General features: G+C 49.0%; 1 protein-coding gene across 5 annotated transcripts; it reads left to right on the forward strand.

Annotated features, from left to right (window-relative positions):
- The first annotated feature begins 25,412 nt into the window (after positions 1–25,412).
- Positions 25,413–88,401, forward strand: FGFR3 (fibroblast growth factor receptor 3). Of its 5 annotated transcripts, none has more exons than XM_064151552.1 (18): positions 25,433–25,591; positions 26,029–26,270; positions 48,672–48,935; positions 52,886–52,939; positions 60,204–60,373; positions 67,151–67,274; positions 67,680–67,870; positions 75,338–75,482; positions 78,980–79,164; positions 80,279–80,427; positions 80,518–80,639; positions 81,656–81,766; positions 81,926–82,116; positions 83,523–83,645; positions 84,377–84,447; positions 86,730–86,867; positions 87,823–87,928; positions 88,007–88,401. In XM_064151552.1, the coding sequence occupies exons 2-18, from the start codon at positions 26,090–26,092 to the stop codon at positions 88,169–88,171; spliced, it is 2,490 nt and encodes an 829-aa protein (XP_064007622.1). In that variant the 5' UTR covers positions 25,433–25,591; positions 26,029–26,089; the 3' UTR covers positions 88,172–88,401. The 5 variants fall into 5 exon arrangements, with proteins under 5 accessions (XP_064007623.1, XP_064007622.1, XP_064007619.1 ...); XM_064151549.1 differs by having other exon boundaries at positions 25,434–25,591; positions 78,977–79,164; XM_064151551.1 differs by having other exon boundaries at positions 25,434–25,591; positions 78,977–79,164; positions 80,282–80,427.
- The last annotated feature ends 18,992 nt before the right edge of the window (positions 88,402–107,393 follow it).

Here is a 107,393-nt window from a genome sequence, read left to right on the forward strand (position 1 = left end):
ACAAAACCAGCCAAGGGCCCTTTCTTCATGCCCTGGGGAGATGCTGTGCCCCATGCCTGTCTGTGTCTGTCCCCAGAAGCCAGCCAGTTGATTCACAAGGCATGGGATGGGGGAATAAATACCAGAAACTCCACTGGGGAAAAAAACCAAACCAAAAACCCAAACCAAAACCCCAAGACCAAATTCATCCAAAGCTCCAATGGCCAGAAGTGGAGGGATGAATGTTCCTGTCCAAAAATTACAGCTCCTAGTCATGAGTCCTGTGGAAGAAACACACATCTCTGTCCAAGTGGATCTTCCATTACTCTCTTCCTTCCACCCCTTCTTTTCCTCTTTCTTTCTTTATCTCTTTTTGCTTTCCCTTTTCTGCCCCCCTCCCCATTTTCACCTCTACTGAGCTGGTCAGAGAAAGGCAGCAAGCTCAAGCATATCATGAGATTCTGCCTGGCTTGCTCTGGAAAGCCAAGTTCTTTCTCTTCCCTCATCCCTTCTTTTTCTTCCTTCCTTTTCTTTTTTTTTGCTTTTTTTGGCCCTGCAGCATACACCTCCAGCCTCATGGCACCTGTCCAGAGGGTGAAATCACTCCCAGAGATGCTGAATCCCACCGAGGTTCATAGAATTATGGAATCAATCAGGTTGGAAGAGACCTCCAAGATCAAACAGTCCAACCTAGCACCCAGCCCTAACCAATCAACCAGACCATGGCACTAAGTGCCTCAGTCAGGCTTTGCTTGAACATCTCCATGGACGGTGACTCCACCACCTCCCTGGGCAGCCCATTCCAATGCCAATCACTCTCTCTGCCAACAACTTCATCCTAACAGCCTAGACCTCCCCCAGCACAGCTTGAGACTGTGTCCCCTTGTTCTGTTGCTGGTTGCCTGGCAGAAGAGGCCAACCCCACCTGGCTACAGCCTCCCTTCAGGTAGTTGTAGCCAGCAATGAGGTCCCCCTGAGCCTCCTCTTCACCAGGCTAAACAACTGAGAAAGACATCTAAGCACTCTGAGCCTCCTCTTCTCCAGGCTAAACAACTGAGAGAGACATCTAAGCACCCTGAGCCTCCTCTTCTCCAGGCTAAACAACTGAGAAAGACATCTAGGCACCCTGAGCTTCCTCTTCTCCAGGCTAAAAAACTGAGACATCTAAGAATCCCTGAGCCCCCTCTTCTCCAGGCTAAACAACTGAGAGAGACATCTAGGCATCCCTTAGCCTCCTCTTCTCCAGGCTAAACAACTGAGAAAGACACCTAGGCACCCTGAGCTTCCTCTTCTCCAGGCTAAACAACTGAGACATCTAAGAATCCCTGAGCCTCCTCTTCTCCAGGCTAAAAAACTGAGACATCTAAGCATCCCTGAGCCCACTCTTCTCCAGGCTAAACAACTGAGACATCTAAGCATCCCTTAGCCTCCTCTTCTCCAGGCTAAACAACTGAGAAAGACATCTAGGCACCCTGAGCCTCCTCTTCTCCAGGCTAAACAACTGAGACATCTAAGAATCCCTGAGCCTCCTCTTCTCCAGGCTAAAAAACTGAGAGAGACATCTAAGCATCCCTTAGCCTCCTCTTCTCCAGGCTAAACAACTGAGAGAGACATCTAAGCATCCCTGAGCCCCCTCTTCTCCAGGCCAAAACAACTGAGAGAGACATGTAAGCAGTGTCACTGGTATGGCCATTGGAGGATGGTCATGGACTGTCCTGGCAGCATGTTCAGCCCCTGGCAGAGTGAATCCAACACCAGCACTACCACCACCCAGCTCCAGCCACCTTACTCTTCTTACATGCTTCATGGGCCCTGGACAACCATGACATGTCCCAGCACCTTTCACTGGCATCACTGTCTCGGGGGCTGTGTGTGTAGATGTCTTCTGCCTTTTCAGGCCAAAGCCCTGCATCAGCTGTATTTGTAGAGGAGCAGCAGATGGTCAGCAAACTGTGAAAAAACAGCAATGTTTGTCAAGCTTATAAATCTGCAAGGGGACTTTAAGCACCACTTGATGCAATTCATTTCTGTAGTGGGCTCTGCAGATTTATCCCATACTTACAGCACAGGAGGCGAATGGAAGGACATGAGGGCTGCAACAGCATCACCTAAGGACTCCTGCAGCCAGCTCTCAGTCCCCATGGGAGTCATGGCTCTGCTGACCTCGTGGAACAGGGTAGGAAGAACCCTGTTCAAGGATCCTCCAGCAGAGAGGGGAACAGAACATGGGCCAGAATTCAGGTTCATCAAAAGATATTCACAGGGCTGGAGCAGCTCTGCTGTGAAGACAGGCTGAGAGAGTTGGAGTTGTTCAGCCTGGAGAAGAGAAGGCTCCAGGGAGACCTTAGAGCAGCCTTCCAGGATTTGGAGTGGGCTACAGGAGTGCTGGAGAGGGGCTTTTGACAAAGGTGTGGAGTGACAAGAGTGAGGGGTGATGGCTTCAGAGTGGAATAAGATGAATTGAAATGAGACACAAGGAAGAAATTCTTGCCCGTGGGGGTGGTGAGGCACTGGGACAGGTTGGCCAGAAAAGCTGTGGAGGCTCCAAGCCTGGCACTGCCAGGGCCTTGATCAAGCTGGTTTAGCAGCAGGTGTCCCTGCCCACAGCAGGAGGTTGGAACTAGATGATCTTGAAGGTCCCTTCCAACCCAAACCATTCCAGGATTCAATGACTAGAACACAGGAGGTGCAAAAATAGAACTTGTTCTCTCCAGGGGAGCCTTTAGGAAGTGTTAGCTGCAATGTTTTTAAAACACACTTTTCCTTCTAATCTAAAGCAGCTTGCTGCAGCAAGTTGCTCTGGAGTCAGAGGTTTTACAGACAGAGTTCAAGATGCTGTTTCAGGAAGGAATGTAATCTGCAGCAGAGCCTAGGATCAGGAATCTTGGAGTGCTGGAGGTGGGAGAGCACCACTGTGCCAGAGGGGATGCACCCATTGATCCTTCCCTGTGGTAACTCTCTTTCCACTGAGGAAGAAGAGTAAGTGCATGGCCAACCCCCCCAGTCATTACAGGTCATTACTCTTAATTACAGTGTTCCTTGATTCAGGGCTCACACAAAATGATCCTGGCTTGTCACTGCCTTCCACTGACTTTCAAGACTCATCTGGATGTGTTCCTATGTGATGTGACCTGCCCTAGGTGGTCCCCTCCCTAAGGGGAGTTGGACACGATGATGTCCAGAGGTCACTTCCAACCCCCACCAAGCTGGCATCCTGTGATTCCCTTCAGCTACCAGCACAAGCTGAGTGCTAACTGAATTGTTAAGCCAACACCTTGAGCAGTTCTCTGGCGTGGCAGCATTTTACCTTCACCTTCTGTAGCTGTACAGGACTCCATGTACCAAAGTGGAAACCATCTCCTCCTCCATTTTACCTACAGGACTTCTAAGATAGGGAGCAGCCTACTTGCCAGACCATTCCCAGCAGTGACCCTCCTATCCCCACACCAAATTTCCCTGCAGATCCTTGCTACTACACTTGCCTTTTTTCATCCTCAGCCCTCACATTTCCACCAGTGACAGCTCCACATCTCCCACGTCGTTTGGCTCCTGCAGGCATTGGCAGTGCTCCCTGGTTCATTGAAGAGCCTTCTTGCAACAGCCAGAGTTTTCCTCTGAATAAATAAATACAGCTCCTGCCCCCACCCCTTGGAGCAAAACCCCTCCCCAAACCCAGGGAGAATCAAAGCTGAACCGCCCAAGAAAGCTTCATCTTTAGCAAGAGCAGCAAAGTTATTTTGGAAGACAACTGCCAGAGGTACTGTGAGAACATTGATATCCAAAGCTGTCATAATATTTGACCCTCAGAAAATAGGAATGTCCATCCCTTGGGTAAATTGGGATAATATTAAGGGAGGCAGAGGGAAAGAAAACACTTGTTGATTTTTGGAAGAGGGCTGCAGGGCTGCAGCAGAGCTCCTTGGCCAAGCGTGCAGCCAACATGGAGATCAAAAGCTGAGCTCCAAGTGCTTCCAGTCAGGAGCCTTTCATCTGCAGCTCTGTGAGCCTTTGGAGTTGAAAGTCCTAGAGTTTCACTGGGAGTGACAGAAAACATTCCTTAGGACCTCTCTTGAAAACATGGCTGTCTGCAGAAGGGATTTTATATCTGGGCTTTCTGCTCTTTTGCTTTTCTTTTATTCCCCATCCCTAGAACTCAAAGGATTTTATACACGTTGGGCCAAACGAAAGAATCACAGAAGGCACGAATCAGAGAGTCATGGAATCAGAGAATGATGCAATCATTTGGTTGGAAAAGATCTTTATGATCATCCAGACCAACTGATTCTCTATCTCTACCAAGGCTGGTGCTAAACCACATCCCTCAGCACCACATCTCTTCCTCTTTGAAACACCTCCAGAGATGGGGATTCAACCACCTCCCTGGGCAGCCTGTTCCAAGCTTTGAGGACCCTCCCAGTGAAGAAGTTTCTCCTAATGTCCAACCTAAACCTGCCCTGGTGCAATTTGGGGCCATTTCCTCTCCCAAAGAGACCAGCTGCAAAGGAGATGGTGGGGACATGCAAGGCAAACTCAGCTCCTGCAACCAGACGTGTGCAAGTGGAGTGTTCTTATTCCCCTCAAGAAGATGGTCTTGGATTTAATCTTCTCCCTCCATCACTGCTCGACAGAGACACATGGCTGTCTCCAGGAAAACAGCTGGGGAAGGAGGTGACCAAACCACAGAAAGCATCAGGTATGCAACTATTCAGTGAATTCTGGCAAACCAGGGCTGTGTTCTGAGAACTCAGGATCACTCAGCATATGCTTCACAAACAGTGGGGGGAGGTTGGAAAAAGGCAGGAGGGGGATAAATTCATGGGATAATTTATTCACGATGAATAATTCAACCAGCAGAAGTGACTACTCCAAAGATGGGGTCAAAAGTTGAGCACTTGAATAAATGAATTGCCCTTTCACAAATATATATATATGTGTGTGTGTGTGTGTGTGTGTATTAAAAAAGGCAGGAATCTCAATATTTATCATTTGCAGACACACAAATATTCCAGAACACCATTTTGTAATGAAGAGGGGAAAGAGGTGTTAATAATAAATTCTATTGATAAGGAGAGTTAGAAAAGCAAAGAATAACTGCCTGGGAGATGTTTATGTATGAAAAGTCACTTCTCAAACAAACTGTCAACAGTGGGCTGCATTATAAGGCCATTAGGAAATAGGAACCCTGTGAAGAACTTGCCTACCCCAGCAACTCCTGAACCTACTGCCAGTAAATAAGCATTACCTTGGAGCACCAACCAAGCTGTGGCGAGCTCAGAGACATATGGTGAAAGCACAAGCAAAGAGGCAGGAGGTCTACAGCCAGGACCAGACATGCACTCAATCAAGGAGAAAAATGGAAAGCTCTCCTCTTGTTGCATCCCTAAAGGAGTTAAATCCTCTCTATTGTGTTGCAACAGGCTGCCCAGGGAAGTGGTGGAGTCACCAGCCCTGGAAGTGTGAAAGGAAAGTGTAGACATGGCACTTTGGCACATGGTTTAATGGGCATGGTGGTGTTGGGTCGATGATTGGACTGGATGATGTTAAAGGACTTTTCCAAGCAAGAGGATTCTGTGATTCTCTGAGCATGAAGCTTTGCCTGCTGTGATGACTCATGAGCCATGCAGCAACTTGTAAGTTGTGGTAGGGTTCTCATCCCACTGCTTTGGAGTCCCTCATTGCTGTCTACAACTACCTGAAGGGAGGTTGTAGCCAGGCGGGGTTGGTCTCTTCTTCCAGGCAGCCAGCCATAGAACAAGGAGACACAGCCTCAAGCTGTGCTGAGGGAAATATAGGCTGGATGTTAGGAGGAAGTTGTTGGCAGAGAAGGTGATTTGCCATTGGAATGGGCTGCCCAGGGAGGTGGTGGAGTCACCATCCTTGGAGGTCTTCAAGCAAAGCCTGGCTGAGGCACTTGGTGCCATGGCCTAGTTGACTGGCTAGGGCTGGGTGCTAGGTTGGACTGTTTGATCTTGGAGGTCTCTTCCAACCTGGTTGGTTCTATGATTTTCTCACTGCAGCCCAGGTCCAGTCTCTCCATCCAACCACAGACCCAGACTGGAAGAATCATAGAATCACAGAACTCTTGAGGCTGGAAGAGACCTTTGTGGTCATCAAGGCCAACTACTTGTCTAGAGCTCACAATTCCACCACTGGTTCTGAGCCACGACCACTAAACCCCATCCCTCAGTACCACATCCATGCTTCTCTTCGACACCTCCAGGGACAGTGACTCCACCACCTCCTTGGGCAGCCTTTTCCAAAGGCTGTGAATCCTTTCTGTGAAGAAATTCTTCCTGATATCCCACCTCAGGCCTTTTCCTCTTGTTCTGTCACTTAGCCTTGGTTAGATTGGATTATTACTTTTTTTTTTTTTTTTTTTCCCCAATTTCTGGAGGAGCAAAAGAAAAGAAAGAAAGAAAGCAAGCAAAAGCTGCTTTCAACTTGGCAAGAGGAACAACAATCACACGAGCATGAGAGCTGACAGCCTCAATTTGTGGCTACATTTCCACAGCTTCATCTCGATGAGGATCCTGGATGCAAGGGAGGCCAATCCTACTCCTAGCCTATAAAAGAGGTACAGGGGGGAGGAATGTGGTGGAGTAATTACAGCACTGGTCTGCAGTCAGAGGGACTCCACTACCAGCCATTAAAAGGCAAATTAAACATAAGAAAAGTTTTCTTTGGGTTTTATAGCTAAAGCCACAAAGAGAAGAAATGCTGCTCAGCTGAACTGCCCCCAAACAAGCAGGGCTGCTTTAATGAGCCAAGGGCAGGGCTTGCTTTATGGCATATGAAATAGAATAGTCCCATGGGAAGGGAGCCCATTTCTCCACTGCTCTGGACCTCAGGCAGCCGTGGCAAATGCTGCAAAGTGGGTGTAAAATGCTACTGAAACTGAATTTCTTCCTTGTGTCTTCCTCTCAGTCTACAACTCTCTACAGATCCTTGGAAAGAGGCTGGAGTGAGATGAGGGTTGGACTCTTCTCTCAAGGACCAAGTGATAGAATGAGATGAAATGGTCTCAAGTTGCACCAGGGGAGGTTTAGGTTGGATATTAGGAGAAATTTCTTTCCTGAAAGGGTTCTCAAAGGCTGGAACAGGCTGCCCAGGAAGGTGGTGGAGTCATTATCCCTGAAGGCATTAAGAAACATATGGCCATGGCACTGTGGGACATGGCTTAATGGCCATGGTGGTCTTAGGCTAGCAGTTGGACTCAATTATCCCAGAGAGCTTTTTCAACCCAGAAATTTCTATGATTTTGTGACTGCAGACCACTCTTTCATTAAAGAAAAATTTCCTAATCTCCAACCTAAACCTCCCCTGGCATAATTTCAGGCCATTTTCTCCCTTTCTATCACCTGATATTAGGGAGAAGAGACCAACCCCTATCTCCCTCCAACCTCCTTTCAGGGAGTTGTAGAGAGTCAGAAGGTCTCTCTTCAGCCTCCCTTTCTCCAGACTAAACACCTCCAGTTCCCTCAGCTGCCCCTCCCCAGCCCTGTTCTCCAGACCCTTCACCAGCTTCACTGCCCCTCTCGGGACCTGCTCCATCCCCTCAATGTCCTTCTTGGAGTGAGGTATCTAAAGCTGAACCCAGTACTCAAGACGTGGCCTCACCAGTGCTGAGAGCAGGGGCACAGTCCCTGCCCTGCTTCTGCTAGCCACACTATTGCTGCTCCAAGCCAGGATGCTGGTGACCTTCTTGGCCACCTGGGCACATTGCTGGCTCATGTTCAGCTGCTGTCAGTCAACATTCCCAGGTTCTTCTCTGTTGGGCAACTTTCCAGCCACTCTGCCCAAGCCTGAAGCATTCATGGGGTTGTTGTGAGCCAGCAGCAAGTCCATCTCAGAGCTCTCCAGCTGCTCTTCCCCCCCTTCATCCATCCCACAGCAGCATCCAGAACTGGTTCTCACAGTACCACAGGGCATTCTTTTAATTGGGTTTTATTTGGGGGTTTATTGACTAAGAGCAACCACTCCAGAAACGAAAGAATTCAGGGTGATCCGAGCTAATAATTGCAGCCAGAAGGGAGGAAGGGAAACAAAACAAACCAAAGCAACAACAACAACAACAACAACAAAAAAGAAACGAGGCAAGAAAGGGCAAAGAGTGGGAGGAAAAATCTGAAGAAAATGTTGAAACACATTGTTTCAACATCATCTAAAGAAAATGGGTTGGGTCTGGGGGGTTGTTTTGTTTTGTTTTGTTTTGTGGGTTTTTTTTTTTATTACTAAAATGTTTCATTTCAGCATTTTCACATTCGTGCTTCCAAGCAGCCTTTTCTTTTTTCTTTGGAGTGACAAATGAATGTAAATTAAAACAAGGATGTGTCCAGGGAAGGGTGAAGAAGCTGCTGAGAGGCCTGGAGCACAGCCCTGTGAGGAGAGGCTGAGGGAACTGGGGGAGTGCAGCCTGCAGAAGAGGAGGCTCAGGGCAGACCTCATTGCTGTCTACAGCTACCTGAAGGGAGGCTGTAGCCAGGTGGGGTTGGTCTCTTCTGCCAGGCAACCAGCAATAGGACAAAGGGACACAGTCTCAAGTTGTGCCAGGGGAGGTCTAGGCTGGATGTTAGGAGGAAGTTGTTGTCAGAGAGAGTGATTGGCATTGGAATGGGCTGCCCAGGGAGGTGGTGGAGTCATCATCCCTGGAGGTGTTGAAGCAAAGCCTGGCTGAGGCACTTAGTGCCATGGTCTGGTTGACTGGACAGGGCTGGGTGCTAGGTTGGACTGGATGATCTTGGAGGTCTCTTCTAACGTGGTCAATTCTATCCTATTCTATTCTATTCTTCCCAGAGAGAGTGATTGGCATTGGAATGGGCTGCCCAGGGAGGTGGTGGAGTCACCGTCCCTGGAGATGTTCAAGCAAAGCCTGGATGAGGCACTTAGTGCCATGGTCTGGTTGACTGGATAGAGCTGGGTGCTAGGTTGGACTGGATGATGATCTTGGAGGTCTCTTCCAACCTGATTGATTCTATTCTATTCTATTCAAGCAAAAGGGTTAATAAATGAAAGAAACAGTTTTGGGTTTGGGCTGAAAAAGTATTTGGGGTTGATCCTACAGGAATCTTTTCCTCTTTTTGGTTTGTTTTCTTTTTCCCCTCAATTTGCCAAGAAAATGCAAATAATTTGGTTTGATTTGACCTGAAGCAATTTATTGATGGTTCTTAGGGCTGGAAATGTCATTGTTTACCTAGATGGACTCATCAGCTTCCTGGCACCCTTTTCAGGGGGGGAATTAGGAAGATCAAGGGGATTAAGTGAGACCACATTGAGTTGGCTTTCAGGAGGGCTGCTGTGGAGGTCTGGGCTTTTTGATCCCAGTCAGGGTGCTGAGGTGCTGTGGTACCCACCAGCACCCTCAGGACATCAGTCAGATGGGGGTGAGACCTTTTATTAGACCAAAATGAAAGATCTAATAAAAACATGGAATCCTGGAATGGTTTGGGTTGGAAGGGACCTTAATGATCATCTGCTTCCAACCTCTGTCCTCATGACTTACCTTGCCTGGAGAATGAGGCACGGTCAGTGCTTTTGTGCTGGCCAAAGCACAGATCTGTCCAAATAGCCACCACAGCATCTGGACTGGTGTGATTTAGGGGACTGGGGAAGAAAATCAGGAGGGTTAGGTGTCATGGCTTGGCCTGTGTTTGGGAAAAAAAATCAGCAACACCCCCCCCACACTTTGTCCCTACCCACGAGAGATGTCATTCAGTTTCAGTGGGGGATGGAATCTTTAAGATCCCTTCCAGTGAGACCATTCTGTGACTCTACCACTCTGTGATTCTCCAATTCTGTGTTCCATGATTGTGTGATTCCATGAAGTGAAGCCCCCAGCAATGGGGCTGGCCCCAGGTTGTCCTCCTCGCTGTGCCACGCCTGGGGCTCCTGCACACAAGCTGTTGGTGTCAGTTGCGTAATTCTGGGGCTGCAAGACCTCCTCAGCTGCTACTCATTACACAGCCACAGCCCTTCTTGAATAGAAACCATGGCAGAAAATAGATCTGGGGATGTAAAACCTGACATCTTGAATTCATAACTCCAGCGACAGCATTCTTGTTTAGAGTCTGAGGGTGGCCTGTTCTGAACTCGCCTTCTTTCATACCAGATGGGTCTAACCTCATAGCCAGGATGACTCCACCAAGTATCATTACCCCCAAAGCTAAGCACAGAACATGGCTCAAGTCTACCAGTGCTAGAGCCACTACAAAGCAAGTCACTACCCAAGCAAGGGGGCACTGAGTCTGTTCCTGCCACCTCTCCAGACCCATTGACTCTGTGAGGATCTCCTTAGTCCTAACAACAGCAGCCACAAAGGTGCTGCTCTGGGCTGCAGCCAGACTCCTTTTTTAACTGGTGATTGCCTAACTGGGAAAGTGTCCCCCCAGAAAGAGACAGAAGAGGAACCAAGAAACTACCTTCCTTCAACTACCCCACTACAGAACCAGATTCACTTCTGACAGTAGGAAGGACTTGTGCCATGGAATGTTCTCCTCTCAATTAGGGTAAAGCAAGGTATGGTCAGAAGAAACCACCCTCCTTCAACTACCCCACTACAGAATCAGATTCACTTCTGACAGTAGGAAGGACTTGTGCCATGGAATGTTCTCCTCTCTCTTAGGGTAAAGCAAGGTATGGTCAGAGGAAACCACCCTCCTTCAACTACCCACTACAGAACCAGATTCACTTCTGACAGTAGGAAGGACTTGTGCCATGGAATGTTCTCCTCTCTCTTAGGGTAAAGCAAGGTATGGCCAGAAGTGGTTTTCAAGCAAAGGGCCAACCTGAGGTGAGAGAGCATTTGAAGCACCAGCATCTCTCAATGAGGCTGGGACAAAACATTGGCTCCACCACAGGAGTCCACACCTGGAGTTCTGTGTCCAGCTCTGGAGCCCCCAGCACAAGGACATGGAGCTGCTAGAGCAGACCCAGAAGAGGACACAAGGATGAACACAGGGCTCTGCTGTTGGGGTTGTTGGAAAAGAGAAGGCTCCAGGAACACCTTAGAGCATCCTTAAAGGCTCTGAAGGAGGCTACAATAGAGCTGGAGAGGGACTTTGCACAAAGGCATGAAGTGAGAGGAACAAGGGTGATGGCTTCAAACTGGAAGAAGCTGGACTGAGACGAGACATTAGGCAGAAATCCTTCCCCGTGAGGGTGGTGAGGCACTGGGACACATTGCCCAGAGAAGCAGTGGAGGGTCCAAGCCTGGCAGTGTCCAAAGGCAGGTTGGTTTGGTCCCTGGTGCCATGGGGGGCAGCCATGGCTGCAAACACAATGCTGAAACCAGGCCCTTCTTGGCTGCAGCTCCAGGGCTTTTCACCAGATGTCTGCCTTTGTTTAAATGAAGTAAATCAGGATGTTTCCTAAACACCAGAAGGACAGAAGTTTAGACTTCTGCTGAAGCAACTTTCTGACTTAAAGCCAGCAATGTTTCACTCGAGGACGTTCCCTGAGTGTGTCCAAGGAATCTGAAAATCCCCCTCACAGGATCCCAGGGGCTTCTGTGACTCCCCCCCCCCGGGGACACCAATCCTGCTCCCTTTGGACCCCTCCTAGAAGATAAACTTGTAGTTACCCCAAAATGAGCGAGATAGGTTCCACCGAATGTTAGGAGCTGTAATTGACACCCTCTGAGACACAGAGCCACAAACAGAGAGAACTGAACAGTTTAGCCTGGAGGAGAGCAGGCTGAGAGAGGACCTCACGAAACAGCTAAATGATGAGTGTCAGAAGGGTGGAACCAGACTCTTCTCAGCGGTGTCCAGTGGCAGGACAAGGGGCAGTGGGCACAAACTGGGACACAGGAGGTTCCACAGAAGCATAAAGAAAAAGCTTTCACTTAGAGGCTGCCAGTACCAGAGCAGGCTGCACAGAGAGGTTGTGAAGCTTCCTTCTCTGGAGGCATTCCAAACCCATCGGGATATAGAATCACTCAGGGTTGGAAGGGACCACAAGGATCAGCCAGTTCCAACCCCCCTGCCATAGGCAGGGACACCCTACCCTAGAGTAGGCTGCACACAACCTCATCCAGCCTGGCCTTAAACACCTCCAGGATAAGGTCTCAACCACCTCTCTGGGCAACGCAGTCCAGGCTCTCACCACTGAACAACTTCCTCCTCATGTCCAGTCTGAACCTACCCACCTCCAGCTGTGCTCCATTCCCCCTAGTCCTGTCACTCCCTGAGAGCCTAAAAAGTCCCTCCCCAGGCTTTTTGTAGGACCCTTTCAGATCCTGGAAGTCCACAGGAAGGTCACCTGGGAGCCTCCTCTTCTCCAGCCTGAGCAGCCCGTGTTCCTGGGTGATTTACTCCAGGTGATCTTGTACTACCAGGGAGGTTGGACTAGGTGATGTCCAGAGGCCCCTTCCAACCTCCACCATTCTGTGACTCTATGAACTAGTTGCCATTTGAGGCTTTGAGGTGAGATACCTTCAAGGTGACCCAGTTCCAGTCCCCCTGCTACGGGCAGGACACGTCCCACTAGCTCAGCATGCTCAAGGTCTCACGCAACCTGGCCCTGAACACCTCCAGGGAGGGAGCATCCACAACCTCTCTGGCCAACCTGTGCCAGTGTCTCCCCAGCCTCACTGGAAAGAATTTCTTCCTAATCTCCAGTCCAGATCTTCTCCTTCCCAGCTTAAAGCCTTCAAACCATCACCTGGGCTTTACTCTCCCAGCATCTTCCCCTAACTTAAAGTCTATTTAAGGGAAGAGACACTTTTCTGTGTGCATGATGCCAGTAAAACATGACCTGTCAGAAGACTGTGGCACATCTACAGAGGTCACTGGCTTGGAGGGCCTCGTTAAATACTCTTTATTTGTCTCTCAGCTCATGTCACAGTGGTGATTCACCCTGCTTCACCATGCCAGCACAATGAGTGAGCACCACTAATGTTTTACAGCAAGGTGCAGAGCTCCTAGTTGAATGCCTCCACACAGGCACCCACGTCACACGAGGATGTTTTCTTTCACCTCTCCTCTTTGGCACTGCCCAGGACTTCAGCAGGAGAAAAAGCAGATGGAGATAGAAGCCAGACCTGATGTGGCTCAGCAGCAGTACCCTGCATCCCTTAGCTTTTTCTGGCAGTGCAGTTCTCTAGATGAAAGCTGTCCTGACATAAAAGCAGAGCTCAAAATGTTGTCCAGACCAGAAAGGGAAGGAAAAAAAACAACCCAAGGTTAAATAATTGGCTATTAAAAAAAAACAACCAACAAAACAAGAAAAGCAAACTTAAGAAGCAGCCAGGTAACATCTGACCCGATGTGATATTAGAAAGCAAAGGAATCTAAGTGAGGCAATTTACATATCTTGGCAGCAAAGTGCTGCTCAGTAGGAATGTCTGGAAGGAAATCGCATCCACAGTCAGCACAGCAGTGTTAACCAACAGCTGAGCCCCAGAAATCCACAGCTTCATGTCCCACCACTCTGGCTCCAGCTCATATATTATTCCATGTTAACAAATGGAGAGAGAACAAGAAAAACCCTCTGAAGGTCCAGCAAGCCAACCAAGCAGCTTTGAATGCAAACTCCTTGGGAAGAATAATGCATCAGATTAAACAAATTGGCTGCAGATAGAGCAGAACTTGATTCCAGGCTGCTCTGTGGTGGAGAAAACCTGTAGACATACCTGGAACTGTTGGAGCAGGGCCAGAGAAGGTGATGAAGGTAATCAGAGGGCTGGAGCACCTTTCCTATGGGGACAGGCTGAGAGAGTTGGGGTTGTTCAGCCTGGAGATAAGAAGGGTCCAGGGAGAGCTTAGAGCAGTCCTCCAGTGCCTGAAGTGGGCTACAAAAGAGCTGGGGAGGGACTTCTTACAATGGATTGTAGTGATGGGGCAAGGAGCAATGGTTTTGAGCTGGAAGAGGGGAGATTTTGTCTGGAGATTAGGAAGAAATTCTTTCCAGTGGGGGTGGTGAGACACTGGCACAGGATGCCCAGGGAGGTTGTGGATGCTCCCTCCCTGGAGGTGTTCAAGGGTGTTCAAGGTTGGATGAGACTTTGAGCAAATTGAGCCAGTGGAAGGTGTCCCTGCCCATTGCAGGGGCCTGGAACTGGATGATCCTGAAGGTCTCTTCCAACCCAAACTATTCTAGGATTCTGATTCCACAAAGCAGCTTTCAATGTTGCATCCACAGCAGTCTAACCCAGCAGCACACTGGCATAACTACCCACCTACACACCCTCCACTTTGGGTGGGTTTTGCCACTGTGCTGAACCTGCACCTGCTCCTTAAAATACAGGATTTGGATCAGCCTGCTCTGTGAAGGCAGAGGGGACTCTGAGAGTTCATCATGTCTGAGTCTCCAGCACCATCACCAAGGCACAGGCACACAGCAGATACGTGCTTTAAAATGAAAGCAGAGCATCTGCAGAGGCTGTTCTGCCACCAGAAGAGGATGGCCACAAGCCACTCATCAAGGAAAGCTGGGGGGGGGGGATATTTATGGGGCTTAAGCAATTCAGAGGACAAGCAAAGAGCAGCTCAAACTAGAGAGAGATGACCAAGAAGTTGCTTTAAGCTCCTACTAATGAGGGAAAGATCCAAATTCAGATTCTTCAAAGCCTTGTAAGTGGGTGAGCAGAAGTGCTGAGGACAGAAGGAAATAACTCATTTTTCAGTTTGTTTCCTTCAGTGCTTTCAGAGCTGCAATTAAGGGACTTGAGCTCAGCTGGGCAAGCACAAACCAAACCAGACCCCAGCCTGCTTTCTGGAAATGCCACTTCTAGATGCACATTTACAGATAGTTTGATGCCTGATCCAGTTCTGTAAGAGTTTAATACCTGCAGGACTACCCAAGGACACGTCTGCATGGATGCAGCCACACTCCCAGCTGCTCCACCAACCTGCCTGGTTCTGCTCACTGCAAGCCTTCAGGTGGACACAGCAGCCCAGGCACAGAGCTGGGAGCAAAGGGCTTCCCCAGCACCGTGTGGCCTGATGGCCCTTGAGCAAAGGTGCTTTCAGGGGCAAATGCCCTATCTTTTCTTTCACCTCTTTAATCTTATCAGTACCGCCTAAACCTGGTCTAGCAGGCCATCCAAGGGACAACGATTGCCTCAGGGGTGGACATGCAACTGGAGAGACTGCCAAGTATGCAGATGGTTGTTATCTGCAACAGCATTGCTGTGCAACAGGCTGAGCCAGGACTCTCCAGCCATCTCCTAAAGAAGAGCAGAGCATGGCCCAAGAGTATGGTGCTTCCCTCCTTCAGCATTTCAAGCCTGGCCTCCTCAGAGGCTGCCTTTGATCAGAGCATCACCAAAGCCTGGCCAGATTAAATTCCAGCAAGCAGATCCTCAGCTGTGGTAAATCAGCCTGGCTCCCCAGAGTGGAGGGAGCTATGGCGCAACCCTCCTGCAGAGCATCCAGCCCTGTCCTTCATCCAGCTCCAGCCCTAGTGATAAACGCAGCTCGTTTTGAATGCCTTTGTCTGCCTTTGCTGGAAGAATGATGATTGTGAAATGTGAATTTGCAATGCTAACAAAATCCTGAGGAAGGGCTGCACAGAGGAATAACTGCAAAGCAGCAGGACCAAACCTTCTCCTTGCTTAGAAGACTCACAGCATCCCAAGGAAGTTGTAGCAGGAGGGCAGAAAAGGACAGGCTTTGAGCCACCCCTCCACTGGAATATCTCTTATGAGGAAAGGCTAAGAGACATATGCCAGGGGAAATTTAGGCTGGAGGTGAGGAGAAAGTTCTTCACTGAGAGAGTCATTGGACACTGGAATGGGCTGCCCGGGGAGGTGGTGGAGTCGCCGTCCCTGGGGCAGTTCAAGGCAGGACTGGACGTGGCACTTGGTGCCATGGTCTGGCCTTGAGCTCTGTGGTAAAGGGTTGGACTTGATGATCTGTGAGGTCTCTTCCAACCTTGGTGATACTGTGATACTGTGTGATACTGTGGTACCTGGGAAAGAGCAGATCAAGGTGAGATCTTCTCAATGCTGACCAACAGCTCAAGGTCATGAGGATGCATTTCATGTATTTACAGTAGTTGCCCACACAGGTTCAGTTCTCAGAGCAGGGTGGCCTCAGGCCAGCAGCCAGCTCCCAGACTCACCCACCTGCAGGCACAGCCGTCCACAGGTGGAGATGGTGCTCCAGGATTTCAGCATCCCTGGGTGTAATATCATTCTCTGTGGGTATAGCCTGTGTGTTCAGTTGCAGGGAGGCTTTTCCTCTGCTCTCAACTGAGCAGTTCATAGTGGTAAGCTCCACCACTTCTGTTTAAATTGTCTTTATCACCAATTTGGCACGTTGCACTGATACTTGTTTTCCAAATCATTCCATGAAACACTTTACTGATACAATTCAAACTGATGTTAACTTAGTGTTTGGCCTTATCAGGACCAATATTCCCCAGGACTTTTTAAACCTGCCCAAGGATTGCTTGCAAAAGGAATATTTTTTAAAGCTGCAGAATAAAGGACCAAAGGTATTTCACACATTGGAAGAGACTGAGAGAACTCAAATTTGGAGTTACAGGAGTCCATTTCATCGAATTACAGGGGTTGGAAGGGACCTCTGAAGATCATCCAGTCCAACCTCCTGGCCAAAGCAGGGTCACCTAGAGCAGGTCACACAGAATTGCATCCAGAGGGGCCCTGAAAGTCTCTACAGAAGGAGACATCACGACCTTTCTGGGCAGCTTGCTCCAGAGCTCCTTCACCCTTACAGTAAGGAACACATTCCCTAACACCAAACCCACAGATGCTCTGTCTTTTCTCCAAACACAATATTCCTCCTGCAGAATGATCCATAAGCAGACATGTGTCTGACTTCAGGCCTTCCAGTAATGCTCACCAGTTCCTGAAAGTCACCACTGATTTACAAGTAGCTGAGTCAAGCCACAGGTGATTTATTGGCTGCAATCAAACTACCAAGTAAGGCATTTTGGAAGCTAAATGGATAAGAAGTCTTATGAGGAATAACTGAGGGGACTGAGGTTGTTTAGCCTTCAGAAGAGGAGGCTGAAGGGAGATCTTTTACAACTCCCTGGAACAACATCATCCTTTACAACTCTCTGAAAGGAGGTTGGAGCCAGGTGGGTGTTGGTCTCTTCTCACATGCAACAAGTGGCAAGATAAGAGGAAACAGCTTCAATTTGTGCCAGAGGGCTTCAGGTTGGATATTAAGAAAAGGTTCTTCACAGGGAGGATTTTCAGGCACTGGACCAGGCTGCCCAGGGAGGTGGTGGAGTCACCACCCCTGAAGGTGTTAAAAAGACATATGGGTGTGGTACTGAGGGATGTGATTTAGCAGCAGTGGCAGGATTGTGAGCTCTGGGACTTGATCTCAAAGGTCTCTTCCAACCTCGACAGTTCTATGATTCTGTTCTAATGCTGCTTGAAATCCATACTGCTGTGAGTTGGTTTAGACAGCAGCAATATTGATGACCCCCAACTGTGTCATCACTTGTGCCTGTGCCACAATTGCAGTCCTGGGCTTTGATTTTTGGAGTCCTCTCACAGCATGCCACCAAAAAAAAAGTGATGTCTGAAATAGAAGTAGCATACCTGAGTCATTCAGCATGTCTCTCCATCAGCCTTATCTTTCTTATCTTTAAAGAAAACTATAATTGGATAATCTTTACTTAATGTAAACTTCTAAAAGCTGGAAGCCATTTGAAGATCACACAGATTAACCGGGGCTACCTGTGAGAACATGCTGCAACGCTGCAATGAATTCAGCTGGATAAAATCAAGTGTCTCCAGTATTTATGCAACGATTTTGGCAAAAGAAGTGCCTGGAAGTTTGTCACACAGCCTTCCAGAGAAAAAAAAACAACAAACATGGAAAGGAAAGGAAAGGAAAGGAAAGGAAAGGAAAGGAAAGGAAAGGAAAGGAAAGGAAAGGAAAGGAAAGGAAAGGAAAGGAAAGGAAAGGAAAGGAAAGGAAAGGAAAGGAAAGGAAAGGAAAGGAAAGGAAAGGAAAGGAAAGGAAAGGAAAGGAAAGGAAAGGAAATAAGGAAAGGAAAGGAAAGGAAAGGAAAGGAAAGGAAAGGAAAGGAAAGGAAAGGAAAGGAAAGGAAAGGAAAGGAAAGGAAAGGAAAGGAAAGGAAAGGAAAGGAAAGGAAAGGAAAGGAAAGGAAAGGAAAGGAAAGGAAAGGAAAGGAAAGGAAAGGAAAGGAAAGGAAAGGAAAGGAAAGGAAAGGAAAGGGGAAAAAATAAGGGAAGGGGAAGAGGAAAGGAAGGAAAGGAAAGGAGAAATGAAAAAGAAAAAAGAATTTAAAAGAAAAAAGAAAATAAAAAGAAAAAAGAGGGAAAGAGGAAGGGGAATGGGAAGGGGAAGGGAAGGGAAGGAAAGGAAAGGAAAGAAAAGGAAAGGCAAAAAAGATAAAAGAAAAAAAAGAAGAAAAATAAAAGAAAAAGAGAAGAAAGGCGAAGAAAAGAGAGAGAAGGAAAGGAAAGATGAAAATATAAGAAAAAGGAAAAAGGAGAAGAGAAGAGAAGAGAAGAGAAGAGAAGAGAAGAGAAGAGAAGAGAAGAGAAGAGAAGAGAAGAGAAGAGAAGAGAAGAGGGGAAATAGGAGAAGAGAAGAGAAGAGAAGAGAAGAGAAGAGAAGAGAAGAGAAGAGAAGAGAAGAGAATGAAAGAGAAAAGAAAGGAAAGGAAAGGAAAAGAAAAGAAAAGAAAAGAAAAGAAAAGAAAAGAAAAGAAAAGAAAAGAAAAGAAAAGAAAAGAAAAGAAAAGAAAAGAAAAGAAAAGAAAAGAAAAGAAAAGAAAAGAAAAGAAAAGAGAAGAGAAGAGAAGAGAAGAGAAGAAAAGAAAAGAAAAGATGAAAAGAAAAGAAAAGAAAAGAAAAGAAAAGAAAAGAAAAGAAAAGAAAAGAAAAGAAAAGAAAAGAAAAGAAAAGAAAAGAAAAGAAAAGAAAAGAAAAGAAAAGAAAAGAAAAGAAAAGAAAAGAAAAGAAAAGAAAAGAAAAGAAAAGAAAAGAAAAGAAAAGATTTCTGTAGCCTCCTTGTCTCCTTCCAAGCCAGCCAGATCTGGGAGCAAGTCGTGTGTTTGATTTTCTGTTGGGTTGCAGGCTCCCAGGCTAGCTACAGCACTGTCAGCTGCAGAAAGGAGCAGATTTTCAGGTTGAAATCCTTTGCTTTGGGGCCATTTTTCACACCTACAGCTAGTCCTTGCTGCCTGGCTGCGCAGCTGCCTGCAGAGCACCCGGCCTGACAGTGGATTATCCCCCTTCCACCCTGTAGGAAGATGCAAACTATTGCAAATATTTTCATATTTCTATGGTTTGAGGCATCAACAGCCACAGAGAAAATATGCCCTTTCCAACCAAGTTCCTACTTGTGTTCTCAATTGAAAGAGGAGCTAATAGATTCCTGGCAACAGGCGAGCCTTTTGTCTCCCCACGGCGTACGATGAATACTACGCCTGAAGTCTGGAGAAGGACACAAATTTGCTGTCACAACCAAGTGACTCACATGAAGCAGAGTGGATACTGCAGCTGCCTTCCTCTCCTTGCTTCTGAAGCACCTAGTTTTTTTACAGCAAGACAGGCACCATCAGAAGCAAGGGCTGGAGATGTCTAGCTCTCACTCTGCTGACCACAGGGACAGCCCAGGTCCTCCAGGTTCCTAACTCAGGTGCTCTCCTGACTTCACTTGAAGTCATGCAGGCTTTTCAACTGAAACAGGCATAGGTAACAAGAGACAGCCATCATCAGAAGCAAATTAAGGCCAAAATGTCCTATTTTTGGAGACATCTATCTCTTTGTTGACCACAGGGACAGCCCAGGTCCTCCAGGTTCCTAACTCGGGTGCTCTCCTGACTTCCCTTGAAGTCATGCAGGCTTTTCAACCTAAACAGGCACAGGTAACAAGAGACAGGCATCATCAGAAGCAAATTAAGGCCAAAATGTCCTATTTTTGGAGACATCTGTCTGACTTCCCTTGAAGTCATACAGGCTTTTCAACCTAAACAGGCACAGGTAACAAGAGACAGGCATCATCAGAAGCAAATTAAGGTCAAAATGTCCTATTTTTGGAGACATCTGTCTCTTTGTTGACCACAGGGACAGCCCAGGTCCTCCAGGTTCCTAACTCAGGTTGAAGTCATGCAGGCTTTTCAACCGAAACATACATGGGTGAGAAAGCATTGCAGAGGCAGGAGATGCTCAAAGAGGGTGGGGAGTTTCTGGAATGACACAGTTAATGGTAAATCTGGGGGTAAACCTTGGGTCTTCTCCATAAATAAAAACCTTTGACCAGTGGGTGAATCTTTTACAAGGTGCTCAAGACCAGCAGTACCTGGCAGCCAGAGTTTGCAAATGCTTATTAATGATTCATCTGATCTATTGACCTAAAGCAAAATTAGCTGTGAAAAGAATGGCAAAGCCATGCAGGAACTGCAGAGATGGCTCTCAACAATGCATCCATCCCCTAGCACGTTTCTGGTCACGTTTTGGATGACTCAGGGATTCTTTTCACAACAGATAAAGCTGACCTGGGTTAAAAGTATACCTAAAAAAAAAAACCCTGGGGTGAAATGCAACAGAGGAGAGGGGAGGACATCATCAAGTTCTGGAAAAATGCTTTGTGAGCAATTCCTTCACAGAAAAGGATAATGAAAAAGAGAATTTCTGTCCCAGGAAATTGGATTGACTTGTCTTCTAAGAAGCCCACTGGAGAAGTCTCTAAGGAGATCTGAAAGCAGCCTCCCAGGACTTGAAGGGGGCTACAGGAAAGCTGTAAAGGGACTTTTAACAAAGGCCTGGAGCGAGAGGACTGAGGGGTGATGGCTTCAAACTGAAAGAAGCTGGACTGAGATGAGACATGAGGAAGAAATTCTTCCCCGTGAGGGTGGTGAGACACTGGAAGAGGTTGCCCAGAGAAGCTGTGGAGACTCCAAGCCTGGCAATGTTCAAAAAGCAGATTGGATGTGGCCTTGAGCAAGGTGCTCTAGCAGGAGGTGTCCCTGCCCATGGCAGGTGGTTGGAACTAGATAATCTTGAAGGTGCCTTCCAACTCAAACCACTCTAGGTTCTGTGTTGCCCAGCTCATGGAAGGAAGCACTCTCTTTTATCCTATACTCCTTCCATCACCCCCCAGTGCTGGCAGGGACACCTCCCACCCCTGCCCACCACAGCATCCCAGTCTGCCAGGCACTGGCAAGGCTGTTGGGACATTACAAACTGTGTTGTAACTAGAATGATCAATCCCCTCCCTGGGAAGGAGGCTGCTGGAGCATCACAGTGTTCCTGGAATGTTTGGAAGTACTTGTCAAAACATGACTCTGGTTTCATCGTTAGCTCCATTAACATTCAAACATTTCCCTTGTTGATTAAAGGCTTTGGCTCCATGCAACATCTCACAGTCACTATCTACCTGCCTCCCATCCAGTTCCTTATGCAACTCTTGCTCTCCACACCACAAACCTTTTTCTCTTAATGATGGATGAAATGATTTACATCACAATTACTGCGCTGAGAACTTTCAGGGCTGATGGAAGCCAAACCTCCCTGACCGCAGGTTGCATTCTTCATGATGTTTGATCTGGACATCCAGCAGGCTGCAGGAGGGGAGCCACATTTCTGCAAAAGCACAAGATCCCTCAGGTGGTTATCACTGCAGCATGACAGAGCTGGTCTCACAAGCCAAGCTGCAGACCAGGAGTTGGCATTTGGGAAGGCAAACCTTCCTGGGCTTTGGGGTGACTGATTGTATCATGGGGATAGTAACACCTGACAATCCCCATGGTGAGCATCCTATGTGGTGAATGTCCTATGTCATGAATGTCCTACATGGGCAGCAGCATATGTGGTGAATGTCCTATATAGTGAATGTCCTATATGGTGAATGTCCTATATCATGAATGTCCTACATGGGCAGCAGCATATGTGGTGAATGTCCTATATGGTGAATGTCCTATATCATGAATTTCCTACATCATGAATGTCCTACATGGGCAGCAGCATATGTGGTGAATGTCCTATGTGGTGAATGTCCTATATGGTGAATGTCCTATGTCATGAATGTCCTACATGGGCAGCAGCATATGTGGTGAATGTCCTATATAGTGAATGTCCTATATGGTGAATGTCCTATATCATGAATGTCCTACATGGGCAGCAGCATATGTGGTGAATGTCCTATATAGTGAATGTCCTATATGGTGAATGTCCTATATCATGAATGTCCTACATGGGCAGCAGCATATGTGGTGAATGTCCTATATGGTGAATGTCCTATATCATGAATTTCCTACATCATGAATGTCCTACATGGGCAGCAGCATATGTGGTGAATGTCCTCTGTGGTGAATGTCCTACTTGGCAAATGTTCCTTACTTGGTGAATGTTATAGAATGATAGAATCATAGAATGGTTTAGGTTGGAAGGGACCTCAAAGCTCATCCAATTCCAACCCCCCACCATGGCCAGGGACACCTCTCACTAGAACAGATCACTCAAGGATTCATCCAGCCTAGTCTTGAACACCTCCAGGGAGGGAGCAGTGACAACCTCCCTGGGCAATCTGTGCCAGTGTTTCACCACCCTCATGCTAAAGAACTTCTTCCTAACATCCAGTTTAAATCTCCCCTCTTCCAGTTTAAACCCATTAGTCCTCATCCTGCCATTACAAGACCTTGTAAATAGCCCCTCCCCAGCCTTCCTGCAGGCCCCCTTCAGATACTAGAGGGCTACTAGATGGAGAATGTCCTACTTGGTGAATGTCCTACTTGGAATATGTCCTACGTGGTGAATATCCTGCGTGGTGAATGTGCTACATGCTGACAGCACGTGTAGGTCTGGCAGTCAGAAGTGCCCCCTGTCTCCTCTCCAGGCGCCAGAGCACTGTCTTGGTTTACTCCAAGCCTGGGGAACCCCCAGCCTGCACGGACGGTCAATGGCACCTCTGAGAGCCAGCCATGACCCTGCTGCAGTCCCCTGGCTGTGCACGCAGCTGCTGAGCTGAGCCAGCTTTATTTCAAGGTCTGCTGGTAAACCCTTGCTTCTCACACCCTCCTCAGGCTCGCTCCATTTTTTCTCCCCTCTCTCTGCATTCTCCAGTTTTGATGCTGTTTAACCCCTGGCTGCTAAGGGTGGGCAGTTTGGGCTTCCTCTTCACACCTCCTGCCACTGATCTCTGAACCAATATTTCAGTTCACTCTCAGATGAGCTCATAGTGGTTGCCTGGGCTGCAAAAAAAACCCCAACACTCAGGATTTGCCCTGCTGTGGCAAGAAGTCATCCTCAAAATGATGACACCAACAACTCACGTGGTGTTATGGTTGTGCTGCTGTGCTGCTGTTGGTTTTATTTCAGTCGGTTTTCTGGCACCTCCAGCACAGCAACTGCGGGAGCAAACACCGCGCAAGTCATCTTGGTGATGGTGACACAATCACATTTTCTTTCTCTGCCCGCTTCTCCCTCTCTTTGTTGTCACCAGCACCAGTGGTGTCAGAGGCGAGGGGCTCGGCTGACATGCAGGATTTCCTGCCCGCAGCCCCGTCTCGGTGCTTCCCCCACACAATGCCATGCTATTGAGATGTCACAGCCTCTCTGCCTGATGAAGGCGTCAAGGCAGATCCTGGTCACAGCCGCAACAGCGTCAGCGCCGAGCCCTCTGCACTGGCCATGAGTGATCCTCGCCATACACCCCCGCTGGGAGCCATGCTGGCTGCTTCTGTGTTTCTCCTCATCTTACAGAATCATACAACTGTTTTGATTTGCAATGACCTCTAAGATCATTGGGTCCAAAATCAACACAACGCCACCATGGCCATTAAACCATGTCCCAGAGTGCCATGCCCACAGCTTTCTTGAACGCCTCCACGGATGGTGACTCCACCACCTCCCTGGGCAGCCTGTTCCAATGCCTGACCACTCCTGCAGCAAAGAAACTTATCCTAATCTCCAACCTCAACCTCCCTAAGTACATTTTCAGGACATTCCGTCCCATTCTATCACCTGACACTAGGGAGAAGAGACCAACCCCCACCTCACCCCAACCTCCTTTCAGGTAGTTGCAATGAGAGCAATGAGGTCAACCTTCAGCCTCTTCTGAACCACCTCGAGATCTTCCACATTTCTCCTCTTCTTGTGAACAACCTTGGCTTGACTGCAGCATGTGTGGGTTTTGAGGGCCCCCATGCAGAGCATTTTCAGCTCTGGCTGTATCTGCATTTATTTTTTGGTGAAGGAACTCCTGCACTGTGGAGAGGGATTAAAACAGAGTTCTGAGTTCTCTGTGTGAAGTTACTGTCGCCAATAGCTGATGTGTGCCACTGAGGCAACTTGAACATGTCCTTGGCCTCTGAGATGACCAGAATATCCCAAAACTGTGACAGTGACTGGAACATAACCATAGGTGAGCAGTTGGAGTCTGTGACCTCAAAAGTCTCTTCCAACCTCGACAGGTCTATGGTTCTATGATTCTATGTCTAGACATCCGTGACAGCCAAGATGGACATCTAGATACAGGTGACAGATGGTGCTAAAGTAGCTTGAACAAGCAGTGGCAGCCAACGGGCAGAGTCCATGACAGCCCTCAAGAAGTGGCAGCAGTTCTGGGGTTTTGCTGGCTGACCATGGGGTGTTTGCTGGGTGAACTCAGGGGGGCCCAAAGCAGATTGCACACCACTGGCTTCGCTTTGGGGTACAGTCTGACAACCTTGTGGGACAGTTGTTTGCATCACTTACTCCTGGTGGAGTCCTCAGGCTTAGCCAGGGTGCTGTGTGTGGTTTCTGTGGTGCCCTTGAACGTCCCTTCACCTTCATCCCACCACCCCTTTTTGCAGACTGCACTCTTCTAGGGACACAAAAGGCACCCACCACAGTGTGTTTCCTGGCACATGGTGCCACTCTGGAGCTGCAGTGGGAGCACTAGATGGGGGTTCTGAGCCAACTTTAGTCTCCTCTACAACTCTTCAAGAGGAGTTTGGAGCCAGGGTGGGGTCGGTGTCCTCTTCTTCCTAAGAAAGGATAGGACTAGAGGAAGCTGCCTGAAGCTGCACCAGAGGAGGGTCAGGTTGAACATCCGAAGAAACTTTTTCCCTGAAAGGGTTCTCAAAGACTGGAGCAGGCTGCCCGGGGAGGTGGTTGAATCCCCATGCCTGGAAGTATTTCAAAGAGGCAGAGCTGTGGTGCTGAGGGACACGGTTTAGTACCAGCCTTGGTAAAATTAGAGCATGGTAGGACTCGCTACTCTTGGAAGTCTCTCCCAGCCGAAGCCGTTCCACGCTTGTCTGATTCTCTCCGGAGATCGCTGCCCGCCTCCCCTCGGGACACTTCGGCAGCGCCCAGAAGCAGCTCCCCCCCGCCCTCCCTCTCCTCCTCCCTCCCTCTCCTCCTCCCTCCACTCCTCCTCCCCACCTCCCAGCCGAGCCCCTTCAGCCCCAACTCCCACCCTTCCCCATCCCCCCCCACCCCGGGGGCCGGGCGCGGAGCAGCCGCGGGGGCGGTGGCAGCAGAGGCAGCGGGGAGGGGACAGCGCGGCGGGGCGGGGATAGCGCTGCCGCCCCGTTCCGCTCCCGGGGCTGTGCCGAGCAGACGCAGGAGAAGCGGCGACGGCGGCGGCTGGTGGAAGAGCGAACGGTGGCGGCTCCGCGGGCGCTCTCGCTGCCTCCCTCCATGCGCGGTGCGCGCCCGGCCGCGGGGCTTGCGCAGGTACGGGCACGGCCGCCGCGCTGCTTCCCGCACGGGTGCTTGCTGACTCCCCGCAGCACTTTTCTTCTCCCTCTTCTTTTTTGCTACTTTTCTCTCTCTTTTCATTATTGTTATTGCTTAATTTTTATTTTTAGGGTTTTAATTTTTTTAAAGTATTTTAATGATTTAACTTAGTTTTTTTTTTTTTTTTACTTAGTCTCATTTTTAGTCTTTTTTAACTTTTTTTTTAATTATTCTTTAAGTCTTATTTTTACTCTTATTTTCATTCTTATTTTGACTTTTATTTTGACCCTTATTTTTATTACTATTTTTTGCTTCCCCCTGCCCTATCTCAGCACCCAGGGCTAAGGGGAGGGGAGGTTTCCCCTCCACACACTCACCACCCCCACCCCCCCACCCACCCCAGACTCTGAGCTCCTCTCTCCCTCTCCCGGCAGCAGCGCGGCGGAGCGGAGCCGGAGCGGTGAGCGGCAAGCGGCGGCAGGATGCGGCCGGGGGATGTCTGAGGCGGGCGGTGCGGCGGCGGCAGCCGGGCTGCCCCGGTGCCGTACCGGAGGAGTTATGCGTGCGGCCTGGGGCTCCGTTTGGTGGTGCCTATGGCTAGCGGCGGCCGTCGGCGGGCTGCCGGCGGGACGGCGAGGCGGAGGGACGGCGGAGAGGAGCGGCGGACAGCCGGCAGGTAAGGGCTGAGCGGCCGCGCACATGGTGTTCCGCGGGTCGGGACGGTGGTTCGGTTAGAGGGGATTGGTGGGGAACGGTACGAACCCTCACTCCCATCCCTCTCTGAGGTTTGAAAGGAAAAGGATGGAGGCTGCTGGAAGTGTCCACGGGGCGGGAGATACAAACGCGGCACCGGGACGGTTGCTCCGGGGTCGGGGCGGGGGGGGAATGCGGCGTCCCCGCGTCTGGGGCAAGGCGCTGAGGCACCCACGAATGGGGGGGAGAAAGGGGCGTTTAAAGTGATCCTGGTCTCGCAGAAGGCAAAAAGCGTTTTTAAGGATCCCGATCGCCCACGGAAAAAGAGGTTTTAAGGTGATTTCAGTCTCGCAGGAACGAAAAAGGGGTTTTAGAGGGTTGCCGGTTTGCCAGGAGTGAAAAAGAAGAGGGGCACTTACGGCGATTTTGCCCTACCAGGAGTCAAAAGGAGTTTGAGGTGATCCCGGTTTCCAAAGAGGGGGAAAAAAAGGGGAGGGGAGCAGAGCAGTAGGGGGCTAAGGGGATCCCAGTTTCTCCGGAGGAGAAAAGGGTTATAAGGAGATCCCAGTCTCAAAGGAGGCAAAAAGGGGTTTAAGGGCTCCCGGTGGCACTCTCTCTGCCGGGGCCGAACGGTTTAGCCGCGGCTGCCTTTCGGTCTGCGGCTGGAAGCAAGAAAGATGCCTCCCAATGCCTGCAGCCGCCTTTGGAGCTGCTCCGGGCAGCAGCCTCGTCTCCAGCGCGGGGCTGAGGACTCCGGGTTTGTGGTTTGGGATGGGAAAAGTCGGAAAGGGTCGCTGACAGCCGCACTTTGGGAGCAAAACCGGAGTTGCGACAGTTCAGGGTAGGTACAGGCAAGATCGAGGCTCAGGAACCGCGTCTGGGCTGGAGCATCAGCGTTTGGTCTAGTCATAGGGTGAGTTTGGGTCGGAAAAGATCTTTTAGATCAAGCCCAACCGTTCTCTTACCTCTGACAAGCCTGCTGCTAAACACGTCTTTCAGAAACATCTCTGCCTCTTTGAAACCCCTCCAGGAGTGGGGATTCAACCAGCTCCCTGGGCACCGTGTGCCAGTCTTTGAGGAGCTTTTTCATAGAATCATAACATTGTTGAGTTTGGAAGAGAGCTCTGAGACCATCAAGTCCAACCGTCAACCTAAGACCACCATGGCCATTAAACCATGTCCCAGAGTGCTATGTCCACAGGTTTCTTGGATGCTTCCAGGGATGGTGACTCCACCACCTCCCTGAGCAGCCTGTTCCAATGCCTGGCTACTCTTGCAGCAAAGAAATTTTTCCTAATTTCCAAACTAAACCTCCCCTGGTGCAATTCCAAGCCATTCCATTGAGAAATTTCAGTCCAGTGATCCAGACTGTCCGGATCTCTCCGCAGAGCCTTCCTACTCTCCCGCAGATCAACACTCTCACTCAGTTTAGTGTCATCTACAAGCTTACTGAGGGTGCCCTCAATCCCCTTACCCAGATCAGTGCTGAGCCCTGGGAAACACCTTCTCGGGGAACGTCCAACCTAACCCTCCCCTTGTGCAACTTTTGGAGTGAGGCAGCAAAGATCTCCCCTTGAGTGGCAACACTCCAGTTAGAAGTGGGGGAAGAAAAGTTAATAGGGTCAGACAAAAGCTGCTGGCTTTGGAGTTTTCATGTTATTTCTTAAATAACACCCAGTGGGTTTGGAACTTGGTGTCCCTCTGTCCCCCTGACACGCCTCAGCTGCTACCTGAGTCCCTGTTTATTTTGCAAAGCTCTTTAATGGAAGAAAACTCCCTCCCCCCCCCCAGAGCCTCAACTTTCGGTCTTTTAGGCTTGCATGTACCCAGCAAAAAGTTTCCATTGTTCAGGAAAGGGTTTGAAGCCTGTTTGCCAAAAAAAAGTGACAGGGGAATAAATGGGCTTGGTGGAGGCTGGGGGGGGGGACACGACACACACATTACTTTCATACCCCTTTTGGTTAAAGCTATAAATCACTCGGAGGCTTGGGTTTGTTTTCAAGAAAGTCCTAATAAAACACCAGATTCTTAGTGTAGCTCGTTTGGCTCATTTTTCACAGCCAAAAGAATTGATTTATGGGGCCAGCATCTCAGTGACTTGGTCGGAGCAGATGAGGTCGGTGTGTGTGGGAGGAAGTGAGCAGCCTGTGCCGGGCTCCGGGGTGGCAAGTGGCAGAAGCAAAGTGTCCCCAGTTCTCCCAGTTGCAGCCTGGGTTGTGTTTTGGTGCTGTCAGTCGGTGCCTGGTGCAGAGCAACCTTGGTGGCTGCCTCTGCAGTCCTGAGGGTTTCCACCTGCGCCTTCAAGCTTGGGATTGATGTGGTCAAGTGGTGTTTTGGGTGCTCCAGGATGCCTTTGCAAGCGCAGGCTTTAAGATGCTGTTTGTACCGTAACAAGTGACATACTTAGAGGTCACGCTGAGGGAAGTGTCTCTCTGGCCATGTCCCTGAGCTGAGCATTAGGTTGGGATTGTCAGGGGCTCCAGTGGACATCCTTAAGACAGGATCTTCTTCTGCTCTGTCAGCTCACTCCAAAGCAAATCTGTGAGCTGAGTGTTGGGCTGGAATTTCAAGGGACTCTGGTAGAAATCGTAGGATCACAGAGTCACCTGGTTGGAAAAGACCTTAAGACCGAGTCCAACCATAACCTGACACCTTCCTGTACACAACCGTTAGACCGTGTCCCTCTGCTCCTCATCCAAACTGCTTTTAGACACCTCCAGTTTGTGAGTGTGTCCATCCCAAGGGCAGCTAGTTTGTGCAAGGGAAAGCCTCGGGACAGGCTCTCCTGCTGCTTGGTCAGCTCGCTCCAAAGCAAAGGTGTCACCGTCAAACCTCCTTAGTACTCCCTGGGAGCACAGTTTGGTCCCAGGTGGAGAGCTGCTCTTAAACCCAACACCCAGTGATGTCTCCTGGGGTTGCCTCCGTATCTCCAAGGGTTGCCTCCTCCCGGTGAGCTGCTGGAAGCTCCCGTGGGCAGGGATCTGTGAGGATAGGGAGCTTTGTGATGCCGGTGGCTCTTCCACCACCCAACCACGTGCGTGGGGAAGCATGAAGCCGGTGCTGCTCGCCCAGCTCTACACCACAGCCAGCAATCCCATCAGCACAAGGACACCCGTCCGACCTGGGAGAGGTGGGGAGGAAAGGCTGTGCAAAAGAAACAGTGAAGAATCTAAAGCCTCGGAGCCGAGTTAAACACGTTTTTACTTTTCCAGGCTTTTTTGGAATGGAAGGGTCAAAAGAAAATTCTTTCTCCTCATCAAATGGGCCATGGGGTATTGGCTCATTACTGAGGGTTGTTGTTCACTGGGCTTTGCGTTTACAGTCCAAGGTCTTACTTTCCATAAAGGGGCTTGGAAGGATTTTTCCCCAGTGATCTAATTCTCCACACGGGGCTGTGAAGGCTGTAACAGCTACTGCTTTGTGCCTGTGCTCAGCTACATAAAACACACATTGAGGGCAGGCGTGCTGGAGGTATGTGTGTGTTTGCTAATATCAATACTCGCTATTAGCAGAGGTTTTGGGGGGGGGGGGGTGGGGTGGGGGGATGCAGGTTTTAACATCTCCGCAGGGAGGTGTTGGGCTGTTGGCAGGAAGGAGGCAGATGGTGGGGCTGGTGCTGAATAGAAGCTAAAACTCAAAACACCAGGGGCCTCCTCTGGGCTGAGTTTTGCTCCTCTCCCTTTCTCAGGGCTGCTGCAGGAAGAACAATGTCAAATTTCTTTCCTTCCTCCCCCTCTACCCTCATCTCTCTTCTTTTTTTTTTTTTTTTCCCCCCTTCTCTTTTTTTATGAATGAAAGTAGAGAGGCGAGGCAGGATTGAATGTGTTTGTCATTCAGGGGCTATGACAGAGATGATTAGGGAGGTCAGTGAACTCCTTTGCAGCCCTGAGCATGCGGTCACTCTATTCAGCAGGCACAGAATAGACAGCGATATAAAAAAGCCCCTCCAATTTGCATTAGTATTCAGATAAAGATATTACTTGGTACGATTTGTGAATGTCAAGTAACACTGCCTGTTTTCTTAGAGAGCAGACTGACTGAAACACCAGCATTTTGCTTTTCAAAACTCCTGATAACCAGCCTGACTCCTGTGGCTGCTCTCCGTGTGTCTGCCTGCTCCTGGTGCCATGAGGAAAGGGAATTCTGGAGCTTCCTAGGCTTTGTGTCGGCACTGGTTGGCTGCTGAAGCTGTCTCTCTGTGTTGAAGGAGTTGTATAGGATGATAGAAATGTTGAGGTTGGAAGAGACCTTTGAGATGATCACCCTGGAGGTGTTCAAGGAAAGACTGGATGAGGCTTTTAGCGCCGTGGTCTAGATGACTGGCCAGGGCTGGGTGCTAGGTTGGACTGGATGATCTTGGAGGTCTCTTCCAACCTGGTCGATTCTATGATTCTTAAGTCCAACCACTCACCTTGAGCTCAGAAGCATGCCACTGGTGCTAGGCCACTGCCACTAAATCATGTCCCTCTGCACTGCATCCACCTATCACAGTCTCACAGTATCACCAAGGTTGGAAGAGACCTCACAGATCATCAAGTCCAACCCTTTACCACAGAGCCCAAGGCTAGACCATGGCACCAAGTACCTCCAGGGATGATGACACCACCACCTGCCAGGGCAGCCTGTTACAGTGCCTTTCTGCAAAGAAACTTTTCCCAACACCCAACTTGAACCTTCCTTTGCACTGGTTGAGGCCATTTCCTCTGGTCCTGTCAAGATGGGTTAGATGGAACCTCCTGGGTTCCAGTTGGTGCCTCAAGAGAGCCCTTAAAGTTTGAGCAGGTTTGTGTGAGGAGAGCTCTCCTAGTCTGTCAGAAGCAGGCAACCAAAATTGCCTTGTGTGACACTGTAGTCAAATTGTCACTCAGAGCTGCTGCACAGGCAGTTTTCCAGCCAAAAGAATGGAAAGGGAGCCATTTCAGGAATTTTCTTAACTTAAATGAGAGGGCAGGTTCCAATTGCTGTGACTTTTTTGGCTTTGGAGGCAACTGGTGATGAACTGCTTGGGATGTTTTTCTTCATACCTGAAAAGAGACTGGAGTGAGGTGGGGATAGATCTCTTCACTTTATTAGTGATAGAGTGAGAGGAAATGACCTCAAGTTGTGCCAGGGAAGGCTTAGATTGGAGATTAGGAAACATTTCTTTGGTGCAAGAGAGGTCAGGGATTGGCACAGGCTGCCCAGGGAGGTGGTGGAGTTACCATCCCTGCAGGTGTGCAAGAAACCAGTGGATGTGGCACTTTAGGATGTGATTTCATGGCCATGGTGGTGTTGGGTTAATGGCTGGACTGGGTGATCTTGGAAGTATTCTCCAGCAGAAACAATTCTGTGTTTCTATGTAGCTGGTGGCAGCTGGGTTCTGAGGATCTTTCAGTATGCCCCAGTGAGGGGTACCAGGGGCAAGGCAGGGCAGTCTCCATCGCTTTGCTTTGTGTGCCTGAGCATTTCAAAGTTCACCCTGAAATTCTATGATTCTATGATAAATCAGAAGGGTATTGAAGCGAGTGTCAAATGGCACCAACCATCCCTGGAGCTGACCTCAGGGTTTACCCCTTAAAACCCTCTCAAAAGACTCTCTTCAACATTGTTGGTGCTTCCTACTTTGTGCTTGAGACCAGAAACGCTTTGGATTCAGTTTGAGAGTTTGAAGTTGATCCGTTTGTTCCCATTAACAGCAAGCAGCTAAAAAAAAATAGCTAATTAAGTCTTTAATATTGAGACTAGCATCTCTTACTGAGCAATAAAAGGAGAGGACACAAGTGAAGGATGATGAAATGTGGCTCCTTTTCTCCTTTTAAATCCTATTTCTTCGCCAGTTTGCTGGCAAATAGCAAACTCCAAAGTCTGTTGCAGTGCTGAGATGGACTCATTAATGAATGTGATGCTAGCTGTGTGGCATCACGTCTTCTAGGCATATTGATAAGGGTCACTCCAATTAAATCTGAGGGGGCTTTGTAGTTTGGTGGCTTTTTTTTTTTTCCCCTCTCCTTTTTCTTTTAATTAAGACTTTATTAACAACCCCTGAGTAGGGAACGCGATGAATGTAAATCTCCAAACCGTGCGGCCGAGTGTTGATCTGCTAATTAAATCAGGCAGTTAAATTAAACCACTCTGGCCAGCATGGTTACTTCTCTGACTCCTTCCAACAAGTCTTCAGTGCTGGTTTGGGAGAAGTCTATCTGTCCCAGGACCTGCCTAAGTCTGGCTTTTGGAGTCAGTTCCTAAAGAAATCTTGATTGCTGCATCCCCGCTGCATCAGGACCGTTTCCATCCAGTGGGACCCACTCTGCTGCCTGGACAAAGCTGAAATTTTTCAAATAGGGAATTTTTTTTCCCCATGTGAAGACTCAGACATTGGAATCATCTCCCAAAGGAAGCAGTGGATTCCTCTGCAAGGGACAGTTTTAAGACTCGGCTTGTCAGGGGACTGGGCCAGCTCATTTCAACTACACCATCACCTAAAAAGGTTGGACCAAATGATCTTGAGGTCACTTCCAGCCTGGCACTCTGTGATTCTGTGAAATTTCACAGGAAGCTGGAGCAGCACTTTCTTCCCTCCTTCTTTACAAGTTTGGGGAACATTTTCTTTCCTCTTAAAATATGGTCAATGAAAGCAAACTTGGATATGCAACTAAATGCTTAGGAAGCTGCCTTCCCTGAAAACTTGGTGTATGTATCTGCCATGTCACTTGGAGACCTTAAAAGATGAAGAATCAGCCCAGTTCCTGGACACTTCGTAAGATCTCCACTGCACAAAAGTGTTTAGAATCATAGAATCAGTCAGGATTGGAAGGGACCACAAGGATCATCTCATTGCAACGCCCCTGCCATGGGCAGGGACACCCTACCCTAGAGCAAGCTGGCCAGAGCCTCATCCAGCCTGGCCTTAAAACACCTCCAGGGATGGGGCCTCAACCACCTCCCTGGGCAACCCATTCCAGGCTCCCACCACTCTCATGCTGGAGAACTTTCTCCTCACATCCAGTCTATTTGACCAAGACATGCCTGCTCTGTCAGCTGGCACACAGAGCATTAGCTGAGCCTCAATTTCAGCTGAGGTTAGGGCACACAGGGTGTTACATCTGGTTGTTGAGGTGTGTGGAGTCCTAGACTGCAGCCCCCAGGCTTCTGAGTCGTTGGAGAAAGTGGCTGTGCTCCTCTCACAGTTTGTTTTTTTGCAGGTTTTGGTGGATGTGGAGCAAAGCTTAAAGGAATGTTACAAATTTGGATATTTCCACTAAAAATATAGGTGAAATTCCCTCCCCAGCTGGCTGAGTTTTACCCAGCCAGGCTGTACCCAGTGGAGACAACTCAGTTCAAGCAGTGTTAATTTTACTCAGTTTCCTTGTTGGAATAAGCTCAGCTCTTTTCCATAGTGTGCTACATAGACTGGATTGAGTTGGAAGGGACCTTGAAGACCATCTAGTTCCAACCCCACTGCCATGGGCAGGGACACCTCCCACCAGCCCAGCTTGCCCAAGGCATCCCACCTGTCCTTAACTCCAGGGAGGGGACATCCACAGCTTCCCAGGGCAACCTGTTCCAGTGTCTCACCACCCTTACTGTAATGCTTTTAATTTCTGTGTCTTGAGAGCTGGCCTGACTCTGCATACCCATTTTTTTTTTCTCTTTTCATTTTCCTGACCCTTAAAAAAAACCCAACCCCAAACCAGCTCAAAATTGCCTGCTGACTCAGCTCCCCCCAAGCCATCCAACAGTGTGGTTTGATGGAGCTGTTTCAGTGGGTGCCATTTCATCTCTTTTCATCCTGGGTAGTTAATAAACTTCATTCTCCTTCACATAGCAGGCTGGATGCCAGGGAGGATGATGGCTTGGTAAAATTTTGCTTTACATCTTCTGGGTTATTTCTTTTTTGCAGCAGCAGCAGCAGATGGGACTGTGGTTGAGCAAAGCCATCCATGGTATGAAAGCAGGGAGGAGTGAATCTGACAGCACCACCTATGCAAACTTGGGGCTTAACCCACGTCTAGAGACACCTTCAATACTGAAAGTGCTTTAGAATACCTTGCTGTACCCTGACTTTTTGTTTTCCACCTTGGCTACATTTATCAATTTACTCTTTTGCTCCCTCTTTTTTTTTTGGCCATTTTAGTGCTGAGCTGCAGTGCTGGGTTGATGGTTGGACTCCATCTGAAAAGGTCTCTTTTACTGAAAGCAATTCTGTGGTTTTAAAATATTCTCAGCAACTGTTCTCAGCTGCTAACCCCTATTTTCCACTAGTTAGGACTCCAGCCTGCTAAACCAAGCCCTGGAACAGGCTGCCCAGGGAAATGGTGCAGTCACCATCTCTGCAGGCGTTCAAAACGCGTGTGGCCATGGCACCTGGGGACATGGTTTAGTGGCTGTGGTGGTGTTAGGTTGACAGTTCCACTTGATCTTTGAGGTCTTTTCTAACCTTAGTGATCCTGTGATTCTGTCTGAAGACACCTAGAATGCTGAGAATGCCTTAAAATGCTTTCTTGAACGCTGACTTTTCCTTGGCTTCCTACACGTACCAATATATAGGTTTTCTTGGTTTTTTTTGGGCCATTTAGCTGGTGATCTTATATATATCATAGAATCAAAGAATCATAGAATCAACCAGGTTGGAAGAGACCTCCAAGATCATCCAGTCCAACCTAGCACCCAGCCCTAGCCAGTCAACTAGACCATGGCACTAAGTGCCTCAGCCAGGCTTTGCTTCAACACCTCCAGGGACAGCAACTCCACCACTTCCCTGGGCAGCCCATTCCAATGCCAATCACTCTCTCTATGAGGAACTTCCTCCTAACATCCAGCCTATACTTTCCCCAGCACAACTTGAGACTGTGTCCCCTTGTTCTATTGCTGGTTGCCTGGGAGGAGAGACCAACCCCACCTGGCTACAACCTCCCTTCAGGTAGCTGTAGACAGCAATGAGCTCTGCCCTGAGCCTCCTCTTCTGCAGGCTGCACACCCCCAGCTCCCTCAGCCTCTCCTTATAGGGTTTGTGTTCCAGGCCCTTCATCAGCTTTGTTGCCCTTCTCTGGATACCTTCCAGCACCTCAACATCTCTCTTGAATTGAGGAGCCCAGAACTGGACACAGCACTCAAGCTGTGGCCTGACCAGTGTTGAGTACAGGGGCAGAATAACCTCCCTTGTCCTACTGGCCACACTGTTCCTGATGCAGGCCAGGATGCCATTGGCTCTCTTGGCCCCCTGGGCACACTGCTGCCTCATCTTCAGCCTACTATCCACCAGTGCCCCCATATATATATATAATATATATACTTATTTATTTAAATATATAAAAGAAGAGCCATTTCTCTGAAGTAGAGCTGTCTGCCTGCTGCCCCCTTCCCACAGTTCCCAACTGAGCTGCCAAGAGGATGATGTAAAGCCCTGGATATGTGAGGAAGAGCTTTATTCCTGCAGCGAAGGCAGCATTCCTGGTGTGCTCACCTCTGAAGTGCCTTGCTCCTTGCCTTGAAGGACCAGGAAGTTTCTGCAATATCAAAAGCAAACAAAAACTCTGAGATATGAGCTGAGTAAAACCTTCAGTAAACGTGAAAGGCAATCAGATGTAAACCTGCCCTATTATTCTTGATAGGCAATCTAGGGGAGGAGGAGGTTGTCTCCTTCAGGTCAACAGGGACCAGCCAGGTTGTTTAGTGAGTTTGTGCCCTGGCAGTCGGGTTACACAACAGAGCAGAGCTTTTTATCCTGGGCAGAATAGCAGCACAATCCGAGTAAGAAAACATTTCTCAGGCAACTGCTTGGGTTTGGGATGGATTTGTCTAAAAGAGATGTGGTATTTCTGGTGGAGTGGGGGTAGAGCTCTGTGTGCTGGCCTGGCTTTCTCAACACCAGAGAGCAGGGGGGGAGGAGAAAGAGTCGGTTACATGAAAAAAGGTTAGATTAAAAGTTGGAAGGAGGCTGCCTTATCGCTGGGAACTGTATGCAAAACAATCCCCATGTGCTCACACGTTCAGCATCTGGGAGACTCTGGGGCTGTGCCATCCCTGCAGGTTGCGAGGGGTTAAACGTCCTTAGTGACTCAGAAGTGAGAGAGGCTTCCAAGTGTTCGGGTGAGGAAAGGATGAAGTCTAGGGTTGCTCTCTGCCAGCCGGCAAAGCTGGCACCCAAGGATTGCACTGTGAGCTGGGCAGCTACCTGCAGATGTGCAGCTACCTCCTGATGTGCAATTGCCTGCAGATGTCAACCTGGTTTTTGGCAGCTTGTTGGTTTGGCTTGTTCCCCCCCCCCCCCCTCTCTTTTTACCCAAGGAGCCATCACTATCTCCCTTAGTTTGAGTATAAGGTTGTTAGGGAAAGGAAGCAACAGATGGTTATAGAATTGTGGAGTGCTTTTGGTTGGAAAATAGGTCTAAGATCATTGAGTCCATTGACCCAGCAGCACCATGGCTATTAAACTATGTCCCAAAGTGCCATGTCCATGTGTTTCTTGGATCCCTCCAGGGATGGTGACTCCACCACCTCCCTGGGCAGCCCATCCCAATGCCAATCTCTGTGAAGAACTTCCTCCTAACATCCAGCCTAGACCTGCCCCTGGCAGAACGTGAGGCTGTGTCCCCTTGTCTTATTGCTGGCTGCCTGGGAGAAGAGACCAACCCCCACCTGGCTACAGCCTCCTAAGGTTCTAAGGACTAGTACTCAAGAAGTAATGGAATGGAAGGATTTTGGAGTTGACCTGGGTTGAGTTGGGTGAAGGGGAGTCAGCAAAATGGCTGGGTAATGCTTAGGGGCCAAGAGGTGATGGTTCTGTGGTATGTCAGTGAGTCCTCACTGCTGCCAAGAGAGAGGTGCAATGCAAAGTAACAGGCAAGAAGCTGAAAACCTGACTCTCATAGAAGGATCCTAAGGTTGTCAGCATCTCTGAGGCTCCTGTCCTAAAAAGCAGGTGGCACCTGGCCTCTGTGAGGTGGGATGCAAACATGGTCCCCGTAGCAGGAACCAAGTTCCAGGAGCTGACAGTGGTGTCTGAGTGACTTACTTGGAGGCTTTCATCATGGTGTGGGGCAGAGGAGATTATGTGAAGCCCTGAAGCTGTTTCTGCTCTGGGCTCCATGGGGTACCCCATGGCTGACAACTCCTCCTCTCTTACTAACTCCCTCTGGAGAAAGCAGACTACTGTGAAGGTTTTGATTTTGAGGACAAGGAAGCTGTGGGAGATGTTCCTGGATGCAAATGACAAGACCAGCCTGTATCAGCTTCACACTTTCCCTGTCAAAAAGCTGAAAAGCTCCTAAGAATTGGATTTTTAATTTGACTTGGATGCTTGGCAGAGCTTGTAAAGATCCTTCAGGGCAAGTTTGGCTCCTGGTTAGGAGGGTTGTTGCTCTTTGTTTGGGGTTTTTTTGCTGTTTTCTGCTGCTCCTGGTCCTGTAAAAATAATAATGAGGTCCTGATCTCGTGCCTATTGATTCCCAAGTTAAAAAGCCCCCATTGATTCCCAAGGGAGCAGGCTGAAGCCCTTCACAGATCGTGGTGGGAGCAGCTATTTAGCATAAGCAGGGATTGTTTGGGAAGTTTTCTAATGACCCAAACATTTTAACAAGCAGAGGAAACTCTGGCGAGTAAAAGGAGCTCCCTGGTTTGGGGTTGGGGAGATGCCTGGAGCTATCTTTCTGGCTTCATGGGGGAGATGCCTGGAGCTGGCTCCAGCCTTCTGTTCCTCTCAACCTACTCTAACACAGACTTGCACTTCCCATCTTGATTTTTTTACTCTCTGTGGCCTCCTGTTCCTTTCACCCTGCTGTAACTCAGACCTCTGCTTCCCACCTTGGTTCTTTTACTCTCCACAACTGCCTGTTCCTCTCACCCTGCTGTATCGTGGGCCTTTGCTTCCCATCTTGGTTTGTATACTCTGTGGTCTCTTGTTCCCTCAATCTGCTGTAATATAGACCTTCACCTTCACAGAATCCTAGAGCTGTGAGGGTTAGATGGGACCTCTGGAGATCATCTGGTCCAACACCCCTGCTAGAGCAGGTTCTCCTGCATGAGAATCACAGAATCAACCAAGTTGGAAGAGACCTCCAAGATCATTCAGTCCAACCTAGTACCCAGCCCTATCCAATCAACTAGACCATGGCACTAAGTGCCTCATCCAGGCTTTGCTTGAACACCTGAGGTTGCACAGGAATGCATCCACACAGGATATTAAAGACCCCAGAGGAGGAGTCTCCACAACCTCTCTTCGCTTCCCATCCTGGCTTTTATATCTCCAGCTTTGATACAAGCAGGCAGCAGCAGCACTGCCCAAACACAAACAGCAGAGGTGGCAGTGGCAGCCAGGGCCCAGGTTTCCTGTGATTCTGGTATGAGTCCTCTGTGGAGCCTGCAGGAGAAATTCTCTCCTAGCAAAATATTTCAGTGGCCAGTTTGGAGCCCCTAGGTCTGGAACCAAGTGGTGATTTGGTTTGGGTTCAGAATCTTTTAACTTCTCTTTATAAGGGTTCTACAGGCAGGCTGAGGCCAGCAAGCTCCAGGGCCACTTCCATGGGGCCATGATTCCACAGAGGAGCTTTTCCAGCACTGCATGGTCAGGCAGAGCTGGAGAAGAGCTTGCTTAGAGGATTGGATGGGTTGCCTTTTTATTTTCCCCCTCCGTATCTCTCTCTTTCACGTGCAAGACTCTTCACAAATTCCCTCCCAGCCAAATATTTCAGCAGGCACAAAAAAATTCCCTCCCAGCAAAGTATTTCAGTGGCCTGTTTGAAGATTCTAGGTCTTGAGCTAGCTGGTAATTTAATGTTGGTTTAAAATGTTTTAGCTTCTCTAGATAGTTCCTCCTAGGCAAGTGTTTGAGTTGGGCTTTTTGTGGGATTGAGGTTTTTTTGTTGTTGTTTTTGGTTGGTTGGTTTTGGTGTGGGTTTTTTTTGTTCTTTGGGGTTTTTTTGGGGGGGTGTTTTTGCTTTGCTTGTTGTTTTCTTGCTGGTGGCAGGATCTGTGCCAGAGGACCATGCTGGTGGCCACAGCCAGATGACCACGCTGATTGCCAAAGATGTGCTTTGGCAGATGGGGGGTATCAGAGCTGCAAGTGAAGAGGAAGGAGCAGTTGCAATGGGAAGATTAGGGAGTTAGGTGTGTGCCCTGACAACAACATCTGCAACCAGAGATAAATCCTCTGTGAGCCTGTCTTCAACTGGAAGAATGATTGGAATTAGGCACAGGAGCATCTCTCCTGATCTGTATCATCTGCATCTCTAGAAGTAAAGCATTTTTGGGGTGAGAGAAGAGAACCACCCCCACCCCCCCCCCAGATTTTAATCATCTTTTGGTAGCCAAGGGGTCTGGGCATAATTCTCCTTGTCTCAGAGTACCCAGCCTTGTTGACAGTAAACAACTGTCACTTGGCAGCTTATGAAAGAAGAAGAATGTTTAAGAAAACATGTCCAGTTTAAATAGTTATTTTAATAAGCTGAGGATTGATGGAGAACTTGGAGGGGGGAGGGAAGGGTGTGCTGGTAAATGGAGGTTCATAAATGAGGTGGGATGTGGGGCACCGTGAGGTGGAACTGGGAGGGAATGCAGCTAGAGAAAAAGCTGAAGTGAACACTGGAGTGGTTTGTAGAGCTGGTGTGTTATGCATGATTTCACAGCTCTCTGTGAAGGGGTGCTTGGTGTTTGGCCAGGCATTGGAACAGGCTGCCCAGGGAGGTGATGGAGTCACCATCCCTGGAGGTGTTCAGAAAACCTGTGGACGTGGAACTTGGAGATGTGGTTTAGTGGTGGTGTTGTGTTGATGGTTGGACTTGGTCTTGGAGGGTTTTTCCATCCTTCATGATTCTATGGTTTTGTTGTTCTAGAGAGAGCTCAGAAAGCCTCCTCCTTGCAGTGTGAGGTTGGTTGAGTCCAAAGGGTGGGATAAGCCTCAGGACTGGGAGCCCAGTACTCCCACTGACCAGCTCTCATGGTGCTTCATGCTCAGTGGCCAGCACAGCCACCCTGCTGTGTCCTCAACCTTCAGTTCACAGAGGTGATGGGAGGAGGTGGCTGAAAATCGGAGTCAATGATTTAAGAGATCTTCTCCAACCTTGAGCACTCCATCTCAAGGACAGAGATCTACTGGAGAGAGTCCAGCACAGGGCCATGAATATGCTGAGGGGGCTGGAACATCTCTCATGTGGGGCAGGGCTGAGAGAGCTGGGGCTGGTTAGCCTGCAGAGGAGGGGGCTGAGAGAGCTGGGGCTGGTTAGCCTGCAGAGGAGGGGGCTGAGAGCAGGGGGGTCCCATTAATGCTTGCAAATATCTAAAGGGTGGGTGCCAGGAAGATGGGACCAGATGCTTCTCAGTTGTGCCCCGTGACAGGACAAGAGGCAACAGGCACAAACTTGAACCTAGGAAGTTCCATCTAGACATGAGAAAGAACTTCTTTACTGTGAGGGTGGCAGGACCCTGAAGCAGGTTGTGGAGTCTCCATCTCTGGAGACTTCAAGGCCCAGCAGGATGTGTGTGATCTGCTTTAGGTGGCCCTGCTCTTGCAGAGGAGTGGACTTGATGATCTTCAGTGATCCTTTCCAACCCCTACCATTCTGTGATTCAAGTATACTCTGCCTCCCAGTTTGAGAGCTGATTAACTACAGACAGGAAGGGGGGGGGGGGAGTTTGAAACAGCAGATGGTGGCCTCTCTGCATCCCTGCCCAAGTTGCTACAAATCCATCATCCAGCTCCTCCTGAGTTCAAGGCTGGTGAGCCTAGTGAGTGATGAGCAAGAGCAAAGCATTTTTTGCAGCTTGGGCCAAAGGCATCGGTGTTGAGAGCAAAAAGAGGGAGGTCCTGGTGTCAGGCACTTCAGATCTCCAATTAAGCAGAAAAATGTGTTTGAGGCTTTGCAGACTGCTGGGTTCTTGGCTTAGGGACAAGAATAGGTGGTGCTGTGGTGGGGTGCTGGTGTTAAGGCTTGGAGGTACTGGGTCAAGCCATGCTCCTGCACCTCCAGCTGCCATCCTAGCCGGGATACAAGGTAAATACAGGCAATACTCTGGAGCTTTGGTAAATACAGTGTATATCCTCACCCTTTCCTTCAGCCCTGGTTGTCTCAGAGGGGGCAACTTGACAGCAGCACCCAAGAATCATAGAATTTCTTGGTTGGAAAAGACCTTAAGATCATCAAATCCGTCCATAACCTAACACTAACCTCAATTCTTGACTTTAAGACAAATCCCAGGCTGAGTTTTTATCATTCACACTTTCCATCTGCTGAAAAGCAGTGGTAGTTTTCTTCCTCCCTTGGCTCACCTGTTACAGTGACCATCCCTACTGTCACCACCATGTCCAACTCTCTCGGAGAGAAGAAGGGTTTAGAAGTGTTTCTGGTGGTGGGAGGAAGGGAGAGGCTGGGGAAGTGAGACTATGTAGGATGAGACAGGTGTCCAAAAGTGCTGTGGAAGTCCCTTGGCTTGTAGGTAGGAGCAGCCACGTCCTGCTGCAGGTCACTGGAAGCAGCCCTCTGTAGAGGGTCTGCATTTCTTTATGGTAGCATTAAAATACCTGCATGGAGGAGCATCCAGCCTGCTTCTCCTGAAGCCTAACATGGTAGAGTTGGTAGAAGATGACAACTCTGAGAGCATTAAAACTGCTTGAAGGGAGCTGGGACCAAGACACGCATGACTTCCCTGAGCTCCCCCTTAATTTGTGACATGCAGTCCCAAACCTGCTGTAATAGATACTGTTGAGGAGACCATTAAAAGGTCTGCTCTGGTGAACCTGATGCCCTGCTGCTGCTGCTGGAAATGATAACCCACCACGTTTGAGTTGGGTGATGTGATGCCCTCAGTGTGTGTGTATGTGTGCACATGGAAGCCAGTAAGTCCTGCTCATTTAGGGCTTGTTTTCCAAGTCTGTTTTCTATTCACTCTGTAGACTTAATCCAAATAAAGAATGGCCCAAGTGTCCTGCGAGGAGCACGGACCCAGCGCTGAGCGTGGGAGCTAAATGCAGGAAGGTGAAAGCACAAACCTGGAGAGAAACAGCAAGTCAGACAAGCTGAAAAAATATTGTGAGGTTGATTTAACCAGAGCAGCGAACTCAAAGCTGTCTAATCCCTTTAGCAGCCTTCTTGAAAGAGGAGAAATAAAAGGTTTTTTGACATCTCCTTTTCTTTTGCCATCTCTCCCAGCTCTAATCGTGCTGAAGGATAAGAGGTGAGCTTAGCACGAGGGCAGGCTGCTACAGCTTTAGTTAGATCTGCTTTCTGCAGAACAAGATCTCCATTTGTCATTCCCAACGTGAGATTAAAGTGGATCAGACTTCCCAAAGGAGATTACTGTTAAACGTCTCCTACTTGGGTACCTGGCACCTAAATCTGGCTGGAGGCACCGAAATTGCAGCTTTGCTTTTGAGAGATGTGGAGCCAGCTTGAGCCGTGCCTTGGAATCACTTAAGCACTCTCAGAATCTGGCTGGGTGCATTTTGATGCTCAGATATGGATTTCTGGCCTTAATCATAGAGTCATAGAATTGTTCTGGTTGGAAAAGCCCTCTAAGATCATCATCCAACCATCGACCTAAAACTGCCATGGCCCTTAAACCATGTCCCCAAGTGCCATGTCTACAGGGTTTCTGAACACCTCCAGAGATGCTGACTCCACCACCTACCTGAGCAGCCTGTTCCTGTGCCTGACCTCTGCATTTCGAGGCTGAACCTTGAATATTGGGTTCCATTTTGGGCCCACTCACTCTTAAAAGGACATTGAAGTGCTGGAGTGGGTCCAGAGAAGGGCAACGAGCCTAGTGAAGGGTCTGGAGAACAGGTCTGGTGGGGAGCAGCTGAGGCAACTGGGGGTGTTTAGTCTGGAGAAGAGGAGGCTTAGGAGAGAGCTCATTCTCTGAAAGGAGGTTGGAGCCAGGTGAGAGTTGGTCTCCTCCCTGTAGTATCCAGGTGATAGAATGAAGGGAAATGATCTGAAATTGTGCCAGGGGACACTTGGGTTGGAGATTAGGAAAAGCATCTTTGCTGCAGGAGTGGTCAGGGATTGGAGCAGGCTGCCCAGAGAGGTGGTGTCGTCACCATCCCTGGAGAGGTGTCCAAGAAACCCATGGACATGGCACCTGGGGACATAATTTCATGGCCATGGGTGGTGGTGTTGGACTGATGGTTGGACTGGATGATCTTGGAGCATTTTCCCAACCAAACCCAATCCTGTGATTCTCTGATTCTATTTCAAATGCATGCAGACAGAGCAGCTCCTCATTTACTATTCATTATTTTTTCACTCCTTTTACCCATCTGAGAACAACTGGCAGGGAAGATTTGGAGTTCTGTGGCTTCATTACTAAGAAAGAGAGACCTTCCAAAAATGCCATGTTCTGTAGCTCCAGGGCCACTTTCAAACAGAGGACTATTTACATATTTGCCCTCGCATGAACATGATCCCTCATCTAGCTAAACTCCACAATCAGATGGAAGAAAACCCACCCAAACTACCCTAACCCTTTGCCTTCTCTTAATCCATGTACAAGAGGGTGTTTTTCTTTCTTTTTTAGATGTGTTTCCCTCCCTCCTAAAATAGAAGCAATTGATAGGCTCATAAACAAATACCAAACATTAAGTCCTAATCTCCATCTAGAGGAGCCCTGACCCCTTTTTTTTTATGGGCAGAGAGGGTGGAGGGAGGAAACAGGGCCAGGAGTTGGAGGTTTAATGCTTATTAAAGTTTTAGTGGGTGGGAAAATGCAATCAATAAATTTTGTTTAATGCCTGGAAACTGGTGTTGGTTTTCACTGGCTACACTGGAGAGGAGTTTTCATTTGGAAACTAGGACACTCGTAGTTGGAATGACAATTAATGTGGAGTGAATATGGTCCCAGTTGGAAGCTGGGCTTGGGTTGGGTTTTTTTTTTGATGAATAGAATGAAAACTCCCCTCACACACACAACCTCCCCACCCTGGCTCCAGACTGAGGGAGCTTCCGTTTTTAATTAGCAAAGCAGGCAAAATTTAGCTCATTGTGTCTTTCTGCTCCTTTGGGCCAGTGGATGCCTTGGATTTCTCCAGCTCCCTGTCATGAGGCTGTGCTTTTTATTTGTTTGCTTCACTTCTTTTTTTTTGCTGTGGGGAGGAAGGTGGGGGATGGAATTCAGGATACTTAGGATTAAAGTCATTGTTCAGGGGTATTTGCAGCCAGCTGCCTGCATTAAGTGGAGATTAGAGGAGCGCACACCAAAAGTGCAAGGGAAAGGCAGAGGAGCTGAGATTTGGGAGCTGCATAGCTGTGAACCCAAGGGGAAAGGTTGAGGCTCCGTGGCAGGTTTTTTTTCCTGCTGCCATGTGATCTCAAAGCCCACAGGGTGAGAGCTGATGGCTTCAAACTGGCAGAAGTTCTATGCAGATGAGACATTAGGAAGCACTTCTTCCCCCTGAGTCCAGTGAGGCACTTTGGACTTCCCCAGGCCTGAGGAGCAGAGATGTAAAACCTGTTTTGTGGTGGGGTCTGTCTGTTGAGATCAAGCTGGGATGCCCCTGCTGTGCTATCTGAGAGCTGGGGCCAAGCTGGCCACTGTTCTTCAGAGGCAGACAGCAGGAGGATGACACATCAGCAGTTTCTTGTTTCACCTCAGATCAGCTCCATCCCTCTGCCTCAAGCAGGGAGTGGTCCTGGTTTGACCACGTTTGGCTACCACAGTTAAGTGAGGTGGGCTGTGTGATGTGGGCTGCACTCACCCATGTGCCAGGCTGGGGCTGTTGTCATCCCCACCTCGAGTGTGGGCTGCTGAGACCTGATTCAGTTTATTGCTGCTCTCTTCTTGAGTAAAGCACAAAGGCTCCTGTGTCTGAGAGAGCAGGAACCGTTGGCTTGGGCATCCTTGAGGTGCTTCAGCAGGAAACAGGAGCTTTCAGAGATGTAGAATCATAGAATCTCCTGGTTGGAAAAGATCTTAAGATCATCAAGTCCAACCATAACCTAGTATCACCTGGTCAACAATTGTCAGACCATGTCCCTAAGCTCCTCATCTGAACATCTTCTGAACACAGAACAACACAGCCTGGGGAGCACAGCATCCCTACGCTGTCGAGCCTCCGTTCCCCTGCTCCCTGTCTTTAGGGACCATTGGAGGGCCTTTCATATCAGTCTTGGGTTTCTGCTGAAAGAACAGCGTGCAGAAGTGTGAGATGGACATATGTGGGTGGTGGTTGCTTCCCTCTTTGGTGTTTTGAGTTGAGGGGAACCAAGGAAAGCGCCAGCCCGATCTAGCCAATTTTAAGGACTCCCCATCACTGCCTGTTCCTTTAAGCCAGCAGAGCCCCAGCTGAATGCTGTACTTGGGACTAGTTCTGGGCTTGCAGCAGCAACCAGAGCTCTGTGTCTCCTGGGGGTTACATTCCCATTTTTTTTAGGTGTAGCCAGGGCACCATTTGGATTTGTTCTCTTTCTTATTCTTTTTTTTTCTTTCCCTTCCTAACCAGAGCTTTCCAAGTGCCACAGGGAAATCCTCCTGGCCAAAGTGGGGTTTGTAGCTATTTGAGCTTTGTGACCATTTATTTCTCCTAACTCTCAGCAGCTGAATTGGGCAATCTGAGAAAAGAGTCCATTAAAAGGAGGATACTGTAGAGTCCTGATGAATCCTGTTTTCTACTTGGCCGGTGGAACAGAAAGCTAATTGCCAGTAGTAAATCCATTCAAAGGAGGGCTGGAGGGAGGGAGAGGAGCTAATATTCCTCCTTGAATGCCATTTAATCTCTGAAACCTTTCATGCAGATGTAAATTAGGATTTGCACAACAGAGTCAACAGTTGCTCCCTAGATAAGGCAGATTTGCAACATCTGCTTTTCCATTCCAGAAGTTCTTCCAAAGTCACTTCTGGGGAGAGCCAAGCTAAACACTGCAGATTCACCCACCCCCCCTTTCCATAATCTCTTGTTTATGCAGAAAGCTGCATCTGACAGAACTAAACCTGGTGATTGTTCTGATAATCCTCCAGGAATAAAGGTTGCTCTTCCTAAACCACTCCCACTGAATGCGGGAGGTTTAACAAAGGCAAGGGGCAGAGTGGCTGGAAACTACCCAGCAGGGAAGGACCTGGGGGTGCTGGTTGACAGCCAGCTGAAGGTGAGCCAGTGTGTGCTCAGGTGGCCAAGAAAGACACCAGCATCCTGGCCTGGATCAGCATCGATGTGGTCAGCAGGACCGGGACAGAGATTGTCTCCCTGCTGGTGAGGCCTCATAGAATCAACCAGATTGGAAGAGACCTCCAAGCTCATCCAGGCCAACCTAGCACCCAGCCCTAGCCAGACAACTAGACCATGGCACTAAGTGCCTCAGCCAGGCTTTGCTTCACCTCCAGGAATGGTGACTCCACCACCTCCCTGGGCAGCCCATTCCAATGCCAATCACTCTCTCTGCCAACAACTTCCTCCTAACATCCAGCCTAGACCTCTCCCGGCACAGCTTGAGACTGTGTCCCCTTCTTCTGTTGCTGGTTGCCTGGCAGAAGAGATCAACCCCACCTGGCTACAGCCTCCCTTCAGGTAGCTGTAGACAGCAATGAGGTCACCCCTGAGCCTCCTCTTCTCCAGGATGCACACCCCCAGCTCCCTCAGCCTCTCATAGGGTTTGTGTTCCAGGCCCCTCACCAGCTTCATTGCCCTTCTCTGGACACCTTCCAGCACCTCAACATCTCTCTTGAATTGAGGAGCCCAGAACTGGACACAGCACTCAAGGTGTGGCCTGAGCAGTCCTGAGCACAGGAGCAGAATAACCTCCCTTGTCCTGCTGGCCACACTGCTCCTGATGCAGGCCAGGATGCCATTGGCTCTCTTGGCCCCCTGGGCACACTGCTGGCTCCTGTTCAGCTACTCTCTACCAGCACCCCCAGGTCTCTTTCTTCCTGGCTGCTCTCATCCACTCAGTCCCCAGCCTGTAGTGCTGCTTGGGGCTGCTGTGGCCAAAGTGCAGAACCCTGCACTTGGCCTTGTTAAATCTCATCCCATTGGCCTCTGCCCACCCATCCAGCCTGGCAAGGTCCCTCTGCAGGGCTCTCCTCCTCTCCAACAGATCCACACCTGCTCCTGGCTTGGTGTCATCAGCAAACTTACTGATGCTGGACTCAGTCTTCTGGCCCAGATCCCTAGTATCAGGTGATAGAAGGAGAGGAAATTACCTGCAGTTGTGCCAGAGGAAGTTTAGGTTGGAAATTACAAAGTATTTCTTTGCTGCAAGAGTGGTCAGGGATTGGAACAGGTTGCCCAGAGAGGTGGTGGAGCCACCATCCCTAGAAGCATTCAAGAAATAAGTGGACATGGCACTTTGGGACATGGTTTAATGGCCATGGTGGTGTTGGGTTGATAGTTAGACTCAATGATCTTGGAGGCCTTTTCCAGCCAAAACTGTTCTTTGATTCTCTGATTCCATAACTTCACATCCTGCAGTTCCTGAGAGCTGCCTGCATCAAACTCAAAATAAAACATTTCTAGGCTTAGCCAGAAAGCAGAATTGATGTGCAAGAGGAGCAGACATCTGATGGAAATAGTGACACAGTTCAGCTCTTGGAGCTGTGAACCACCCAGAAAGTGAATTATTGCTGGGATGAGCCAAGCAGCTCTGGAGATGAAGTATCTTATCCTTATAAGTGAATGCAAACAAAAGCATTTTGGCATTGCTGGGCCAGTTGCTCCTCATTGTGGAAGGTGTTTTTCAGCTAGTTGCTGCCTTTTTTTGCTCCTCTGAACAGCTCCAAAATTGCCTCTTCATCTGGAGTGTTTGCTACAAGCAGCAGTGATGGTGCTGCAACTGTTGATCTCCATCAGAAGTGTCTCTTGGTGGTGCTTGGCTCAGTTAATCAGTGGTTGAGTTTTAGTCCTGCCTTGAGGGCCCACCACCTAGACTGCCACCTCCTCTCTTCAGAACTCATCAAAGCTGTAGGCACATTAATCTCAGCTCTGCTGATGGAGTGGGCTCCTATAACCCCATCAGGAGTGAAGTCCCCAGTCATTTAGATCTGTGTCTGCTGTGGTTTTGAAGAGGTGCTGCTGATGTCAGTTGGGTACCAACTGGGAGTTTCCTTTGGGAGCAGGGGGTTCTTTGGAGCCTGATTTGCAATAGAAGCACATTTCTGAGGGTGTAAAGGATGGGTGGAAGTAGCTGTTTGCCATCAGTGAGGATGGGTTTCTGGGGAAACAGGACTCAGATCCAGGAGATGAGTGTTCAAACCCAGGAGATCCAAAAGCCTACCTCCCCACAGTACTGTTTTGCAGGGTGGTCAGCCAGAGACTTGGCTGCAGTGTGCCCAGCTCTCTTTCTGCTTTAGTGCCTGTGCCTAGTAAGGAGTTGCTCTGGCAGAGCCTCAGTAGAGCCACTGTATGATGCATTTCCTTTGGGAGTGCTCTTTCACCCTCCAGCACCTCTTCTTGTTTACTCATACCCATTTCTCCCTCCCTTTGCAGAGTACTTGAGGAGCGAGACCACCTTTCTGGAAGAGCTGGTGTTTGGAAGTGGAGATACCATTGAACTTTCCTGTAACACCCAAGGCTCTTCTGTGTCTGTTTTCTGGTTTAAAGATGGTATTGGGATTGCACCTACCAACAGAACTCACATTGGACAAAAACTGTTGAGGATAATCAATGTGTCGTACGATGACTCGGGGCTGTACAGCTGCAAGCCAAGGCATTCCAACGAGGTCCTGGGGAACTTCACAGTCAGAGTTACAGGTGGGTGCCCTCTTGGTGCTTTTGGTGGTCGTGGTGGGTTTCCACTTTTGCTTCTTCATGTGTTCAGCACAGCTGGTGTTCTGTTCTGGTCAGCTCTTCACTTTTCTGGTGGCTCCTGGCAGTCATTAGATTGACCAAACAAACAGTGGAAGAACTTTTGTGTCTCCATACCAAATGTTAAAGCTTGATGAGAGTACTGAGGGGGGACTTAGAAATGGAGCTGGTCAGGTTCAGCCCCAGATCCCCTTTTCCACTCAAATTACGTGTGTTTTGGTGTCTGCTGAGGGAGCAAGCTGTGGCTCAGGGAGGCTAAGTGACTCTTTCCACTTTCTGTGATGAACCAGTGGCAAAATTGCAAAGAAAAGCTGGAGGCTCCTGAAAACTCTTTCCTTGTTGTGGCTGATTAATCTCTTCCCTTTGCTCTGCATATCACAAGTTTGTTTCATAGAATCCATGAATGGTTTGGGTTGGAAGGGACATTCAAGATCATCCAGTTCCAACCCCTCTGCCACAAGCAGGAACACCTTCCACTAGAACATGTTACTCAAGGCCCCATTGGAACTAACCTTAGAATCATAGGATCAGTCAGGGTTGGAAGAGACCACAAGGATCAGCCAGTTCCAACCCCCCTGCCATGCCCAGGGACACCCTACCCTAGAGCAGGCTGCACACAGCCTCAGCCAGCCTGGCCTCAACCACCTCCCTGAGCAACCCATTCCAGCCTCTCACCACTCTCATGCTCAACAACTTCCTCCTCGTGTCCAGTCTGAATCTCCCCATCTCCAGCTGTGCTCCATTCCCCCCAGTCCTGTCACTCCCTGAGATCCTGAAATGTCCCTCCCCAGCTTTTTTGTAGCCCCCTTCAGATCCTGAAAGGCCACAAGAAGGTCCCCTGGGAGCCTCCTCTTCTCCAGCCTGCACAGCCCCAACTCTTTCAGTCTGTCCTTGAGCACCTGCAGGGAGGAGGTATCCACAACCTCCCTGGCAACCTGTTCCAGTGTTCCACTACCCTTATGGTAATGAACTTGTTCCTAACATCCAGTCTAAATCTGCTCTTCTCTATATTTAGATTGGGTGTTTGGAACAATTTTCAGGAGGGTTTAACCCCTTCTGGAACTAAGCTTTTGAAAACTTTCCTTTGCCTTTGCCCTGTTGGGAAAAGCTTAAAGCATCCCCAGGCAGCAAGTTGAGCTCCCTCAAAAAGCAAGGGGTTCTGCCCAAAAACCAAACTCAGAGATGTTTGTGCTTGTAAATCACATCCACCCCATAAAGGGCTTTCTGGTGTCAGAAATGGGATTTTGTGTAAGTGAGAGAATCAAACCACCCCGAGAATAAAAGCTCATTTCAGGGGAGCGTTCACCAACATCTGCTTTTCATTCAGCCTTACTGGAGATTGCTGTGAATGCTTCAAGGTCAGAGCAATTAAATGGTTAAAGGAGTATTTGGCCCTTGAAAGGCTTTCTTTAACTAGGTACGATTATTGGAGCTATCTAAGGTTGTTAGGAACCTTTCTCTCTCCCCCTCTTTATTTTTTTTTCCTAAGTGACATTAAAATGCTTTTGAGTTCAAGGGGCAGCAGGGAGGCAGAAGAGGGCAGCTGGTGAGATGCTCAAATGAAACAGCTGCCAGCCCCTAAAAGTTTGGAAAGTGAGAAATTGTTTTTAATGGTGGAAGGGCTGATAATCCTCCACTTTTGAACAGTTCAAGCCCCTGTGTTTTTCTTCTTCTTCACTAATAATAGCTAATAACAGCTTAGGAACCAGCGAGTAACCTGAACCTGCTTTCTGACAGCATTATGAGGCTTTGATTCTATTAGCCCAAAGTGCTCGTAATGAGGAGGCTCCCTTTTAGCTGTCAGCAGCACTTGTTTTCCAGCTTTGAAGCCCTGCTTTAGGTGGCAAGAGTGGTGCTCAGATAGCTCTCCATGGTGAGCCCTGATGGCTGAGCATGGCACTGCCAAGATGAGATTGTTATCAGAGGTGTGGGGGTTGTGTTCCCACTGCTTAAAGGTAGCACCACGATTAGAGTCAGAGGATGCTCTGACTTGGAAGGGACTTTTAAAGGTCAGAATATCAGGGAGGGACAGGACTAGGGGGAATGGAGCACAGCTGGAGATGGGTAGGTTCAGACTGGACGTGAGGAGGAAGTTGTTGAGCATGAGAGTGGTGAGAGGCTGGAATGGGTTGCCCAGGGAGGTGGTTGAGGCCCTGTCCCTGGAGGTGTTTAAGGCCAGGCTGGCTGAGGCTGTGGGCAGCCTGCTCTAGGGTAGGGTGTCCCTGCCCATGGCAGGTGGGTTGGAACTAGATAATCCTTGTGGTCCCTTCCAGCCCTGACTGATTCTGTGATTCTGTGATCTGGTCCAACCCCTCTGCAGTAAGCAGGGGGAGGAGGTTGGAGTGAGCCAGTGTTGGTCTCTTCTCCCAGGTAACTACTGACAGGACAAGAGGAGACATTCTCAACCTGCACCAAGGGAGATTTAGGTTGAATATTAGGGAGAATTTCTTTACTGCAAGAGTGGTCAGGGATTGGAACAGGCTGCCCAGGGAGGTGGTGGAGTCACCATCCCTGGAGCTCTTCAAGAAACTTACAGACATGGCACTTCAGGACATGGTGTAGTGGTCATGGAGGTGTTGGGCTTGATCTTGGAGATCTTTTCCCACCTTTAATTATTCTGTGGTTCCATGATTCTATGGTCATAAAGCTAAGGCTGCATCTCTCACCTGAAACACAAGCACGAGGGCAAAGACTTTCCCCTCAGTCTTGTGGAGCTAGTTTTGAATTGGTTTAAAAATGGATTCTGCCCCTCTGGTTGCAGTCAGTTTGTTAGAAACCTAAAGTAAACTCTAATCAGATGTTAATGTATGGGTAACCAAATCTGAGCATGCAGAGCTGAGAATGTGCTGGCTTCCCCCTCAGTGCTGGTGGGCATTTGGCTTAGGTTCTGCCGTTGCCAGGACTTGAGTGAACCTGCTGGTTCAGCCAAAACACCTAAACATCCCCCTCACTCTGAGAGAACCCTGTGGCATTTCCCTAGCTCTGCTGCCAGCAGGACCTCAGCTGTGGATTTGCAGGTAGATAGGTGCCTGGGAGTCTTCCTTGAGGCTGTGCCAAAGAGAGGGTGCAAAGCACAATGTGCCACTGCGCTGGAAAGCAGGGAGGTGCTTCCTGTGTTCCTCCCTCCTGCAGATGGTGAAAGTCCTGCCAGATCCTACAGAGTTCTCTTTTTGTTCCTTTTCCTTCTCCTTGCCTTTGCTTTGCCTTTCTTTGCCTTTGCTTTTTTCTTATCTGTGGTAGAAGGAGCAGTTAGGTTGTTTTGGGGAGGTAGAGATGGAGATTTCCCACCTGCAGCATGTGCTCAGTGACAGCCTGGAGGAGGAATGTAAAGGAGGGGATTGGTTCATGGAGCAGCCATGTTGATGGTCTGCTTGCAAGGAGGAGTTTGAAAACGTTGGTCTGGGTGGTTGAGCACCCAAGGGCAGATGGGGCTGGAGTGTGTCAAGTTAAAAGGAAAATGGAGGGAAGTAAGTTAGAAAAACTGAGCTGTCCTGAAGCTTGGTGAAGGAAAAAGTCTACAGAGTGAATGCCAGGGATGAAAAAAAATCAGGGGTAAGCTCATTCTGCAAAGAGAAGCTTCCCCTTTTTTGTTTATGAGAAGAGCATTTCACGTGGGGAGAGGCATTTGGCACTGGGGGGGGGATGTTCTGGTGGCAGAGCACTGGCAAACTCAGGACATCTCCCACTCAGTTCAGACAGCTCCTGGGCCATTGTCCCTGCCATGGCAGCGTGGGAGCTTTGGGCTGGTGGAGCTGCAGGCAAGGGTGACCCATCACTTGGATGTCCTCCCTCACTGGCACATCCTCCTACCAAGGCACCCAACAGCCTCATCCAGCCTGCTGTCCCCCTGTGCCATCCTCTTTCTTTCCTAATCTTCTTTCCCCTTCTCCTCCTAGATTCGCCTTCATCAGGTGATGATGAAGATGATGATGATGAGTCAGAAGATACAGGTAATTTGCTTTTTGGGGACAGAGGGGAATTTTCTTTCAAAGAGATGTGGTTCCCATCATCGTTAGGCTGAGGGGCAATGGTTTGAAACTGGAGCAGTGTCAGTTTAGGTTGGAAGTTCTTTGCTATGAGAGTGGTGGAACCCTGGAACAGCTTGCCCAGGGATGTGGTTGAGGCACTGTCCCTGGAGACATTCCAGATCAGACTTGATGTGGCAGCCTGATGTCGCTGCAGGTGTCCCTGCTGAACTGCAGGGGGTTGGACAAGATGACCTTTGAGGGTGCCTTCCAACCTGGTGCAATCTGTGAATCCAGGTGTTCACCTGATCAGAAAGCAACTCTGTGTTGAAGTTGATGACCTCAGGATGCTCCTGTGATGATGCTGACCTGAAAACTTAGAAATAGCTGCCAGAGTGGTCTTGCTCCTACAGGAGCAGGAGAGGAATTTTTCCCTTTGGAGACTTCATTCTGTAAATCTGACTTGGTGAGCTAGAATTAGAAATTCTCTGCCACACAGCTCCAGGCAGACTCACTGTAGTGAGGTTTCTTTATGGCTGCACTGATGCTACACCAGCTCTTTTTGACTCCATTGCTGCTACATCAGCTTTCCACTGCTGCAAAACTTGGCTTGCTTTATTTTTAGCTGTTCTGATTCTGGTCCTCATCTCAGCTAGAGTCAGAGCATAAAGTTTACGCTCGTTAAAGGCCAAATTGACTGATGCCATAAGCAGCAGCAACCAATGGCTGTCTTAGGTTGATGGTTGGACTTGATGATCCTAGAGGTCTTTTCCAACCAAGACAGTTCTACCTTCCTAATCTCTTTGGCTTTACTGACTTTTTCTTTTGCTCATGTTGGGACGAGAGCCCCAGGACAGATCATAGAATCATAGAATCAGTCAGGGTTGGAAGGGACCCCAAGGATCATCTAGTTCCAAGCCCCCTGCCATGGGCAGGGACACCCTACCCTAGAGCAGGCTGCCCACAGCCTCAGCCAGCCTGGCCTTAAACACCTCCAGGGACGGGGCCTCAACCACCTCCCTGGGCAACCCATTCCAGGCTCTCACCAGTCTTATAGTGAAGAACTTCTTCCTCATGACCAGTCTGGACCTACTCACTTCCATTTTTGCTCCATTCCCCCTAGTCCTGTCACTCCCTGTTATCCTGGAAAGTCCCTCCCCAGCTTTTTTGTAAGCCTCCTTCAGATCCTGAAAGGCCACAAGAAGGTCACCTGGGAGCCTCCTCTTCTCCAGCCTGCATAGTCCCAACTCTTTCAGTCTGTCCTCACAGCAGAGCTGCTGCAGCCCTCTAATCATCCCAGTGGCCCTTCTCTGGACAGGCTCCAGCATCTCCACATCCCTCTTGAAATGTGGGCTCCAGAACTGGATGCAGTACTCCAGGTGGGGTCTCACCAGAGCAGAGTAGAGGAGGAGAATCACCTCCCTGGCCCTGCTGGCCACACTTCTCCTGCTGCAGCCCAGGATCTGGTTGTCTCTCCAGGCTGCAAGTGCACACTTGGATCTTTTGCTTTTACTCTGAACCTCTTTCAATCCCAGTCCTTGTTTCCTGAAGAGCAGTAGTGCTGATCCAGATCGTGATGTGTTTTGGAGTCAGCAGAGTTAGGTTTTATTGCCCTCTTTCTCTTCCTACAAAGCAAGCTGCCCGTGCCTATATGCTTTTAATAAGTAAGCATCTTGCTTTTGAGCTCCCAGTCAGCTCTGTACCTTGGCAGCAGTTCAGCATGGCTGAAAAATGTCTCCTGCCCATAGCACTGGGCATGCAGGACTCTTTAAAAGAAGGTCTGCCACTGTAGTAAGTTCATACAGCTGTGTAGTGCAGTGTGTGGACAAGAAATGGTCAGTCACAGTGCCAGGAGATCCAACAGTGGCAATTAGTGGTTTGCTGATAGCTTCTAATTCCAGTACCTGAAGGGGGCCTACAAGAAAGCTGAAGAGGGATATTTTGTAAGTGCTTGTACTCATAGGATGAGGAAAAAGAGATTGAAGCTGGAAGAAGTGAGATTGTGATTGGAAAATTAGGAAGAAATTCTTTCCAGTGAGGGTAGTGAGACACTGAAACAGGTTGAGGTTGCCCAAGGAGGTTGTGAATGCCCCCTCCCTGGAGGTGTTCCAGGCCAGGTTGGATGAGCAAGCTGGTCTAGAGGAAGGTGTCCCTGCATGTGGCAGGGGGGTTGGAACTAGATGGTGTTGAAGGTCACTTGTGCAACTCAAACCATTCTAGGATTCTGTGAATTAAGGGCCAGATGTTGTGAAGTGACAAGGACCTTTGCAGAGGTACTTAGGGTGCCTGCTGCTTGCTGAAGCCTGATGGGGTCAGTTCTGGTCAGGATTTGTTCCTGCTGAAGAGCAGTTCCTGATGAGCGCTGTTAAATGGTTTTGTACTTCTCTTTGTAGTGTGGCTTGTAGTAAACTCCATCTCTTAGCAACAGGTATCACAAAACATCAGCTGGGTTGTGGGGCAGGACTCGTTTTCCTTCAGTGAAAAGGCAAACAGAGGTTTCACTGAGAGGATTTATTTATAGCCTGCACTCTGGGTCTTCTTGACTTCAAGGCTGCCTCTTTTTTTAGCCCTGAAGGTAATGACTGGCTTTGCTGAAAGGTCTGCTTGGAAAATGCTGGATTCTCTTCAGCTTTAAAGTGCTTGATTAGCTTCAGATGGAACCTCATGGTGTGGTGTGACAGGGATGTGCCTTACACTGCTTTGTTTAGTGTCAGACCCTCCACTTCCTTAGCCTTCCTCTCTTGAGCTTGAAGAGCTGTGTTGTTCACTCCGGCACCGCCACAGCTGGGACATCCTGGTAGGGACAGGGGCTGCAGGACCATCTTGGGCAGGTGGACACATAGATGCAGTCCTATGGACAGCCCAAAGAGCTGTGACCTCTGTCTCTTGTGGCAAAAAAGAATCACAGAGCGGCATGGGTTGGATGGAACCTCTGAGAATCATTGTCACCATCTCTGGAGGTATTTAGAAGACTCGTGGATGTGGCGCTCAGGGACATGACTCAGTGGCAGTGTTTTAGCAGCAGTGGTGGAATTGTGAGCCCAAGTGAGCAGCTGGACTTGATGGTCTCAAAGGTCTCTTCCAGCCTTGACAGTTCTATGATAGTATGATCTAGTCTTGCCCCCTTGCTAGAGCAGGATTACCTAGAGTAAAACTTCCAGGCAGGTTGGGAATGCCTCAAGAGATGAAGACTCCACAACCCGTTTGGGTGTTCATAAAACATGGGGATGTGGCACTCTGGAACATGGCTTAGTGGTCATAGTGGTGTTGGGTTGCTGTTAGGATCTTGGAGAGCTTTCCCAACCTTAATCATTCCATGATTCTCTCCCAAGGGCAGCACAAAACAGGGCATCCTTTAGAGACAGGCAGCAGAACAGATGAAAGAGGAACTTGAGCAGCTTCAGATCACTGACCCTATCACAAACCACGATCCTCCTTTGCAGAGAGAGGCTTTCCAGTCCCACTGCTCCCCACAGCTGGTTTTCCTGGCCCTGAAACAAAACCCAAGCTCCCTTTTCACACAAGGCTCCTCTACCCCAGCACTCCCTACCCTTCGAGATCTGTTTGTTTGGAGCCCCCGCAGCGCAGCCCCAGCACCATCAAAGAGCCCCTGGAATCTCCAATTAAAGCTGGCTCTGTGCTGGGAGGTGTCAGCTGGGGAAATGACACAATTAGGGTTGATTCTGTCTGCTGCAGAATTTGGGGGCAGCTCCTAATTGCCAAATGAGTGCTTGGCTGTATTAATTATTCCGAGTCTCGCCCTCGTTTGGGTTTTAATTGGCCCTTCCAGTTGGATGGGTGGCCGATGCCTTTGAGGAGCCAAATGAACTGTTGGGTTCAGTGTTTGCTGATGGGAAAGGGTGGGTGATAATGGCTGTGGGTCACTTGGTTTGGTGCTTTTTGGTGGTGGTGGTGGTTATTTTTCACACCTGCAAGCGCAGAATCAGGGCTCAGAATTTATTTAGAGAGAGGAGCTCCAGAAATTGGCTTGAAGCAGAATGAACAACATGTGCCCCCTGCTCTTAAAAAGAGGGAATGGAAGGACTCTGGGGGGCACAGCAAATCAAAAGCAGGGGTGTTTTGTTCACTGCTGCTAAGAGTAAGAACAAAGGCGATGTGGAGACTCTTCCAGTTCCAGTCTGACTTTTGGCAGGGTTGGTTGAGTCTTGGTATGCTAATCCAGGGGTGCCCAACCATCAACAGGTGATAGCAGCATCTTTATGTACCATAAAGACCTTCATTAAGGGGTTGCAGCCACTCTTACAGTGTTGTTTGTCCTCTCTTCTGTGTAGATTCACCAGTTTTCTCAGCTCAGGTGATAGAAGGTAGATAGTTACCTGATGCTCTGCTCCATAGATTCATAGTCATAGAATCAGCCAGATTGGAAGAGACCTCCAAGATCATCCAGTCCAAGCTAGCACCCAGCCCTAGCCAAGCAACCAGACCATGGCACTAAGTGCCTCAGCCAGGCTTTGCTTGAACACCTCCAGGGACAGTGACTCCACCACCTCCCCAGGCAGCCCATTTCAATGCCAATCACTCTCTCTGGCAAGAGCTTCCTCCTAACATCCAGCCTAGACTGCCTCTGGCACAGCTTGAGACTGTGTCCCCTTCTTCCATTGCTGGTTGCCTGTCAGAAGAGACCAACTCCACCTGGCTACAGCCTCCCTTCAGGTAGCTGTAGACAGTAATGAGGTCAACCCTGAGCCTCCTCCAGGCTAAACAACTGTGTTCAGACCACATTTAACCTCTTTGAGCAAGTAGGAGGTGTTACTGCCCATGTCAGGAGGCTGGAACTAGATGATCTTGAAGGTCCCTTCCCACTCAAACCATTCTGTGATCTTATGATTATCCTGCAGCATTTGAGGCCTCTCCTGGATCAGCCCTGACTTTGCAGCCAAATTTTGCAGCCAGGATTTTGCAGGAGCAGGGGAATTGTGGGGATTCCTCCTGCTGCTTTTGTTTGCTCCTGCTGCTGGTGCCATCCTGGCAAGAAAAAGCCCTTCAGCAGTTCCATTGTGTGGAAGATGAGGTGGTACACAGCATGGGTGAGCACCAGATCCCTCTGAGAGGTGGTGCTGACTCTGATAGGCATCATGGCACCTTGTGCAAGGCAGCTTGAGGGCAGATGCAAGTCCTCTCAGTTCTGGATTTCCCTCTCTGGAGTGGCATCCCTGAGGCACCTGCATCCAACCAGCTGGCTGCAGAAATGTAAAAGCAGATGAGGGCCACGAGGATACTGAAGGGCCTGAAACATCTCTGCAAGGAGGAAAGGCTGAGACTGCTGGGGCTATTTAGCCTGGAGAAGAGCAGCCTGAGAAGAGATCTTCTCAGTGCTCAGCAAAAGCTGAAGGGTAGGGAGCAAGAGCATGGGAGCAAACTCTTCTCAGTGGTGCCCAGTGACAGGGCAAGGGCTAAGGGGCACAAAGTAGAACAGGAGGTTTCACTTGAACTTAAGGTAAAGCTTGTAAAGCCCTCCTGGCCGTGAGGAACTGGATGTCAGAAGCTACTTCCAGGAGGCTCTTCATTTGCTGGGAATGCTCTGCCTGGGCACACTGCTCTCTCATCTCACAGAACCTCAGCATGGTGGGGGTTGGAAGAGACCTCTGGAGATTACTCAGTGCAATACCCCTGCTAAAGCAGGCTCACCCATAGCAGGTTGTCCAGGATCACAATGTCCAGGTGGGTCTCTTTTCAGAGAAGGAGCCACCACAACCATTCTGGGCAGCCTGCTGCAGGGCTCCAGCACCCACACAGCAAAATATTTCTTCCTCGTGTTGAGGTGGAGCCTCCTGGGTTCCAGTTTGTGTCTGCTGCCCCTTGCCCCATCGTAGGACACCACTGAAAAGAGTTTCACATTTCCCAAGGCAGTTCCTGAAGGACCAGCACCTTAAGTTTGCCTGTGGGTGTCTGCCATGGGTGGATATGAGTACTCTGTCTGTGGTGGATATGAGTACTCTGTCTGTGGGTGCTTCCTTCCCATCTGGAGGAGAAGCTGGTTGCACTCCTTAGTCTCCTTGGCTGTTTTGCAGCCCAAACACTTTGTGCCTTGGTCTCCCTTTGGAGCATGGAGCTGGTGGGGCTGGATGCTCTCCCTGGCACAGCAGCAGAAACTCTCCATGTGTGCAGCTTTGCAGAGCTTCCTTAAGCAGAAAACGAAAGCTGAGGAGCCTTTTTTTTTCTCTCTCTTCAGCTTTCTCTTCCTTTCTTCCCAGCATAATGAGTTTGCTGCTGCTGCTGCCTTAATTTGGAGTTAATCTGTAATGGTTGTCAGGCAGCCAAGAGGCTTCACTGTCCTCCAGGCAGAGGAGGAAAAAAACTATCTCATGCTAGCACTGGTGTTTTCAAACTTAGGCCTGTTCAAAGGTAACATGAATCTTTCAAACTAAAATCACTTGTACTTAGAGAACATAAACATGATAAACCAGTTTGGCACTGGGGCTTGGCTTTTTCTTTGGATTCCTTTCCCTTAAGGAGGCCACACCACGTTTGTGCTTACCAAGAAGCAAACTTCCCACTGCACTCAGCTAACACTTTTCCTCTCCTCCCTTGCTGGCCCATCTATAGTTTTGTACAGTTCCAACATCTTTCTGCCCTTGATGCTTCTTGGCTGCTCTTCTCCCAAAGGTGCATCTGTGTCTTTTCACAGGCTGAGGCCAGATTCTCAGCCAGATCTGGAAGAAATTCTTTACAGTGAAAAATTAGGAAGCTGGAACTGTGTTCATAGATTCACAGAGTGGTTTGGGTTGGAAGGGATCTTAGACATCATCCAGTTCCAACCCCCTCTGACGTGGGAAGGGACACTTCCCACTAGCCCAGCTTGCTCAAGGCCTCATCCAGCTGGCCTTGAGCACCTCCAGGGAGGGGGCATCCAAAACCTTCCTGGGCAACCTGTTCCAGTGCCTCTCCACCCTCACTGTAAAGAATTTCTTCCTAATCTCCAGTCTAAATCTACCCTCCTCAAGCTCAAATCGATTGCCCCTCATCCTATCACTAAAAACCCTCATAAAAAGGTCCCTTCCAGCCCAAACCATCTAGGATAACTCTTCCTGTTGATTTCCAAGCAGCTACTGTGTATTCATACTGACATTACCAAGGCAAGAACCTGGTCACAAGCCTTGCATCACAAACCCAGCAGGTAGTAATCTAACTGCCACTCCCTGCACGCCAAAGCCTCCTCAAAAGGCTCACCAGCTGATACCCTCCGTGCCAGAAACAGGTCTGACCAGCTTGGTCTTTTCTTTCCCAGGTGTCCCCTTCTGGACCCGTCCGGATAAGATGGAGAAGAAGCTGCTGGCAGTTCCTGCTGCCAACACCGTGCGCTTCCGCTGCCCGGCAGGTGGGAACCCAACTCCTTCCATCTACTGGCTGAAAAATGGCAAGGAGTTCAAGGGGGAGCATAGGATTGGGGGCATCAAGGTAAGGCTCGGGTTTGGAGCTCGTCTTTTGCCAGCTGTTGAGAGTTGTGTTTCGCGGTGGCTACGCCTGGGGCCGTGTGAGAGCATGGCTGTGTGGCAAGCCTAGCAGGGTGGGGGTTGGAAGGGATCTCTGTGGGTTATCTAGTCCAGTCCCTCTGCTAACAAAGGCTCTCCTACATCAGGTTGCACAGGAACACATCCAAGCAGCCTTCAAAAGTCTCCAGAGAAGGAGACTCCACAACATCTCTGGGCAGCCTGCTGCAGGGCTCCAGCAGCTTCAAAGTAAAGAAGTTTTTCTTTACATTGAAGTGAAACCTCCTGGGTTCTAATATGTGCTCATTGCCCCTTGTCCTGTCACTCACCACCACTGAAAAGAGTCTGGCTCCATCCTATTGCCTCCCACCCTTCAACTATTGCTGAGCATTCATCAGATCCCCTCTCAGGCTGCTGCTTTTCCCCAGGCTCAGCAGCCCCAGGGCTCTCAGCCTTTCCTCATCTCAGAGATGCTTCAGGCTCCTCAGAATCTTTGTAGGCTCCACTTTACTCTCTCCAGTAGTTCCCTGTCTCTCTTAAAGAGGAGAGCCCAGAAGTGGACACAGTACTCCAGCTGTGGCCTCACCAGGGCAGAGTAGAGGAGAAGGAGAAGCTCCCTCAATCTGCAGTGGGTGTGTTTGTTGCAGCCTTAGCAATTACTCAACACCAAAGTGTTTTAAATTGGTGCTGTCCCTTGGGATTGAGGGCCAGTGCCCTTTGGGTTCGTCTGCAGAGGTCTTCAGGTTAAAATGAGACTGGCTTTATGGTTGTCTTATGGACAGTGATGAGAAAGCAGGAGCAGAAAATTGCCTCCTAATTTCTGGAGATCAGCCCAGCGTGTTGAGATGTGTTAGACTGAGCTCTAGCTGCTCCCAGCATTCAGGGAAAACTGACTCAGCATCCTCTGAAGGTGTGGGAAGGACCTCACCAAAGAGCTGGATCGTGGTGCTGGTGGCCATTAACATTCTTGTGGTATAAATCACTGACCCCTGGTCAAGTGTTGGATTCCCTTGTAGCCAGAGTCATAGCATCTGCTTCTTGGCTGCCTTCTTCTCCCTCCTTGCTTTCTGCCATGAGTTGTTCTGGAAAATGCTCTGGCTTGTGTTTATGGATGGAGCTGAGGGACCAAAAACCCTCACTGCACTCAGATGATTTAATTAGCCAGAAATTTCTGTGCTACTGTGTGTGATGACTTATGGCAGGACTTCAACAGGAAAATCGTCTCTCCCCTGATACTGTTGGTTTTCTTCTTACTTTGTCCCCTTGAGGTCACAATCAGACTCCTTGCTGATTTTATTTGGGGAGAATAAAGCTGGCAGCAGCTGGATATAACAAAACCAGTGTGGCAGGAGGGATGTTTGAGCAAGTGATCTGTGCTCTGCCTGCCCTGGTGTAGCTCTGGGCTGCTGCTCAGGGGGGATGATTTTGAGGAAGGCACCATCATCAGTAGTCTGAATAAGCTGTGTGCTGGTGCCTGCCACATTGGAAGTGTTTTCAAAGGACATGCCAAGCATGCTGTGCTCCAGAAACCAGAAAAGGATTCAAAGAAGTCTTCCCTCCCTGCAGTTTTGGGCTGCTTCTTTCCTGTTAGCTCAGACCCAGTCCTGAAAGAGCCTTTTGTGATTGCTTCACTGAAGCTTTTGAAGCTCCCTGGGTCCTGTCCCTGCCCCAGCCTGGAGGAGGCTGAGAAAGTGCTCAAGTTCAGATCTTCTGAAAGGAAGGGAAGCCTTCATGCAAGAAGGCTGGGAGGAGACCTCATTGCTCTCTACAGCTCCCTGAAAGGAGGTTGCAGTGAGGTGGGGGTCAGTCCCTCCTCCCTACTATCAGGTGATAGAATGAGAGGAGAGGGCCTAAGAAATTGCATTAGGTGGGGCATTAGAAGAAACTTCTTGACTGAAAGGGTTCTCAAAGACTGAAACAGGCTGCCCAGGAAGGTGGCTGAATCCCCATCCCTGGAGGTGTTCAAGAAACACGTGGACGTGGCACCAGGGGACACTGTTTAATGGCCATGGTGGTGGTGTGTTGAAGATTGGACTTGATGATCTTAGAGGTCTTTTCCAACCAAAACAATTCTATGAACAGAGGAAGGAAGTTTAGGATGGAAAAGAAGTGGGGAAGCAGCTGCTGTGGTTAAGCAGCCTTTTGACAGGTAACATTCACCCAGCACTGGCATCTTTGGCTGGTTGTAGATCATCACAAAGCATTTCCAGGCTCACATACACTATTGGGGTTGCTTTTCACAAAGCTGTGTGCCATCAGCTGCACTAAATTATGCTTGCAGAAGCCAATCTAAAGCTGAAAGCAACTCCCCAGCCCACTTCCCAGTGGTTTTTAATCTCTCCTTGAGTTTAAATGGACACATTTCATCCTCTGCAAGACGGCATCGCTCCGCTTTGTTTCTCTAGGGGTACCTTCCAGCAGCAAGCCAATGCTTAAAAGAGCTATTGAAGGCAATGTCAGGCCAATTACAGCAAGATTGGGTTAAGCTCTCTATCTGTCTAGGTGTGATTCTTTGTCCTTTCCTTGGTATAAAGACATCTTTCCACTTCTTCCCTTGGTTGCTTGCTTTTCCTGGTGGGCCATGGCTGGAGGCAGGGGATCTGGTGGAAATTTCCTGCAGTATGAGTGCACTGATAGCTATCAGCTGAGGTTTGAAACAGAAAAGGAGCTTGAAAACCTGCTTGGTATCTCATGTATTTAAGATTTAAATTCCCTGTTACAACTTAACTTCATAACAGGATTAAGGCAGCTTGAAAAGAACGGGCAAGAGCCAAGATCTGGCAGAGCTTGGTTGGCTTACTTCACCTCCAGATCTAGTCTTAACCCAGAAATCCCTGAGCTGGGAATGCTCTCATTTGTTTTCAGTGCATGGCAGAGTTTTGGTGTTGATTGTGAAAGGTCTGTAGCCAGCAGGTGGGAGCTGACCGCTCTTCCACTTCTGCCTCTTGGAAGTGATGTGGGGATTGCTTGTGATTGCATGGTGTGAAGAGAAGGATGAGTGCAAGAGAGAGGGCTGCAAGCTAACCTAGTTTTGTTGCAGTTTGTCCTTGACTAGCAAAGAAAAGAAATTCATATGACTTCTCATATGAAATTTCCCAAAGAGCATTAATGGTTAAATCCCTGTTGGAATCTCTAATAGTGTAAGCCTCTGTGTGTTAAATGACCCTAGAAGGGAAGATGGAGGGGGAGGGGGAGGGAGAGAGAGGATTATCCCTTCCCCAGACCACTGCACTGACTTGCATACCAGTCTGGCAAAGAGGGACTGAGCTTCCAAGAGTGTCTGCTAATGTTTGTTTCACAAGGAGCCAAGAATGACAACACCAAATAAACCAGAGGGATTTCCAGTATCTCACCCCCTTGATTAATGCCTGCACTAAGTCACTTCATGTTTCCAGGGCTTTATGGAGCGTGGTGGCTATCTTCACTTGGGAACAGCCCTTCTTACTCTGCTTTAAATCTAGACAGCAATCTCATGCTAAAAAAAAAGGCAACTTAAAAAAAATCCCTCATCTGGTTGCTTCTAAAAGAGTTTCCAAACAAGTTGTGCCCCAGGAGTCTGTGCCCCCCCCAGCTTCTCCTCTCTGTTCAGAGTCCAAAGCCTCCATCACAAATATGATGAAGAGAAGTTCTTTGGAAGTGCCATAAAAGTTTCTTTGAAAGTGCCTCCTAAGTAAAACACCTACTTTGGACCTGGCTTTGTAAGACAGTTCAAACTGGGGACTCAGCTGTGTGCCTGGAGCCCCATTTCCTTGTAGTAGTTCCTAAGGGTTCCAGACACAAATGCTTTGCAATGCTGAGAAGTGGGTTAAAAGAAGTCTTCAGACACAACTGTGAAACAAACCTGTCTGGAAACGAACCCCTGAGCAGCTACACATTTGCATGGAAACTTCCTTGAGAGTCTGATCTGTGCAGCTGTGACCTCCAGGTCCAAGCTCTCTGTTCTCAGAGCTCCTCTGACTCTGCAATTGCTGCATGGTTTCAGGGATGCTCTGATGTGCCCAGGTGGCCAAGAGAGCCAATGGCATCCTGGCCTGCATCAGGAACAGTGTGGCCAGTAGGGCAAGGGAGGTTATTCTTCCCCTGTACTCAGCACTGGGCAGGCCACACCTTGAGTGCTGTGTCCAGTTCTGGGCCCCTCAATTCAAGAGAGATGCTGAGGTGCTGGAAGGTGTCCAGAGAAGGGCAATGAAGCTGGTGAGGGGCCTGGAACACAAACCCTATGAGAGGCTGAGGGAGCTGGGGGTGTGCATCCTGGAGAAGAGGAGGCTCAGGGGTGACCTCATTGCTGTCTACAGCTACCTGAAGGGAGGCTGTAGCCAGGTGGGGTTGGTCTCTTCTGCCAGGCAACCAGCAACAGAACAAGGGGACACAGTCTCAAGTTGTGCCAGGGAAGGTCTAGGCTGGATGTTAGGAGGAAATTGTTGGCAGAGAGAGTGATTGGCATTGGAATGGGCTGCCCAGGGAGGTGGTGGAGTCACCATCCCTGGAGGTGTTGAAGAAAAGCTTGAATGAGGCACTTAGTGCCATGGTCTGGTTGACTGGCTAGGGCTGGGTGCTAGGTTGGACTGAATGATCTTGGAGGTCTCTTCCAACCTGCTTGATTCTGTGATTCAAGCTGGGTGTTGCTTTACAGAAGGTGCAATGTTGATTCTGCATGGAGGTCCATCTGGGTGGGGTGAAGGTGCTGTCGTACTTGGCCTGACACCTGCAGCAACCAAAAGTTCAGTTTGGATTTGTTTAGCCTCCTGTGACCCATACCCTGAAATGGCAGGAAATGTGTTCAGTGGTCCCTGGCAAGTGGGATGCTCGGCAAGGTCGTTCTCAGGGCTTCAGAAACCTTCACAGCTTTGTTAAGATGATTTTTTTTTTGTTCTTGCTCATCTTGCAACTGTTTTGTCTGCTTTTCTGACTTGAAACCTTCTCTTTACAACGTTCTGGCTTTACTTGCAACGTGGTCCTTTAAAGAGAAGCATCTGGATGCAGTTTCTGTCTAGCAAAAGAGGTTAACCGACTTCATATTTGAGTTCACCTGCTGCAGCAAGAAGCCTCAGGAGCAGTTACACCCTGGGCTCCTCCATCAGCTCTTGGCATTCTGTATCACAGTGTTATTGCCATCTCCTGCCTCTGTGTCCTTGGAGTCACCTTCAAAGTGTTTATTAGTAAAGTTGAAATGTTCTGCTCTGGGCAGCAGAAGGCATCAACTTAATATGCAAAAGACTTGGAGAGCTTTCATACACCATGTGTCCTGGAGTCATCTTTGGTATCATTTGCTGTCTCTGTTAACTCGAGGTTTGCTTTCCATGTCCATTATTTCCCTTGTGCTCACTATAAGCAAACTAGAACACAGGCAGTTTCACTTGAACTTAAGGGAAATCTTTGCTGTGAGGGTGATGGAGCCCTGGAGCAGGCTGCCCAGAGAGGTTGTGGAGTCTCCTTCTCTGGAGGCATTGAAAACCCACCTGAATGTGTTCTTGTGCAACCTGATCTAAGCCAACCTGCCCTAGCAGTGGGGCTGGACTCAGTGATCCCCAGAGGTCCCTTCCAACCCCCAGCATTCTGAGATTCTATGAAGCAAACCTTCTAGCTGGGCTCCCAGGGCAGTAGATCAGGATGGAAGCATAGGTTGTGCTTTCCCTTCTGCTGCTCTGGACATGAGCCACATCTAGAAAACCAACTACCATAAAATTTGGTGCCAAAAGAGAAGGGCTGATCCTAGGGACCAGCTTTGAGGCTGGGCATGTTTTCTCCTGTTTTTCACAGGGAGTTATGGGCACTGACTCAGCGGTAGACACCCATTTCTGTTCAAACAGATGCCATGGCCTGTCGCCTCTCTAGCACACATCTTCAAAACGTGCTGTAGCTGGGGTAGGAATTAGGAGTTTTATTGGTTAGAGTCATCCTAGGGGTGAGATGTAGCAGTTGGTGAAGGTTTGCAGATGAGAGGGCAGTATTTGGAGCTGACAGAGCCTCTGGACCAGAGCGGTGCAGCAGAGGGGACCAGCAGGTCAGATGCCTCCTGAAGTTGTTGCTGTAATGAGAGGTGGCACAGTGAGCTGTCAGCTGGGTTCATTGTTGCTGTTACTGTGCAAGCATCTACCAGTCCCTGTTGGAACCTCAGTGTGTTATGTTGTGCTAGGCTGCTGATCCACTGGGCTGAAGTCCTTTCCACGTTAAGCCTTTACTGACCCTTGCAATGGCTCCTTGTGATGGTCAGGCCTACTCTGGGGTCCATTCACAGGATGTAAGGGGTTGGAAAGGAACCAAAGAGATCATCAAATCCAATCCTCCTGCCAGAGCAGGACCATGCAATCTAGCTCAGGTCACAGAGGAGCACATTCAAATAGGCCTCCAGAGGAGGAGACTCCACAACCTCTCTGGGGAGCCTGTTCCAGTGCCCTGTGACCCTTACAGTAAAGAAGCTCCTTGCGTTGAGGTGGAACCTCCTGTGCTGCAGTTTACATCCATTGCTCCTTGTCCTATCCCAGGGAGCAAGTGAGCAGAGCCTGTCCCCCATCCTGACCCCCAGCCCTCAGATGGTTATAAACATGGATTAAATCCCCTCTCAGTCTTCTCTTCTCCAGACTAAGCAGCCCCAGCCCCCTCAGCCTCTCCTCATCAGGCAGCGCTCCAGTCCCTTAATGATCCTGGCCAGGCTTGTAGAAGCTCATTGGTTGCTCACTGATTCGAACGGGCTGATGGTGATGGTACTTGACCAGGAGCTTGATGGTTTGATTTCTTCTTCCAGTTGCGACACCAGCAGTGGAGCTTGGTGATGGAGAGTGTGGTGCCATCAGACCGAGGGAATTACACCTGTGTGGTGGAGAACAAGTATGGCAACATCAGACATACCTACCAGCTTGATGTCTTAGGTGAGATGTCGCTGCTTTCCCTCAGCAGGCGATGGGTGTTGATGCTGAAGAGATGTGTGATGGGCTGTGGGAAGCAGGAGCTTGGTTTCTCTCCCAAAAACCTGGATCGAGGATCTTCTAAAGCCAACAACAAACTTCCTTTTGGCCAGCAATTGATCTGTGATCAATACATTTATTGATTTTGGTCTACAGAGCGGCCAGACAAGAAATGTCTCCTTCATTCCCAGATGGTTCTTGTCTGCTTTGAGAAGCCCTGGGTAGAGCAGTGGTCAGGACGCACCTGAGTGGGGGTAATCCCAGTCTGCAGCCTTTCTGCTGCAAAGGCAGGAGGTGAAGGGCTGAGGGGAGAATCCTTGCTGGAGGAGGGAGAGGTCAGTTAGGATTTCCCTCTCTTGTGTTTTCCAGAAAGGTCGCCTCACCGACCAATCCTGCAGGCAGGGCTTCCTGCCAACCAGACCGTGGTGGTAGGGAGCAATGTGGAGTTTCACTGCAAGGTCTACAGCGATGCCCAGCCTCACATCCAGTGGCTGAAACACGTGGAAGTCAACGGCAGCAAATACGGGCCCGATGGGACTCCCTATGTCACGGTGCTGAAGGTTGGTACATGCTCCTTCTTCTCGCTCTCAAGGCCTTTCTCTGCCTTGATCTTGGTGGGCAGGTCCAATGTGGTGATGGTCCTCAGAGAAACCCAACTCCCTGCCCTGCTTGTGGCAAGGGAAGTCAGCACTGAGTGAAGGTGCCGCCAGTGGAGGTCGTAAACTTCATTGACAAGCCCTAGATGAGCAGGGCCATGTGAGCTGGGAACTCCCAACAGAAGGTGTTCAAGGCCACATCACTTAGAAAAGTAATAATGATTTAAACCAGATAAAGGTTGGAGCAGATGATTCTTGGGGTCTGACCTGGCAGTCTGAGATTTTGGGGAGCTCAAGGTCCCTTTTTGTGTCATTGTTTTGCATCTGTAAGAAAAAAAAATAACCAAACCAAAAAGCCGTAAGGATAAGGCCAGGGCAGCTGCTGGGTTTGTTCTTTCCTTTAAGCACAGTGAAATACTCTGCTTTTTTGGACTGGGTGCAGCAGAAATGTCCCAAAGTTGGTGTTGCAGACCCTTCTGTTTGCCAGAGATAACACAACTACTGCAGTGGCAGCGATAAGTGAAGCCGTTGTAAGGGTTGAGGCACCTCTGAGAGCACAGCCATGAGAGAAGAGAAGCTGTCAGATTGCATCTGACCTAGAAATGCTTAGAAAAACCTTTTAAATTCTAGATTATTTTCTTTTTTACAGATTCAATTGAGGTATTTTTCAAGGCTTATCAAAACAAAGAAGCTCCCAACTCAAACACATTCTTTCCTTTTTCCAAGTAAACACAGTGCAACCTGCACCTACCAAATAACTCTGAGCTACCAGCACCTGAGAGCCAAGATGGTCTTGTTCCAGCTGCTAACCTTTCTGAACGTTGCTGTGCTCCATGCACAGAAAAGCCTGGGTGGATTGTAGGTTTTTTTGCTTGACAAAAGCATTCAGGAAGATTTTACTTTGCTAAAATGCTGCTTTGAAGGGAATTTCCAGCTCAGAAAAAGCCAGTAGGTGTGATTTGCCCTCAACCCGTATAGACAGGTTTATAGTGAGGGTGGTGAGACAGGTTGCCCAGGAAGGTTGTGGATGCCCACTCCCTGGAGGTGTTCAAGGCCAGGTTGGATGAAGCTTTGAGCAAGCTGTCTGTTGGGAGGTGTCCCTGCCCATGGCAAGGGGGTTGGAACTGGATGATGGCTAAAGTCTCTTCCAACCTAAATCATTCTATGAATATAAAAACTGGAGAGCAAGAGAGTAAAGAACACATTGGACTTTTAAAAATCCCTGGGGTTTGAGTTTGTTTATTTTTTCTTTTACTGTTTAGCCTGGAGAAGAGGAGGCTCAGGGGTGATCTTATTACTGTCTACAACTACCTGAAGGGGCATTGTAGCCAGGTGGGGGGTGGCCTCTTCTGCCAGGCAACCAGCAATAGAACAAGGGGACACAGTCTCAAGTTGTGCCAGGGTAGGTATAGGCTGGATATTAGGAAGAAGTTCTTCACAGAGAGAGTGATTTCCCATTGGAATGGGCTGCCCAGGGAGGTGGTGGAGGCACCGCCCCTGGGGGTCTTCAAGAAAAGCCTGGATGAGGCACTTAGTGCCATGGTCTAGTTGATTGGTTAGGGCTGGGTGATAGGTTGGACTGGATGATCTTGGATGTCTCTTCCAACCTGGCTGATTCTATGATTCTATGATTCTAAAGGCATCCTGTGTTGGTGATTATGATAATCAGTAGACCCAAACTGGCTCTGCAATTAAAACTGAAAGCAAATTTCTGCCCCTGCAGCTTCGAGCTGAGGTTGCCCTGTGCGTGGACGTTGCCCGTGCGCATCCCGCCTCACGCACCCTTCTGCTCTTTGCATGAAGCCTTAAACAAAACCCAACAAGACCCCACTCACCAGACAGCCTCTACAAACCTGTCACCCAGCCAGATACATGATAATAAAAGCCAGAGACCCTGGAAATAATTAACACAGATTGAAATAACAGATTGGTTGGAAGAAATGGTTGGAGACGGCTCCTCAGGATTGGCAACACGCGCTCCTGGCGACTCGATAAAACTCCCTGTTTTCTCCCAGCCTCTCCCAAAACGTGTCTGAATTATGCATATTTGAATTTCCCCCCCCCCTCCCCTGGTTTCACAGCCCAGCACCAAGGTCTGAATAGCTGGCTGTGTCACATGTCATCCAGTAGAGTCTCCCAACTCCGTGTGTGGTCCCCGTGGGATAAAGTGCTACCTTTTGGGAAGCTCGCAGAGCCGCTGCAAGCAGCGCCTTGTGTCCAGAGCACAAGCTCCCATGTTGCTGTGGCAAAGAACATATAAATAGTCCCTATAAATAGTGGTTTGAAAACGAAGTTGGAGCAGCACTGGGGTGGCTGGGTCATTAGAATTGCCAAATACCTTCTCTTCTGTGGACGGCAAAAGCTCCGCATTCCTCGAAGGGGAGCGCGGGCAGGCGTTTGAAAGCCCAAGTTTTGTTTGGTTTGGTTATTTTTGGGGGGGGGGGGGGGGGGGAATGAATAGGGCCAGCACACGTCTATTTACTACTGCTGGTTAATCAGGAGTGCTTTGAATTGTGGTAACACCCAGCATCAGCGCTGGGGCACCCAGCCCTTTCCATTTGGGGATGGATTTTTTTTGTGCTCCAGAGTTGGCTCTCCGCAGAGCTGCGGCAGATCCAGCTTTGCAGGGGCTGATTCTTTTAAGGCTGTTTTTAAGGTGGTTTCAAACTGAAAGAGAGGAATTTTAGACTAGGTAGAGGGAAGAAATTTTGTTTGTTTGTTTGTTTTAATGAGGGTGGTGAAATATTGTCCCAGCTTGCCCCAGAGAGGTGGTAAATGCCCCACCCCTGCAAAATTTCAAGTTCAGGTTGGATGGGGCTCTGAGCAACCTGATGTAGTGGAAAGTGTCCCTACTTATTGGAGGGGGGTTGGACTGGATGACCCTTAAAGGTCCCTTCTAACCCAGACCATTCCATGATTCTGTGATTTATGCATGTGTTTGGTTTTTAAACATAAGGATCTGATAAAATGACCTCACTGTCTGGCCATAGTGGTTGGGCAGGTGGTTGGACTTGATCTTAAAGGTCTTTTCCAACCAAACCTATTCTATGATTCTTCGATTCTATCACTCTGTGATGGTAGTGCCACTCTGTTGGCTTTCTAGACTAGTTGGACTTGCTCCCCTCATGCCACAGGCTGCCTGGGGAAGTGGTGGATTCACCGCTCCTGGAGGTGTTCAAAAAGCACGTAGGCATGGCACCTGGGGACAAGGTTTAAAGACCGTGGTGGTGTTAAGCCAGTGGTTGGATGCACTATCTTTACAGGTCCAATCTTAATGATTCTCTGATTCTATGTTGTTGCTCTAACCCAGCATCCTGGCCGTGCTGGTGGAGCTGCTCACAGCCCCTCCTGCCCACAGCTGCCTTAGCAAAGGCTTTCTCTTGCCCAGCACTCTGGTGCCTGCAGGGAGATAAGGCTTTTTTTATCAGCCCATCCTGCCCTCCTGCTTCCAGGAGATTCTCTGGGTTGTAAGAGCTGCCATGGGGTGATTTATCTATGAGGACTATCCCAGTCTCCATCACAGCAAGAGAGACAGAGAGGTGCCCAGCACATGGTCCTCCCCGCTCCCATCTAAACGCGGGGGGCAAACCTCACCCCGGTCCAGATGGATGAATTGAATGCTTTACTTTCAATCCATTTTTTTCCACCAGCCTAACAAAACCAAGCCATCACCTGCATCAGTTCCTGAAAGCCTGGGCTAATTTGTGATCAAAGGAGACCTCTTTTTTCTTTGCAGAGGAGCACTAAATACATTCCAGTTGGAGGGGGGTAGAGGGGGCTGGCAACTCTGTGCCCAAGCTTTGTCAAAGCCTAAATTGTGCTTTCTGCCTTGAAACGTGCCCAGTTTAGTTATAAACAAGGCAGCAACAGCAGGCAGGCACGTTCCCCACCAGCCAGAGCAGACAAACTTGCCAGGGTGTAAGCTTTAGAGATGAGATCAGGTCAAAACCAGTGGTGTTTGTCATCAGCCCTGGACACTCAGGGGGCTCCTTTCTGGTGCCGCTTCTGGGTTCAGTTCCCAGTAACCCTGATGGTTTAATATGGGCTGCAAGTCACATTGTCAGGATCAGACCTTGAAATCAAAGGCATCCAAACTGAGCTGGAGGCTGTAGGACCAAAACTGAGAGAAGCAATTGTTTCATTTTTATTTCCAGAACTGAAATTGGCTTTGGTGTTTCGTTTGGGGTTTTTTTGTTTGTTTGTTTCTAGCCTTTCCCTAGGCTACTTCTGAGGCCACTCAAAAAAAAAAAGGAGTTTTCAACCCAAATAAACCCAGCCGTTTAGGGGGCCAAACTGATGTGCTGTTGTGGAATGAGAGATACAAACCCCCTTGCTTAGGAGCCTGAAGCTTGTTTGATTTGTGTGCACCACTTTATTTAGTAAAGAAGAGGCTCCTGTAAGCGGTGGAAAAAATGACAGCTAATTTCTGAAAGGCAAAGTCAGCAGCGAGTCTCAAACCGCCGCTGCTTGTGTTTTGTTTCCAAATGCTATTTTGGAATCTGATAATTGAAACAGCATTTGCTGAGCAGGGCTGCAAACCCAAATCCCTGCTCCAGCCCTTTCCCTGCTGCTCCTGTCTGTGGAGTTCTGAAGAAGCTGTAGAGCCTGCGCCTGCTGTCAGATGGAGAAGTAGGATGGGCTTGTAGTGCTGGGATGGATTTGAGCTGGAAGAGGGGAAATTGAGGTTGGAGATTAGGAAGAAATTCTTTAGAGTGAGGGTGGAGAGACACTGGAACAGGTTGCCCAGGGAGGTTGTAGATGCCTTGTCCCTGGGGCTGTTTAAGGACAGGTGGGATGCCTTGAGCAAGCTGGGCTAGGGGAAGGTGTCTCTGCCAATGGCACTGGGGGTAGGACTGGATGACCTTGAAGGTCCCTTCCAACCCAAACTATTCTGTTTCTATGAAGTATAAGACAATTGCCATATTCCCATTAGCTTAGCTAGGAAGGAGCCTTTGCATAATTGATACATTCCATTTAATGGGGATGTCCAAGGGCAGGTTGGATGAGGCCTTGAGCAGCTGAATCTAGCTAGTTGAGAGGTGCCCCTATCCATAGCAGGGAGGCTGGAGTAGAATGAGCTCTGAGATCTCTTCCAACCTGAGCCATTCTAGGATTGTATGATTCTATGTTGTATTAACAGCTGGATTCCATCACCCTTAGTTTGACACTGCAAGAGGCGTATTCCTGGAACTAAAAATGCCAAAATCCAACTTTATGTTTCAAAAAACAAACTCAAGCCAGTACTAATCTGGAATAAAAATCTATACAGAGCTATACATGTCAGCTAATGTATTTGTCTTTTAAATCAGCTTGAAAGTAGGCCAAGACTATACATCCACAAGATAATGGTTGGTGTTTTAGCAGTGAGAGAGGGAACATAATCTGGTGCCAGTGTCATGCCATGTTTGTAGCAGATGATTACAGAAACACAAACCTTTAGAATGGGAGCAAATTTTAAAGCATCAGTGTCCATACCTAATAGGTAGTCTCCACAACTACCTAAAAGGAGGTTGGAGTGAGGTGGGGGTTGGTCTCTTCTCCCTAGCATCAGGTGATAGAAGGAGAAGAAATGGCCTGAAATGGTGAGATTTAGGTTGGAGATTAGGACAAATTTCTTCAGTGTCAGAGTGGTCAGGGATTGGAGCAGGCTGCCCAGGGAGGTGGTGGAATCATTATCCCTGGAGGTGTTCAAGAAAGCTGTGGGCATGGCACTTGGGGACATGGTTTAGTGGCGATGGTGGTGCTGGATTGAAGGTTGCACTTCATACCCTTTCAGGTCTCTCTCAACCGAAACAATTCTGCGCTTCTATATATGTAACACACAAGGTTTTGAAGTGGGGCAGATGCCCACATCTAAGTGGGCAGATGAAGAAGATGGGTCTGTTTTAAAGGACAAGTGATGTGTGTGTGAGGGGAAGGGCGCTCACCTTCACGTGGTTTGGGGGTCAAATGCAACTTCTCTTCTTCACCCAGCCGCTGGGTTAGCTCTCACCGCAGGGTGAGCCGGGGGATGTTGGCCACAACCCAAAAGCCAAGAGCCGCGAGCGATCGACCCTAGGGGATGTAGGTGCATGGAGGTATTGCTTGGTTTACTGAAGTTCAGGTTTCTGTCTATTCCTGCAGTCTTGGATCAGTAAAAACGCTGAAGCCGATGCTAACCTAAATCTGTTCAATGTGACAGAACAAGATGAAGGAGAATATCTGTGTAGAGCCAACAATTTCGTAGGCATAGCCGAAAAACCATTTTGGCTCCACATTCGCAAACCAAAACCAGGTAAACCACAGACTCTGTCCCAAGGCCCTGGCAAACTGCAAGAATGAGCTCTAATATAACATTTTTAAGCAGCTTAGTGATTAAAATGACTATTCATTTTGTATTTTATGCTGTCAACTGACATGGCGGAATGGCTTTGACTCTATTTTCTTGCTAATTTCTTTTTTTCTTTTTTTTTTTGGTTATTATTCATTTATAATATAATATAGATTTTTTTTTTTTTTTCCACAAGAATGTAATGCCTCTACAGCAATTGCCATGGAAAAATTCCCACAATGAAATGACTGTCAAAATTTCACTCTTCGACTCTTCCTTGCTTTTATTCCTTTCCCTTCCTTCGCCCGTTGAGTGCTGAGAACAGATTTGCATGGCAATGACCTGCTGACGTTCGGCCAAATTGGTTGAGGATTTTCAGCCCTGAAACTGCCATAGGAGCAGTGCACAGATATCTGGGGGAGTCAATGTCAGCATGGCGAAAGCGTTAAAAGAGCCAACAGCAATCTCCTAGTAGGCTTTGGGGCGTGACCCCAGCACGGAGGGTTTGGCTGCTGTGTGCTGCTTGATGCCACCGCAGGAAGGTTCCTTCTGGGCACCTTGTTCCCAGACTGTGTCATCAATATGTGGTACTCTGGGAAAAAGAAATAAATTCTCTAGTTATCTGAAGAATTAATGAACCATTAATTAATGTATCCATTCCTCTGATCAGCACTTGGACTCTTTCCCCACTACATCTCCCCTCCTTTCTCCTTTCTCACTGTCTTCCCTCTCCTTCCTTTCTCCACCTTCCTTTCCCCACCCCTTTACTCACCCTACTAACCCCAAGTCAGTCATATTGTGGGGGCAATTTTTCAGCTGGATGCTTTTGCTTGCATGCTTCTCTAGTGGGACAGAGTAAGAACCTGGTGAAGGGACCCCCCCCTCCCTTTTTTTTTTTTATCTCTTATTTTTGTGTGCTTTTGACTACAGGTTGCAGAGGGGAAATGAAATAAATCAGTGTGGATGATGATGGGCCATTGGAAAAAAAAAAACCAAACCAAACCACTTTTAATCTGCTTTGGAAATTTTTTTTTTTTGCCTCTGGTGTCTTCACCTTTGCTTGGGAATGTGGCTTACTCTCTGTTTTTCCCTCTTTCTATATGTGTTTTTTTTCCCCCTAGACGGCAGGTGTTAACACCACGGATAAGGAGCTAGAGATTCTGTACTTGCGCAATGTAACTTTTGAGGATGCTGGGGAATATACTTGTCTCGCAGGGAATTCTATTGGGTTCTCCCATCACTCTGCTTGGCTGACGGTGCTACCAGGTATTTCCTTCTCTGCTGCTGGCCCCTTCCTTCCTTCTTTCTTTCTTGCCTTCCTTCCTTCCTTTCTTCTCCTTCTTCAGGGTGTCTTGACCGTTTTGCTTTAGAAATGCCAAGTTCCTGCAGACCACCCCTTGTTTTGGAAGGGAGCCCGTTCTCCGCGGATGGATCTCCTCTGAAGTTTGCTGTGCTGCTGGTAAATCTGCCCAGCAGACGACCTCTGCTGCATATTCACAGCTCAGGCTTGCTTTGTTTGCACTGCGGCTCCAGATTTGAACAGGTTTTGCAGTAGCGAGACAAAGTGCCCGGTGTCTTTTTGCAACGAGCAGCTCGAGGGAGGTTCTCCTCCTTCCTCTGCTCTACCTTACTGAGGCCACATCAGTATTGTGTCCAGGCCTGGGCTCTCCAGTTCAAGAAGGGCAAGGACTTGCTGGAGAGGGTACAGCCCTTTCTGGAGAGGGTTCAGCAAAGGGCTATAAAGATGCTGAGGGGACTGGAAGATCTCTGATGAGGAAAGGCTGAGACAATTGGGGCTTTCTAGCCTGGAGAGGATCACAGTATCACAGTATCATCAGGGTTGGAAGAGACCTCACAGATCATCAAGTCCAACCCTTGATCAGCCTGAGGGGGAGTCTCATCCATGCTGATCAATACTTAAAGGATGAGTGGCAGGAGGATGGCTCCAGGCTTTGGTCAATGGTGCCCAGGGACAGGACAAGGGGTAATGAGCACAAACTTGAACACAAGAAGTTCCACTTAAACGTGAGGAGGAACTTCTTTAACTGAAGGGTGACAGAGCCCTGGAACAGGCTGTCCAGAGAGGTGGTGGAGTCTCCACCTCCAGAGACTTTCCAAGCCCATCTGAATGCATTCCTGTGACCTTCCTAGGTCAGCCTGCTTTGGCAGGGCAGTTGGACTCAATGATCTCCAGAGATCACTTCCAACCTCTAACATTCTGTGATTTGGATAACAAGGAGTTGTTCACAGCCTCTCTGTTGGGAGACTGTTAAGTGACAAAGATTAGACAGCCAGAGGGAGAAGGAAAAAACATCAGGGGCAGTGTTTTTACACTAGAACAGGGCAGATTCAGATTGGACACTAGGAAAAATTTCTCTGCTATGAGGATGATGAGGCACTGGAACAAGTTGCCCCCAGCAGTTGTGGACACCTCATCCCTGGGAGTGTATAAGACCAGGTTAGATGAGGCTGTGAGCAAGATGGTCTGGTGTAAGGTGTCCCTGCCCATGACAGGAGGTTGGAGCTAGGTGATCTTTCAGGTGCCTTTCAACTCAAGCCATTCTAAGATTCTGTGAAACCTCCCCATCAGATGGTCCAGGGCATCTAAATTGGCTATGGACTGTGGAGCATCTTATGGAGGAACCTTTCTGTCTAGCCTCCTATCTTAGCCTAAAATTAGATGCACAAGTGGTTGGTGTCAGCACACCCCTCCCTGCCTGGAACATTATTTTCACTTCATGCATGAACAGGTCAAGATAGCCATCTCCAACAGAAGGTCGAGGAGAGTCATCTGTAGAGAGAGCCCTGGCTCCCAGGGGCATTCCATGCTGCCTGCTCCAGCTGGAATCCATGAATGCTGCAGTGGGCTTGAAACCTGAGGCCAGAGTGACCTCAATTTTGTGGTTCTTTCATGTGCAAAGCTCTCGCTGACAATGGAGCCAGCTCAGAATATGCAACAGAGGGGGCTGCTTTCCAAAAGAGGGCAGTGAGGCTGTGCTGGCCCTTCACCTGCAGGATCTGTCTCCAGCTATGGCTTGAATACAGTGCAGGAAAGCACCAGCAGCGTTCACATTGATCCTCCTGCACGCTGTGCCTGGCAGAGGGTGCAGGAACACAGTGTGCAGCAGACCCTTACCAAAGGGGCACCCACAGTCTTGCCCACTCCACTTGGGATCGCTCAGCCCTAGGCCACATTTGGGTCCATCTTACATCACATCCATCTCAGGATGTGTTGAGGAGTTGGAAACTTTGGCATTTCTAATCTTGACTTTCTCTGTGCAGATGATATGGGCATTATTGCTTCTACTGGGGCTCAGAAAGGTCTCTTCTACGCTCTACCCTGCTGCTGGTGGGATCTGCTGGTCTTTTCTCTGTTCATTTGCCAGCTCTGTAATAGCTGATCTGATCCTGTTTCTGCTTCTGCCACCCACTGGATAAGAAATGGTTGCCTTTGGTTAGAAGATGAACAGTTCTGTTGTTTTGAGAATCTCCTGATGCTCTCTCGTCCAAGTCTTGTGCTGTTTTCACAATGTATGAACTCACCAATGCTCGCTTAAGCAAAGGATAAGCAGGAGAAACCCCACCAAAACCAAAAACACCCTGCTGTGGAACTTTATGTTGAAGTCAGATGCAGTGAAGGACAGTCACCTGTGCAGCAGCAGGTCCCCAAGCCCTCCCACAGAGAGGCTGCAGGACACAGCACACCTGGGGAATCTCTGCTTGTAAAGCCCTGTCCACGTGTGAAGCAGAGGGCAGGACTGTGAGCCAAAGCAGCAGAGCTGTGCCATCAACCATAGATCTGGTAACCCCTCCTCACAGGAGGAGATTGGGAGCCCCTCAGTGCCACCCTTGCCCCATGTCCCTCTGGACAAAGACCAAAGACCCAACATGGAGCCTGCTGCTGCCAGGGGAAAGCTGCTGCTTGCTGAAGATGCTGCTTTGAAGCAGCAGTGATGGGCACAAGCCATCAGCAAGCTGCCATGCCAGCGTGACTTCATTATAAAGTTGCCCACTGCTGACTGTTCCTCTGATGCCAGCACTCCTTTAGGGGACAGAAAAGCAGTCCCACCATGGCTGCTTCCTCAGGTCTGTGTGCCTGTCCTGAAAGGAACAAGGGGAGAAACACAGCTGGTCCCAAAAGCATCTTGCTAGCAGGTAGCTACTGCTGATGGTCTCACACCATCACCCTCTGGGCCAGACCTTCCAGCCCCTTCCCAGCAAAACTAGGCTTTCACAAAGCAGTTCCACAAATCCCTCTCATGAGGCTTTTCCCCTGTGTGATATCTTACCCCTGAGCACCCTTCGAACCCTTTGGTCCCTCAAGGCAGGCACTGGTCCTGTGGAACTCTTTGCTGGAGAAGCCAAGCCAGGCAAGGCAGCAAACCCCAGTCCTGCAGCCTTTGCACATCTGAGACATCCACCTGTGTGGTGAGGATGTGCATGGACAGCAAGGCCTGGGGCAGAGGAACATCTCAGACAGGTGAAGATACCTTCAGCCTGGAGCGGTGGTTTTCAGCCTGTGGGCTGAAGGCTCTCAGAAACGCCATGGTTCAACAAAGGGCAGGGAAGTCAGCCCCTAAAAGGCAGACCAAGTATCTGAGCTGCAGCCACAGCTGGAAAACCACCAGCCTAGGAGAGTCCCCTCACTGAAGCTGGCATAGATGAGCAAGTCCCCCCCAAATCCTTTGTGCTGCGTGCGTGTAGCTCTGTGTGGGCAGCTGCCCACCTTGTCCTGACTGCCACCTCTTGTCACCCCGCAGCAGAGGAGCTCCTGGAGATGGATGACTCAGGCTCAGTGTACGCTGGCATCTTCAGCTATGGCACTGGCCTTGTTCTCTTCATCATGGTGGTGGCCACTGTGTTTGTCTGCAGGATGAAAGCACCAAACAAAAAAGCCATCAACACCCCCACTGTACAGAAAGTCTCCAAATTTCCACTCAAGAGACAGGTAACAGAAAGTAGATACAAGATTCCTATTCCCCTCTATGGGCAACCCTTTGGTTGGTTGGGGTTTTTTTTTGCCTTGACATTTTCCCTCCAGGTGAGAAGGAAAAAAAGCATTGTCCAAGAGGGACATAAGCTGGCTGCAGCCTGGGAGTTTAACTCCTTTGATTCATTTCCATTGCAGTGGAGCAGTAGCTGATGGCAGCTGACTCCAGTTCATGAGCAGCTCCCAAGCAGCCACGTTTCTGTCACCCTTGTCCAAGACGGGTTGGCAGTACAGCCATAAGGGCCACAGCAAGCACATATTGCAGGGGGACAGATTAGTCCAGGCTCTCCCTGGTGGAGAGCATAGATGTATTTGGGAAGCAGAAGCACATTTCATTATGCTTATTCCTGCTTTCACAGCTCTCACAGAGATGGGAGAAGGTCTTTTTCTCCACGCAGCTGGAGAAGCTCTGCTGTGGGTAATTGCAGGGGGCAGGAGCAAAAGGCATTGTGTAGAACCATGTAGTGATGGATTTCATGTCTTTGGTGCAAGCTGATGGGAAGCATTTGCAGTGCCAGGGCACAAGAAGACACTCCATGGCCCATACACTCTGTGGAGATAAGCACAGAGTGAATGAACAGATTGTACCTTCTGCCAGCTGGAGGGCACTGGCTGACCTGTCCCACTTTTCCACCAGCTGAAAACCTGGTATGAGCCTAGATGAGTGCAGGTCTGCCAAGGATGGAAGGAGAGGTGGAGGGTGAGGTGGGATTTAGACTAGACATTAGGAATTAATTCTTTCCAGTGAGGGTGGGGAGACACTGGAACAGGTTGCCCAGAGGGGTTATGGATGCCCTCTCCCTGGAGGTGTTCAAGGCCAGGCTGGATGAAGCCTTGAGCAGCCTGGTCTAGTGGCAGGTGTCCCTGCCCACGGCAAGGGAGTTGGAACGGGATAGTCTTCAAGGTCCCCTCCAACCCAAACCATCCTTAGGGTCCTGGTGATTTCCCACTCAGAAATCAGCAGAAAGGTGTCAGTGGGCACAGACAGTCCAAACCCCTGCAGTGAGGGGCCTCAGGCACCCTCTGGCTGAGGAATACAGTTGGCAATAACACTCCATTTGCTCTACCCAAGCAGGTGTCGCTGGAGTCCAACTCTTCCATGAACTCCAACACGCCGCTGGTGCGGATCACGCGGCTCTCCTCCAGCGACGGGCCCATGCTGGCCAACGTCTCCGAGCTGGAGCTGCCTCCAGACCCCAAGTGGGAACTGGCACGCGCTCGGTCAGTCAGCCAAGGGGGGGGTCCCCGTGCCTGCTGGTGGCGTCACCTCCCCCCGTGCCCGCTGACGCCCTTCCTCCTTCCTCCCTCCAGCCTGACCCTGGGGAAGCCGCTCGGCGAAGGGTGCTTTGGCCAGGTGGTGATGGCAGAGGCCATTGGGATTGATAAGGACAAGCCAAACAAGGCCATCACGGTTGCTGTCAAGATGTTAAAAGGTATGGGCCGTCCAAGGAGGGCAGAACAAGGTACTGCACCGGGGTTGGCCTCTCCTGCCCTCTCTTGTAAGTCTCTTAGCCAAACTGCAAAGGAGAAAGCAAGAGCAGTCTTTCAGGCTCCTTGGCTGAGAGCTGGCTCCTTGGAGAGCACCCGAAAAGTGCAGATCCCAGCAGGAAGAGGACCTGGGAATTAATCAAGTTCTCTGCCAAGGAGTAATAACATCCCTGAGAAGAAGGGGAACCCCCTTCACTTTGAGCCAGCGCCATGAATCAGCTCCCTCCTTATTCCTCCCAAATCAGCTCACTCCTTACTCTTCCTGAATCTGCTCTCTCCTTACTCCCAAATCTACTTCTTCCTGCAGAAATGCCTGATGAGGAGAGGCTGAGGGACCTGGGGCTTTTTAGTCTGGAGAAGAGAAGACTGAGAGGGGATTTAATCCATGTTTATAAACATCTAAGGGATGAGGGTAAGGGGGGAGGGACGACACAGGCTCTGCTCACTTGCTCCCTGGGGTAGGACAAGGAGCAATAGGTGTTAAGTTGCAGCATAAGAGGTTCCACTTCAACAAAAGGGGGAACTTCTTTACTGTAAGAGTCACAGAGCACTGGAACAGGCTCCCCAGGGAGGTTGCAGAGTCTCCTTCTCTGGAGACCTATCTGGATGCATTGATCTGTTGATCTGTGTTAGATAGTATTGTCCTGCTCTGGCAGGGGGCTTGGACTCAATAATCTCTTTGGGTCCCTTCCAACCCCTAACATCCTGTGATCTGTGAAATGCAGTTGCCAGACACCTTCTTGGGCAGTTTCTCTCCATTTATTTAGGGTTGGGGTTTTGGTTTTGGTGGTAATAGGTTTGGGGGTTGATTCTTCTCCCCAAACTAGAGTAAAACTAAATCCTGCCAGATCTGGAGCAGTTTCCACATCAAAGCCCCACATGTCTACACAGCAGTTTCCCCAGACACTTCCTTTTCTTCCTGACATTGGTGTTTTTGCTTTCCTTTTCTTACTTTCTGCAGATGATGCCACAGACAAGGACCTTTCTGACCTGGTCTCTGAGATGGAAATGATGAAAATGATTGGGAAGCATAAAAACATCATTAACCTGCTCGGTGCCTGCACGCAGGACGGTAGGTAGCAGAGCAGCCTGGTGCTCGGCGAGCTTTGGGGGGCTCAGGTTTGACTGCTCCTTCTGTGTCATCTCTCACTGGCCTCCCAGGAGGCCTCAGAGATGAGATCTGAGTGGGCAGCTGTTCCCTCGCTGGATGCTGAGGTTCTCTTCCTTGCAGGACCGCTCTACGTGTTGGTGGAATATGCCTCAAAGGGGAACTTGCGGGAATACCTCAGGGCACGTCGCCCACCTGGCATGGACTATTCCTTTGACACCTGCAAGCTGCCCGAGGAGCAGCTGACATTTAAAGACCTGGTTTCCTGTGCCTACCAGGTGGCCCGGGGCATGGAGTACTTGGCATCCCAGAAAGTGAGTTGAGAAGGGCATGGAGTACTTGGCATCTCAGAAAGTGAGTTGAGATGGGCATGGAGTACTTGGCATCTCAGAAAGTGAGTTGAGAAGGGCATGGAGTACTTGGCATCTCAGAAAGTGAGTTGAGAAGGGCATGGAGTACTTGGCATCTCAGAAAGTGAGTTGAGATGGGCATGGAGCACTTGGCATCTCAGAAAGTGAGTTGAGAAGGGCATGGAGTACTTGGCATCTCAGAAAGTGAGTTGAGGTGGGCATGGAGTACTTGGCATCTCAGAAAGTGAGTTGAGAAGGGCATGGAGTACTTGGCATCTCAGAAAGTGAGTTGAGATGGGCATGGAGCACTTGGCATCTCAGAAAGTGAGTTGAGAAGGGCATGGAGTACTTGGCATCTCAGAAAGTGAGTTGAGGTGGGCATGGAGTACTTGGCATCTCAGAAAGTGAGTTGAGGTGGGCATGGAGTACTTGGCATCTCAGAAAGTGAGTTGAGAAGTGCATGGAGTACTTGGCATCTCAGAAAGTGAGTTGAGAAGGGCATGGAGTACTTGGCATCTCAGAAAGTGAGTTGAGAAGGCTCTTCTGGTAGAAGGCGCAGTTAGACCCATGTGTGCAAAGGCATGGAGTGCCGAGGGTGTGAAGAGTAACTTCAAGCGAAGTGTTTCAGGCAGGATCTCTCCAGAGAGCAATTCTCAGTACAAAGTATTTCAGGGTCTTTGCAGGAGGCTTCATCCCTGTGGAGAAGTTAGAGGTTCATAAAATTGTTTTGGTTGGAAGAGACCTTTAAGATCACCAAGTCCAACCATCAACCCAACACCACCTGTTCCAGTCCTCACCCTCACTGGAAAGAATTTCTTCCTCACCTCCAGTCTAAATCTCCCCTCCTCAGACTTTGATCCATTCCCTCTCATCCTATCACTGCAAGCTGCTGTAAAAAGCCCCTCCCCAGACCTTCTGTAGCCCGTTTCAGGTACTGGAAGGCTGCCCTGTAGTCGCCCTGGAGCCTTCTCTTCTGCAGGCAGAACAACCCCAACTGTCTCAGGCTGTCCCCATAGGGGAGGTGCTCCAGCCTTCTGATCATTTTCATTCTCCATCACCTCTGATCATCAGCCCACACTCCTTGGGGAAAGCAGGGCAGAGGGACAGTTTCACATCCCAGCAGGCACCCACAGAAGAGGAGGGCTGGCTTTCTGATCTGTGCCGTCCCTTCAGGGGAGAGAAGAACACGTGGCAGTGGCAGCAGTGATGTGCTGCTAAGAGCCTGCATGATGGGGCAGTGACACAGAACACGAGGAGCTTTATGAGCTTGGGAGGCAGCAGAAGGGCAGCTCATAAACCACCCAGTTCTGCTTGTCCCAGGCACGAGCAGCTAACAGATCCTTATTTCTTGCCTTGCTCACCTTCCATAGTGCATCCACCGTGACTTGGCAGCCAGAAACGTGTTGGTCACTGAGGATAACGTGATGAAGATCGCCGATTTTGGCCTTGCCAGGGATGTTCACAACATTGACTACTACAAGAAAACCACCAATGTGAGTATGGAGCTGCCAGGTGCTGCAGGTCTCCTTCTGGCAGGGAACTCAGTCATCCCTGCAGCAAGTGGCCCCTGTGCCACAGCTCTCTTCTTGGAAGGGCTTAGGGGGAAGAGATCTGCTGGTGGCCTCACTCCATGAGCCACTGTAGGTGAACCCAGGAGTCCACCCACTTGTTTTCCTGAGGGATACTGTGGCTGCTCACAGCTAGTTGTGAGATGTGTTCCAACATCTCACTACCCTCACTGTGAAGAATTCCCTCTTAATCTCCAGTCTCAATCTCCTCTTCTCCAGCGTCAATCCATTCCCTCCCACCCTACCACAACGACTCTGTCTCTTCAAATCTAAACCAGGTTTGGACCTGGGAATCCAACATCTTCTTCCAACCAAAGAGCTGGCAAGTTCTGTCCCACGCCCTGCTGCAGTTTGCTGCATTTATGAGCAGGGGATGCTGTTCCCATGCAGAGATTTAGATGCTCTGAGAGGTTAAAGCTGCCTTGGCAGTGAAACACAACCCTCTGCAGAGAAACCTTCACTCCAGGATTGTCAGCAAAGATCCAGGGATCAAATCCTCTAATCTGTTTATGTGTGGCCACTGCTGCTTTGGGCAGTGACCGGGAAGGCAGATGTGGTTGGTAATGAAAACTGGATTAGAAAAGAAGATTCAGATGGTGCCGTGGTGGCTGGGGGAATATGCTGATGGGATGTTCCCATTGTCTTCCTAATTACAGGGTCGGCTGCCTGTGAAATGGATGGCTCCAGAAGCCTTGTTTGACCGGGTCTATACTCACCAGAGCGATGTGTAAGCAAATCCTATACCCGCTCTTTGAACAGCAATCAAATGAGAGGGAAATCCATGCCTGTAGCATCCTAAAGACAAAACATCTGGAGCTTCTGGGGATGCAGAAGTGAAGGAATCAGTTCCAAGCTGCAGCTTTGCACATCTGGTTTTGGTTTTGCTGTTATCTTGTTGTTTTCATCCAGGGATCGTAGAATGCTAGAATGGGCTGGGTTGGAAGGGACATTCAGGATCCTCCAGTTCATCAGTGCCAAGCTGCAGCTTTGCACACATGGTTTTGTTTTGCCATTGTCTCATTGCTTTCATCCAAACAGCATAAAATCAGGGAATCCTACAGCGGTTTGGATTGGAAAGGACCTTAAAGGTCACCTAGTTCCAGCTGCCCTGCCGTGGCCAGGGACACCTCCTCCTGACCAGGTTGCTCAAGGTCCCATCCAACCTGGCATTTAACACTTGCAGAGAGGAGGCATCCACAACTTCCCCGCATTTCTAGTGAGCTGCTCAAAAATTTTTGGCTGTCAGGCAGGTTATTCCTTGTCCAGTTTATAGAGGAGGTGATTTCATCCTTCAGTCCCCCCAAAAAAAGGATGAAAAGAACCCCAACAACAACACAACCCCTCCATGCATAAAACTAATCAAAACAAATCACCCTCAGCTTCCTCCACTCTCTGTCCCAGACAGCTGCACCTCATTTGGGTATGTGCAGTGAGCTTGGCACGTTCTGTGTGGTGTTAGTTGAGTTGATCAGAGAGTATCTCACAAATAGTTTTTTTTCAGATTAGTTCTGCCACTTCATCTGTTTGTTTTTGTTCTGCCTTAGTCTCGTCCACTTTGGTGCCGCTTGCAGTTAGCAAAGAGCAGAGTCAGTCTGCAGCCCACCTCATCTTTGCAAAGGAAGCAGAAGCTCAGCACAAACCCTGCCTTTTTATTTCAGTTTTGGGGTTCATAATGGCATTCTGACAGCAACTCAGCAGCCTGCTCCTCACAGCTTAGAATCAGAGAAGCATAGAATCAGTCAGGGTTGGAAGGGACCACAAGGATCATCCAGTTCCAATCCACCTGCCATGGGCAGGGACACCCTACCCTAGAGCAGACTGCCAGAGCCCCATCCAGCCTGGCCTTAAACACCTCCAGGGATGGAGCCTCAGCCACCTCCCTGGGCAACCCAGTCCAGAGTCTCACCGCTCTCATGGTGAAGAACTTCCTCCTCACATCCAGTCTGAACCTACCCATCTCCAGCTTTACTCCATTCCCCTTAGTCCTGGCACTCCCTGAGATCTTGAAAAGTCCCTCCCCAGCTTTTTTGTAGGGCCCCTTCAGATACTGAAAGGTCACAAGAAGGTCACCTGGGAGCCTCCTCTTCTCCAGACTGAACAGCCCCAACTCTTTCAGTCTGTCCTCATAGGAGAGCTGCTGCAGCCCTCTGATCAACCTAGTGGCTCTGAACAACCCAGTGGCTTGCAGTTGCAGAAATGAATGTTGTCCATTCCTGTGTTTTTTGGGGCTTGCTTTGGCTTTTACTGACCAGAAATCATCATTTTCACGCTTCAGTACTGCTGCAGCGGGCATGAGAGAGAACTCAGAGCTAGGAGGGGAGAGTGAGAGCTCCAGAGGGGGGAGCAGGCGTGTGTGGAAGAGGAGCAGAGACAGATAATCCCTGTTTTCAAGCAGAAAGGGGAGGCAAAAAGATAGTTTTGAAGAAGAGGACTTTTAAGCAGAGCACAGCTGCGGGGCTGGAGCCTGTAACGTTGCTGCTCCACTGCTTTCTCTTTTTTTCTGTTGGGGTCTTTTTTTTTGTCCCTCTTCCCTCCTCCCAGCTTGGCCAGTGAGATGAGTGTTGTAACAAGCAAGTTTTGGTATCAGCTTGCACAATTAGTGGCCTGTGGTTCCAAGCCTGCAATTCAGTGAAGCTGTGCATGAATAATTTGATTTGTTCCATTCAGTGGAGCTGGTGGATAGACCTAACAAAGAGCTGGGGGTGATAGATGGGCTGTCACCTATCTGATTAAATGCTCATTTCAATTTCAGACTTGGTGCCTGGGATTTCTTTGCTATTGAGTTGGATCAGCAGAGATCTCCAAGTAACTAGTAAAAATGGCCTAGGCAATTAGTCATGCTATTGATGACTTTGTTAGCTATGCATGGCTGCACAGAAAGAAAGCCAAGCAGGGTCCAAGGGGATATGGGATGGGATGGAGGCGGGGGAGGGGGGGGTGTGGAACTTGGGGGGGAAAAAAAAAATCCAAAGCTCATTGAATTTTAAAGATCTTTTCTTTGGTTTCCAGCTGGTCTTTTGGAGTGCTGCTCTGGGAGATCTTCACTTTGGGAGGCTCTCCATACCCGGGAATTCCTGTTGAGGAACTCTTTAAACTCTTGAAGGAAGGCCATCGGATGGACAAACCTGCAAACTGCACCCATGATTTGTGAGTCGGGGGGGGGGGGGGGTCAGCTCCTCACCCTGCTCCCCTTTTCCTCTCTGGCCCAAGTATCCACCCCCAGGCCATGGATTGGGTTGTTGGGGCATCCTTGGCTGGGAGGCCAACACTAGATGGGGTCCCCTACCCCAACTGTGATGGTTTGGGCTCTTACCCGCCCCCCCACACTTTGTATTTGCCCCAGCTAACTCAGACGGACCCTGGGAATATAGATGAAGCAATTTATTTACAGCTAGCAGAATTTACAAGCAGCTATTTACAATATATACAGTTATATACAGTTATATACAGAAATATACAAAGGATAAACAATACAAAAGCACAACTCCCCTCCCAGAAACCTGAGTCCCCAGGAGGGGCTTCCAAACCACCCCCCAACACCTCCCCCGGCCCCTCTCAACCTTACCCCAGTTCTCAGGAAGAAGAGAGGTGCAGCCAAGAGGTTAGGGAGCAAGGTTAGTGGGAACAATGTTAATGAGATGTGACCAGGTCTGAAGGCAAAGGCAGAAGAAGAACAAAATGGAGAAAGTTTACTTCTTCTTCCCAGAGCTCTCAGCGAGACTGTGAGAGAAGTTGACATCAATTGTTTTCATTTCACTGCCCGTTATCTAGTTCTTTCACCAAAACATTCCAGCTTGCTTCAGACTAGCACACCAACTCATTTGGGCTCTGCTGAGCACCAGAAGGTGCCTGCTGTGTTTGGTGGGTGCTGGCTGGACGTGTAGCTCTGGTAGGTCATCTTTAGGGCAGGTTGTCCTCCTGCTTCAAGAACACGGACGTGGATGAGATGATCAGCAATGAGGAGCATGGCTCCTCAAAGTCCCCTACAAACCCCTCCTCCCCACAGCTGGCACCAAGGCCACCATAGCTCCTCTCTCGGGTGACTTGGGGGTGGGTGGGCAGCGCTTAGCCCCACCAGGGGTGACAGTCCCCTCTCCTGCAGGTACATGATCATGCGGGAGTGCTGGCACGCCGTGCCCTCGCAGCGGCCCACCTTCAAGCAGCTGGTAGAAGACCTGGACAGGGTCCTCACCGTGACATCCACTGATGTGAGTGTGGTGGGGTGGGCACAGGGAGGGGGTTGCTCGTTCCCTGACGGGCGGCACCTAACACTGTTGCCCTGGCAGGAGTACCTGGACCTCTCGGTGCCCTTCGAGCAGTACTCACCGGCCGGCCAGGACACCCACAGCACCTGCTCCTCGGGGGACGACTCAGTCTTTGCACATGACCTGCTGCCTGACGAGCCCTGCCTGCCCAAGCACCCGCCCTGCAACGGTGTCATCCGGACGTGAGGACCTCCCCTGGACAGACAGACAGACAGACGGACAGACAGACGGCTGGGCAGGCAGGCAGAGTGCCCAGGGAGGCACGGATGCAGGGCACCGCGGGTGAGAGCCCAGTGAAGGATCTTCCAGTCGAACTGCGTGGTGCGCCCGGAGGTTCCTGTTGCTGTCGAGCTGTTCAGGGTCAAAAAAACACAACACAACAAAACAAGAATAATGACCTTTTTTGGGGTTGATTTTTTCCCTCCCACCCCCACCTCCTCCTCTCACCCCTTTTGGTTTGGCTTTTCTTTTTCCCATTGTTTGCTGTATCAAAAGTCAAGAAGCACTGTTTTGGCCTGAAGGAACTAATCTCTTGCCAAGATGATTTACCGTAGATGATTCTGATTTTTGGGTTTGTTGTTTTTGGGTTGGATTTGGGTTTGTTTTTTTTTTTATTATTATTATTATTTTGGGGTTGTTTTATTTTTGTTGATTTGGGGTTTTGTTTTTTTTTTTCAACCAAGCAGAATGTTGAACCTGGGAGGGGTTGTCCCTCCCAACCCTTCCCCTCTTGCGTTTCGAGTGCCAGAGTCACCGTTCTGTGCCTGCAATAAGAAGAACAGGAGAAAAAACAAGGACAAAAGACAGAAAAGAAGTGTAAAGAATGTAGGAGTTCTTTGCTTATGCAATCTGTACATGAACCTTTTTGGTGGAGCTGAACAGCCACGTTGCCTGCAGGGATTCATATATTTATAAAGAGGAAAAACAAAAGAAATATCTATATTTTTGTTGTCGTCGTTTTTATAGCTTCAGGATTGTGCTACCCAGCTGCAGAGAAGGAATCCTTTCAGTTTTTTTTTGGAAGAGGAAGAGAAGTAAAATGTAAATTGGCATGGAGAAAGGAAAAAAAAAAAAAAACACAGAAAAAGAATATATAGAGAATAAAAAGAGACAGTCAAGTCACCTGAAATGGCAGCGGTTTGGGCCAGGCTTGGTGGCCGCCAGCCCCTCCTCGCGATGGGCTGGGAGTGATGAAGCTGTGCCAACGTGGGACCAGACCCTGGGGACCAGCATCTTGCCCCTGCAAAGGAGATTGGCATCCATCTGAGAGCAGCAGGGGATTTGGCTCCTGAGTGTCATGGCATCCTGACTTTTTGGAAGAGTTGTTTTTTTGGGTAGGGGGGAAACCCAAATCGTGATTTTATTTTGGGGAGGGGGAGGGGAAACACCTCAAGAAAAAAACTCACTTTTGAAGAATAAAAAACCCTCCAAATCTCACTTTTAAGGGAGGAAAAAACCCAAAATCATACTTTTTGTGATTAAAAAAAACAAACCAAAAAAACAACAAAATCTCAATTTTGGTGGGGGGGAAAAAAATCTTCCAAATCTCAATTTTGAGGAAGAAAAAAAGTCCTCCAAATATCAATTTTGAGGAAGAAAAAAGTCCTCCAAACATCAATTTTGAGGAAGAAAAAAAGTCCTCCAAATCTTAATTTTGGGGAAGAAAAAAAATCCTCCAAATCTTAATTTTGGGGAAGGAAAAGAATCCTCCAAATCTGACTTTTGTGGGAAGAAAACTCCCCCAAATTTTACTTTTAGTGATTAAAAACCTCCCAAAATCTCACTTTTGGGGAAGAAAAATTCCTCTAAATCTGACTTTTGTGGGAAGAACCCCCCCAAAATCTCACTTTTGGGGAATAAAAAAAAAAACCAACAACAAAATCTTAGTGATTAAACCCCCCCCAAAATCTCAATTTGAGGGAAGAAAAAATCCTCCAAATCTCACTTTTGGGGAATGAAAAAAAAACAACAACAAAATCTTAGTGATTAAAAACCCCCCAAAATCTCAATTTTGGGGAAGAAAAAATCCTCCAAATCTCACTTTTGAGGAGGAAAAACCTCAAAAATCTTAATTTTAGGGATTAAAACCCCCCAAAGTCTCGCTTTTGGGGAAGAAAAAAACCTCCAAATCTCATTTTTGTGGGGAGAAAATTCCTCAAATCTTACTTCTGGTGGATAAAAAAAACCAACACCAAAATCTCACTTTTGGGGAAGAGAAAAAAATCCTCCAAATCTCCCTTTTGGGGAAGAAAAAAATCCTCCAAATCTCCCTTTTGGGGAAGAAAAAAATCCTCCAAATCTCATTTTTGAGGAAGAAAAAAATCCTCCAAATCTCATTTTTGGGGAAGAAAAAAAATCCTCCAAATCTCATTTTTGAGGAAGAAAAAAAATCCTCCAAATCTCATTTTTGAGGAAGAAAAAAAATCCTCCAAATCTCATTTTTGGGGAAGAAAAAAAATCCTCCAAATCTCATTTTTGGGGAAGAAAAAAAATCCTCCAAATCTCATTTTTGAGGAAGAAAAAAAATCCTCCAAATCTCATTTTTGGGGAAGAAAAAAAATCCTCCAAATCTCACTTTTGGGGAGGAACAAAATCCTTAAATTCTCACTTTTGGGAAAGAAATCCACCAAATCTCACTTTTGGGGAAGGCAAATCTTACTTATAGGGATTAAACCCCCCCTCAAAACCTCACTTTTGGGGATTAACCTCCCCCCCTCCCTCAAAAAACATCACTTTTTTTTTGGGTCTGGGTGTTTTTATTTGCCAAGAGTGAGCGAGAGAGGAGCATCTCCTCCAACCCCCACCCTTCAACCCCAGAGGCTTGGCTCCATCTCCGTGCAAGTGACTTGGGAGGAAGAAGTTACGGGTACCTGTAGGCAAGAGCCTTTAACTTATATCAAAAAGGTTTATTCCAGAGAATCTTCTGTACATAGCTATAAATATATCCTCTGTGTATATATATATATATATATATATATAAATAAATCTATTAAAACCAGGATAAAAAACTAAATGTATTATACTAATGCAACCTAAAGCAGAGAGAGAGAGACTCAACCATAAGAGCATCACAGTCTTAGAGGATATACTGATCTGGGTGACAAGAGAAGAGTTTGTTTGGTTTGTTTTGCTTTCCTGATGTTATTTTTGGGTTTGGGTTTTTTGGTTTTTTTTGTGTGTGTATTTCTTTGTTTTTTGACAGTTTTGTTTTAAAGATTGTACCTTGACCTGTATATTTGTAAAGTTATTTATAGACCTTAACCTATCTTGGAAGTAGACTTTTGCTGTAAACTTCAAATCTCACCGAGGTGGTTTGATCTTTTTGTTTTGTGTGTGTTTTTAAAGGGGGGTTTGGGTTTGGTTGATTTTTTTTCTCTATTGTCTTCTTTTTTTTGTTGTTGTTGTTGTTGTCATTTTGTTAATCTCTTTTTTTTTTGTGTGTGTGTGTGTGTGTGTTTGATGATTTTTTTTTCCTTTCTTTTTTTTTTCCTTGGTTGATTTTATTTTAACTTATTAAAATGGAGGAAAAAAAATTATATATTAAGGGGTTGGTTTTTTTTGGTTGTTGTTGTTGTTGCATTGATGGGAAATATTGAAAGAATGTATAGCTGTACAGTCTTTTAACAACAAATCACATCTAATGTTATAAATATATATATATATATATATATATGTATTCATTAAAGAAAATCTTAGTTTATCCTGGATTGCTGTCAGCTAAGGTAAGTTTATCTTTGTTTTGGAGGGGGAGGAAGAGGTTGGTTGATTGATTGATTGATTGATTTTCTTTTCACTCCATCACCAGGTGGTTAAACCAACCCAAAAAAAAAATCACTCTGATATGGGTCAAGAATTGGCACCATTCACCACCAGAGAGTGGTGGTGAATGGTGCCACATCCAGTTGGCAGCTGGTGCTAGTGGTGTGCCCCAGGGATCAAGTGCTGGACCCAGTCCTGGTCAATATCTTTGTTGATGATCTGGACCAGGGGATTGAGTCCAGCATCAGTAAGTTTGCAGGTGACACCAAGCTAGGAGCAGGTGTGGGTCTGTTGGAGGGTAGGAGAGCCCTGCAGAGGGACCTTGCCAGGCTGCATGGGTGGGCAGAGGCCAATGGGATGAGATTTAGCAAGGCCAAGTGCAAGGTTCTGCACTTTGGCCACAACAACCCCAAGCAGCACTACAGGCTGGGGACAGAGCCTGGCAAAAAGGGACCTGGGGGTGCTGGTAGTTAGTAGTTGAACATGAGCCAGCAGTGTGCCCAGGTGGCCAAGAGAGCCAATGGCATCCTGGCCTGCATCAGGAACAGTGTGGCCAGTGGGACGAGGGAGGTTATTCTGCCTCTGTACTCAGCACTGCTCAGGCCACACCTTGAGTGCTGTGTCCAGTTCTGGGCTCCTCAATTCAAGAGATGTTGAGGTGCTGGAAGGTGTCCAGAGGAGGGCAACAAAGCTGGTGAGGAGCCTGGAACACAAACCCTATGAGGAGAGGCTGAGGGAGCTGGGGGTGTGCAGCCTGCAGAAGAGGAGGCTCAGGGCAGAGCTCATTGCTGTCTACAGCTACCTGAAGGGAGGCTGTAGCCAGGTGGGGTTGGGCTCTTCTGCCAGGCAACCAGCAACAGAACAAGAGGACACAGTCTCAAGTTGTGCTGGGGGAGGTCTAGGCTGGATGTTAGGAGGAAGTTGTTGGCAGAGAGAGTGATTGGCATTGGAATGAGCTGCCCAGGGAGGTGGTGGAGTCACTGTTCCTGGAGGTGTTCAAGCAAAGCCTGGCTGAGGCACTTAGTGCCATGGTCTGGTTGACTGGACAGGGCTGGGTGCTAGGTTGGACTGGATGATCTTGGAGGTCTCTTCCAACCTGCTCAATTCTGTGATTCTATGATTCCATGAAAAAAGATTATTTGATTTTATTTTTTTTCATCTATTTTAGACCAGCCAGGGCCAAGAATTCTTCCAACAGTTTAACCACTGTGCATTAAAAGGAGTTGGGGTGTGTGTGTGTGTGTGTGTGTGTGTGTGTGTGTGTTTATTGTTGCTGTTTTCAAATGAAGGTCTTCTTGTGGTCAGGTTAATACCAAGTGTGCAGCAAAGCCACGTGTTGGCTTTGGATGAGGTGGGGGTGACTTTGCTTATTCTTTTCCCTCCCTTTTTGTTACTTCTTGGCCATTCCTGTTGGATTTTTGGGCTTTGGAACTGCCACCTGAGCTGAACAGCAGAGAGGAGGTGGCACTGTTTGTAATGTGCAATGGCCATGGGTAGGATTCTGTTGCATCCAAGGTTGGAACATGCTGCTGCTGCTGCTCTGGTTTCTTCTGTGCCAGGTAGCTCTTGAAAAGCACAGGAGGAAAACAAGGAATTTTAGCATGGATAAAGGGGGAGATTTGGGCTAGGCTGGGGTTTTTGTTTGGGTTTTTTCCTTCCTTTATTTCCCTTCTTTCTTTTTCTCCATCCTTTTTTCACCCCTCTGGTATAGGTGATCCTGCCCTGGAAGGGGGAGTTAGGCTAGATGACCTTTCAAGGTCCCTTCCAGCTCCTGACCTTCTGTGAGTCCTATTTCTCCCCTTTTTTTCCTCCCTTCCCTTTTTCACCCCCCTTCCTTTTTTTGCCCCACTTCCTTTTTCCCCCCTCCTTCCTTTTTCCTCCCCCTTCCTTCTCCCCCTTTTTATCCCACTTCCTTTTTCTCCCCTTTTATCCCCCCTCCTTTTTATCTCCCCTTTCTTCCCCCCCTTTCTTCCCCCTTTTTTGTTTCCCCTTCTTCCCCCCCCTTCCTTTCCCACTTCTTCCTTTTTTCCCCCCCTTCCTTTTTTCCCTCTTTCCCCCCCTTCTTTCCCCTCACTTCCTTCCCCCTCCTGCCTTTCCCACTTCTTCCTTTTTTTGCCCCTTTCCTTTCCCCCCTCTTCCTTTTTTCCCCTTTCCCCCTTCTTTCCCCTCCCTTCCTTCTCCCTCCTTCCTTTTTCCCCCCTTTTTTTGTCCCTTCTTTTCCCCCCCTTCCTTTTTATCCCTCTTCCTTCCCCCCTCCTTCCTTTTTTCCTCCTTTCTTTTTTGCCCCACTTTTCCCCCTCCCTTTTCCCCTCCCTTCCTTTCCACCCCCCCCTTCCTATCTTTTCCTCTTCCTTTTTTAACTCCCACCTAAGGTTGTAAAGATTTTTTTTTCCTATTTCTTTTTTTCTGGGTGGGTTTTTTGCTTGTTTGGTGTTGAAGTTTTTGCTTGCTTCATGATTTTGGGCATTTTTTGTTTGTTCATTTTGCTTGGTTTTAGCCTTTTTTTAAAAGTGGTGGTGGTGGTGTTCTTTGCTTTGAGGTTTGGAGTACTTTTTTTCCCCTCTTTTTTTAATCCAGAAGATTTTTCTCTGCTACCACGAAGAAGAAAGGCAAACTGCATCCTGAAATTCTTTCTTCCCATTCTTTTTCTGCCTTTTTTTTCCTCCCCCCTCCCTTCTCTGGTACACAGTTTGTAAGCCACCTCTCAGAACAACAGGATGACAGCATCTCATTTTCAGCTGCTTTAGGGTAGGGTGTCCCTGCCCATAGCAGGGGGGTTGGAACTAGATGATCCTTGTGGTCCCTTCCAACCCTGACTGATTGATTCTATGATTCTATGATGATTTCTTTATCTTAGAGCCACAAAAACCCCTACCTTAAAAAGAAATCATTTCTAGTTTGAGATTACTCCAATGGAAGTCTTCAGAAAGTAGATTTCTAGAGCTTATTTTTATGTTCCCTCTTGTTGTAATTAAAAGAAATGAAATTTGAGGGGGGGAGGGAGTGGGGGGTCTATTTTCTTACAAGATGCCTGCTAATTGTGTACATTCCAACTACTCAAAAGCCTGTACTGAGCAAAGAGAATGAATGTACAAAACTGTGTGCATGATTTCAACTGTTACTAGATATTATAAATATATATATATATATAATTTATTGAGTTTTTACAAGATGTATCTGGTGTAGACTTGTTGACTTTTAACATTTCTTATTTGATGCTTATATAGTTTTATAGCCTGGACTATTATCTTTAAAAGCTTAAAAGAAAAGGACCCCCCAAAAAAAAAACACACCCTAAAACCCACATTAAAAGTTCCAATTTTGTTACATTTTTATACTGGTCCAACCCCCAAAGTGTGATTTATTTTTTTGGGGGGGTGGGATTTGGGTTTTTCTTTTGGTTGCTTTATTTGAATCCTGTCTCTTCTGTGCCTGATGGCTGCAGCTGTTTGAAGGTGTGAGGTGAACGCTGAAGGAATCTGTTCTGCTTTTCTTAACACAGCAAAACTTTGACAGAAGTAATAATAATAATAATAATAATAATAATAATAAACAAACTCTTATATTTCTTTTTCTGGGGAGGAGTGGTTCTGCCCACTTGTGAACAGGGGGATCCTTTGCAAACACCAAGGCTGTGAGATTTTGTAGTGCCAGGAGGGTTGATTTTTTTAATGGTCCTGCATTTGTGAGTCCTGGCCAGCACAGGTTTTATATGCCTAATAAATTTATAACAACTTTGGTTTAAAGGCAGTATTGTCATTTCTTTGCTGGTGGGGGTATTTATACCCACCCAAGCCACTCTGGTTGTGCAGCTCTGAACCCCTGGTCTTACGCAGAGTTATGCTGCAGAGCACAGGAGCAGGAATTGGAACCAGAGAATCCTAGGAGGGTTTGGGTTGGAAGGGACCTTCAACATCATCCAGTTCTAACCCCCCTGCCATAGGCAGGGGCATTCTCCAATGGACCAGCTTGCTCAAAGCCTCATCCAATCTGGCCCTGAGGTGGGAGGGGATATCTACAACCTCCCTGGGCAACCTGTTCCAGTGTCTCACCACCCTTACTGAAAAGAATTTCTTCCTAATCTCCAGCCTGAATCTCCCCTCTTCCAGCTCAATGCCACTCCCCTCTCATCACTACATGCCCTTGTAAAACGTCCCTCCCTACCCTTCCTGCAGCCCTCTCAGGTACTGCAAGGCTGCTCTAAAGTCTCCCTGGAAGCTTCTGCAGGCTGAACAGCCCCAACTCTCTACCTGTCCCCACAGGGGCAGTGCTCCTGCCTTCACACCATCTTCATGGCCTCTGGACTTGCTCCAGCAGCTTGATGTCCTTCTCGTGCTGATTAAGCCTCGCTCACGGCACCTCTGTTACGGATTCCATCCAAACCAGGATGTCTTCCAGCACGGTGGTGATTGATGCCTGTGACGTTGCTCTCAGTGCCACAGATGCTGTTGGATGTGCATGATCCATCAAAGGAACCCATCACTAGAAAGGGGAAGGAAGAGGACACCCAGTGCCTGGTGGAAAGGGTGACAGTGACCTCAATCTGCCCAGCTCCCAAGGAGCAAGAGGAGACCAAGTCTGGTTTGGCTTTGTGGGGCTTAAGTGAGGGAGCTCAGTAAATCACAGTATCACAGTATCACACAGTATCATCAGGGTTGGAAGAGACCTCACAGATCATCAAGTCCAACCCTTTACCACAGAGCTCAAGGCTAGACCATGGCACCAAGTGCCAAGTCCAACCTTGCCTTGAAGTGCCCCAGGGACGGTGACTCCACCACCTCCCCGGGCAGCCCATTCCAGTGTCCAAATCCAGAGCAGCTGAGGAAGCTGGGGTCGTTCAGCCTGGAGAAAAGGAGCCTGAGGGGAGACCTCTCTACAACTACCTGAAAGGAGGCTGGGGTCAGGGGAGAATTGGTCTCTTCTTCCTAGTACCAAGTGATATGAGGAGAGGAAATGGCTTCAAGTAGTCCCAGGGCAGGTTTAGGTTGGACATTAGAAGAAACTTCTTCCATGAAAGGGATCTCAAAAACTGGAACAGGCTGCCCAGGGAGGTGGTGGAATCCTCATGCCTGGAGGTGTTTCAAAGAGGCAGAGTTGTGGTGCTGAGGGCCATGGTTTAGCACCAGCCTTGGTGGAATTAGAGAATGGTTGTGCTTGGTGGTCTTATGTGGCTTTTCCAACCAAAGCAATCCTGTGATTCCATGATCCTGTGGCATGGTGCTGAAGATGTGGTGCACCATTTCCCATGAGGTCCTGGGAAGCAGGAGCAGGATGGGTTGTCCTGCAGCCAGCTGCAGCACGTAGCACGCAGATGCTTTATAGCTGCCCAAAATAAAGCTCTGCAAGCACACAGAGATCAGAGATTACAGGAGTCTAAGTCTGAAAGAGGCAAGTCTGTGTCGTGGCGCAGTGGCTGACCCATGCATGGAGCTGGTGTGATGTTTGCTTTCCCTCCTGGCTTTCATGATGTCATTCTTCCCCTGCTGACCTTCACCCGCAGCAGTGTTTGCCTGTGGCTTGGGGAGGAGGAGGAGGTATTTCACTGGGACTGCCCTGCAGTGCAGCCAGTTCTCAGCTGAGGATGAAGCTCTGACTGCCGTCTCTGATGCTCACTGAACACTGTCCAAAACCACCCCGAGGCAGCTCCTGGCTTGGGCTGCATCCTTGAGTCCCACCTCTGGTCATCCTCCCCTTCGGGGGCCACAGCTTTCCACCCAGCCAGTGCCCTTTCCTGATGAAAGAGTTATTTTTCAAAGCAAAGCAAATGTCCTTTTGCCTCTGTGGGTGACTACACCAAGAGGACCTCGCACTGGCTGCCATGACCTGTTCCATAGCAGCCTTCAAACAAATGAGTGAAGCTGTTGATTTTCTTTTCTTCATGTGTTCCCACTGGTCATGGCTCCCTGGTGAGACAGGCAGGGCTTGACTAAAGACAAGTGCAAAGCCCTGCAGGTGTCAAAAGGGGATGGCAGCTACAAGTATAACAGCAAAGTTTCCTGGTGGCTGCTGCCACCTAAAACTCTTCAAGGAGGTGTCTCCTGCTAGTGGAGTCCTCTGAGCCAATTAATCCCTCCCAGAGGCTGCTGCAGAAAGGGAATAAGGGGAGATGGGTCGTGCTGATATGAAAAAGGAATATCAAAGGTGAGTGATGGGTCTGCTCAACACCAGAGAGCTACCAGCAATGGGAGGATGTGAGGGAATGGCCAGAGGACACACCAGGAGTCATAGAAACATAGCATTGTTTGGGCTGGAGAAAACCTCTAAGCTCATCCATCCAATCATCAACCCAGCACTACCATGGCCATTAACCATGTCCACAAGTGCCACCTCCACACACTTCTTGAACACCTCTAAGGACAGTGACTCTACCACCTCCCTGGGCAGCCTGCTCCATAAAGTGGAACAGGCCCATGGGCTCAGCAAGAGACAGGGAAAGGATTTGTCACTCTTGCCTGTACTCTCTTCTTCCTCCACCTTCTCATCCATGCTAGCTCCAAGCATGGTCTCACTTTCTCATGCTGCTGATTTAGCCTCTTAGTTTCATCACCATCACATTGGTTTTCACAAGGGTGTAGGCACAATGTCAAGCAGCAGATCCATCATGCCCTGCCCCAACAAGATCATTATCTATAACCAGGAAAGAAATCAGAGTCCTAGTGCATGGTGACAGAATCAGCACTGAGCCCTGCAAGGACATCTGTGCCCATAGGCACCACTGCGTGATCAGCTCTCCTGGCTGCTGCCTACCAAAGACCAGACCATAACCACTGCACCTGTCCCAGGCCCTCCTGGAGAGGGTCTGGCAGCATGCAGGAGCTGGGGACGGGGAAGGAAAGTACACAAGCAGAAGGAAGAGATCTTAGCAAACCTGCAGGTGGGATTGGCTCAAGAATGAAGCTATGAGGCCCAAACTCTACTTGCATCACTCACCAACCATGGCTAGCTCCAGCTTCCTCACCAGTGCAGGCAAAAGTGGCTTTGCCATCAAGGAAGGAGAAAGGATCCCAGCTGCAAGCAGGGAGCAGGGAGAAGGAGCAGAGTTAGGAGCATCTTTCAACCAAGGGCTAGGTTCAAATAGGCGCTGGGCATGCAACCTGAGCCATGAAAGCATGTTCAGCACCAGCAGCCCTGGGTACCTCCATGCCACTGGGCTGTGCTGCCTATGGATCCAGCCAGAAAACCAGAGTGAAACAGAACACCAAAGCCAAGCTAAACCCAGCACTGGGCAGAACAAGATGACACCATGGATGACCACCACTCAGCCCCAAGGGTGGTAATGCCCCTGCCCAGCTGTTACTAGTGGCATTTAGCTAAATGCCATCACACTCACCTCTGGGGCTGCATCACCACCCTCAGAAAGGTTGTGGAATCTCCACCTCTAGAGTCATTCCAAACCCACCTTGAAGTGTTCCTGCATGACCTTCTCTAGGTGACCCTGACTTGGCAGGGGGGTTGGACTCAATGATTTCCAGAGGTCCCTTCCAGCTCCTGACATTCTGTGATGCTGTAAGAAGCCTGAGCTAGCAGGAGCCCTTAGGTGCCAAATCACTGTCATGCAGATCCCCACGCTCAGCTTTCCCTCTTTGAGAGTGACTCTGATGGCATTGTCAGGAATTAGGTCTGCCAAAGCAAGGCTGTCACTGGGTGCTCAGAAACCAGAAAGGTGAGCACTGCACTCATCACAGCATTACAAGGCTGTGTGGTGCAGAAAGAGTCATAACTTCTCCATCAGCCCTGGGCTTAAATACAGGAGTGAGGACATTTTTACAAGGTAGAGAGAGGGCAAGAAGTTATTGGCAGAAGGGTGGTTCTGAGGGGACACAATGTGAAAGAATGCTGCTTGGTTGACCAAGAGGTCATTCATTCTTCTGAAGGCACCACAATCCTCCTGGAGTTGCTACCAGCTCCTGTTTGCCTTACCCATACTGGTCCATTGTGTAGACGTTATGAACTGGAAAGGACAAGGAGAGTGGGCAGCTCTCCAAAAGGGAGACACTCACACACTGTACTGTGTCCACTTCTAGTACCCCTAGCATAAAAGGGACATGGAGCTTCTGGAGTGGGTCCAGAGGAGGCCACAAAGATGAGGTCTTCAAGAAAAGCCTGGATGAGGCACTCAGTGCTATGGTCTAATTGACTGGACAGGGCTGGGTGCTAGGTTGGACTGGATGATCTTGGAGGTCTCTTCCAACCTGGTTGATTCTATGATTCTATGATTCTACGATCAGAGAGATGGAGAACCTCTCCTATGGGGACATACTGGGAGAATTGGGGATCTTCAGCCAGGAGAAAAGAAGGTTCCAAAGAGACCTTAGAGGTCCTGTAATGGTCCATCTGTGGGGCTGCAGAGGCAGTGAGGGACACTGCTCCATGGTGCCCATCTGCAGAGATGGCAGGAGAGGAAATCAGCAGAGAGACTTGGAGACCTACTTGAAAGCTGGCACCCAGCACATGAAGTGGGCTACAAGAAAGCTGGGGAGGGACTTTTCAGAAGGGCTTGCAGTGACAGGATGAGAGGCAGTGGCTTTGAGCTGGAAGAGAGGAGAATTAGACTGGAGATTAGGAAGAAATTCTTTCCAGTGAGAACAGTGAGATGCTGGAACAAGTTGCCCAGGAAGGTTGTGGATGCTCCCTCTCTGCTCAAGCCCACGTTGGATGAGGCCTTGAGCAAGCTAGTGCAGTGGAGGATGTCCCTGCTCATGGCAGGGGCATTGGAACAAGATGATCCCTTCCAACCCAAACCATTCTATGAATCTATGAATCTTCATCCCTGAAGTCACTAGAAGCCATGCAACAGGCCATCATTTTAGTTGTTGGGCAAAAGCTCCCTCAAAGCCAGGGAAGGTTTGCTTGTGTGGGAGGGGCTGGAGAAGGAAGGAGTTTGTACATGTGTGAGCACGTAGAAGAGGCAAGAAAAGCAGCTGCAAAGCAGCTGTTTATGCAACATTAACGTTGAGAAATGAAGCAGTCAAGCTACACAGTGTCAGGGTTGAATGCTCAGCTTTAGTGTTGCCTCCTCGTATTGAGTTGCACCAGAGGAGGTTTAGGTTGGACATTAGAAGAAACTTCTTCCCTGAAGGGGTTCTCAAAGGTTGAAACAAGCGGCCCAGAGAGGTGTTGAAAAGAGGCAGAGCTATGATTCTGAGGGCCATGGTTCAGCACCAGCCTTGGTAGAGTTAGAGAATGGTTGGACTTGATCTGAAAGGGCTTTTCCAACCAAAACAGCTCTGTGATTCTATGAAGTGTGAGTAATGGTGAGTTTGCTCATCTCTAAGACATACCATAGCTGAGGCAATCTGTGCCCAGGTAAGCACAGCCCCACAGAGCCCACAGCATCCCTCGGGGTTCAGCTGTGCCCAGGTATGCACAGCCCCACAGAGCCCACAGCATCTCTCGGGGTTCAGCTGTGCCCAGGTAAGCACAGCCCCACAGAGCCCACAGCATCCCTCGGGGTTCAGCTGTGCCCAGGTATGCACAGCCCCACAGAGCCCTCAGCATCCCTCAGGATGCAGCTGTGCCCAGGTAAGCACAGCCCCACAGAGCCCACAGCATCCCTCAGGATTCAGCTGTGCCCAGGTAAGCACAGCCCCACAGAGCCCTCAGCATCCCTCAGGATTCAGCTGTGCCCAGGTATGCACAGCCCCACAGAGCCCACAGCATCTCTCGAGGTTCAGCTGTGCCCAGGTAAGCACAGCCCCACAGAGCCCACATCATCCCTCAGGATGCAGCTGTGCCCAGGTAAGCACAGCCCCACAGAGCCCTCAGCATCCCTCAGGATTCAGCTGTGCCCAGGTAAGCACAGCCCCACAGAGCCCACATCATCCCTCAGGATTCAGCTGTGCCCAGGTATGCACAGCCCCACAGAGCCCACAGCATCTCTCGAGGTTCAGCTGTGCCCAGGTAAGCACAGCCCCACAGAACCCACATCATCCCTCAGGATGCAGCTGTGCCCAGGTAAGCACAGCCCCACAGAGCCCTCAGCATCCCTCAGGATTCAGCTGTGCCCAGGTATGCACAGCCCCACAGAGCCCTCAGCATCCCTCAGGATTCAGCTGTGCCCAGGTATGCACAGCCCCACAGAGCCCTCAGCATCCCTCAGGATTCAGCTGTGCCCAGGTAAGCACAGCCCCACAGAGCCCACAGCATCCCTCAGGATGCAGCTGTGCCCAGGTAAGCACAGCCCCACAGAGCCCACATCATCCCTCAGGATGCAGCTGTGCCCAGGTAAGCACAGCCCCACAGAGCCCACAGCATCCCTCAGGATGCAGCTGTGCCCAGATATGCACAGCCCCACAGAGCTTCTGGTGAAGCTTTTTCCTCCCTTTGAGAAATCAGTAGCTGTGGCTACAAAGGGGCAGATCTTCCACATCCCTGTGCCTTTTGAACTTTCCATATAACTCCAAACAATCCAACCCAGTGCTGACCTGACCTGTGTTAGTTTTCCTCTGCTGGATGTCTGAGTGTCTCGCTTGGCTCAGAAAAGGGATGGACCTCTCATTGCAAACAACTGCTAATGACAGGGACTGAAACCTAAACTTTGTCCCAGCCCCAGAGGAGCCAATGGCTCACATGAAATAGCAGATGGGGTGAAACAGCTCAGCTCAGCTCGATTGTACCTTTGGCAGGTTCCTCTGCAGAGTGCATGCATGAGCAAGACGCAGTCAAGACAGAGGAAACCAAATATCACCAAGCTCTCACTAGCACTTGAGGGATGTAACCTACACCATGCATCTTACCTTGAAGTTAAGGCACTAGTGAAGTAGATTTCAAGTAGAACACCTCCTGTGTAGAGAGTGGGAATATCAGACCTCTTTGAGAGCACTGGACCACTGAAACAGGCTGCCCAGAGAGGCTGTGAAGCCTCCTTCTCTGGAGGCATTGCAGTAGGATGCCCAGGGAGGTGGTGCAGTCACCATCCCTGGAGGGGTTCAAGAAACCTGTGGACATGGCACTTCAGGACATGGTTTAATTGCCATGGTGGTCTCAGGTTGATGACTGGACTCAATGACCTTGGAGGTCCTTTCCAACCCAAACAATCTGATGATTCTATGACTTTCAAAACCCACCTGGATGTGTTCCTGTGCAGCCTGGTCTAGGAGAACCTGTGCTGAGAGTTGGACTAGATGATCTCCAGAGTTCCCTTCCAATGCAGTACAATACAAGATTGCTTCATTAAGCTTCTGGGATATGGGATAGGGGTTTCTTGGTGGGGTTGTTTTTTTTTCATCATCACTCTATTTTCATATCCTAAAGGTGCTGAAGCAAGAGAGACCTTTGCAAACACGGTAGAGTAAGAGCAATGCAGGGTGAAGGAAGAGAGTGAGTTGCAGTCACATTTCCCAGCTACACAGGGGTAAACACAGTCCAGAGGCAAGAGGAGATTGTCAGATCTCTGTGTCATCTTTTAGGATAGTGCCAAAGCTGCCAAACCTGAGGGATGAGTTGCTTGAGATGCTGGAGCTAAGGTGAGTATGTCCAGGAGGGCTGAGAGGCTCCCAGTGTAGTGCAAATTAAAGCAATAACTTCATGAGCTATCTGATGAGACATGCAGCAGGAGCCCTAGGAGCCAGGGCATGAAGACCACACTATCATGCAGTGGAAGATGAGCTTCTGGGCTCCTCAACCTTACCTGGGTGAGGTGGCAGAGGTTTTTTGCTTGGTTGGTTTGTTTTGCTTTATTCCTGACCACTCCCTTAAAAACTATAAGAATTAGAGGCCAAAAAAAAAAAAAAAAAAGGTATTTTACTACTGCCAAGAAAAGGTGAATTTAGCTTGGTTCACCTTCAAATGCTCAGGTCTGAACCTTCTTGCCTTTTGTTTCCTTGCAGGCGTTTTTCTGCCTGCCATCACAGCTCACACTGCTCAGTGATTGCCCCAGAAAGCCAAATGCTGCCCTTCCAGCTACCAAGTGGACACAGTTTATCCCATTGACCCCACATCCAGCCAACCCAATCAGCTCTCTCAAGCCCCAGAAAGGAAAGCCCCAGAAGCAGCATTTCAAAGGCTTGGGCTCATCCCAGCAGTTTTGTTTTGTTGTTTGGTTGGGTTTTGTTCTTTACCCTGCAGTTCTGCTGCATCTGTGACTCTTAGGCTGGAGTACACCAACTGCATCCAGCTGCCCTGGAGCCAGGGCTTTACCTCTGCTGGTTGCCCATAAACCCAGTTGTTCTGTGGGAACATCTGCTCCTTTGTGCTCCTCCCAAGCACCCCACACACTCCTCAGAAATGTCTCTTTCTGCAGCTCTGGCTGCTTTGTTTTTTGCCAGCAGCAGTGTACATGCTTGACAGGCTACAAAAACCTATTGAACAGGAGGGAAGTGAGTGCCTCAGAAATGGTTCTGACTGAAGGAGAGAGAGGAGCAAACCAGCATCAGGCTGCTGCTGGGAACCTGGGTTTTGTGGTTGAATTTCTAAGAACCATTTACAGCTCTTCTTCACAACTGTAAAATCTAAACCACCACATCCTAGACTGGTGTGGGTTGGAAGAGACCTTCAAGCAACAGAACGAGGGGACACAGTCTCAAGTTGTGCCATGGGAGGTCTAGGTTGGATGTTAGGAGGAAGTTCTTGCCAGAGAGAATGATTGGCTTTGGAATAGGCTGCCCAGGGAGATTAGGAAAGGTTTCTCTCCTGAGTGGTCAGGCATTAAAACAGGTTGTTCAGGGAGGTGGTGGAGTCATCATCCCTGGAGGGGTTCAAGAAACCTGTGGACATGGTGCTTTGGGACATGGTTTAATGGCCATGGTGGCCTTGGGGCGATGGTTGGATCCAATGATCCTAGAGGTCTTTCCCAGAGTTAATGACTCTGTGATTCTGTGTCATGCAGGATGCTCTCTGGCTTCCCTTGTACCAGAGTGGTAATACTGAAATTGCAACCAAGAACCAGAGTGAGCAGATGATAACTTCTGTCTAGGTACAGGCTGATGATGAATATAGGGACCCTTGTGTCTGCAGAATCAGAGAACTGCTTAGGCTGGAAAAGACCTTTAAGATCATCAACCATGTTTGCCTTAGAGCTTAGCAAAACAATTTTCAAGGTCCACTCTCCTGACTGAAGCTGGAAGATGGCTCAAGGCCCTTAGAGGTGTCTGCCTTGCACTCAGGCCAGCAGAAGCAAGGAATGAGAGGCTGAGCACACACTTCTCAGGTCCTCACTTTATGCCCATGGGTGGGGGGCTTTGGGCAGGGGTCCTTGGATGGTGAAGATGGCCTTCACTATCTTAATGCCTGCATCCCACCTGCTCTAATGTTGGGAGAAGAACTGAGGGAGCAGCAAGTTGTTGTCTCAGCTGCTCTGCTGTCCCCACTAAGGAGGCTGGTGAGCTAGGTGGGTGAACGCTCTCCTCTCCAACCAAGTCCTTAGTGAAAGAGGTTGGCAACTGCAGCTCTAAGGAGGGCAGGCACCAGCTCCAGGTGAATCAGTTGTGCACGTTTTGCTTGTCTGGAGCTGCAGATTTTGTCTGTGGTGGAAAAGTTCATCTTAGCAAATGTATTCGTTAGCCTGATTAGATCAACGCCGCCGCAACATTCAGCCTCGCTTTGCCTTTGGCAGCAGCAAGGACAGCTGGGCAAAGCAAGGCTGAACGTGGTGCTAGTTAAGGCATGTCAGATAATGAGCTTTCCAAGGCCAGGCACTCTCCCACAACAGAGAAGCCATAGCAAAGCAGCCAGGTTTGGTGGTCACTGAAGGAATCAGTCTTTCTGAGGCTGCCTATATGGAGCGGGCCAGTATCCACCCCTGATGGAGCTTCCTGTAGCAGGGACCTTGCTACATAATGGCATCTGACATCAATCACAGGGTCACACAATGTCAGGGGCCTGAAGGGACCTCAAAAGATCATCCAAACCAACCCTCCTGCCAGAGCAGGATCACCTAGAGCAGATCACACAGACCCACATCCAGGTGGGTCTTGAAAAGCTCCAGAGAGAGAGACTCCACAACCCTCCTGGGCAGCCTGATCCAGTGTTCTGTCACCCTCACAGTGAAAAAATTCCTCCTCATGTATCCCTGCAACTCCACCTTCCACCCATTGCCCCTTGTCACTGGGCATCACCCAGCAGAGGCTGGCTGAACCAGAGAAGAGCCTGAACAAGCCCTGCAGCACCATTCTGCATGCTCCCAGTAAGGTTTGAAATATGAAACTGGGCATTGCTGGGAGCTTGAGTCTGTCTGGGAAGCTCCTGAAGGTTGGTTTCCAGCTAACCAGAAAGGTATTTCTGCTACAAAAGGCCTTTTTGGCACCAGAAGAGTGTGTCCATGCACTTCATAGAATCAGAGAATGGTAAGGATTGGAAGGGACCTCAGGATGCCATCCAGTCCACCCCCCCTGCCAAAGCAGGATCACCAAGGGCAGGTCACACAGGAACACATTCAGGTGGAAAGTCTGCAGAGAAGGAGGCTCCCACAACCTCTGGGCAGCCTGCTCCAGAGTTCCAGCATCCCTCTTACCACAGCTGCACTCACAAGCACAGACCTCATCTCTGTGCACTTCCCCAGACCCAGAGGCAGCCCAGTTTCCATCAAACTGCTCTCCTTCCACTCTGCTCCTGCTTTCTGAGGGCTGAAGTGATGAAGATTTCAGTTGCAAAGGCTGTCTTACATTATTCCTGTAAAAACCATTCTGCCTTGCACCCTCCTCATCTCTAGAGGTCACAGACACTGTGTCTGTGCAAGCAGGTTATTGATAAGGTGCACATGCTCTAGCTGAGCATCCAAGCCATAAAGGACATACAGAGAGACATAAAAGCTCACAACAGAGCACTGTTGCAGCAAAGAAACTGTTCTTCAGCCAGGATCAGCACAGCTGGCCAACACAGCAGCAGATCAGCACTGAACATCACAAGCATTTGGGCTTCACCTAGTGAGCTACAGACCATGCAAAGCCAACTCTGCCAATGCATGGGCCAGCATCAGCGGGTCTCTGAAGGCTGCTGGCACCATCTGAACTACATCTAGATAAGCTCAGCTATCATGCTTCAGGACATGGGCACCACTGACACGTTCTCCAGCTGTAATTCAGTGCAGCTGATGGCAGTTGGAATTGTCCTGCACTGACTCTCTCCCACCAGAGGCTTCCTGAGCCCATGGGAGCTCTTTCCTCAGAAGCTTAGCCAGTCTTTCTGGTTTGCTTTGCTTTGCTTTGCCATAGTGGAACAGAGCAGCTGGTAGGGCTGCTTTTCAGTCTCTTTTCAGTGGTGCCCTGAGCTGCAGGCATCCCCCCTGACCCCCACCACTCTATGACTCTACTCCAGCTGCCTGACTCCCACCCAGATGCCTGGTAGGAGAACTCTACCACGGGAGCACACATGAAAGGTAACACGTCAGAAAGATTTGCCCTGGCATGAGCAAAAGCCTGGGAGCTGCTGCTGCAAACAGCTTGGGCCAACAGACTTCATGAAAAAAAGCCTGTGCAGCAGAAATTTCCTTCCCCTTGTGGTCAAGAGGCATTTCTAACAGCATTTCAACCTCCTCTGCCAGCTCAGGTGCTCTTCTGGGTCCCCTCAGCAGATCTGCACACTGCATAGATACACCTGGGTTAGTGCTCTCTGCTACCTTCATTTTAAAGATGACTGACTGAAACATGGGCTAGACTAGATAGGATAAGACTGGCATGAGAAGCCTCAGGTTGCACCAGGGTGGGCTGTTTGT

This window comes from Pogoniulus pusillus, chromosome 11, assembly GCF_015220805.1.
Source record: "Pogoniulus pusillus isolate bPogPus1 chromosome 11, bPogPus1.pri, whole genome shotgun sequence".
In the NCBI taxonomy this organism is placed as follows: Eukaryota; Metazoa; Chordata; class Aves; order Piciformes; family Lybiidae; genus Pogoniulus; species Pogoniulus pusillus.

Coding starts and splice junctions, on each gene's coding strand:
- FGFR3 (XM_064151549.1), top strand. CDS start 26,090: ATGTCTGAGGCGGGCGGTGCGGCGGCGGCAGCCGGGCTGCCCCGGTGC. Junction 79,165..80,278: donor AATTTCCACTCAAGAGACAG/GTAACAGAAAGT, acceptor GCTCTACCCAAG/CAGGTGTCGCTGGAGTCCAA. Junction 86,868..87,822: donor GCAAACTGCACCCATGATTT/GTGAGTCGGGGG, acceptor CCTCTCCTGCAG/GTACATGATCATGCGGGAGT.